Source organism: Gouania willdenowi, chromosome 16 (assembly GCF_900634775.1).
Source record: "Gouania willdenowi chromosome 16, fGouWil2.1, whole genome shotgun sequence".
Classification (NCBI taxonomy): Eukaryota; Metazoa; Chordata; class Actinopteri; order Blenniiformes; family Gobiesocidae; genus Gouania; species Gouania willdenowi.
In genome coordinates, this window is record NC_041059.1 from 33289306 (window position 1) to 33433484 (window position 144179).

The 144179-nt window shown below is 40.3% G+C and overlaps 3 protein-coding genes and 2 long non-coding RNA genes across 10 annotated transcripts; 2 read left to right on the top strand and 3 right to left on the bottom strand.

Moving 5' to 3' along the window:
- Window positions 1-2239: 2239 nt before the first annotated feature.
- Window positions 2240-4805, bottom strand: LOC114477718 (calcium homeostasis modulator protein 5-like). The gene is made up of 2 exons (XM_028470219.1): window positions 4154-4805; window positions 2240-3484 (listed from the first exon to the last, which is right to left on the bottom strand). The coding sequence occupies exons 1-2, from the start codon at window positions 4694-4696 to the stop codon at window positions 3095-3097; spliced, it is 933 nt and encodes a 310-aa protein (XP_028326020.1). The 5' UTR covers window positions 4697-4805; the 3' UTR covers window positions 2240-3094.
- On the top strand, window positions 4606-50377 carry cnot10 (CCR4-NOT transcription complex, subunit 10). 5 transcript variants are annotated; one of them, XM_028470217.1, is made up of 20 exons: window positions 10260-10514; window positions 21214-21271; window positions 22267-22358; window positions 23138-23299; window positions 23375-23525; window positions 27701-27840; window positions 30685-30768; window positions 30847-30930; window positions 31068-31185; window positions 34776-34925; window positions 35063-35265; window positions 35916-36037; window positions 36110-36286; window positions 39371-39451; window positions 39546-39659; window positions 44848-44978; window positions 45048-45080; window positions 47880-48007; window positions 48170-48245; window positions 50154-50305. In XM_028470217.1, exons 2-20 carry the CDS (start codon window positions 21259-21261, stop codon window positions 50303-50305), a joined length of 2211 nt encoding a protein of 736 aa, XP_028326018.1. In that variant the 5' UTR covers window positions 10260-10514; window positions 21214-21258. The 5 variants fall into 5 exon arrangements, with proteins under 5 accessions (XP_028326019.1, XP_028326018.1, XP_028326015.1 ...); XM_028470218.1 differs by lacking the exons at window positions 10260-10514; window positions 21214-21271 and adding an exon at window positions 4606-4753; XM_028470214.1 differs by lacking the exon at window positions 21214-21271 and having other exon boundaries at window positions 10260-10520; window positions 50154-50377.
- A 4357-nt stretch (window positions 50378-54734) lies between these two features.
- On the bottom strand, window positions 54735-77869 carry tcaim (T cell activation inhibitor, mitochondrial). 2 transcript variants are annotated; one of them, XM_028470997.1, is made up of 11 exons: window positions 77698-77869; window positions 77497-77602; window positions 70677-70809; window positions 68567-68717; window positions 68250-68496; window positions 68050-68172; window positions 64429-64526; window positions 63806-63897; window positions 63489-63721; window positions 63277-63408; window positions 54735-55640 (listed from the first exon to the last, which is right to left on the bottom strand). In XM_028470997.1, the coding sequence occupies exons 2-11, from the start codon at window positions 77529-77531 to the stop codon at window positions 55415-55417; spliced, it is 1470 nt and encodes a 489-aa protein (XP_028326798.1). In that variant the 5' UTR covers window positions 77532-77602; window positions 77698-77869; the 3' UTR covers window positions 54735-55414. The 2 variants fall into 2 exon arrangements, with proteins under 2 accessions (XP_028326798.1, XP_028326799.1); XM_028470998.1 differs by lacking the exon at window positions 77497-77602.
- A 12798-nt stretch (window positions 77870-90667) lies between these two features.
- Window positions 90668-116479, top strand: LOC114478510 (uncharacterized). The gene is made up of 4 exons (XR_003675863.1): window positions 90668-90731; window positions 103536-103537; window positions 114427-114433; window positions 116469-116479. It is a non-coding gene; the product is annotated as an uncharacterized LOC114478510 (long non-coding RNA).
- Window positions 116480-121698: 5219 nt separating this feature from the next.
- Window positions 121699-123186, bottom strand: LOC114477410 (uncharacterized). Its single transcript, XR_003675699.1, has 3 exons — window positions 122977-123186; window positions 122756-122883; window positions 121699-121826 (listed from the first exon to the last, which is right to left on the bottom strand). It is a non-coding gene; the product is annotated as an uncharacterized LOC114477410 (long non-coding RNA).
- Window positions 123187-144179: the final 20993 nt, after the last annotated feature.

Here is a 144179-nt window from a genome sequence, read left to right on the forward strand (position 1 = left end):
AGTAAAGGTAGAAAACATAGCAAAAGGGAGTGACAGAGAAAACTACAGAGACATTTTCATTACAAACAAACAACCGATTTCACTACATCAATTGTTGTTGACATTCCCACAAATGAGCTCTCCTGAAAAGTCTTATGACTTTAGTCATTTTCCTATGTTACGCAGTTATATCAGTGAGTATAACAATCATGTATGCACAGTTAGGCCATATTATTAATTAGTTTAGTAGTAATAAGTGATCATGTCATGCATCAGACCCTGTTCAGAAAGTAACCTGCTTTTAACAATGAGTCATGACAATGCACCATGGACAGGCCTTGGATCATCCCAACTATGGCTGCAAGGGGTCAAAGAGTAAATTTCCACGAGAAGTTAAGTTCGGGAAATTTGAGAACATTTAATTTTTTTGGGATTAACCGGAAATCGTGAGTAATTTTGAACAACTGTATCATATCCAAACATAAATGTTAGCATCCATGCAAAAAAATACAGTATAATTAAAAAAAAACACAACATTTACACTGGGATTTACAAAATTCCTGGAATTTTCAAAGTTGGAAACAGGGATGTTAAATATAATTGGGACAATACATTTTAGTATCATCTAAAATATCCATGAAAATATTCCCATGAAAAGTTTATAATTTTTAATATTCCATAATCCCTGAGTTTATAGAGTCTAAACCCCAAAACCACTTTTTTTTCTGCTGAATACAAATTTATTTGGGTATGAAGTAGTGCTGTTGATTGATCCTGGTTCAACTCTCAAAATTTTAGTCAAAGTATTTCAATTTGGTATATTTTGTTGTGAAATATCAGAGTGACGGCCCTCTATGGGTTGAAACCCAGCTATTACAATAGATTTTTGCTATTGACTGAGAACAAAATCATGTGATGTTTTGGGACCATCTTGCGTCACAAACAAGCACTGTTACCCCCGCCCCTTTCACAAAAACTAGCACCTGTGGGCTCTACAATCTGTAGTGAGTAGGTTGAATTGAGAGGAGAGTGAATAGAGAGGAATATTGTGTAATGAGTAACTAGTTAATGTTGCATAGATTGTTTATTCGAGATTTTATAGTATGAACTGGGCGTGTCTTAACTGCTATAGATGCCCCGCCCATAATCAAGGCATTTTTTAAAATAAAATTCCTCCTAGTGGCAGGTCAAGCGAAAGCAGGGGTTTAGCTACACTTTATAGTGCCAGTACACCCCCAAGTTTTTGCTGACCTGCCACTGAAAAAAAATCCTTGATTATGGGCGTTGCTCCTAGAGTAGTTAAGACATGCCCAGTCACAGCCAGTGGGCGTGTACTGTAGTTGTTCCCATTCAACGTTCTTGAAGCCAAAATACAGCACTTTGGGGCGCTTCCATCTTGCAAATTTGATGTAATTTGGAGCCAGAGTCTGCGCTGTAGGGTCCGGCGGGAGGAGCCCTGGTATCACATCCCACCCATTTAGCGTACTGCCCTGATGATTTACTCAGTCCAGCTACGCCAAGAACTTAAGTATCTTTCCCACCGGAAATTCTACCAACTTCTTGTTCAGATGATCAGATCATAGAGGTTAGTACTTGTACTAGTAGCTCAAAAAAGACGTAAAAGCTATTCACATAGCGAGCTACGCAAAATCCGCGGCTGTCATCGTATTCTATGACGTCAAATCCCGTATTTCAATCTCAAATAACTCATGTAAAACAAACTTCACAGAAAAATGAGCACTTGAACACAATGTTTAGCAGCAGAGATTAGGTTTGGAAAAAAATTATGTGATGAGTATTTTAACTTTACAGTTTGACCAAGTTTGACCAACATCCCATCCGTTATCATTGAGGAGGCGGGGTTTATGACCTATACTGCAGCCAGTCAGCAGGGGGTGCTCTAAAAAAAAAAACTTCGTGAGCATGCATCGTCCATTCTTTTTACAGTCGATGGTCACGGCATAGACTGTTGGACGAATATTTCAGCAGATTAGAGTCAAAGGCCAAACACCGATATGAAGGGAAGTTACATCTGGTTGGTTTGGAATAATGTCTATACCAAGCACCTCAAGGTTCATTGAAAAACGTCTACACAATGGAGAAGATGAGGACTTACAAAAGCTTGGATGCATATATTTTCTTTAAGGTAGGCTTATGTATGTGTTTTTGTGTCAATATAGGCCTGTGTCATCATGATAATTGGCACAGCGTAGCTAATAATATAATCATACTACAGCTTAAATTAAAACATACATGGGTATATGAAGCACATTTGTTTATTTAATATACTTACAGTTCATATACAAGTCAACACATTGCATCTTTAATGTTAATTTTACGTTGCTTGTCTTCAAATTAGACATATTTTGGCATTATACAATAAAAATCAGCCAGACTACAAGATCAGCGGTTGTCAGACAAATGATTACCACTCTTAAAATGGCGGTGTGCGTTGCTAAGTCAAGTGCTGACGTCACACGAAAAGGTATATAGCAAAATTAAATTGCAATAGTGAAGAGTGGGACTATCAGGATCAAGAAACTACATTACTTCATACCTAAACATATATGTATTCAGCAGAAAAAAGTGGTTTTGGGCTGTACTCACACTTTAAGTTCCTGTGGAAATTTCCTAGCAATTTCACGCCCCTTTGCCACCCTAATCCCAATGATGACACAGGCACAATCTGAATCTCCCTTCAGAATTTAAATAAACTCACTGAAGTTGTTTATATCATCCAATCAACAAGATCAATATTCAAAGGTATTAGGTATTAAATAATGAAACAAAGAAAAGATAATAAAATAGGACAAAGTTGTTGATAGTTATGTTTTCTATACACATTAACAGGTCATTTCCTAAAGGAAAGGCGCGGTAACAGTATGGGAATGAGTAGGGTTTAAAGGCATGATCTGTTGAAAGGAGAGAATGTGATGTGTGGAAACATGATGGTGCTCTTCACCATGTGACACGCACAGCTGACAGAAGTCACTGTATCTGGTTATAATGACTACAGAAAGAGGGTTGTGTCAATATTCTGATGAACTGAATGTGTCCTCTGTGCTCTGTCTTGGCTTATTGAATGTTCATGTTGGAATCAGTGATAAAGTGAGTGCTAGCTCATCTCAAGCCCATGCTCCATGTCCATCACAGGTCTCTTTTCTGGAGTATAGTCCCTGTCTGTCTTCTCCACGTAGCGCTGCAGGGTGCTGTAAAACTGCTCACTCCTGGAAAATGTGTAGTATGCCGAGATCTCCTCCCACGCCTTGTGGTTGGGGAATGGGAACGGATCAGGGTCTTTGTTCTCAAAGAAGCTGTGCAGGTTTCTTTCAGCCAACTTGGTGGCGTAGTCAACGGCGTAGGCATCAAAGCGCTCTTTCTCCTTCTCCACGTAACGCTTCCAGAATGTAAGTTGCAGGTAGCTGACTTTTGAGCGACAGTTTTTGTAGCAGGTACCCACCAGGCCCACAAAGACCGCAGTGATGATGATACACCATCCCAGGATCTGGGAACAAAATAGTAAAATAATAAACGTCATCTGGTGTCAGACTACACAAAAATGAAAAAGATGTGTCGGTTGCACTTTTGATTTAACAGCTTAATGTTCAGCACTGCTCGGATCTTCCCAATCATCTCACATGTTGGGATATGTTTAAATGACAGGTTTCCACATAGGCTGGGGGAGGATTATGCAACTCATAGCATGTTCACATTTTTCTTGTGCCTCTGTTAGTTTTATGATCCCACATATGATGACTACATAGTTAAAGTACAACAAATAGGAAACTACAATCCTCTTGAATGTATTTTTTTTTTTTTTACTGTGGATTCTATCGAAGTGTGTAGCACATAGATTTGTCTGCCCAAAGTGTAATAGTCTGTATTATTGAACAATACGAAACACTGCCACAACGTCATGCAGGCATGGACAACTTATGGAGGCCACGTGCTGCCCTCGGTCCAGTTTTAATTTGCAATAAATCAAGTCAATTTACCATTTACCAAAGCAAAAAAAAAAAAAAAAAAAACAACTAACATGGAAAGTGAGGGGAAACATCAGGTCTTTATCCTCCTCCTCCTCCTCCTCCCCCTCTGTCATCAGGTTAGCAGATAAAGATGTTGTTATTTCCTTGTTATTCCAATATTCAGACAGAGTCTGCATTTTTCCTCCTACCTGGGACTGAGCTCTGAACATGAGCAGCAGCTCCATACGTTCATCACTGGGCAGTTTGGACCTGTCACAGGGCACTCGGGCCAGCTCCTCCCGACATTTCAGGGTTTTGTTCTTACAGAAGAAGTCCACCACAAGGTTGTCATCAAGACCGCTGACGGAGCACTCGTAGAAGGTTCCGTTGAGGAGGGCCACAGAAAGCCACATTATTGGAGCCACACAAGCACCAGTGAAAATGCTGATGAAAACCCTGAAACTGCCCAGACAATTCCCACGAGGGCAGAGCTTCATGGGATTGAGGCAGCATCCAGTGTAGAGCCTCCACAGCCTGGTGCTGAAGAACAGACCCAGCACAAGTAGAACAGCAGCTGGGCCCAGCAGGAAGGTCAGACCATAGGTGAAGTTCTGATCGTGGTTGCAGGGACACTGGAAGGAGACCATGGAGAAAACTCGCTCCCCTCCTATTGTCAGAAGAGCCATGAAACTGTAGCCAATGGTGGCTTTTTGGTTCATGAAGAAGCGTAAAACAGTCTGGAAGTTTTCCATGGTGTCCTCTGAGACGTGACTGACAATAATCCTCAGTGAAACCCAACCGGGGATGAAGTAAGTGTCTTTGTTTTCCTATTGACTGCTCGACTGTTTTGTGAGGTCCAACTGTGCCCCTCCCTTTAAATGCTGGTTCTTCTACTCTGGCTCCTCCTTCAAACATGCCCTTAGAGCCACTTCCTTCTTTCTCACCACATCTGCTCGGGGCTGTGCTGTGTTCAAGGAAACTATTCTTCACCATGGTGAAAAGCTCATTTCATAGTTTCCCTTCCCTAAGATTGACATTTTTCTAGGTATGCCATTATAGACTGTGTACAGCCATATCATGCAAGTATGAAAGCCATTTGCATTGTCTTTTTTTCAACAACTTAACCACTTAACAATGAAAAATACACTGATCTCACATTCTAAACATGACAGGAAATGTAACTTTAAGAACACAAAGCTTTCAACCACTCCCAAACCAATAGAGCAGGCAGAATAAATTACAGTCAGCAAATGGGATTTACTGGGAAGTGCTTTCAACCACTCAGAGGTTTGTCTGATCCAGTCCCAGAGGCATTACCACGGAGACAACAAAACAAGTTCTCTGCTTTCACTAAACCAGTGGTTCCCAACCTTTTTGGGGCCATGAGCCCATTTTAATATCACAAATTTCTGGGGACCCCAGAGACATTTTTTTTCTAAAATTAGTTTTTGATCATGTTTATTAAAGTGTGTTAAAAAGAAAGAGTAGCGCCACGTCAGATATTTTTATACTGCATACAGTTATTTGATATGTATTGTGTGTGATGTGTATTTGAAAAATAATAACAATTCATTTTTAATAAGTTTTTGTTTTAGTTGTTTACGCAGGCGACCCTATTTTAATTAAAGGTGAACCCACATAGGGGGCCCGACTCCAAGGTTGAAAGAAAACTAACCCTTCTTCTTTACTACCTGCCTTGGATGACAGTGAGCACTAGAGGGGCTGCTGCAGACCTGATAGCATGCCAGTCTTCTTATAAAGTTATTGTATTTCTTAATGTCTGTCTGGTAGGCCCTGAAACTCTGTTACTTTGTTTGAACACACACACAACTATGAACTGTTTTCATGAATTCAAGGTCACTGACAGAGCTAAGCAGAGCAAGGCTTTCCTATGATCATGCTTGTACCAGACACCTTTGGCTACAAAGTAGTCATGAAGATACACAGATAGATGCAGATACAGATAGAGTTGCATAGACAGAGAAAACAGGTAAGGAGAAACACAGACATCTTCCTCTGGCCACCGGCACATGGGCTTGGTCTACTAAACTTTGCTTGTGAATAAACCATTGAAATTATACTACTCTTGTCATCTGTCCTCAGAGCTGTTCAGTTAAAAGATCCTGGAAGGAGGTAGAGAAAAACTTTACAAGGGTCACACATGCATCTACATACGTCTAGCAAGCTATACTACATAATCTGTAAACTCCACACTGAGAAGGTCAATCCAGGGAGTTAAAGACAGGACCCTATTTACTATGCCAGCATCCAAACTATTGTTCTTTTTCTGATTTGGTACAAATGCTTCTCTTATTCTCAAAAACTAAAATACCTGGTAGAATTTATGTTTTGTGTTATTGTACACTTTAATGGGTAGTGAGTGAGGGTAGTTGTAATTTTAGATGCACCTTTGGATATAATCCAGAGTAAATTCCGGTCTCCTCCAACCATCCAAAAACATACGGTTAAATAGAGTCTCCAGATTGCCTGGAGGTCAGAAGCAGAATCAGAATCATAATCAACTTTATTGGCCATGTAATGTATGTTATACACACGAGGAATTTGACTTGGTGAACTGTGCTCTCATAAATATAAACAGTAGTTAGACTAATAAGTGCAAAACTAAATAAAATAATATAACAAGATAATAATAATAATAATAATAATAATAATAATAATAATAATAATAATAGTGCAGTGATGAGTAGTGCAGGTGAACATTTAAATTAAATAGTATGTACATGAACATTCTCAGTGACAGATTGATCCAGGGTTATTACACAGCAACAGGTCTGACACTCTTTGACTGTTTAGTATTGATCAGAGTGACAGCCTGGGGGAAGAAACTGTTTGGGCGTACAATGATCTGTATCGTCTGCCGGAGGGGAGGAGTTTAAACAGATTGTGTGCATGGTGTGAGGGGTCTGCAGTGATGCTACCTGCCCGTTTCCTGACCCTGGACAGGTATAAGTCTTGGATGGAGGGCAGATTGACACCAATGATCTTTTCTGCAGTCCTGACTATCCTTTGTAGTCTGTGTCTGTCTAGTTTGGTTGTAAATCCAAACCAGACAGTGATGGAGGTGCACAGAACAGACTGAATGATGGAGGTTGTATAACATGATCAGCAACTCCTGGGGCAGGTTGAACTTCCTCAGCTGACACAGGAAGTACATCCTCAGCTGTGCCTTTTTCCTGGTTGTGTTAATGTATGAGGTCCACTTCAGGTCCTGTGAGATTGTGGATCCCAAAACCTGAAAGAGCCCACGGTAGCCACTTTGCTATTCAGAATGGTAAGGGGGGGAGTGGGGGGGGATTCCTCCTGAAGTCCACTGTCATCTCCACAGTCTTGAGCGGGTTCAGTTCCAGATGGTTCTGACTGCACCAGAGAGCCAGCTGTTCCACCTCCCGTCTGAAGGCAGACTCGTCCCCGTCCCGGATGAGACCGATGACGGTGGTGTCGTCTGCAAACTTCAGGAGTTTCACAGAGGGGTCCCCTGAGGTGCAGTCATTGGTGTAGAGGGAGAATAGCAGTGGGGAGAGAACACACCCCTGGGGGGCGCCAGTTCTGAGTGACTGGGTGCTAGATGTGATGCTTCCCAGCCTTACTTGCTGCTTCCTGTCAGTCAGGAAGTTGGTGATCCACTGACAGGTGGAGGCCGGCACTGTGAGCTGGGTGAGTTTCTGGTGAAAGATGTCCGGGATGATGGTGTTGAACGCAGAGCTGAAATCCACAAACAGGATCCTAGCGTAGGTCCCTGGGGAGTCGAGGTGATGCAGGATGTAGTTCAGTCCCATGTTGACTGCATCATTGACCGACCTGTTTGCCCGATAGGCAAACTGCAGGGGGTCCAGCAGGGGTCCTGTGATGTCCCTCAGGTGGCTCAGCACCAGCCTCTCAAAGGACTTTATGACTACGGACGTCAGGGCAATGGGGTGATAGTCATTGAGTCCTGTGGTGGGAGTGGGTGTGGTTGTCTGTCTGTATGTCTGGAGATAGACACCAGCAGACCCCTGTGACCCTGAACAGAAACAAGTGGGTCAAAGATGATTAACACATCCGCCTCACAGCAAGAAGGTCCTGGGTTCAAGCCCTGAGCTGGATGCTTTGGTCCTTTCTGTAAGGAGTTTGCATGTTCTCCTTGTGCTTGCAGGGGTTTTCTCTGGATATGGCTTCCTCACACAATCCAAAAACATGACTGCTAGTTTAATAGGAGTCTAAATTGCTCGTAGGAAGGAGTGTGAGTGGTTGTCTTTGTGTGTGTTGCCCTGCGATGGACTGGCGCCCTGTCGAGGGTGTACAGCTGCCTGACGCCCAACGATAGCTGTAGATAGGCACCAACAGACATGCTGCCCTGAAAAAAGGAGAAAGAGGGTCAGAAAATGGATATGCTTAACTGTCACCAGTCCTCCCTAAGAAAGGAAAAGTTAGTCTCTATTTGGGGGAAATATATAAAAAGAGAGGGTACAGCCTAGATTTTTAAATTGGCTACAAATATTTTCTTTAAAATTCTTTAAAAAAAAATAAAACAAAGTTTGGCTCTTTAGAAGAAAACTGAACCCTGGCAAGTCCTTCGGACTAATAATGTGTTTTGAAATTGACCTATGTATTTTGTTTTTGTTGCAGTTCAGAGGGGAAAAAATAAAAGGTTAAAGGAGTTAGAGAGGACAGGATGAAGAACATGTTGCTACTATTGTGCAAAGGAGTGAAATCTGCTGTCAGTGTAGTGACATATGGAGAGAGAATATTAGTGGGAAAACATCAAGTGTGAAGAGTGTGTGACAGAGCTATTTGTTAAGTTATGGTATCCTGAAGTCACAGACATGCCTGTACATGTACAAGATAGCACCACCCCCCTAGACGCCCCAAAGACCCCAGGCCACACAGAGACACCCACTCAAGCTAGTCTGAAGGCCCAGCATGTGAGACCCATGATCCCAGTGGATGTATTGACTATATCTGTCGATTGATATATGTTAATAAAGCTGCCAATTCTTCTGTTTAAGGAAATACCTACAAAATAAAAACAATATCAAAATTGTGGATTAACTTATACTTGGAACAACATTAATCATTGGGCTAAGACAAGGGGTCGATATCCATATATTTCCTACATTCAGTTTTTGGATGGCTCACCTCACTGTCTTTGCCGTCTAAGCGTCTATGCTTTTATTGTCACACATTTATGCCAGAATTTTTTTTTCTGTAAAATTAAATTCAAAATTTCAATTTTCAAACTGATCCCGAATCAATTTATTCATCTGAAACTTCCCCAAAAATATAATCACTGATCATTATCCCATTTAGGGCTTTTCCTTGAAGTTTTATCAGAATCTATCCATTAGTGTTTGAGTGTTTGAGTTAGACTGTTCACAGACAAAGAAACAAAGAAACAAAAAAAAAAAAAAATATAACAACGGCTGGAAAAACATAAGCTTCATCGCAAAGGTAATAAGCATCAGTCCAGATAGCCTACCATGGATATCAATGAATCTATATCAACACAGTTAACAGCATTCAAGGCACAAAATATTTCCACACATGCATTATCTGTGCTATTTTATTTGTCGTACATTCAACATACCAAAATTATGTTTTTTTTTTTTGTTTTCTTTCCAGAATTGAGGTTTAGAAGACTAGAAGGCATGGTAGACTATCTGGGCTGCCGGCCTATCACATTAATATTTGGTCCTGGATTTAATTATGTTGAAGGCTCTTCTTGAGACGGAAATTGAATATGTGGTCCGATTGGGGAAGGCTGAGTGTGTCAGTGTTTTCAAAGCTACTGTGTATCAGCAATGGCAAAGGGAGTGGGAGAATGAGTCTAGAGGGAGGCATTATTTTAAGTGTCAACCTTGTGTGCAGGGCACTAGACTCCTGTGGGCAACTTGCCGATCAAATCAAGTTAAGCTAACCAGATTAAGACTGGGGCATTGTGGACTAGCTGCATATTTAAATCGAATAGGCAAACATCCGGATGGATTATGTCAGTGTGGTCAACTTGAGACTATTTCCCACGTTCTATTGGCCTGTGGATGCTATTCTGCTGAAAGGGGAACGTTATTTAAAGAACTTTCAACTCTTGGGCTGACAGTGTTTTCAATAAAGTCAATATTTGCATCAAGAGCAGAGTCGATTTTAATAGATAAGGCAGTCGTGAGATATCTCCAATCTTCCAACCTCTATTTGAGAATCTAAAATGGAGTGACTCTAAGTGAACAGAAGAGGGCAGCATTACGCTTCTTTTAGTGTACAGCCTGCCGGAAACCATTAGAAGAAGAAGATTATGTTGAAATTGTATCCGTAAATCGGCTCCATAGCAACAGGAGGCGCTGCTCAGCCTGAGTTGTTGGTTTGCAACTTGACGAAAATACGCGAAGAAGAGTTCCTTCAAAGTAATTGGGACACATTCGTACGGGTCTCATTGATGGTGATGGTCTACAACAAATATATTTGGAATTAACCAGCAATTTTACATCTCCTTACCCAATTACAAACCATATTTGCAGAGTCAAAGTTAATACACATCTATTCAAGCTTCAACCCCTAGAGAAATGGCAGAAAACGCAGGTGAGTGTAAGTGATTGCTAGCTGATGAGCGTTGTTGGAGCTAGCTCTAGCTGTTGGATTATTAAATGGTGCTGTCCTCATCTGACAGCTGTTCGTTACAGTTCAGTGTTTGTGAACGCTCACACTGAAGGTTCTCATTGACGTTACCCGGAGAACACGTTAGCTGCTTCTTTCACGTTGTTTGGTTTTTATTGACTCAAACACTGTATTGATGGTGAACGGATGTTTTCTGCTAAGCGAAAGTAGCCAACGTACTAAGATGTTATTCGGCTGGGTTTTTGGGATGTTCATTCACAAAGGTGATGTTATAAGTTAACGAGACACCGATTTAAAATGCCTTGTGTAAAGCTGTCAATATGTCTATACATTTGATAAAATTGGGTTGGTCTGTGTTACAATAACATATGTATCACAGTGTCTTTCTGCTCCTACGTACGGATAGCCACTCCGTACTTAAAAAGTACGCGACATTTTCTTGAATCTACCTTGTAACAGTAAAATACAATATTGTAGATACATAAGTTGTTAACAAAGTGTATACAAAGACTTAAAAATAATATGAAATCATATGCAATTCAAGGCATTCACCTTTATAATGCTTGAAAATAATTTATTTCATATATATATACGAAAATCGAAAACGTGAATATTGTTTCAATCATTTAGAGATTCTGATATTATTTCAGTAAAATCGCCTACTAGAAATTACAACTATAACAAAAAAAACAAAAAACCTAAAGGCTTACACAACAGTAAATAATCATCAATGTACACTTCAATAAATACAGTCATGAAAGAAAGTATTGTCACAACAATATTTCCAGAAATTACGCTATTTCTCCCAGAAATGGTTGCAATTACAAATGTTTTTGGTATACACATTTATTTCCTTTATGAATAAATGGAAAAAGCCAAAATTTATTTTACATACTTTTAAGAAAATAAAAAAAATGGACTGGACAAAATTCTTGCATCATTTTAAAACAGTGGAAAAATCATTTTATTTTAAGCATTTAAACTTAACTCTGTCAAGTATCAGGTGCTGGCAATATAGAAGTCACACCTGAATCCAGTTAGAATGTATTGTCTTGTAACCTTGAGATTATTCATATTTTTCCACAATTTTGCTTCTAAAGTCTTAGGACAGTTCTCGAATCTTCTTTCTCTTCTCCATGCTTGGTGTGACACACACAACACAAAGGTTGAGTCGACTTCTATACTTTTTAGCAGGCTTCAGGCTGACATCGTTTTTGCCAGCACCTACTTGCCACAGGTGAATTAAAAGTTGCAGTTTGTAGAATCCTCCCTCTGCACCTTTTTGAAACCGAAACCTATCCTCCCTTAGTGGTGTCTTTGTGAACGCTCTTAACAATTTTTTTCTCAATAGAGACTAGTGACAAATACAGTTGCACGATACCCATGGTACCCCGCGTTGCCAAATTGGAACATTCCTACTATACTAGAAATTCTACACGACGGTACTACCGTGGATTACTATACTACCGGTTAGGGCTGGGCAATATATTTAGTTTTGAATAAATATCAATATATTTATTGAAGAGATATTGGAAAGGACTATATTGTAATATCAATATAATTCACGTGACATTAAAAGTTTCTTCCGTAGAGCCGCCAGTATGCCTTTTTGTCTCCTCTTACTGTTTATCTTAACCCCTCTCTCCCGCTCTGTCCCTGAGTGAAACTCAACACACACACACACACACACACACACACACACACACACACACACACACACACACACACACACACACACACACACACACGCTGACGAAACACCCCCCCCCCCTCCACTCTCTCACCTCAACAGCGACCGACAATTTTATGAGACAGTCGAACGAAGAGTTAGTTAATAAAAAAAAAAAAATGGTTAAATAATTTGACTTCAGAATGTCACTGTGTGCAGGAGTGAGTGAGGGTCTGTGTGCGCTGTAGACATCCAGAGGTCTCTGTGGGTCGATAACGTTATAAACAGGACTCAAAACAACTTATTATGGTCACACCCCACGTTTATTGTATGCAGAGGAAACTCAAACACTGCTTATATGTCGTTTCACACCGGACGGTAACAAAAAACTAACAAAGCTCCGTCTATGCGCTCTGTACGAATCAGGAAGAAGGCAGGTCTGACTCAACTCTGACCTTACGTTAACCATGGCTCCCTTAAAGGGACAGTTATCAGAAGGCAATGTGTACAAATGCACATAATTTGTTTTATAAATTTTTACATTGTTTTCTACTCCTCTGTTATTAAAGGTCCCTGTGTGACATTTGGCATGTGGCTTTAACTGACTTACCTTATTTTAAGGGTTTGCCTTCTGGAAAAAAGAAACTTAACAGGTACAGGGCTCTACACTAAGTTTTCCTGTGGTGGCACTGGTGCGACTAACTTTCTCAGTTGGTCACACCAGCACAGAATTTTGGTCGCACCCTTTTTTCCTTTTTTTTTTGAGTAGGGGTGGGGATACAGCATATCCATGCATGCTGATGAATAGTTCACTTAACTGGCATTCCGTAGTTTTGTATGAAGTAAAGACTGACAATGACTCAAGATATATTTGCTAAATGTTTTAGTGTCAATATTAAGTTTTTCTGCAACAAGCAGTGGCTGAAATAACAAGTCATTTATTTCATATAATTTTAAAAGAAGACGTAACAATTTTTTTAAATTCATTTAAAAAAAAAAAAAAAAACACAGCAAAGTATAACAACAGGTTACATGTATTCTATTTTTTTTTATTTTGCAGAAATGCTGTACTTGAATTAAGTTAACAGTAGCATAACCAACTTAGCATCTGCATTGATTCATCCCATGGAATTAAATTCTGAGGGTCCAGCTCTTATAGTGGGGTCTCTTAGCCCTCTTCCCCTGGTCAGGGGTCTGCAACCTTTATTCTACAAGGAACCATTTAATCTCATCTCAGTATTTTTTTAAATTATTGTATTTGAAAGGCTACAAAAAGTAACTTGAATTTGATAACACATGATCATGTGGTCAACACATGCTAATTGCTAATTTCTTGCCACACATAAAGCATACATATTTAACTGGCACATTGGCGGTTAAATTATTCTGTTCCCACAAAATTAAAATCTTTATTTTCTTCCAGAATAGTGTTTTTGTTGGTTTAGTTATCTTACCTGGGATTTAAAACTGATGATTAACCACAGGTCTAGGAAAGTTGGTCTGTAGATGTTGCATGAGGTGAAGTAGGAAGGTGCTGAGTCATTGCACAATGTGATTTATTTTAGATTAACAAATTGTTATATCCTGATTTTATTTCTCATTCATCATTAATTGCTTCTGTAAAAAAAATAAGTCTATTTCAATAGTTTTTTTTAAAGCTATAGGGAGCCATTGCATAAGAGTCAAAGAGCCACTGGGAGAACCACAGCTGAACATCTGACCTGAAAACATAGTCCATCAGTTCTCGTCCCTCCATACTGATTATGATGAGCGTGTGCGCTCTATCGCTGCTCTCGACACGTTCTTTCTTTTACTGCTACCCTCAATGTGAGCGCGCACTCATAGGTATCATGGTTCATATCGATACTCTGAAAATTGAATTGCAGTACTTTTTTTAAACAGCAGAGGGCACTATCTATTGATCCTTCTCTTGTCCAGAAGCGTAGACAGCGGGCGGAATCGCCTACTACTCCTAAACATGTTCATAAATTATTTCTTACCCCTTTAGCACCTAAAGAGTATCTGTAATAATACATGAATATCTGTTAAAGTCACATTTTTCTATTAGCTCTGTCTGCTAGAGCATAGCATCTCTTCTTCACTGCAAGAATAGCTGCATGCCAACCGACCACTGGGCTTCCAGCGCCCTCTGCTGGTTCAAACAAATTTCTGATGTAAATACAGTGTAATGACTGGTTTTTTAAAGTCCAATTGTTAAGGCACAAAATACATTTTCAGTTGCACTTGAAAAATAAAAGGAAAATAGTCCAGTATTTTCTAGTTTTTTCCCCAAAAAAATAAAACATTTGTCTACAGCAACGGGTTCGACTTTCGGCTGGGCTAAGCCGTGGAGAACCCTGCATGGAACATACACACAACTCATCTGATTCTGCAGCGGCACACTTTTCTGACTCAAAACTGTAATGTGCAGTTTTTTGGCTGAAAACCATGATAAATGTGTGGATAGCATCTACAGACATGCCTACTTGCTTCGCATGTGGGTTCTTAAGGAGGACTAACAGGCAGCACGGAAATGCTTGTCTGAGGCTTGAGGATTAACGCCACCTTAAAGGAGACATATGCTTTTAAATCCTTCCTTTTTACATATAAATCATACAGTTGTGGTCTATATAAAGCTGAACTGCAATGCTTGGGTCTGAATTCCTCATTATTATAGCTCCACAGGCCCCTTTTCTACCCCTTTTCTGATGCGCTTCTGAGAGAAACTCGTTTTGATGCGGTCTCTTTAAATGCAAATGAGACACTTCATACCCCGCCCCCTCTCCAGGTTGCAGAGGTTACACTCGGTTCAACTCCACCCTGTTCGGCCATTTTTGTAGTTTGATAGAAGAGATACAATTATGTAGCGGCGCAGAAACTTTTTATTCACACGTTATTTACAAAATGTCAACAACGGAAGACTTGTCCATCCAGCCTTACATGTTTGAGCCAGAGTCGGACCCAGCGGAGCGAGATGAAAATGATGATGAACCTGCAAAATGTCTTCATATGGATGTTAACAAGTGAGCTAACACAAGCGCTGAGCTAACGCTAGCACCAAGCTAACGTCACGAAATGCATTTTAATACAGTCTTTTCGGAGACAAAAACGGCAAAATGAAATGACTAATGAAAACTTTTAAATTAAATCACGTATGCCATATCATCAAGGATCTAAAATGAGCACACAGCGCTAACATATGAAGACGGTGCAACTGCTAATGCTAACAAAACAATGACAGGGACGTCATATCACACTTTTTAGCGTTATTTACAGCTTACCGAAGTGCTCTGTTCGTCGTCTCCAAAGACAGAAGGAATTGACCCCTCAATCAGACAAAGTCTTTTGGCAAGTCCTTCTTTATACTGGCGGAGGTTGCTGAAGCAGTCATCCTTGAAGTGCTTCGCGCAAACAAAAATGACCTTACCCACAGATGTGGGTACATTTCCGTGGAAAATAAAACTCAACCAGGCACTTCGAAAAGGTTCTGATGTTGGGAGATGGTGTAATGAAGCGTGTGGGTTACTACATCCAACAACCGAACATTTTGACTTATCCTCTCGTAACTTCGGCATCCTTGAGCTTGGACTACAAATTAAAAGCGAGAAATAAGTGTTGGGCCTGGAGTCGATGTCCTAATTTGGCAGTTCCGCTGCAAATACTGTGACGTTATTGCTCAAAAAACGTAGTAGAGAATCGAAAAATCGAAACAGATTGAAAAATATGACCAAAACAGAATATAAAGATATCAACGGAGCACCTGAAGAGACTAATTTGAACTTTTCTGTACTTCTAAACACTAAATATACAACAAAATGCATTTAAGGGCTAAAAAAGTGGATTTAGCATATGTCCCCTTTAAACAAGTATGAACTCCATGAAGACAGCTCCGCTTCGATAGAAACTTGCTTCAAAACGAACAAGCTAAAGTTCTGTCTCGCCTGGACGCTTGCACGGCTTACAGGTGCAAACAGGAGACAACACACTCAGCATGGCAGAAGCACCGGGCAGGAGCGGCGAGTCTGTCGTCAGTAGCGTCACTAATTTTGCTCAAAAAACCAAATTCCAAAAGTCCCATTTGGAACTATTTTGGCTTTAAACGAGGCAGAGACGGTAAAGCAATTGGCTTGTTGCACCGGGCAACGAAAATGTACTTCTGCATTTGACACTGCTGTGCTCCGTGAGAACAGCTGCAGCTTTAATCAGCTTCACCTGCTCAGAGCATTTAAACAACTCATCAGAGCTACAGAAGATCAGTGGTAAAAGTTGTTCTGTTGTTGTGGACTAGACCACCGATGTCAAAGATTGGAGAGTCTTAAACATCGTTGATTAATGATAACTTCTGATACTTTAAAATATTCCAGCCCCTTGTGGTGAAAAAACACTTCATATACTTGATGTGTCTTGCACATTTATTTTTGTTTAATAATTATGGTTAGAATGATGTCATCAGGATCATTTAAATTGGGTTAATTTAAATTAAGTTGATCAAAACTTAATCAATAAATATGATCAGATTCAGTAAACCATTGATCCCTGAGGGTAAATTGAGTGACAATGCTGCTGTCTTACATCTTTATATGACATAAATAATTAAAAACGAGCAGTCAAATCCATGTCAGTACAACTTATATCTACCGTTTAATTGTATCTTACTCATTATTTTAAAGTACATTGTTATTTCTAGTTTTATTTTTTTTATTGGTATTTATTTTGTTTCCTCAAAGTACGACTTATATCTTCCTTTTAATTGTATCTTACTTTATTTTTTTATATACGTTTTTGTTTAATTATGATTTTTATTTTATTAATTAGTGTTTTGTTTCCTCACAGGAGTTGAAAACTAATATTTTCTGAAAAAATTGATATTTCTAAAAAAGGAATTTTAAAAAATGTATGTGGAAAACAGAATTAAGAAAAAAAAATTAAATGCATATGCATTTAAATGTATACAATCTTTTTTACAAAAGAAAAATTGCAATTAGGTTATTTGTCAAAATCGTGCAGCCCTAACCTCATAAAACACCAGTGATGTCACCCAGAAAATGCATACAAATATAGTTTTCACAGGGAATCAGTTTCTGTTTATTCTATATTATCCTCTACAGGGCTCGAGACTGCGTGATAATTGAATCTGGTCGCATCCGTGCGTATGGATGACCTTATTTCGTGACGGAGCGGCTGAGGGCTCCGTCACATCCCACAGAGTGCGCTTCCTGTTCCTCTGGAGCCTCATGTGGCTCTTTGACTCTTTTGCAATGGCTCCCTATAGCTTTAAAAAAAAAACCAATTGAAACAGGTTTTTTTTTTTTTTTTTACAGAAGCTATGAATGATTAATGACAAATAAAATCAAGATATAACATTTTTTTTTTTTTTTACAATAAATCACCTCCTGCAACATCTACAGACCATCAACTTTCCTGCACCTGTGGCTAACCTTAAGTTTTAAATCCCTGGTAAGATAATTAAACCAACAAAAACACTATTTTGGAAGAAAATAGAGATTTTAGTTGTGTTGGAACAGATTCATTTAACTGCCAATGTGCATGTTAAATATGCATGCTTTATGTGTGGCAAGAAGTGAGCAATTAGCACGTGTTGACCACATGATCATGTGTAATCAAATTCAAGTAACTTTTTGTAGCCTTTCAAATTCATTAACTAGAAAAAAAATCTGCTTTATATAACATTGTGTTCATGTAAACTGAGATGCATAATTTGAAGTGGCAAGATACTGTTTTATTAATTGATGTCAATATATTTTAACTGTTTTTAAGTTTCCATTTACATGATCAATATAAATCAAATCAAATTAAATCAAACATTATTATATATAATTTTAACTGTATAGTATTTAATACACTATTGTATTCATTGAGATGGTGTTTTTTTGGCTCCAGGACGACTTTAATCCAGGTGAGATGAGGTTAAATGGTTCCTTGTAGAGTAAAGGTTGCAGACCCCTGTCCAGGGGAAGAGGGTTAGGAGACCCCACTATAAGAGCTTATTATGCTGGTTATGCTACTGTTAAGTTAATTTAAGTACAGCCTTTCTGCAAAATAAAAAAAACAGAATACATGTAAACTGTTGTTATGCTTTGCTGTTATTTTTTTTTAAAACAAATTATGTGTTCTTTTAAAATTGTATAAAAGAAATTACCTGTTATTTTATCCACTGCTTGTTGCAGAAAAACTTAATATTGACACTAAAACCTGAAAACATTTAGCAAATATCTCAAACAAAACTACTGTATGTCAGTTTTGTTTTGTACAATCGCCCCACCCCTGCTCAAAAAAAAAAAAAAATGGTAAAAAGTGTGACACCAAATTCTGTGCTGGTGCGACCAACTGAGAAAGTTAGTCGCACCAGTGCCACCACTGGAAAAGTTAGTGTAGAGCCCTGCTCTATGGTTTATTATGTCGAAGAAGAAGCATTATTGTCAAATAGATTTTTTTTTTTTAAAGTTGATGAAGTGAGCAGCTCTGTTGGTGCTTTGCATTTTCAAAATATTTTTATTCATTGTATTTTTTTAAATTAAATTTAATTAAACTCAGTTTTCAAGTGTTACTGTTTCAATATTATTTGTGTATTTTAATACAAAGAAGTGGAACAAACTGCCAGCAGAGCTGAAGTCAGCATCCATTGTAAACATTTTTAAATTCAAGTTAAAGATACTGTTTTTCTGTACTGCATATGACTGAGGGAGATTTTTATTTGTGATCAAAACTTTTATTGAATAATTGGGGAGGGGGGAGGGGGGTACAGGCATATCTAGAAAAGTAAATACTGACAGGATTCCATTGGCACAAAACATAAAGCAGGCAAGTAAATACATCAGATAAAGTTCAGTGATTGCCCATTGTCTCTGGTCGAAGAGATGAACTTTGGATGAAAAAGAGTTCCATGCTTGAACAGTCGCTGGTTGAGCCTTGTTAAGACATTGGCGTAAACCAATGTTTTAAAATAGTTTTTTTTAGCAGAGGTAAAACCTGCAAACACCAACTTGAGCTTAATTTGTTAAAGTTACATCAGAATTATCATTAAGGAGACAAAATGCAGGACTAGGAATGTAAAAAATGTCCAGTACGTCTGCTAACACTGAGTTTACATGAGACCAGAATTCAGAAATGATTTGACAATCCCAAAACATGTGTAAGAATGACCCAAGTGAAGCAGTTCCACATATGACAGTTTTTTTGTAGATTGTAATTTTATTTGGAATCTCTCATAGGGTGTAATGTATGGTCTTGAAGTTAATTAGTTGGTGCGCTACATTTTTGGAAGTCGAAGTGAGGTTGCCGAGAGGGAGATTTTTAAAGTTTTTTCCGCTGATTTAATGTTTAATTTAATTGATTTTTAAACTGTTAAATGTTTTCTGTTGTACTTTTGAACTCACTCAGTGCCATTGATGAGATAACTCGTCATTTCAAATCCAAACGCTCAGTGCCATTGACGAGATAACTCGTAATTTGCATTTTTTCACGGGGATTACTAGAAAACACCCTGGCGGAGGTCCCTCATCAATATCTAAGCTCCGGGGTGTTGTTGTGACCAACTGTGCCCTGAAGATGGCAGCAGTACACCTTTAGATGAGAGATTAGCCACTGATGCTACCATTAGCTGAGGAGGAGAAGCAGGAACGAGTGAGATTATGGCGCTACAGAGTGATATTGTGACATATCCAGCAGCTCACAGCTCCACATACTAACACAGAACATGTGTGGACCTGAGTGGATTATTGATAATGTTGAGATGGTGAGATAAAACCATCTACTAACCGGGCTAAATGGGTCATCCCTGCGTGTCGGGAGGAGGGAGGTGGGGGGGTGTAGGGGGGGTACAAAATACCCCCAGCCTGTGAGCCAGATAGCAAAATAATAGGTGACATGTAGGAGGTAGCAGTGCACCGTTGGATGAGAGATTATCCATGCTCAGCAGAGCTCAGAGGGAGAGAGGAAAGGCGTTTACGAGACAGAAAATGGGGCTACGTACAGAGTTGACTTTCCTAGCAGCGCACACTCGACCAGAGCATGTGTGGAACTCATGGGTAGTGTAACGATGGTGAGATAAAACCACAAAAAAATGGGGAACGCAGTGACACACTGCATGTCCGGGAGGAAGAGGAAGTTGCGTGTGTGTAGACTGACCAGTGTTTGGAATAACGGCGTTTAAAATAACGGCGTTTGTTTTTCAGTAACGGGGTAATCTAACTAATTACTTTTTACGCCGTTACAACGCCGTTATCGTTACTGAACGTTAAATGCGGTGCGTTACATGCATTGATTAAATAAACTGTTATCCGAAAGTATCCCTGGCTTCTGACTCAGCTGTTGTGAGGAGGCGGGTGAAAAACAAGGTGAGCGATTATGATTGGCATAGGCGGCGTCATGTTTCATGGTAGCCAATCAGAGTCAGTGTTTTTACACATGTGCCAGCAAGAGGAGGCGGGTTAAAAACAAGGTGAGTGATTATGATTGGCTAAGGCAACGTGCCAGCACATGTGGCGCACACACACACACACACACACACACACACACACACACACACACACACACACACACACACACACACACACACACACACACACACACACACACACACACACACACACACACACACACACACACACAGAGCAGATTGGATGAAGCAGCAGAGATGGTGAGTGTGGAGCAGTCAGATTAAAAGTTGACATTTTTAAGGCGATACAAACACTACTTTAAATTAATTGTGGTCAAAGGCAAGAACGTGTATGTGAAGTGTACATTATATCCAGGAAAGAAGACTTTGTCGACATCCGTTGTAAGCAACTCAAATTTAATGAAGCGCCTCACAACGACACATGCATCTAAAAAATGTGAATTCTTTCTTTTTTTAATAGTAATGCAAATAGTTACTTTCCTTGTTAATGAGTTGGTTTTATTATAATTTAGTTACTAACGCAATTACTTTTTTGAACAAGTTGTGAGTAACTATAACTAATTATTTTTTTAAAGTAACGTTCCCAACACAGGAGACTGACAGGAGAGAAAGTTGGAGGAATGCCAAAATACAGTAAGAAATCAATTCAACTCTGACCCATAGCAAAATAATAATAATGTTGCCATCAAAAGCCCGGTCTGTGTTTTTTTTGTTTTGTTTTTTTATAAGGAAACAATGTTCAGATGTTTGAGTTGTCACTTAAGCAAAAAAATAGCTTTAAAGTCACTGACAGGGTTTTTTTTAGAAAAAGGCTTTTTTCTCAGCTTTTTGCTCTGAAACTGAAGATTTGTGTTAAACTTGCTCTATTCAAAAGCTGATTACAAAAGAACGAAACGAGCCAGAAACAAATTTTTTTTTTGATGAAAGAGAGGCTTCAATCTTTCAGAATCCGGTGTCAAATTTCAGATAGTCATAGTAGAAAATATTCTGTGGGTCTTTAAAAATCAATCAAAATGCTCAAAAACGGCTGGCACTGAGGGGGTAGAAAATCTGAAAATGGCTGGCACTGAATGAGTTAATCATGTAAAGCACATTGATATGCCTTGTGTATGAAATGCGCTATACAAATGTCTTAATATTATACAAACATTAAATAACTATTTAAAAATTGTAATAGTAATAATAATATAATAGTAATAGTGTACATATTTACTTATTAAAATCTAATTATTTCTAATTAGACACCGTACCCCACCCGAACAAAGTAGATTGTGAAAAGCTGTTCATGGTAGAATGAGCTTTTTTGTATTTTTTCAATGAAAAAGGAAATAACATGTTTATACCAAAAACATTTGTAATTGCAACAGTTTCTGGAAAAAAAATTACAGCTTTTTTTTTTTTGGAGAAAATGCTGAAATTTGGTATGAAAGCAAATTTTAATAATTTTTTGTTTTTCAACATTAGTAGCTGCCGTAACAATGTTCCCTCACAGGCAGGATAATGTGCAGCTAATGAACTGAAAAAACTCTACAGTTTACAGCTTTATATTATAATCTGTTTTTAATTTCAGGCGTCAGGTTGCTAACTTGTTTGAATATTGTTTTTCTCTGATTCTTGTTTTGTATCAGACCAAAATGAGACAAAGCTTGAGGGCTCACGTTCCGCAGAGATGACAGACCAGGAGAGAGAAATGGCAGCGAGTGCCTACGAAGCTTTTATGGTAAAGTCTGTCACACACAGAATCAGTACTTCACTCAGTGTGTTTAAGGCCCATCACACACTTCTCACCCTGAGACACACCGTCGCTCTGTAACTGTGCCTTCTCTTGCTTACAAGTAGTTTAGGTTTCCAAAAATATACAAATAAAGTGGTAAACTTTCATAGCAACCTCTCAAGCCTGATACAAAAGCCTTCATTAAAACTAGTAGTAGTGGACTAGTGCAGAATACGCATTGGAAACTTACCCACTTGTCTTTTACAGGTTCCTTTGCTGTGGTAGATGTTTAATCTTGGCCTTGTTTCTTTTTGGGGTCTTCCATTGGCCAAGTAGTTATTGCGGCTTCACTGTTTTCTAAAATCTTAAAGTGAAAAAGGTGAAAGATCATTCAGATATTTTATAAACCACTAAAAGAATCTTATAATCAATCTGAAACTTAACCACTCCAATTGTACATTAAATATGGAATGTTTATTGGAGATGAAATGGAACTGAATTTTCTGCTGTCACGTGCACTTGTTAAAGGATTACCAGTGACCGTGGTTTAATTAAATAAAGGCCAATTAATTGTTTTTGATCATTTTAAGGCAAATAGTTTTTTTTCAATTAGAAATGCATTCCAACAAATGTATTGATACTTTGAAGCCCAAATATGTGACATCCAACCATTCCGATTGGACAGTTGGATGACAAATTTTCTACTGATATTGAACTTGTGCTTTGTGTTTGTTTGAGTCACATGACTAGGAGAACACTACCACTGCCTCCTGTGTACGTTTTAGGCTCAAAAGTACGACGAGTGTTTCAAACACCTCACATCCCTGCAAGAGCTGAACAAGGACGACTACAAGATCTCTCTGAATAAAGCCGTTGTGGAGTTTTACAAAAGCAATCAGACCACAACAGGAACTCTGAAGCAGACCATGATGTCCATGAAGAACCAGGTAGCTTTGCTTTGGTGCTGAACAAGCATCCAGAAAAGCCCAAGCCCTGATTAAAGTGTCAATAAATCTTTTCAGGTTCACATTTCAGCAGAGGATGTTGATGGTCTGGATGATGTTGAAAACAGTTTGCTGTATTATAATCAAGCCATCATCCATTATCACATGCGTCAGTACTCTGAGGCCATATCCATAGCAGAGAAGCTCTACCAGTTCCTGGAGCCATTTGGTAAGATAATGATTTAAGGGCTTCTTTAGTCAAATTAACATAGCTGAAGACACAATTCTTTAACAGATAAGGACGTAGTATTGGATCATAGATCAATGAATCAAAGATCCTTTACTCACCGACAAATGTAAAAGGTTTAAATGGTGTGAAAATCTGTTTTGATCTCCAACAAAATACTCGCTTTGTTGACATGTCGGAAAGATTTTGAAGTGAAAACACTTCTATGGATCCATCTACAGGACTACACATCCCACAATGCAATGCACCAAACCTTTCCAATAAGGATTTCCCATATTTTGATATGAAACTGATCTTTTCTACCTCTGCAAAAGTCTTAAAGTCGGTCATAAAGTCAGCCACTGTCCCCTTCTGCTGTGAGAGGCCCCGCCCATCAGGTCATGTGTGCATGTGCGTGCATGCTTGCTACACGGGATAACAACAACACTCGGAGCATGGTCAACCTACTAGCATGTCCGCAGTTCGGGGGTATTACACAAAAAAGAGAGCAAAGGATTGCAGTTTGTAATTCCTGTAACTCGGAAATAATTCTTGGGGAAGCTGCAAACACCACACCGCTGAGTGTGCAGCATTTGATGCTAGAAATCAAGCTCATGCTAAAGCTAGCGGAGCAAAGAGCCAATGGGCCGCTGTTAACTCCTATTAACAGTGAAAAGAGCATAGCAACTATGAGGAAAATGATGGAGTTCACAGCTTTGGATATCAAGAAAAAGCTACCAGTAATGTACAAGTGACTGCAAAAAGTCTGAGAACAACATATCTGTGCCATGTTCATTCTGTCACTACCCATTGACTTTTGAAAATGTTTCACTGCTGCACTTTATTATTTTTGTAGAATGTTTGAATTTCAGGAGCTTTTATCCTGTAAGCTATTGCAAGTTATTTTTATATTGATATTTTACATTTAAATATCCACAAACTCTTTGGACATTTTTTTTATTTTTGCAATACAAGGAAACTTAAAACTCAGGACACTTTATTTGTGCTTTAAGATGTTTTGTTAGTTTGTCCTGTAGATAACTATTTTATCATCAAGAGAATAAAATAGACTTTTGAGCCGCAGTTTTAACTTTGAACTTTTTTTTCCCAAGCTAATGATCTTTGATGATGATGATTGATAATTAAATCAGCACAGTTGTTTCTCTAAAGTATTTTGTTGCTCAATTAAAAAAAAAAAAAACCCCACTTTTTGAGACCCGTACTACGAAGCTGGATTTCCTTTTATCTCGCTAACTTCCTGGATTTATTTGGTGTGTGATGTACTACAACGCTGGCTGACTTCTTATTGTGCTAAATCACCGTGGTAACTTACGCTGAATACCTAACCTGGTCGGGACCAGGTTTTGCTTTGGATAAGATCAGAATGAGTTCAAAAGTCCTGCCTCCTGACCAATCAGTTCTCTTGGAAAATTAACTGTCCATTGTTAGAAGATTAAATCTTTTAGGAAAGGTATAGATTTACTTGTCATAGACTGATCTACACTCAGTCAAAAGTATCGCGGACAGATGAACTATGTCATTCTTTCATTAATTCATACATACGATATAGTAACGCAGATAGCAGGAAACTACTACAGTGAAACAATGCTCTTTCATCCCAGTGTGTGTGTTATGAATTGAGAACTACCTAAATAGAAACATGTCTGTGCTGTAATATAGTGAAACTGATCAGAGCGTTGTCCGTTTATCATCCCATAGATTAATATTGTATCATCTCACGCATTTATGTATTAACAGCGTCAGCTGCTTCCTGACTGCATTTCTTTCTTTCTGTTTTTTCTGCAGCAGCAATATTGTTTTTGGTCTAAATTATGGATTTTAATTCTTCATATTTTTTTCATTTATTTTTTTCAACTTTTTATTTATTCAGAACAATTTCCATTCAAAACAGCACAGTGAAATGTACTGCACATAAAACAAGGACAGATACAGAGTAATTAAAATATAATAATTGAGAAAAACAACAAAAAAAAATCATGCATACAACAAGCAAAAATAATAAAGCTAAACAACATACATATCTAAATAGAGGAGGAGTCTCGGGCCCTAGTTTTGATCAAAATTGGTTCTCTTCAACTTCAATATTAGTCTTGCTGTAATCTTTTTGATGGTGCATAAGTTTACGATTCTGTGTCTCCATTGTATTATACTGGGGGGTTGTGGGTTCATCCATGAAGCTGTAATTTTCTTTTTTGCTACGAAGAGCATCACTCTCAGCAAGTAGTTGCAATCTTTATTAAACAAATTTTCCAGTAGAATGCCTAACACATAAAGAGCTGGAACAAAAGGAGGTATGACACCTACTAGGTTCTCTAACTCTTTTTCTATACCTCTCCAGAACTCTACTATCTTGGGGCAATCCCAAAATATGAGTAAAAATGTGTTGTATTATTTTGCTGCGATAGCTGGAGTAGGAAAAAATAGCACATCTTGACCTTCCAATCAAACTCCTTCCATGATGGACTGTTAGTTTATGCCCTGAAGCCAAAGTGTCCTCCCAATCCTTGTCCGTTATTATAATGTTCTCTTCAAGTTCCCATTTTTCTTTGATGTCACTATTGTTTCCGGTGAATTATTTTTGTAGTGCTTTATAAATCTTTGAAATCAACCCCTTTTTGCATGTATCCTCTGTATACAACATGAATAATTCCTCTACATTGGTTGGTTCTTTACATATTTTTTCCCACTCCTTATGTTTCTGGAGATAATGTCTCAATTGCAAATACTTGTAAAAGTCTCTGTTTGGTAAATTGAATTTGTGTTTGAGTTGTTCAAATTATTTTAAGATTCGTCCCTCGAAGACTTGTGCAATTAATATTAACTTCTTACTTGTCCATTTTTCATATCCTTTGTCTATCCTACCTGGTATAAAATCCAATTTTAGTTGCTTTGCCCACTGAATTTGTTACATGCAATTCTTTTTGGACAACTGACCATATTTTTATTGTTTCTTTAATCATTCATTCTGAATTTTTTGCTTTTTTGTTCTGATCCAGTCATCAAGGGTAGTGATCCTAACTCCATCCTTGGGCATGCCCATTCCATTTCCACCTATAGTGTATCTTTGTCCTTAGTTATCCATAATATGAGTGCTCTAAGTTGTGCACCCAAGAAATAATTCCTTAGATTTGGTAGATTTAATCCTTCCTTTTTCAACAGTGTCTTATATTTAATCATCACTTTTTTGTTTTGCCATAAACACCTTGATATATTTTTGTCCCGTATTCTAACGGTGGATTTGGGGATGTTTATTGGAAGTGATTGAAGAAGGAACAGTAGTCTTGGCAGGATGTTCATCCTAAGCATCTCCACCCTCCCACTAAGTGATAAAGGCACTCCCCACCTATCCATATCCCTTTTAATTTCGTTCATTAATTTACCGTAATTTGCATCATATAACTTTGAGGTTTGAGGTGTAATAACGACCCCCAAGTATTTAAAACCTCAGTCCATTTAAAATGTACCTTTTTCTCAGCTCCGTTTGACTTCCCCCTGATATCATCATAGCAATTGATTCATCCTCAGTCACATATCCTGATACTTTACCATATTCCTTAAAGGTCCTATATCATGTAAATCAACTTTTTTGAGCTTTTAACCTTGTTACATTGTTATTTCCTTATCAAAAACACCCCCAAAATATTTTTGGGATTCCTTCCTGCATCTCTTGAGAAATTGTTGTTATTGTTATTGTGTGAGCAAAAATAAAATCATTTTGGTGATCACTGGTCATACTGTAAAAGGCGCTCACTCACTTCATGAGTGAGCGCCTATAGATGCGACCACTCATAAATATTGATAAGTAGGCCCCAAAATGGCCCAATTTCAGAACTACTCAGAAAGTGACTTTTCAGAGGCTAAAAATCTGGAAAACAGGCAAGTTTGAGAAAATAAATCACATATACTATGTTTTTGGGGTTCTTAGAACAAATGGAGATGGGTGAAAAATTAAGTTAGTTTTTTTTTTTAATTGAAACATAATGTAACTTTCTATGTGTTTCTTCGCCTTTTATTAACCAACAATAATCACTTCTGGCTTACTGTCTAGCTCACATTTCACTGCCCTCTGTAGATTAGATCTCAGGCTCTCGTCATACTTTGTACACGCTTATAGTAGATGAAACTTTGGCGTTGATTCATTTTGTCATTTGTCCTAGAAGAGAAGTTTGCTCAGGCTGTCTGTTTTCTGCTGGTGGATCTTTACCTGCTAACGTTCCAGCCAGAGAGGGCGCTCCACCTGCTCGCTGTGCTGGACAAACTCGCCGTTCAAGGAAGCACCAAGAACAACAAAGGAGAGGTATGCACTACGCACCCTACATGTGCATGTCAGGGTTACTATCTACCTTTTGCTGCTCATTACAGAAGAAATAACTTTTCTAAGTTTGTCCAAAGTCTATAAGTCATATGAGTGCTTGGTTTTCACATTACACTGGTTTGCTCACCAAAACATTGAAACAGGAAATTGAAAATAAAATAAACACTCCAACTGACAATTAACTGTATACATTTAATCTATAAGATACAGCTATGTGAAAAGGAAAACAGGTAATTATATGGAAATTACCATTCAGGGATTCCAACTATAAGACTTTGCATTAAGGTTTTCCATCAATCCTTTTCCAGCAGATCTAACAGAATGACAAATGCAGTATTGGACCAACATCACTTTTGACAGTAACTAGTACTGTAACGCAATATTTTTCTAAAGAAATAACGCCGTTACCGTTACAATATGGTTGTTAGGTGCAGTGTACTTCCTGTTTACAGTGGCGCTACATATTTTTGCGGGATGCCGTGCCAAACACAGTAAAACAGTAGAAGAAGAAGCATTGTCAGCATGTTTCTGTTTACATCACGTGCACCAATCATGGCGAGTCAATGCGAGAGCAGGACGTGCTTCTCAGAGTGGAAATACGCGCATTATTTTTGTCTCCCAAAGATGCATCAGTGAAGCTAAGCTAACGCTGCGGCTGGATTTTAACGGACTGTGACTGTTATCCAGGAACAGGTCAGCCAAACTATTGCACGGTATGTTGTTGTAAATATGCAGCCTGTCACTACTGCTGAATCACTGCTAACAGCAGCTCATAAGCCTGATATGTTTAGCATTGTGTAGCTGAGAAAAATGCTGTGAATTAGTTTTTCCACATTTATTCTTATAAGCATTTTCAACAGCAGAATGTGCACCTGGAATATGCACAGCTTACTTTACATTACTGTGCTAAGGCTGAAAAATTGAAACTGAACTGAAATTACTGTTTTAATTACGGAGCAGCTGTTTTGTGCTTTATATGCACATCATTTATGGTTGCTTTATAGCAGTTGATCAACATTGTATTATTATATTATTACAGCACTAATATGAAGCTGTATGGACACAAATGACCCAAAATAAATAATACATCATTTAATTCTAAGTAACTCAAAAGGTACTTTTTCCAGTAACGCATTACTTTTTGGTGTAAGTAATCAAAATAGTAACTGAGTTACTTTGTGAATGAAGTAACTAGTAATGGTAACTAGTTACTTTTTTTCAGTACTAGCACAACACTGGACAAATGGACTTGTGTTTGTGTTCCAATACACTTAGATATACTGTATGAAGGCCTTTGTTTTGTGAGCAGAAATTCACATGTTGACAGTAACCTTTCATTTATTTTACAGTCTTACTAGTGAGTTCTTACATGAATATGCAAAAAAATGTGGATTCAGGAGCAAACCTTCATTGTGTGTGATATGAACTTGAGGACTCTCACTCAGAGCTACTGCTGCACTCACAAAATAACAGAGTGAAACTGAAATAGCTTCATGCAGAAGTTTCAGAGGAAACCTTAGCCTACTTAGTACCATACGTACTAACCAGGTAAACCCATTCTAACACCCTGATTAGGCTCCATTTGTATTTAAAATGGGCTTTTCAAAGCACTCCAAACTGACAGGAAAAACAGCTGCTCTTTTTTCACCCTCTAACTAATATCAGGGAGTAACTAACCTGCATTGCCTTTGCTTATCACTAATATCAAACGGTGTCACACAGTGTTTGATATTAGTATAAGGCAAAGCAGTTTTCAAAAACGTTTCTTTGTTTTCACAGTTTAGTATGTTTGCGAGTCAACAGCTACTAAAATGATCATTATTACAATAATTCCTTACAATTATCTACTAACATCTACAATTTTCCACATCCGCATAAGTTTTCTGCACATCTTATTGTTTTTCTTTGTTTATTAGTGCTATGTATGTATCGATCAATATTATGCATATTGACCGATATCCAATATACATAAGTTTTTACTCCCCATATTTACCCAATATCGATACTGTTATTCCCCTACATCTGATTGCAGAAATCATCTAGTTTGTGTAATGGAACAACAAACAGAATTATTTTTCAGACTCTTTATCATGTTGGCCTGATGGTCAATGCAGACATAAGACAGACCTGAAAATTATGGAACATCTGTAATCATTCTTTGTGCAAAATAAGAAAAATACTTCATTTTACATTCTGTAAAACATGTCATATTTATTCATGATGATTGTTTTCAAACAATGAAGATACTTGCAGCCATTCCTACTTTAAACACTTACTACCTACTTACATTTGGTATTTGAGGGTCAAAGCATAATTTTTACAATATCCAAACATTCTGTTTCAGAGCTTTAGATGAGGAAGAAATCAAACTCCCTTGATTTACAAAAACTCTTGCAATCTGCTCCACACACACAAGATGGCCCACACTTCGTGTGTTCCACCTCTCCATGGATGATGCGGCATCTACAAATAGTAATATATCAATGGGTTGATCAAGGAAGCAAAGCCTTTTATTGCATCTGTAAATTTTACCAGAGAAATGGCTGATATCAGATACTTAATTTTAAAATCTGATATCGGCCGATACAGGTAACATGCAAATAATATCATTCATCACTAATGTCACTGAGTAGGAAAGTGATCTGTAAGGATGCTTCTTTGATCTGCTTCATAATCCGATGAACTGAGCAAACCTTCTAGTGAAAGCAACCTGCGGACGCTCTTAAAATCTATTGGTAATTGTTCGTTAGTAACTAACCTGGTGTTTTTCACTCTGTCATGAGAACTCTAAATTTGGCTAATTCTGTTAACTTTTTGTGATTTCAGAACAACAGTTCAAACAAAGATGTGGCAAACCAAAAGGCTGAGTTTGCAGCCATGATAGAGGCAGCCAAGTCCAAAATGCACCAGGCAAGATCTTCCCTTTCATCCACAGTCCACTCTGTTTGGGCCTTGTTGGCCGCCACTAACCCGTGTTTTCCTCTACAGTACAAAGTCCGAGCTTTTATCCAGATGAAGTCTTCCAAAGCCTGTAAGAGAGAAATCAAATCAGTCATGAACACAGCAGGGAATGTAAGTTTGAACTGTTTTTTTTTTAAGCAGTACTACTAGTACTTCACTATGCCAAAAATCTTACTTTTAGCTCAGCAGTCACTCTACTGTAAAATAAAGTATTTCTGACTGAGTCTCTGATCTTTCCTTCCCAACAGTCGGCGCCTTCACTTTTCCTCAAGAGTAACTTTGAGTATTTGAGAGGAAACTACAGGAAGGCAGTGAAGCTGTTAAATAGCACCAACATTGCAGACCATCCTGGACCAATGAAGACAGGTGACTCACGCTGCATCGAGTACAACTTTAACTTTAAGTGATTGACCTCAACCCAAGCAGATTTTAATAAGGGATCCAATCTTACTTGACTATTATTACAGTTAGAAGGTAAATCCTGCCCATGAAACCTGATTTAGAGTGAGAAAAACAACATGCATTAGTTCCTGTGACCTTCTGCCACTTTTGGATATCAATGAGCTCACCCTTTACTGAGATTCGGCTTGGTCCTGTCTGTGCCATCGTACTAATTATTGCATACTTGGACACAAAAGGAACTTTTAGGCACGCATGGGTACTTTGAACTCTGTTTTTATTTTGCATAACAGAGAAACACATACATCAGCCGCACCATCTGTTTAATACAGGCTATTTGCTCGGATGCTCTCGTCTTTACCTGAGGACCCAGAGGAGCCCTGCAGCCACTTAGCTGCCCCCAATGTTAACTGTGTGCATCCTCTACTTGATAACTGTAATTACCGTCCAATATAAACAGTGCACATGAAGTTGCTAATCATGTTTATAACTCACTATTCACATCTGTGCACGCGCATGTAGAATGAGTAACGGTTTGAAATGGGTTCGGGCTTAAAGAGACATTGACTTAATTCGGGTCGGACAGGTTCGTGCCAGGTAAGGTCTTCTTTTTTAGGCCTGATCAAAGCTCTACTGTGTGCCTCCTCCGCTTTGTAACCCATAATCACTGCCCAAAATTAATGGTGTGCTTCATAATCTAAACAAAAACAATCAACTAAACAAAACAATCAAAAAATATAAAATTAATGAGTGTTGGGGGCTGTTTTCATACCAGTTACAATATTACTGCGGGTCCCACATAATACCTAATCTTATTTAAAAAAAAATATACAGTATATTGTCTTTGTTCTTGGCTACTAAAGGAACACCTCAGAGAATAAAGAACATCATAATTAACCCCGTTTGTGCATCTCAGTGTATATCAAGACGCATGCCCTTCAGGAAATAGTGTTTCAAAGGGATGTAAATAAATTTCCCGGGGGGGATGCCCCCAACCTCCCTACCACACTTGTGCCACGCGATCCCACTACGCTGTGAAAAATTCCTGGTGAGAATTTTGCATAAACCTAAATATTGTATTTTGTTTAACAGCAAACGACTCCATAGTTACAACCTCTCTTTTCTTTTCACTCTCTGAAAGATATTTTAGTTTTTGTGCAGTTTCTTACTCAGAAATTGAGTCTGTATTCAGTAGGGCTGGGACAATACCCTTTTGTCCTGATTTGATTTTAGTCCCGAATCTCGGGTGCAAATTCAATTTAAATTGAGATTTTGATTTGAAGTATTGCAATTCTACAGTGACGGTTATAACGATTTTTTCCTTATCCAAACATAGAAGTTGAATCCTAAACTTCTAGAAATGTCACAGTTCCACAAAACAATGCACATCACAATCATTCAAGGATTTATCATATTTATTCAGTGATTTATTATTATTTATACTGAAATAAATGAAATAAAACCATCAGAAAGGAGGTAAACAACATGTACAAAAGAACAAATTTGTACATGACTTTTTGAAGTTGGTAAACTGAAACGCTTGTTCATCAAGCTAGTGCTTTGGAGTGTCTAGGTTTTTGTGTAGGAACATGAGCTGGTCAACATGTTGGGTATAGTTTAGAAAGTGTCTATTTGTACGGTTGCTGTACGGACAATCCCCTGTACTATTGGTACGGTTACCAAAGTACAAGTACTTAGGGTTAGGTTTTGGGTTAAGGTTAGGTTATAACCCAGTATCGCAACAATTTTTAGAGTTAGAGTTAGGTTTAGGGTAAGGTTTAGTCTTAGTCATGCGACTTAAACTGGGTTAGGGTTAGGTCACTTATCACGTGTTTAGGCTTCTCCAAAAGAGAAGTCCCAATGACGTATTGCAGTGTGAAGATGGGCTTCATCTTTCTGTCCGAGCCACAGTTAAAATATCTCTTTTTCCTCTCATACTAACGAAATTGGAAAGTTTGTTTGTGTGGAAAGCCTGATTTTTATGAGCACTTCTTACATTCAGAAATGACCAGTTGATCATTGACCAGCGTGGACAGAACTCTGCGGTCTGTCAAGAGTTTAATTTCACAAGCTGCAGCTGACGTATGCACCGCGGCACACGGAGCAGTGTTTAATACTGCTTTAGTCATGTCTAAATCCGGTCACCATGGAATCAAAAGTGTCCATACTTTTGATTTAAATCGTACATTGTAAAACCCAGCTGCTCGAATTCTTCCTCGTGCTGCAAGTCTTCCTCGTGTTTGCACTCACTTGTTGGTGCATTACCGCCACTCGGTGGTCGCCCACGAAAATCTGAAAAATACAATTAAAAAAAAAATTGATACCAGAATTGATTATAAAAAATCGGCACCCAAATAATCGCGATAAATCATGAAATTGATTTTTTTTTTCACTCTTAGTATTCAGTCAAACTGTATATTTTGTAAAAAAGAGAATATTGTTTTTGTCAAAGCTTGAACATGCTGGGATGTTTTTTATTTGAGGGGAAAAAGAGCAACTTTTCCAACCAACCTAACATGTCTTTTTTAAAGATTTTTTTTAGCCCTAAAATGTGGGCATTTTATGTGTTTATTTTACCTTTTACTGAAAGCTGCAGGAGACAATAGTTTGTTGTGATCTCTATTGTGAACACTCTTTTATTGACGTTTTCGGAAAAGTTTGGTGCATTGCATTGTGGGATGTGGAGTCCTTTAGACGGATACATAGATGTGTTTTTACTTCATTCTTACTTTAATTTCTTGTTTCTTCTTCAGACAAAGAGGACAGTGATTTGAGTGATCACCTCACTCAACCACACATTCAATTTCTTCCGGATTTGGATCGTTCCTTGTAAACCCTATAAAACTTGATGATACCACATTTTTGAATTTGGCAAAATGAGAACTTTTTTTTTGGCACGAAAATCGTGCGTTTCGGACGATTTGGACTCGTTTAGCCCGATCTGAACATTTTTAAAATCGTATTTCACATTTTACAAATATTGCATTTATCCGTGTGTGTCTCTGTCTCTGTCTCTGTGTCTGTCTCTGTCTCTGTCTGTCTGTCTGTCTGTCTGTCTCGCAATTACACATGAATTAGCGAGATCTTCTGAGTCTTTGCTGCAACAGATTCGCAGCAAAACCGGAGGCTGTTGTGCTTCAGGGTAGCAGTTTCATGGCAGATACGCATCCATTGGAAATTCAGGGTAAGAATGAAGTAAAAACATTTTAAGGCATCCGTCGACAGGACTCCATATCCCACAATGCATTGCACTAAACTTCTCCAACAATGTCTACAGTGTAGCTTAAAACCAACATTTTTTATCAGCAATCTTCTCCTTTTACATCTTTTCTTTCAAAGAAATTGCCTTGGATTTTTTTTTATCTATGGGGCTTACACTTTGTCTTTATCTAAATATTATAAACTTTTGTTCTGGATTTTTCTTTTGCCATTTTGAAACCTGAAACTCAGGTTTTATTTCACTCTCTTTTGGAGCATTGTGTCGGCAACTTTGACCCCCAAGCAAAGTCCCATAATTAAATATATGTCTGATTTTTCTTTTGGCTCCTTTGTTTTAGGTGAATGTGTTCGATGCATGTTCTGGAACAATTTGGGCTGCATTCACTTTGCAATGGGAAAACATAACTTAGGCATTTTCTACTTCAAGAAAGCTCTGCAGGAAAATGACAACACGTGTGCAGAGCTGGGAGACGGCAGCGGCATCCAATGTAAGACAGCGTTTGCTTCTTTATGGCGCACTCATACCAAAGTACGCTTTTCTTTAATATTTTTTGTGAACCATAGATACAAGTAGTAATGTTTCAGACAATGAACTTCACTGATTTCCTTTTGCTTTTGTCTTCAGCTAAAAGGTTCACTGGTGTCCCGTTGTGCGCGTTACTGGCCAACAAGCGCCACGAGCTGCTGTATAACTGTGGGATTCAGCTGCTGCACGTGGGCAGACCACTGGCTGCATTTGAGTGTCTAATGGAAGCTGTGCAGGTTTACCACTCCAACCCTCGCCTGTGGCTGCGGCTGGCAGAGTGCTCCATTTCTGCTAACAAAAGGGCAGGCTATCAAATTCATATGTTTTGCACTGCTTTGAATCTGCTTTAATGCGTGACATCACCTCTTGTTAACATACAAAAGGTAACTTAAATTAGGATTAGCAACAACAGAGGCTACAAAGATAAGCTCATAGTGGTTACAGCTAATATATTCAGTAAAGATGTCTTCTTAAACTAAATACACTACATAAATTGGATCAGATTTTTTTTTACAAATTTTATTGTGGAGTTGAAGTTCTTCACAGAATTTTGCTAATGTGATTGACTAAAGTTAAAAATCCTAAAAAAAAAAGTTTCTCACAGAAGTCATTTAATTAACTAATTTAAAAAAAGAGTCAGAGATAAAAACAAAGCAGAGAAGGGAACAATTTTAAAAATCCCTCAGCAGGCTGTTCCACTGTCTTGGAGCATAAAAACGGAAGGAGTCTCCCAACTTTTTAGTTTTGCTCTTTCGAACAGTTTGAGATGTACCAGAGGATCTGAGGGTCCGTCTGGGTTTATAAACTAAAAGCATCTCTGATAGGTAGTTTGGAACGAGGCCGTGTAGTGCTTTATAAACTAATTTTGAACTGTTGTTGAATAAAAGCATGTTGTATTTTTTGGTTTTCCCTGCAGTGTCTTTTCAACAGTCTCTTGTGTTTGATGTTTCAGGGGGGTGAGCAGGAAACCAAAGGCCTGCCTTGTAAAAAAGGAATAGTTCAGTCGGTCGTGGGGCAGGGCTTCCATCGGAAGATCGTCTTGGTGTCACAGTCCACGCAGAATTCAATCTACAGGTCAGTGTCTACCACACCACTAGTATGTTCTCCTGAAACAGGACTGCAATCATGTCCTTTGTGTTTGGACAGTGAGGGCCAATCAGCAGCTATCCCTGTAGCCAGTTTGGAGTTTGCTGCCATCTGCCTCAGAAACGCTTTGCTGCTGCTTCCTGAAAACCAGCAGCAGGACAAGACAGAGAATGGCTCCAAAAGCTCCAGTCAGCCAGGGAGCACCGAGAGTGGGAGCGAAAACAGCGACACCTGCAGGTGACAGACATCAGTTACATGTTCTCACACGTTTGGAAAGCTGTTGGCAGATATTTGATATCAACCGTAGTTCATATCTGTCAAGTTTTGGATTTGAAAATAAGGGAAATTTTCTGGCACCCACTACGAGCCGTCCCACGCGCCCAACCAAGCTCCAGTATTCCTTATATTTTAACTCATTCAGTGCCAGCCATTTTCAAATTTTCAACCACCCTCAGTGCCAGCTGTTTTTGAGCATTTTGACTGATTTTAAAGACCCACAGAAGATTTTCTACGATGACTATCTGAAATCTGACACCTGATTCTGGAAGATTGAAGCCTCTGCTGTCATGAAAAAACCATTTGTTTCTGGCTCGTTTCGTTCTTTTGTAATCAGCCATTGAATAGAGCAAGTTTTACACAAATCTTCAGTTTCAGAGCAAAAAGCTGAGTAAACAGCCTTTTTGTAAAAAAAAAACCCGTCAGTGACTTTAAAGCTATTTTTTTTTGCTTTAGTGACAACTCTAACATCTGAACATTGTTTCGTTATATATAAAAAAAAAAAAAAACACTGAGACCGGACTTTTGATGGCAAAATTATTATTATTTTGCTGTCTGTGTCAGAGTTGAATGGATTTCTTACTGTATTTTGGCATTCCTCCAACGTTCCCTCCCGTCAGTCTGCACACAGACATAACTTCCTCTTCCTCCCGACACGCAGCAATGACCCGTTTAGCCCGGTTAGTTGATGGTTTTATCTCACGATCACAACATTATCAATAATCTATTCAGGTCCACACATGTTCTGTTAGTATGTGGTGCTGTGAGCTGCTGGATACGTCACAATATCACTCTGTAGCGCCATAATCTCACTCGTTCCTGTTTCTCCTCCCCAGCTAATGGTAGCGTCAGTGGCTAATCTCTCATCTAAAGGTGCACCGCTGCCATCGTCAGGGCACAGTTGGTTACTACAACACCCCACAGCTTAGATATTGATGAGGGACCTCCGCCAGGGTGTTTTCTAGTAATCCCGTGAAAAAACGCAAATGACGAGTTTCTCGTCAATGGCGCTGAGCGTTTGGATTTGAAATGACGAGATATCTCGTCGGGGGCACTGAGTGAGTTAAGATAGATGTACAATAAATCTAAAATACCCACTTGTCAACCACTTACTAAATACAATTATGTGATTAGAGTCTGGTAGGTCGACCTTTATTAACATTGAAATGCTGTGAACATTCCTACTAGGGCTGGGTGATATGGACCAAAACTCATATCTCAATATTTTTTCTCAAAATGGTGATATAATATAAATCTAGATAATTTTATTTCAAATGAAATCTGAGAAGAAAGAGAATTCTGGGTTAAATTTGCTGATCCAAAATGCTACACAGGCTCATTTATTAACAAACAGCTGCACAATATGTGCCACTTTTGGTTTTTTCTCTTGTAAGGGACTGCATGTGTGAGTGATATGTAATCTGTAATATGGCTTGTTATGGGGAAGCTCTGAGTTAGGACTCTGTTCTGAGAAGTAAAAGCAGTGACTCTTAAAACTAGTATTTTGATACAAAATAAGCTATTATATGTAATAGAAAACTCGATACATCTAATTCTTAAATTATAAAACAGCCTAAATTAAAACATAAATGGATATATTAAGCACATGTTTATTTAATATACTTACAGTTTATATATAAGTCAACACATTGCATATTTAGTGTTAATTTCACATTGCTTGTCTTTAAGTTAGACATTAACATTTTATTTTCGTTATATATTTTTCTTTTAATTTCTCATGCTCACTCATGTGGTTCTCTGGTATTCACTAATGACTTATTAGACACATTTATTATAGACTTTACATTCTTTAACACTTTTTGAAAGCAGTGTATATTTGTGGTGCTTGTGATTGAATGATTTTTCATGGTGACTTACGTCGTTCTTTCCATTGTGGTAGACGTTAAAATCTCAGTTATTAATCTAACAGAACGTGTAACTGTGTCCCATCCTGCTGCTCTTTAGGAAGGTAAACTGTGTTCCAGTTTCCAAGGTATTTAAACGAGTTCTTTGTTTTTTTTTTTGCCGGAATGTCTTCATTCATCATCTCTCTTCTGAGTTGTTTCCGGGTTTGTTGTAATATCGCGAGAACTGTCACGCAGGCCATTTCAGGTGGAAGTTCTCGTGAGGCTAGTGACGGCGTTCAGTTTAGTAAGGCATTTTTTAATTATTATTACATTAAAATACGGGATATTTACAGGAAAATACTAATACGGGACGATGGCGGGAAAGAGGGGTAAAATACGGGAGTTTCCCGACCCAAACGGGATACTTGACAGGTATGCTGTAGTTAAGCTCTTCCAGTGCTCACATTACATGTACTCAACTTTGGTTCACGAGTGCAGTACACTAGTCAAGTAAAAGGGGGCACTAGTACTACGAGTAAGCCTTATATGCTAATTAGAGGGTGGGGAAAGCAAATTCAGTACTGCTATTGGCTTTTGAAAATATTCCAACCAGTCAGGGAGCTGGATTTTGTTATAATTAGTGATGTTGTGAATTGTGCTGAGACTGCCAAGCTTGTGAAAGGTTGCACAAGGAGAATACATTGAAAAATATTTGTATTACATACATGTGATCATTTATGTAGAGAAATATATTATTCATACATTCATAGTCATTCCCAAGAGCCACAAAACTTCCCAACAGACACAAAAATTCAATGCATGACAATTTGTCTGGTGAAGATACAGATGCCTGTGATTATAAACCTGGCCTATAGGTAGTTAGGTGTGCGTATGAAGCTTCGAGCAATGAACCCTTTCTCTAACAAATTGGCTCCAGTGGTACGATGCCTCTTGAGGCTTCATCTCACCATCACCAGTTATAATCCCTCTTACTTAATTTTTCATGAGGTCTACTAGAACTACTAGTGAATCTTTTGGATTTACTAGTAGTAAACTTAAAAAGTCTACTTGGCACCCCACAGTTTGAGAAGCACTGCTTTGAATAATCTTCAAACCTCTTACTGTGATGCTGTCAGTGTGTGTGTGTTGGTGAAGCACAGAGCTGAACATGTGAACATGTGCTCTGTATCCTTCACAGTGGGAAAGGTCTGGAGGCAGAGAAGTTTGTTTCTGCTGCACCGTCGTCCCCGATGAGGAAACAGGAAGTAGAAAACCTCAGGTTGGTGAACGTGTCCTCTATTGGTCTTGACTGGTTTAAATCCAGCTTGAGAATGGGACAGTGGTACAGTGAGGCGATGCTGTTTGTTTTGCAGGTGCTCCATCCTGGCCTGTAGTGCCTATGTGGCTTTGGCACTGGGAGACAACTTAATGGCTCTGAACCATGCGGAGAAACTGCTGCATCGGTTCAAGGTGTCGGGATCCTTCAAGTAAGTGCTGCGGCTGTGCTTCCATAGATCACTTTCCCATTTAAACCAATACCTGGTACCTGTGAACCAGTATCAGTACTCAACAGTGACAATTTTTAATACATTTGTCGGGTAATGTTAAATAATTAAATCTCAAAGTTTATTTCTCGATCTTTAAACTTGAACAAATATATCAAAACAACATCCAACTGTTTGAAATGAGGAAATGAGCTGATAATGATGACTAATGCAAGTTAAAATGCCAAGGTGACGTCATCTTGAAGGGCACACAACACCAAAAGTCATGTTAATGCTAAATGCAAGATCACATCCTAAATAGTGCGTCCACAAAATATTTTACAATATTATGTCCATCTTATTGTTCAATTCAGCATTTTATTGTTGCTTTTTGTGCATTTCTCAGCATTTTCAGAGCCTGGGATGGGGCTAATAACTAGGAATGTAACGGTATTGATGGTATCACAAGTCCCTCGATATTGTTGTGGTTATGTCACGGTATAAAATAATGAGCCGTTGCCGCTTACAATTAAAGTTTTGTGTTGGTTGTAGCGGACCTTTTCAGGGTAAACTACAAGTCCCATAATGCTTTGGGGTATCATCATAGGTTACAGGAGGTTGAGCCAAGGTGTGCGACTGTGAGGTCAGAGAGGAAAGGCAACATGGTGGATGGACGCAGCTAGCAGAGCGAGGTAGAAACAGAGGAGTTGGTAGAACCTGTACATGATGCAGCGGCTACAAGTCAGAGGTGTGGAAACATTTTGGTTATACCACATCAAGATACCAGGAGAAAAGGTGGACAATATCAGGGTGACCTTACAAAGTCTTAAATTGTCTTAAATCCAGATTAGTCACGTCCCCACGAGAATTTCTGGTGAGCACGGACTGAATGCTCTATTCATGCAGACAAACTGGCCGCGTCGTGTGATTATTTGTCACTGACTGTGATGCGCAGCCCTTTGCTTCACCTTCAGAGCTTAGTCAATGAAGTCTTTGTTTAAAAAAAAAAAAAAAAAACTCCCCCCTGCCGAGAAGCGAGTCATCAGAGCGAGTTGAATGCAGAGCGTAGGTGGAGAACAAAGTGAATAAAGGAGCTCAACAACAGGTAAATCACTACAACATCCTCTAATTGTTCTGTTTGGAAGAAACGTATCGTTAGCCTCTCTGGTAGCTAGCCTGACGCTAGTGTGTGTGCAGAAGTGTTTGTGTAATTTGCGTGTGTTTGTGTGTGAGATACCTTTTTTTATTTTAGTTTTATCACCTTAAGCAGGGTTTAAATGTGCTTATAGAGACTTAACTTGTACACAATGGTGGAAATAGTTTTAAGATAAAGTCTGGTCTGTAATGGAGTGAGGCTGGATTAATTACATTTAGACTGAGGTTAAAGTAACTTATCACATCTACTTAAATTTGTTTGATTTTTTTTTTGGTTACTTGTACTTTATGTTTTTTTTTTTTAATCCTCTGGCACTTTGAGATTTGGTATCAAATGTATCAAGTGCATTACAAATAAAATGTATTATTATTTATTATTAAGGCATGTTAGTAGCCCAAACACACACATACACTAATACTGCAAATAAAACAAGTTAATACTTGTTGTCGTAAATTGTACTAAAATACATACTAATGCTATACTATCTTTCTCATTTGATCAAAAAACATCAAACAATGACAGACTTCATGATGATAAACACATGATGTAAACACAGAGAGAAGCTGTGACTGAGATCATCCTCGACATGATGATCACTGACATGAGGCCTGTGTCCATGGATGAAGATGAAGCTTCACTACAATCATTCTCACCTTTAACCCAGGTCACATTCTGCCCTCAACGACACATTTTACACTTTACAAAGCTCATGGAGAGAAAATATGAAGAAACTTTAAAGAAAGTGAAGAATGCATTTAACACAAACCCTTTCACTGCAGATATATGGACACGTGTAACTAATGAAGTCTATCTTAGGGTGACCTGTCACTACATTCACAATGAGAAGAATAAAGAGGCTGAAATTAAAAATGTGGTGTTTGTAATCCGATTTATTGAATAATTTATTAATCAGTTAATCGATTATGGAAATAATAATTTGTTGGCTCTAGTTGAGAGGGAGTGCTTTCTCTGCCTCCGACAGCTTAGTGGGGTCGAGCCAACGTGCTTGTTCCTGAATAATCATGTTGCCCATCACTTTTCCCATGGCCTGCACTGATCAGCGCTGGGTACGGAGAGACACGTCAGCAACGTTCAATTTCCCCACCATCGTCGCTGGATCCTGAGACTGAGCGAAATCCTCACATAGCTTCGCTTGGTAAGCTGTGAGAACCTACGATGCGCGCCGCCGCATCGTAGGTTCTGCCAGACAGGTCCGACTGGCAACGGTCCGCTCTGGTCGGCAACATGAGACACCGCAGGCTGCCGTGGCAGCAGGTGGCTGGCGGCATTCGGAGCAGTCCCAGGCTCTCCATCGCCTCACAGTCGAGGGATGAGGCACCTGCCACAGGGGATTTTCCGCTGAAAGGGCGGTCCTGCCAGGGACGCGCTACTTCCACCAACAGCTCAGGGAAGACGAAGAGAATTTGTCTCGGCGCGACCTTGGAAGGGTGGAGCTTCTTTCCCTCATTGTGGGACCTGGTGGTATCCGTCACAACGACGGGCCACAGGATGGCCAGCCATGCCGCAGCTTGTCTGCACACATCCACCGTATCTAGGCTAAGAAGAGTAAAGACAGGTGTGGAACTCATCTTCCTCCCGAGAGGTCGCAAAGGCGGCGGGTAACCCGCCTCGAGCTGGGGTGATGGAAGTTTCATCCTCCTCATCCACACCCGATCCGTGGGGGGTCAGAGGAGTCTTTTTCATACTCCCCGCAGTCTATCACAAAGACATCCTCCTTGTGTGGGGAGACGACAGCCTGGTAGAGCTGGGAGCCCCAGCTGGAACCATGAGCACCCACGGTGTCCATGAGGACTGTTTCCTCTTCACTCGCTGCTGCGGGAAAGCCATGAGGAAGAAGGAAGGGGTCCTGCTGGGACAGGCTCGCTTGACTCGCCAGCTTCCTGTTAAAGTTTAGATTTTTGGCCCGTGTCTGAGCCCGACCCGAGTTCAAGCTGGGCTCGGGCCTCATTTTCCCGCTCATGTTCCACTTGTGTGTATTCAGTGGTTAACTGATGTTGAGATTTCCCATGGCCAAGAACGCATCATGGGTACGTGCAGCTTTCTCTGCCAATATGTGTCTTTGTTTACATGTGCTCTGAGGGTTGATTGGCTGGGAGGCTGGGGAAAAGGCGAGCATAAGCGGGGAAAAGAGTGAACAATTCTGTTCCCCACAGTAGTGAGTGTATGACGGTTCTATGTGTGTTTGATTGTTTATTTTTGGTGTGTTACTACAACCTCCATTAAAGCCTGTAAAACTCTCTCCCCCCTCGCTGTGTGAGGCACCGCACTGCTAATCAGCAGCTGCAATACGTTCAATAAAATAATAATTTATGTCTGGTTTGCTTCGTGCTCGGGCCTACAATTTAAGTTAATGGTTCAGGCTCGGGTCGGGTCGGGCTGAATTTTTTGGGCCCGATCTAACCTCTACCTGTTGTGGAGGCTCCTTGTGTTAAACACTGTGCAGTGCCGACATGAACCGGGGGATTTGACCACCAGCCAGATATGTTCCAGACCCAGACAGTCTGAGCACACTTTGTGCTTGACTTTGCTGGAGATTTTGCTTCCGCATTGACAGAGGTGAGACTCAGAGCATCCCGACCCCTCGGAGAGGAGCCTTGGCTTCCGTGGCTTTGCTGACGCAGGCTGGGAGAACAGGTGGATTAGCCTGAGCTACCACGTGGTGACTAGCAGGTGCTAGTAGGTGCTAAGCACAGCATTTGGCTTGAAACAACAGCTGGCGTGCTGGCTTCTGAAAGCTCAGATACCGCGGTATGGAGCTTGGAGCTGGGCTGTTAACTGGCGTGAGCACCTGAGAGGAGGACCAACATGCCCAGGAGCCTGGAGGCGTCAAGGGCAGAGCTGGGCCTGAGACTACAGCTGGTGTGCTGATGTCTGGGAACTCCGGACCTTGGCGCGGTGCAGAGCGGGGTAGCCATTGGAGGGAGAGTCATGAGGAAGACCAACGTTCACCGGGGGGTCAGCGTTGGGAGAGAGCCGTCAGTATACTTTTCGGTGATGAACAGGACAACACTTAACCGAGCAGACCTGGTGTGGTCTAAGCACATGCTTCTAAACTTACCAGCGTCCGCCGACTGGAAACCAAAGATCTGTCTGCGGACAGTTAAGCTATGAAAAATGCAAGATATGCTGAGAGAAACAAGGTGTTTGAATGAAGCGTGTCTGTCCACCTCCTCCTTTTATAGGAGGTGAGAGTGTCCCTGGCAGATGGACATGTTTCACCAGCCAATCAGGATTGGCAGATTGAGAGAATTCTTCTGAGTGCTGCAGATAAGGAGTGCATCCCATAGTGAGACATCTTACGAAACATTATAAAATAGAACCATGAGCTTTCCCACAATATTGCAATAATTATCGTACCGTGAGGTTAATGAGATTAATACTGTGAATATACCGAACCGTGGGATAGATATTGTTACATCCCTACATCTATTAGATGTCAAAACTGGTGTCATGTTCTCTTTAGACACAAGGCTTATTTACCTTCATAATGATGATGAGGCCTCACTTCTATTGTCTTTGTTGCTTTTGCTGCATCACAAAATGTCAAGGCTATTTCTTCTCCCATGTTGTTGTTACAGATGACGAGTTGCTAATTTGTTATGTATTCCCGCCGGTGGCGTTGCAGTTTGCGAATACTTTGACGAGCATATCCTCTCAATTTAAAAAAGCTGTACTTTCGAGATATTTCTATCAGCCATGTATGCTGAACCTGCAGCTACTATGCTGGATTATGCTCTTGTGCGCGCAATGCTGTGTTCATGTCCAGCATGGAAAATCACCTACTCTTCACTCCCTCAGTCACAAGGATGAGTTTAGGTACCCAAACATGGTACCGTTTGATTTTACCTGAATTAGTTCCTGGTAGTATCGACGGAATTCTGTGGGTATCTATAAAAGTAGTTCCCATCCCTATTTCTAATAAACAGATGAAAGCTTAAGGCGTATAAATGCATCACTAGTCATCATGTTTTGGACCCCAGATTCTGTTTTTTTGACGTGTGTCTTTTGCTCCAGGTTCTTAGGTCACCTTTATGCTGCTGAAGCCCTCATCTCATTGGATAAGATATCTGATGCTATCGCTCACCTTAACCCAGAGAACATCAGTGACGTGTCGATGGGAGTGTTGAACAGCGAGCAGGACCAAGGTGTGTGAGGATCACTCACTCAATCAGAAGAGTCACTTCACTCTTTTCTCACTCTGTTTGTTTCTCCAGGTTGTGACAAAGGAGACGAACCTGCTGAAACCTGTAAGTATGTTTTAATACAAATGCTCGATTTGATTGTCTTTTTCGTTTGTAAGTGATCACGGAAATGGACAAAAAAAAGAACGGAATTCATGTTCTGAAATGAAAAAAGCAACACGACCCGTTTCTTTTCTTTCTCTTTATTGACATAAATAAAGATGTGCACGTTTTGGGACGATATCACGCATTTCCACGCTATTTTGTGCTGCAAACGGCTGATTGAATGTCTAAAAATGTCAGACAAATGTTTCTTGTTCCTCACATTAATCCTGTTCAAAATCTCTCACTCCCCTCAACTGTACAAGGCTTATTACGAAAAGAAAATGGAAACATTTAGAAATTAACTGACAAGATGAGATGTGCTACCATTATCCCTTCTGGGTAGAGTGGAGGCCATTCAAATTAATCTACTTCCCAGACTTTTGTTCCTATTCCAGTCTTTCCCTGTCATGGTCCCGATATCAACCTTCACAATGCTGGACAGACTTATATTTTGGTTCATATGGCAAGATACGAGACCAAGAGTGAGACTTAAAACACTCACTCTTGAGAAGAAGTGGAGTATTCGGATAAAACGCACTTTAAGGGCAGTAGCTCAGTCCGTAGAGACATGGGTTGGGAACCGGAGGGTGGCCGGTTCAAGTCCCAATGCGGACCAAAATACAGAAGTTGTTCTGGTAGCTGGAGCGGTGCCAGGGCACTTCTTGAGCACTGTCGAGGTGCCCTTGAGCAAGGCATCAAACCCCAACTCCCTTCATTGTGGAAGCAGCCCCACTCTGACATCTCTCCATTGATGCATGTTCACAGGTCCTGTTTGTGCATGTGTGTGATTCGGGCCTGTGTGTGTGAGAAGCATGTCCCTAAAAAAAATAACAGAGTGTAGCATAATTTCCCTTCAGGGATTAATAAAGTAATTAAAATTTAAAAAATAAAAAAATAAAAAATATATATGGTCAACAATCCAGAAGAGAATTAAAGGGACAGTCGGCCTTTCACGGGAAATGCGGATTGCTGGAAATCTGGATTTCCCCCCTTCACAGTGGACACCACCTTTAAGAGATGGGAAGGCAGAGGCCTAAGGGTTATTGATCAGCTGCTCTCTGATAATGTTCTACAGCCTCAGCCACAGTCTAAGATCTCTAAGACAAGTTCTCTCTACCCTGAAGGGACATGTTGCATTACTTTCAGATTAGTCATTAGATCACAAACCTTAAAAATTGGAATACAGTTAAAACTGCTCCATTAAACATCGACTTACTTCATCAAGAAATTTGCTACTGGATACATCAGACAATACTCTTTATATTAAAACTAAATGGGACCGTGATAATAGAGGATGGAGAGTGGGAAACAATTTGTAGTGGTTGTCATAAAGGTATTCATCGTAATGTAGAAATTTGTAGACAATCCAGATGCAATAAAATGTCGAAAAGAATGTGCAATGGTTGACGACCATTCACATATATTTTGGGATTGCCCTGTTTTGTTTTCTTTCTACAGGGGTGTGAAGAGGGAGCTTGATAAACTCTGGGAGTTGATTTACTGTACACCCCGAGCCAGTTTCTTTTTGATTTGACTCCTGAAAACATGTACACAAAATATCAAAAGCACCTGGCTGCAACATATACTCTTGATGACTGCTAGGAAAATGGTGACAAAGTGGAGGAATTCACAGCCACGGACAGTGGAAACAGAAACAGAGAGAGGAGTATGAAATGGAGGCTTTAACTGCAAAGTTACAGTTGAGGTCTCAGGTCTTCATGAGGAGATGGCTACCTATAGAAAAATACCTGTGTAACTGAAGGGACACCAACACTCTGCTGTAACGTCTTAATTGCCCATCTATTCATTTGTTTTTTTGTTTTCTTGTCAGCTTTGTTTGGTTTTTTTTCTGGGACTGAACATGTTTTTCCATGTTTTCTTTGTATTATATACAGTATGTGCTGTAAAGGAAGGTTCTGTAGCAGGTTTTCTCATGTTTGTTACTAAAAAGAGAAAAATAATCTCACTCTACGTGTTACAGTTGGAGTCGTGATCAAGTTATCCTGTGACTGAAAATGAATGCAGAGCTTCATCTCAAGTGTATTTTTAATGTGATGTTCAGATAATTATGACTGTATTCAAATGTGAAAAGACTCTGGTACAAAGATCAGTTTACCTGGTGGTGACACTTCACAGCAGAAGCACCCCCAATCACACAGCTGCACGGGGGCTTTGTACAAAACGTGAGGGTGATTCTCACATTAGAGCTTAAAGACTCCTGGCACTAATAGCACGTCCTAAAACTGTAGTGAATAGGGATGATCCATCGTTTTCTGAACATTTTCAAAATGTCTGAACCACAACTAAAACGTGTGCGCGAGGTCAGCTTCAATCAGTTCACAAACAGGCAGGAATTTGTCATGAAGAGAGGAGAAATGGCTTCTAATATTATTTGATAAGCACGCTCCACACTCTCTACTGTCTTTGAAATAGAGTAAGAGTCAGAAGGAGAGTGATGAAGCTGAACATTCTGCAGGATAACAGAACGCTTAGGACCCAAGATGATGTAGAGCTGTTTGGCTGCCACTAGAACAGTCCTTATCACATTCTTTTTATTTATTATTTTACATCAAACTTCACTTTAGATATGTTGGATTTTATCCAAATATATATTTGTATTTTTTTTTTTAAAGCCAAAAATATTTTTCTTATCTTCTTTTTATAAATCTAATGATTTTAGGGAAACTGTTTTAAAAAACATAAGGATAAAGATTATCCCCCTTCTGACTTGTGTGTGCGTGTGCGTGTGTGTGTCTGTAGCGGGGAAGCAGATGCCTCTGTGTTACCCCAGCAGTGTAACATCGGCTCGGGCTATGATGCTCTTCAACCTGGGCAGTGCCTACTGTCTAAGGAGCGAGTACGACAAGGCTCGCAAGTGCCTGCATCAGGTAACCATGGCAACGGAAATGTGACAAGAGCCCTACCAGTTCATTCAGCTTTTCATTGATTAAATTGGCCCAGCCTTGTCTCAGCCCACCTCACAGTTTAACACAGGAACAGAAAGAGGTCCATGGAAGGTCAAAGATTGTACTCCTCTGTGTTGTTCTCAGGCTGCATCAATGGTGAACTCTAGGGATGTTCCACCAGAAGCCATCCTGCTCGGAGTCTACCTGGAGCTGCAGAATGGTCAGTGTGTGTGTGTGTGCGTGTGTATCTCTGTGTCTGTGTGTTCATGTTTGTGGGTGTGTGAGTGAGACTTTATGAAAAGCAGAACCGTAGAACTGCACACACAGCTCTCAGAATATGGTCACATCGGAGAATCCTGAAGCGTTTTAATGCTCCAAACCTCTGTGTGTGCGCTAACCTGTTCCAGATCCTGGTTGTGGTCTTGTGGGAGGGAAATGGGTTTTTGGTCCATTCGGTTCTGACAGAAATCGCTCTGTGGGAAGCGTGCTGAACAGGCACAGGGAATCGTCAGCCTTCTTGGCCTGTTTGTTAGAGACCTTGTTTGTCGCACATGTATTTTGTGGGCAGGGACAAGGCTGGTCTGAGAGCAATGTCAGTGATATGTGTAAGCCAGAGTTTTTTTTTTTAATAGAATTTCCTTGGCAATTACAATTACACAGTCAATAATCTAAACTCAATTAAGATTACAACAGCAACACATTTTTTCAAGAATAATTCCAATTATAATTACGCCATAATTGTACACATCAAATACACAATTACAGTTATAATTGACCCCAACCCTGCTCAAAGGTTTGAATGGATTTTTGACCAAATGGAGCAAAAACTTACATACTGCAGCGTTAACCTTGTTCTCTCGTTTTATTACTAAATAAAACTTTCCACATTACACAATCTGAGTTATAGCTTCAGAAACAAGCAGCTTTTGAACTGATGTGTTTTTTCTGTCACTTTGGATCAGATTCTAAAGTGAACACAAACTGATCAGCTGATCTCCACCCATTCAGCCCTAGTCCACTACTCTGTGTGTCGAAGATTTTCTTTTTTTCTGCCATTACACTGTGACCCACCAAGGCAACAACTTCTCACATCTGAAGGTGTGCTGTGGTGGCTGCAATTTTAGTTGACGGTTCTCGTGCTTTGGATGTTTTTTTTCCCATACTCACTTAAAGTAATGCTTGGTAGCACAGCACGTTTGCCTCAGTGCTAAGTGTCATTAGTTGAAGCTTCCTGCCATAGTTGTAAAATATTTCATCAGTTATTAGAGATAAATTCTCCTTGAAAGTGACTGCAGGAGTCCATGTGTGTCCGAGCTCTGTGATGACTGGACTTTATTTTCTGCCCTCATTAGTAACAACTACTCACCTTATTGAGTAAGAGCAGTTAATATGTGCTGCTAAACTCAATCTGAACTCAGGGTTCCTACACAACTATGGACAAGTATGGAATTTTATTTAATAAATGTCCAGGTCTGCAAAAGTATGGAAATAAAAAAAAAAAATGTATGGAAAAATATTCCTGTTTCCAAGACTGTTACCACTGTTACATTGTCAGAACTTAAAATGATGCATTTCTTAATAAATAAAGGAATCAATGTTTTGTTTTTTAAAAGCACTTGCTAAGCACTGCTAAAATGTTTGTGTGAGAGCACACAGCAGGTACTGTGTAGGTACACGTGGCAGTAGCTCTCTGCTCTTATCTTTCCCAATGCATTTTAAGGCCTGTCCAGAAAGCGGTTTGATCAAGTGATATTAACTGGAGAACCTTAAATTAAAGATTACTCTACAATTTTAAATTATATATATATATACTGTATGTATATATATACACACACAGTATATGTATAATTATTCCTAAATTAACTGCTTGTATCAGAGATTTTAGATAGACCACGACATCTTTAATGACACATGTCAATTTACTCAAATGTCACACATTATTTGAGCAAGATGTCTGGAAAAAGTATGGAATTTTGAAATTTTACATGAGTATGAACCCTGTTAATTTTATTCATATTGTGTGACTAAAGCAACAATAATGACAAATTCGTGTTCTCCTAAAATGGCGATTTATCATTCTAAAGATTTCTAAGAGAGGGCCTCTGATTTGCTGAATGTGTGCCTACAGGAAACACTCAGCTGGCTCTGCAGATCATCAAACGGAACCAGCTGCTGCCCATCACAGCAGAGAGAGGCAGCTCTGAGTCGAGGAGGAAACCAGTGACAATGGTGCAACCCATCCAGCCTCCATCGCCCTTCACACAGGTCCAGCGCAAGTAGAGGCACTGCTGGCTTTTAACAAGGAAGCTGTTCTTTTAAAATATTAAAGTGAACTTTTATTTGCCCTTTGAACTGTCTGGTCTCTGCATGGTCACTGCTGCAGATGGAGGAACAGAGAAAAAAAAAATTATTTTCAAAAGCTGCTGTGAACTTTTTAATATTTGGACCTTATCAGTTGGAACTTCAGCAGTGTGGTTTCAGCGTGGTGCGTGAGAACCATGCCTTGCTAATTATTGCTGGAAAACTGTTGACTGGATAAGAGTACCTTTACAAGTACTCTGAGATTCTAGTTTTCTCGTCATTAGCACAGAAAGATATATTTCAAATTTGGCTGTGAAGCTTGGGCAGGTTTTCCGTTGCACCTCTCTTGAAGAAGGAACATTTTTTCTTTAAAACTCATAAGAATAATGTTATCATTACTGATAAAGTTGTTTGAGTGTAAAGAAAAAAAAAATATTTTTTGGCAGCAAAGATGAATCAGTCAATTTCTTGTGCCCCACAGTTTGAGAACCACTGACCTAACACTCCTTCACGTCCCATTACTGCTTCTCTGAGTGTGCTGCAGTGTTTCTGCAGCTCAACCATAGCTCACAGGTCATAAAATGAGCACCCATCTGATAAATGCATGAAAATAATCAGATACATTTTATTGGACAGACAGTGCACATAAAGAATTCAGGTTTACTTTTTCTTGAAGACAAAACGATAAAGAGAAAACAAAACAGAATAAAAACAGAGCGACTTTCCCCAAAGGAACAAAACAGAAAAATAAAAAGTCCCGCCCCCCCGCAATTCTTACATGAGGCAACAGAGGACACTATACAATGCATACCTCAAAGTTTACAACAGACCTTTTGGAAGTTCTGATAATTTTTTTTTTTTTTAAGAGTTATGTATTTATCATTTGATGCAGCAAGTGCCTGATTTCTTCCAAAATGTCAGAATAAATGTCCCTGCAGTAGTTAGGCTGAGTGCCATTTATTACTAATGTATAGTTACACAACCACATATTATAATTAATCAAACACAGAATTTCAGAAGGTCTGAAAAAACTGCAGCTGGTTTACAACATGTCATAAAAGAAGGAAGTCCTTCTGTCAAACGTCATTGATCCAGAAATAAAGGGGAAGACTGTTTAAAAGAAATGAATGTGTAACCTAAAAAACAACATATTTATCTTAAAGTTGGGCAACTTAGGTAGAAGTCATCCAACAATTACTCAACTTTACTGAAAGGCTTTATCCTAATTAGATGGTTAAAAAGTCATAAGGTGAGTTTTTTTTTTTCCCGTCGTCTTTGGTTTGTGGTGTGTTCGGTGACACGTTTGTCGTAAATTAGGACTTGCTTATAATCCCTCCTACTTCATTTGCATTAGGTCTATTTTGCGTTACTAGCAGAACGAAATGTTTGTTTACCCGTAAATTCAAAATCTCACTTGTACTCGTAAAGCAAAACGATTCACTAGTAGAGCTAATGCTAATTAAATAGGAGGGATTGTAACTAAATCCAGTTACCTGATTGGTTGTAATATTTCAGAAAGCAAATGGAAGGTGCGGGTTCAAGCCCTGGGGTGGACACTTGGGTCCTTTCTGTGTGAAGTTTGCATGTTCTCCCCGTGGTGCGTGGGTTCCTCCGGGTGGGCTGGAGATAGGCAGTCCCCCGCGACCTGAAATAGGACAAAGCGCGTTTGAAAATGGATGAATGTTGCTTCACTAGTAAAGTGTACTTATGCACTAGTAAAGCAGATGTGAGTACGAGTAGAGCTTACCTATGGTTGAAATCACTGATTTATAAATCAGTTCCAGTTGCAGCCAGCAGGTGGAGTGAGTTTGACATATTGTTCGTTAGTGGTGTAACTTTTAAAAACACTACTATAATGGTTTATGAATGAAAGCTCAATGAAAAACAAAAGGTGGATCCAGAAGCTCAAGTTCACACTTTGAAGACAAACAATAGATTTGGAAATATTTTAGGTCAGCATTGGAAAAACAACACAATGAATGACATTTGTTATTAGCATCAAGTGTTAAACTGTAGTCATCTGCTTTAACTGTGGACTGAAGAACAAACTTAGATGTGATTTATTACTGTTATTATTATTACTCTATCTGTCAGGGTCTGACTAATGAGTATGTGCATTCTAGACCAAGTGGTCGCCGTCGTCACTAAAGTGCCTACAGATAAAATACATTTCTTCTCATTTCGACAAAAACGACGGGGAAAAAAAGTTGCATTTTTACACAATGAGTATTTTAATACTTTGAGTACCAATACATAATACAATCAATGTAAGCTTAGTGAAATACTGATCTGATGACTTGTTATGGTTACATGATAATCAAATTTGAGGCAAAACATACTGAGTTCTGACATCAAATTGAGCATTTTCCACAAATGACTTTGATAAAAAAAAAAAAAATAAAACAAAAAACAAAAATGTGCTGATTATTTAGGCCAGAAAATAAAATGTGTCTAAATCACTGCAGAGACTGAAGCAAAAGTGACTACTGTGGGTCACATGCTTCAGGAAGTTAGTAACTATTAAAGAAATAATACACAAGTGAGGCATAACATCACTTTTTTATGAGGTTGTTGATGTGTTCAGCATGAGCCACCCTGTTCTGTTCTGTCAACAGCCGATGCTTAATGGTGCTTTCACACATGCTTCTTTGCTCCGCACCTCGAATAATCGATATGTGAAAGGTCACTGAAACTCTGGTCCTCTGAGAAATGTAGGTCTCGGTTCGGCTCAAGTGAAGCATGGAGCAGTTTTTAACCATGTGAGAAAGAAACCAGGACCAAATATAAGACTTTACATTGAAGCGCAATTGTAACAGAGCAACTCCATCAGTGACAGCTGCGTGCCGCACACACACACACACACGCGCACGCACGCACACACACACACACACGCACACACACACAAATCGGTTAGTTATTAGTCACATGACGGCGCTGACCGATGAAGACGGAGCGGCGTCATCTCTGTGTTTATGTATCGCATTAGTGCAGGTTGTGGCATCGTGTGATTATAGGTTATTTTGACTTATTAATTACTTTTCTGTGGGCATTGTTTTAGGATGTATTTTGGAAAACATAGGAAGAGAGTCCAAATACAGGACGTGACGGCGCGACTGTCAGTAGTGACAGAGCAGCGCCACATCTTTTTTTCCAATCGGAGACCGTTCAGAAAGTTTGGTGCGCTTGGCAAATAGAATGTGTGAACGCAGACTGGACCAAATTAAAATGCAAAAATGTTGCAGATTCACCACTCCCAATCTACCGAACTATTTTCACTTTTTAACCTGCAAACAACAAACCAAACACCCGAAGAAATTAAAAAGTTGGGTCCGGATAAAAGCCGGAATTTTAATTCCGGCGGAACTCCATGCCACACACCCCCTCCCATCCTAGCTTGAACTTAATCAATAAACCTGTTCAGATTCAGTAAACCATTGATCCTTGAGGGGAATTTGCAATTAGTGTTCTCAAATATAAATATTTATATGACATTTACATATTTAAAAAGGAGCAGTCAGAATAATGTCACTTTAATTGTATCTTACTTTATTTTTGACATACATTTTTGTGAAATTATGGGTGTTATTTATTAGTATCTATTTTTGTTTCCTCACAGGAGTTAAAAACGAAGATTTTATGAAATAGATTAATATTTTTTAAAAACGGAATGTACACAATATATATATATATATATACTAATTTGTAATGCACTCATTTCATAACACAGAGGCAAACTCTACCTAAAATTTTGTTTGAAATATTTTGTTAATATTTCATGAGTAATAATGGACTTGGTAAATGGACTTGATTTATATAGCGCTTTATCACTACACTGAAACAGTCTCAAAGCGCTTTACATATCAGCTCATTCACCCATTCACTCTCACATTCACACACCAGTGGGACAGGACTGCCATGCAAGGCGCTAGTCGACCACTGGGAGCAACTTAGGGTTCAGTGTCTTGCTCAAGGACACTTCGACACATAGTCAGGTACTGGGATCGAACCCTCAACCTCTCGATCAGAAGACGACCCACTACCACCTGAGCCACCTATTGTACATGATATGAGTGATAACACGTGTTGTAAAGGCAATTTTGCACAATAGACCCATTGAAGTGACTCATGCATACTGAATTAGGTGCATCCATGGACAGAGTCGGTGCATTCAGTCAATAATTAGATATTTTATTCCTGCAAATGTATAACATATTATTGGTAATTTGTGAACAGGACATGTGTTTGAATATTAATTAATTGAATATAACTCATAAAAACAAGGAAATGGGACATTGTACTACTAATGTATAAATAATGTGTGTATATATATATATATATGTATATGTATGGTGTTTGAGTGTTCTGGGACACATACTCTCAAACTCTGTAGGAATAAAAACAATGTGTCTGTGAGAAAGTGTATTGATTTATTAAAACACATTTAAATAAAAACAGAACAAAACAAATACAAATAAATGAAATGCTTGAAAGAAAGGAAAAGGAAAAGCAACTTCACCAAACAAAAATCCAAAAGCCAGAAATAAAATGCAAAACACCATTTAAACATTGGGAGTGCAAGGATGGGAATATTATGACAGCAAACTATTTCTTATCTCATTTTATTTTTCTTCATGTGAGTGCACATGTGGCAATACCAATGTTTAGTATATAATAAAATGTGACAACTACAATATTCATTAAATATTTATTAACAAAATATTTCAAACAACATTTTAGGTATAGAGTTTGCCTTTGTATTATGAAATGAGTGCATACAAAGTAGAAAATTAAAAATATATATATTTTTGTGTCGCTGTATACTGTTTTTATTTTATTTTCAAAGTATAATTTTAAGACAGCACGAAGAATTTAATTTGTTTGTTGGTGTGCGTGGAACAAAAAAGCAAGCTGTCAACAACAATGACATGTCTACATACTGACATCTAAGCAATCAGGTGGGAAAACAAGTTTATAAAAGCAAAGAATCTCCGTCTGTGTGTGTGTGTGGCACGGAGTTCCACTGGAATTAAAATTACGACTTTTACCTGGACCCGAAAAAGTCTGCTGCTCTGAAACCGCCCTCACAGTTCAGCCCTTCCAGTCCCAGGGGACACACATGTCCCCGTCCTGCATGACAGAGTAGAAATGGGAGACATGGACGTGGAGGCCCTGCAGGAGGGGGGAGTGCTGCTCCATCAGCCTCTTACAACACGTCACCATCTGAGCTGAACTGATGCTTGGCTCCTTGGACAAACTCCTCAGAGACAGACGCTGCACACATTGCTTCACTGCAGCGTCCTCGTCCACCTGGAGCCTACGCACACACAAGAACCAAATGATAATTTTGATATATGACATGTGCACTACCAATCAAACGTTTTAGAACACCACACTCTTTCCAGTTTTTTACTCAATTATTTTGTTTATTGTGTCATTGCACTCTGAAATGAAAGCATAGAACAAATATGCAATTTCAGTTGAAAAAGAGATCATGGAATCAATTTATAAACCAAAATGTATTCTAAACTTTTGACTCATCAAAATACAGTGTTCCAACACTGCTTTTATGCAGACAAAGGGGGTTGTAAGTAACCAAGAAAAGTTGGAACACTTATAGGAATTAGTAGCACCAGTTTTCATGGCTGATTCAACCTTCATTGCTGCAGAATAGCTTTAAATTGTTAACCCACTTTGTGTTCTCTGAAAAAGGCCTATTTGGATAATTCTGAAATGTACATTATTTTTCAGTTTTGGGTAACCAAATTTTTTTTTTAATTTAATCTCTGGCTGTTCAGAACTAACCTTTGTACCATTTAAAGCTATTTATTGGACTTTCATGACTTGAATTGCAGTAATTAATTGGAAAGATTAGGGTGTTCCAAAACTTTTGACCGGTATTGTATGTTTAAATCTTCATTCAGAGCTCAGATTGGGCTGCGCCTGATATCGGTGGACAGGTCTGGTCCTCGAAAATGTGCCTGTTATGGTGGTAAAGTGTGAACTGAACTGAGCCGCTGGAGGCGAAATGCACACTTTTTCGAAACAGTAAAAAAATACAAAAATTGAACTGGGGGTTCAAAAAGCTGCAGTATGTAAGCTTTTTTTTTGGCATACTTTGGTCAAAAATCCATAATCACCTTTGAGCACATTGTGATCCAGAGTTGACAGTGAGTCTCTTCTCCTTCTCTTTGCTCTGTAAATGAATTTTAGAAATCCAGGAGCATGACGCCGGATTTCAGCCAATCAGAGATCTGTTTACAAACACTATTGCTCCATGAGCTGTTTTGGACGTTATTAGTGGCTTCTCGAGAAAAGTCAAGGGCATTCACATACCATCAATGTAAAAGTGTAAAAGTGGACATTCCAGCAGAAGTCTCTATTGTGGCGTTAGACAGCAAAGCAAGAGGAAAAAGGAAGACTGACGTGGAGAAGCAACAGTTTAAAGGCACAAACATACACAGGAGGAATTGACCGCTTTGCATCCTCGCAGATCCCCGAAACTGTGTATGGTCTGCCCCACAAACAGGTGTGAGAGGGAGAGTGAGAACAGATGGGATACATGGTGTGTAAACCTAAGAGAAGCTTATCCAAGGTGGAGAGAACAGACGCAGTCTGGATGTGCAAGTGGAGGTTGTCTGTCTGCTCTAAGCGGCAGCTGAGCTCACAGCCCCCAGTGTGAGCTGTGTGGCGGGGGCCAGCTGATGGCCGCAGCTACTGATCAGGGCCATAATGTGATATGTGCATTCATGTGTCCAAGAACACAAGATGAAGTCCCTACATTTGTCACTAATCTCTATTGAGAAAAAAGTCGCTTAAAGCAGGTAAGGGAGATTAAGTCTATTCAATTCCAATTTTTTTGTTTGTCCGTTCGCATTACCATTTCAAATGTGACCTGTATTTTTTTTTGTTGTTTTTTTGTGGTGCCGTTTTGCTTTTAAACAGAGACCATTTATGATGTGAACCTTAAAGCTCAACACAGTCTCATACCCAACTAGTCACATATAAGCCATTTCACACTCTAGAACTGGGCCTGCGCGACCTGGGGGGGTCATAGGTCAAGAGGGATATAAACGTAAACAAGCTTGTCTCCAGCAGGCAGAATTTGAACTCTACTCGGGAATGATGCACATATCTGAGCACTTTTGTAAAACCGATGAGAGAAGCAGTATCAAAGCGACAGACCTCCTGTGCTTCCACACTCCTTCTCCCAAGCTTTTAACTTGTGATTATGTTTTTTTTTTCTGTATTTACCTTTATCATTGTTAGTTTCTTTTTTTGATTTGTGTAGTTGTTTTAACAACTGTAAAGTGTCTGAGTTTTTGAAACTAAATAAAATGTTGCATTATTATTGATGGGACAAATGAGATTTCCAAGGGTGAAAAGGACAGTATGAGTTTTCACTTTGAAAAGATACATTTACGAGGTACACCATTCACTGACCAGGTCCATGATTATTTTTTATAATTACTACAACTGCCAAACCTCCCGAGAACACGTCTGTCGCTCCCGGCCACCACTGGACTGTGCCATGGCGGTGGGGAGACTGGGGCATGGAGGGCTCCCGAGTGCACGTATGAAAGCCAAACAGGTGTAGCTGGGAGACGGGGAACATCCAACTGCTTGACCAGAGGATAGGAGGGTGGTAAGGCCGTTCCCTTCTCCTCTTTGCTTAAGCGGGCTGTGCCGGCAAAGCTGCAGCTTAGGCTGAAGGCTTCCCTAGCCAGGCGGTCAAGCCGCGTTGAGACGGCGAGGGCGGGCCGTAGAGGCAACGGAGGCCGCAGGCTGTGTAGCCCGGACCGGAGTGATCAACGTGTCATCTTCTTCATCCTCTCCTGACACGAGGTCGTCAGGGGAGATAGCAGCCAGTTCGAGCTGGGAGCTCCAGCTGGAACCATGTGCCGCCGTGACCTGGTGCTTGTCTTTGCTGGAGATTTTATTCCCGCATTGGGTAGTCACCGGAATGAGAGCGCCGTGCACTGGAGCGCCAAAAGACGTCAAGGACAGCGTACTTTGGAGCTGGGCTATTCACTGGCGTGAGCGCTAGAGGGGAGGACCAACGTGCCCAGGAGCCCGGAGGCATTGAGGGCAGGGCTGGGCCTGAGACTACAGCTGGTGTGCTGATGTCTGGGAGCTCCGAACCTTGCGGTGCAGAGCGGGGCAGTCACCGGAGTGAGAAAGGCCAATGTGTACTGGAGCGTCAGCGTTGGGAAAGAGCCGTCAGCCGGAGCTCGGAGATTCAATACCTACCGGTGATGAACAGGACAGCACTTAACCGAGCAGAGCAAGGTAAGTGCTGGCTTCTTCTTGACCTGGTGTGGTCCTAGCAATGCGTCTACACTTACCAGCGTCCGTCCATTGGAAACCGAAGATCCGCCTGTGGACAGTTAAGCTAATAAAAATGCAAGATCTGCTGAGAGAAAGAAGTTGTAAACACATGGAGGGTGTCTGTCCGCCTCCTCTTTTTATAGGAGGTGGGGGTATACAACATGTGCACATGTTGTGCACATGTTTCACCAGCCAATCAGGATTGGCAGATTTAGAAAAATGCTTCATCGGACTGCAGATAGGAGTGTGCATCCCATAGTGAGACATCTAACGAAATATTATGAAACAGAACCCCAAGTTACAACCTTTCTTTGGAAAGTCCATCCATCCATCTTCATACCCGCTTATTCCCGTTTAACAGGGTCGCGGGGGTCTGCCGGTGCCAATCTCCGGCTCTCATAGGGTGCTGGGCGGGGGTACACCCTGGACAGGGCGCCAGTCCATCACAGGGCAACACAGACACACACAACCATTCACTCTCTCATTCACTCCTATGGGCAATTTTAGAGACTCCAGTCAACCTTACAGTCATGTTTTTGGATTGTGGGAGGAAGCCGGAGTACCCGGAGGAAACCCACGCAGCACGGGGAGAACATGCAAACTCCACACAGAAAGGACCCAAGTCCACCCCAGGGCTTGAACCCAGGACCTTCTTGCTGTGAGGCGGACGTTCTAACCACTAATCCACCGTGCGCCCTTTCTTTGGAAAGTCTAATACTGAAATGAGAGTAGACTGGGGAATTTAAATGAATGGTAAACACATTGATGTTATCAGATTTTTGAAAAATAATACTTAAATTGTTATAAATATAAATTAAACCAGATTTTACACATTCTTGAGTGCCCCCCTGTTGTTTAGTTCCCTCGCTTGATATTTATTGTTTTTATTTTCTATTAAATTTAACTTGTTTAATCATGTCACTAGGACTTTAAATACCTTTCTTCATTGACAATGAAGATAATTTACACTAAACAAAACACTTACACGCACAAACCTAAAAATGCAGCAGAAATTAAAAGAGCATTCAATTATTAAACCGCATTAGATACAATATATGACCTAGTGCAAAATCAATGATTTACGTTGGCATGTGAAGTGGAAACAAACTTGCAATAGCTGACCTAAAAAAAAATCATTTCTTTTCTGTTTTCTTCATTTTTTGGTCACATATTGCAAACAATGTTTCATTATCGTTACTGTTTATCTGTTAATTCAATACATTTGAAAATGTGTTTATTTGTCAGGATAATTGGGGAGCAGGTGGGGCTTTAAAGTTCACCTTTGTTCAAAGTCGGGAATAGACAAAATAGTTTGAGAAACATTGCAATAATACGACACCACGTATCACAGAACAGTTCCATTTTCTGGATTAGATAATCCAGGATCAATAAGCAAGAGTTTATTGTACAAAAAATGTAAAAGAAGGTTTCCCACCACTGATCCAGGCAGTGAACAGCTGAGCTCAACAGGCTTTAGAAGAAGCAGGAAACATCTCCAGTCATGCATGATGTCACTAATATGGGATAGAAAAAGGAGCTCCGACTGTGGATGAATCCAAAGAAAACGTGCTTTAAGAATTCCTTATTTTCACATGGTACCCGTTTTTTTTAAGACAAAGTTTATAGAAATGACAAAAATAATGACTAAGTATTAAACCAAGAAAACAGAAGGAATATATGAATATATGACTGAAAATGTAACGTGTCTGTTTACCAGTGTTCATTTGGACTGGTTTTTGTCAGTATTTTGACTAAAATACAGGACTATTTCAATTATAGTCTAGTTTTAGTCAAACTATGACATTATTTAGGTTCACTAAATATGTTAGATATAGTCGACTAAAATATTCATGATAAGAGTTTAAGCATTTTCTAAATATTCAACTATCATTGATCAACCTGATATAGGGTAATATTAATGTTTGTAAACTGACAGATTTGAAGTAATGAATGCATGAGTCCACATGATCGCATACATGAGTTCTGATTGAATTTCGTCCCATGTGACAAAATTATAGTTTTTATTGGTCGTTAAAAATCTAAATATATTTTTATATTGTAACATGTAGGTTTTTGATTAGTCAGTCAAGTTTTTGTGTAAATTCAGTCGAAAAAAACTATGACAAAAAATTCTTAGTCGACAAAATGAACACTGGTGGCCAGTCGATGTAAAGGTTGTTTAATCCAACATTCACTGAGGAGACATGGATCATTCCTATTGGTTGGACATGTGCTAACTCAGGGTTGTACACTAACTTTTCCAGTGGTGGCACTGGTGCGACTAACTTTCTCAGTTGGTCACACCAGCACAGAATTTGGTCTCACCTTTTTTTTGAGTGGGGGTGGGGAGAGTGTACAGCATAGCCATGCTTGCTAATGAAAAGTTGACTGAACTGGCGTACTGTAGTTTTGTATGAAGTAAAGATTGACAATGACTCGATATATAGTTGCTAAATGTTTTCAGGTTTTAGTGACAATATTAAGTTTTTCAGCACCAAGCAGTGGCTGAAATAACAGGTCATTTCTTTTATATAATTTTAAAATAAGACGTAACAATTTTTTGTTTTTTAAATAACAGCAAAGCGTATTAACAGGTTACATTTATTCTGTTTTTTTATTTTGCAGAAATGCTGTACTTGAATTAACTTAACAGTAGCATAACCAACTTAGCATCTGCATTGCTTCACCCCATGGAATTCAATTCAGAGGGTCCATTTCTTATAGTGGGGTCAGGGGTCTGCAACCTTTATTCTACAAGGAGCCATTTAACCTTATCTCACCTGGATTAAAGTCCTCCTGGAGCCAAAAAATATAATTCTCAATGAAGACAATACAGTGTATTAAATTATATACAGTTAAAATTATATAGAATATTTTTTTATTTAATTTGTTTTGATTTATATTGATAATGTGAAGGGCAACTTAAAAATTGTTTACATGAATACAATGTTATATAAAGAATATTTTTTTTTTAGTTAATGTATTTGAAAGGCTACAAACTTGAATTTGATAACACATGATCATGTGGTCCACACATACTAATTTCTTGCCATACATAAAGCATACATATTTAACCGGCACATTGATGGTTAAATTATTCTGTTCCCACACAAGTGCCACAGGTACAGGAAAGTCTACAGATGTTGCAGGAGGTGAAGTAGGAAGGTGCTGAGTCATTGCATAATGTGTTTTATTTTTAGGTTAACAAATTGTTATATCTTGACTTTATTTGTCATTAATAGTCTCTGTAAAAAAACAAGTATTTATTTCTATATATATATATATATATATATATATATATATATATATAGAAATAAATACTTGTTTTTTTACAGAGACTATTAATTTTTAAGCTATAGGGAGCCATTGCAAAAGAGTCAAAGGGCCTGTTACGGCCCTCGCCATATTATTTAGTGTTCAGTTTGTGCTCTTGTTGTTTGTTTGCTGCTTGGGTTGTGTTTCTGTGACAGAGTGGGATGTCCTTCCCCAATGGAACAACTTTGATGACGCATCCCAGGATTGGCTGCCAGCAGGAGTGGTGGGCAGCCCAGATTGGCTGAGGAAGATGTCACCACTTTCAAAAAGCCAGCGCAAATGTCAGTCGGGGTTCACCAACCTTGACAGCAGCAGCATCACTTTTTGTCCGTATGAAATACTCTGTCTCCGAATCCATTTGTACTTTGATTATTATTTTGGTTAAGCTCGTCACCTGTATATAGAGTGCACTTTATTTCCCTTCTTATATAGGCTGATTTCCTGCGTTTTGTGCAGTTTTCTGTTTCTTAGCATATTCTTGTTTATTGTATTTTGTACATGCTGGGCAGGCCTCTTTTTGTTCAGGAATAAATTTGTGTTAATTTTTGGAACCCGTTGTCGGTGGTTTTAGCAGACGGGTTTAATTTAGATTACATTTTTATGTTGCGTCCTGGAGCTCCTAGACCGGGGCGTAACAGGGCCTCATTAGGCCCCAGAGCCGCAGGTTGCAGACCCCTGCCCTGAGAGACCCACAGCTGAACATCTGGCCTGGCATCATAGTCCATCGGTTCTGGTCCCTCCATGCCGATTCTGATGTGTACATTCTATCACTGAGCTCGGTGGGTTTTTCCTTTTAACGGCTGCTCTCAATGTGAGCATGCACACAGTGAAGGACTCTGTTCATAGTGGACCACGCGCACTCCAAAGGAGCACATTGGTGTTTATACTCTGCATATTCACCGTTGCATTACCCGCAGCCAAGTTGCGTGAACGTGCACCGTCTCCTCACCGCAGCACTGTGGTCAAGCCAGCCTACACTCCGAAATCCTCGGTCAACCTAGCCGCCAGCCAATTTGCAGTGCCTGTTTATAGATGGTTTTACGGTAATCCCGCAGCGCGGAGCGAGAGAGAGAGAAGTGCACTCTGTGGGATGTGATGAAGCGCTCAGCCGCTCCGTATAAAATAATGTCACCCATACATACTCGCACGGATGCGACCAGATAAAATTTTAACTCGCACACACTGAAAAAATACTTGCATATGCAACCATTTTGGTTGCAGTCTCGAGCCCTCTAACTGCTACTTCTGCTAACAGGAAGCAGCGCCCATCAACACCCCAAAGGATGAAGGTTCACTTTTCTTACACTTACTGTTTGTTATGATGCGTTCGCCGTCGGGCCTCCTCAGCATGGTTTTGAAGAATGGTTTGTAACTTGGAAAGCTCACAGTTGGTGGGAATGATGAAGTGTCCCATTTCATGAAGGCTCGGGCTGCTCCGATCCCTGGACAAACACCCAACGGGAAGTGAAAGAGAATCCTTTCACAGTGCTTCAGGTGCACAGAGCACGACGACTCCACCTACTTTTCCACCTGCACGGTTAGGCCCAGCAGGCTCCTCGGGTGCAACCGGAGAGGCTGTGCTATCAGCCGTTTGTGGAAGTTGCTGAGTGTGCTATAGTGCTCAGCCAGAGTTTGGCTCGGCCCCAGCCTGTCCAGGTGAACCACCTGAGCTCCACCAAGGAGAAAGCTGATCCTCTCCTTCAGCCACTCTGTCTGCTGATGCAGGCTGCGGTAACTGGGCAGCTGCTGGAACAGCTGGAAAAACCCAGAGAGAGGACGAGTCAAAGGACAGGCAGCAGCAAATAGCATGTGACAGCAGGAGGAGAGTGGCAGCATTACTCTGATCCACTGGTGATGAACGTCCATGGTTCCCAGCATCACATGTCCACAGGCATTCATCTCAGACTGATCCGCAAACACAACAGTGTGTCCTGAAAGGGCCAACAAAGAGGGCTTCCTTTGGATGTGTCTGATAACGTCTCTTATATTGATCAAAGGTTCAAACTGTGCAGGTCTGTTATAATAGTGACAAACATCCCTATGTGTTATTTACATCAGTGGTTTCCAACATTTTTTCGGGCGTGACCCCAGAGACATTTTCTTATTATCAATTTTTGATCATTTTTGTGATAAAGTGTCACGAGTAGCACTATAGTGACGAGATGTGCCAGATCAGATATTTTTATATTGTAATTTTTTCAACTAGATTTATATTTGAGGAAGTGTAAGTATAGAATACAGTTGTTTGAGATTGTGTGTGGTGTTTTAATTTGAAAAGGAATAATAACTAAAAAGAATTACAAAAATATGTTAAAATGAATTACTCGACATTTCAGGCGACCCCATTTGAATGCCGGGCGACCCCATTGTTGAAAAACACTGGCTTACATGATTTAACACTGAAACACAAACATTATTAGCAGACGAGCTTCGCGTGCAGTGTGATCTTTGAGCTTCTGGACCTTGCAGGTTGATCAGAGCCTCGGGGCTTTGCTGAGACAGTCGGCTCAGACTCTGCAGCTGACAGCATTTGTGATCCACTCCCCATCTACGCTGCCACCTGCAGCACACAGCTGACATCAGCAAAAAGTCAGACATCTCCAGCATCAGCACAGAACCTGCATATTCTCTCTACTGTTAAACCAAGCCTGTCAAGAGTAACGTAATCCTGAGATTTTGCCTTGATTATGGGTGATTGCAAAGTCCACAGGTGATAGTTTTCATTGGGGGCGGAGCCAACAGTGACATAAGGAGCCACTACAGGGCTCTACACAAACTTTTCCAGTGTTGGCAATGAATTTGGTCACACACTTTTGTTTTTTATAGCCATGCATGCTGATGAACAGTTGACTTAACTGGCATACCGTAGTTTTGTATGATATAAAGATTGACAATGACTATGATATTTGCAAAATGTTTTAATGTTTTAGTGTCAACATTATGTTTTTCGGCAACAAGCAGAGGCTGAAATAACAGGTAATTTATTTTATATAATTTTAAAAGAAGACATAACAAAAATGTTTTAAATAACAGCAAAGCATAATAACATGTTACATTCATTCTGTTTTTTTATTTTGCAGAAATGCTGTACTTGAATTAAGTTAACAGTAGCATAACCAACTTAGCATCTGCATTGCTTCACCCCATGATATTAAATTCAGAGGGTCCAGTTCTTATAGTGGGGTCTCCTAACCCTCTTCCCCTGGTCAGGGGTCTGCAACCTTTACTCTACAAGGACCCATTTAACCTCATCTCACCTGGATTAAAGTCCTCCTAGAGCCAAAAAATACCTTCTCTATGAAGACAATACAGTGTATTAAATTATATACAGTTAAAATTATATAGAATAATGTTTGATTTAATTTTATTTTATTTTTATTGATCATGTAAATGGCAACTTAAAAACTATTTAAAATAAAATAAATTGATATCAAGAAATAAAACAGTATCATGCATCTTCAATTTTTTACGCATTCTTTTTTTAGTTAATGTATTTGAAAGGCTACAAAAAGTAAATTGAAGTTTGATAACACATGATCATGTAGTCAACACATGCTAATTGCTAATTTCTTGCCACACATAAAGCATGCATATTAAACCTGCACATTGGTGGTTAAATTAATCTGTCTCCACACAATTAAAATCTCTATTTTCTTCCAAAATAGTGTTTTTGTTGGTTTAATTATCTTACCAGGGATTTAAAACTTAAGATTAACCACAGGTGCAGGAAAGTTGATGGTCTGTAGATGTTGCAGGAGGTGAAGTAGGAAGGTGCTGAGTCACTGCACAACATGATTTGTTTTTAGGTGAACAAATTGTTATATCTTGATTTTATTTGTCATTAATCACTAATAGCCTCTGTAAAAATACAACTATTTTTTTTAAAGCTATAGGGAGTTATTGCATAAGAGTCAAAGAGCCACATTAGACTCCAGAGCCCCAGGTTGCAGACCCCTGCCCTGGGAGAACCACAGCTGAACATCTGGCCCCTCAATGCTGATTCTGATGAGGTCCTCCTTTTTGGTGTGGAATTGTGTATGCGCTGCGCGTGTATGCTCTCTACTCCAATTGGCGCATTCTTCCTCTCCCCACAGGTCTGATAAACCCGCCCCACGTCCGCTCTGTTGCTCCACGTGCCCGAACACCTGTCCCCAGTGTTGGTGACGCAGCAGCTGTGTATGTTTGTCCCAGTGTCAGTGAACGCAGCACGGGCCTTGTCCGTCCCTAGTGTTGTTGCAGCAGCTGTGTGTTTGGGGACATGGCGACGTGTGTAGTGTCCACGTTGGACCTGATTCACAGGAGGACGAGGAAGTTTCCTCCTTTTCAATTTTCAAAAACAAGTCATCCTACGCACTCGCACAGAGGCGACCAATTTGGTCGCAGTTTCGTGTCCTGCACTAAAACGTCACAAACCTCCATTCCCAGCCAATAGCAAAAGTTGATTGTAATAGCCTGGTTTCAACCCATAGAGGACAGTCACTCTTACATTTTTACAAGATATAACAAATTAAAATACTTTGACAAAAATGTCAAGAGTTGGACTAGGATTAATCAATAAAACTATTTTATAATAAATACATTTGTTTTCAGCAGAAAAACATGGTTTGTGGATTTAGTTACATTTTAAATACTGTTCAATGAAAAATATTTACTTATCTACACACCTAACCAGTGCAGCGATACAGTGTGCAATGGTTCAGTGAGCAATAATGTAGTGCTAAAGTGATTCAGTGATACGGAGAAGCAATGTGCAGAGAAGTAGTGTGTAGTGCTACAGTAATAAAGTGATTCAGTGTTGCAGTGATGCAGGTGTGATAAGTTGTGTGTAGTGTGTAGTGACTTAGTGATGTAGTGTGTAGTGACTTAGTGATGTAGTGTGTAGTGACTTAGTGATGTAGTGTGTAGTGACTTAGTGATGTAGTTAATTAAGTTAATTAATTGCTGCAGCGATTTAGTGATCTAGTGCAGTGGTTCCCAAATGGTGTGCCACAGCACAGTCAAGTTTGGGTGTGCCTTGGGATTTTGTGACAACCAAACATTATTATTTAGGGCCCTAAAAAATCGACGTTCACGGAATCGCCGACAGGATCACGGAATCAACCAATGAAAACAGAATCTACTGTTGAACGTGGAAATGGACAGAATCGGCATGAAATGCTGTCACTGTGAGGCAAGGAACGTTTTTTATGAGGATCATCATAGGTTAATGATAGCTTTTGATACTGTCAAATATTCTGGCCCCCTAGTGGTGAAATAACTGATGCATCCTTGCGTCCATTTGTTTTTGTTTAATCATTACGGTCTGGAATGATATCATCAAGATCATTTAAATTAGGTTAATCTAACATAAGTTGATCAAAATGTAATCAATAAACCTGATCAGATTCAGCAAACCATTGATCTCAGAGGGGAAATTGCAATTGCGTGACAATAATGCAGCTCTCATACATCTTATGACATATCAATAATTAAAAAGGAGCAGTCAGAATAATCCATGTTACTACTACTTTATTTTTTACATGAATTTGTCAAATGATTTTGTTTAATTATGTTTTTTTTTTTTTTAATTAGTATTTATTTTTTTTCCTCACAAGAGTTAAAAACTAATATTTTCTGAAAAATTTAAATATTTCTGAAAACACGGAATTTAAAAAAATTTATGTGGAAAACACAGAATTTGGGAAAAAATAAAACTGATTTTATAGGGCCCTAAGTATTACAATATACAACTACACAAAAATAATTATTTTTTTAATTTACTACTTTTCATGCACTCATTTCATAATACAAAGGCAATTAAAAAAAAAAAAAAGTTAATAAATATTTCATGAGTAATATAGATGTCTGTCACATTTTATTTGACATTAGTAAATAATTATGCACATTTACAGATATTGTACATGATATGAGTGATAACACGTGTTATAAAGGCTATTTTGCACAATAGGTGTGCCTTCAGATTTTTACTTGTCCTTTGGTGTACCTTGGGCACAAAAAGTTTGGGAACCACTGATCTAGTGCTGCAGTGAGGGAGTGTGCAGTGATAAATTGTGACAGTGGTGCAGTGATGTGCAGTGTGTTACCTGATGTCCTCTAAGTGAAACTTGTGGAAGAGCTCCGTCTTCAGTCTGTTAAGCTCATCTCTCCGAGGCAGACTCACCTTGTGTTTGTGTGTCGCCTTCGGCTCGTTGTTGCTCAGCCACAGGCTGAGGAGGAAATGGTAGAAGAATCATATGAGCTGGTTTTCCTGATGCCCATATGTGCAAGTAGAAGAGCAGCCTACCTGAGTGTAGGCCCTACACTCCTGGCCTGCTGCATCTCTTCCTCTGGGTCACTGAAGCCAGTGAAGCTGTAGTAGCTTTTGTCCCATTTGATGGGTCTGTAGAAAGTACGCTGGGCCTCAAGAGGCCTTGTGGGCGTCTCAGAAAGGGCCTTCATGTGCTCCACTGGTAGGCTACAGGATGTTAACACATTCATCACTGTGCTCAAAACATCCTTTGTGCTCAGGGTGAAACTCACAAAGCGGAACCCTGAAACCCCGAAAAGGGCATTACTCCTCTCCCTCAGAGTGTGACATGTAGTATCAGTAACAGAGAGTACCTGAGGTCAGGAGTTGCTGCTGCTCCATGCTGCTCTGCTTAATCTCCCTCACATAAAAGGTCAGCTTCATGGGCTTTGGAAAATGAGAGCCAGGGCGCTCCAGGTTTTCCAGATAGCCATTAAATCTCTTCAGTGAATTTTCATTGATCTCCTGAAAAAGAGAGTACACGAGAAGTTTCCAGGAACATGTAAAATAGCTTTTTATAAAAAAAACTAAAAAATAAATAATGTGCAGCTTGTAAATACAGATTTCTGACATTAGAAAAACAATGCTCGGATTTAACCCAACACCAACTCAAAACAGCCTTCGCTTTACTTATATACATTCATAACAAAACAGTTATTATAACTAGACAAATTTGCATTGATGCGAGTGGGAATGCGAAAAAGGATTCTCCAACTCCTTTGGCTGTATGTGTTTATTGTCAATGACCACAAGTTTGTACACATTACCAAAAGCTTAGATATATGTAGGCAGTACTCAGAGAGCATGAACAGCATTACGTTAAGTCATTGAGGATTTAACAAAGTTATTTAGAGTCAGAGTTACAGACAGGGCAAGATTCAAATCAGGTTCCCTTTGATGATTGAGTGTTCAAAGGATGGCAGAAGCAGGCGCTGATCACACTGAGCTAAAGCTGCCCATAGAAGTCTGAGGGTTAAATGCTAAGCATTCTCACTAAAAGTATAATTATAAGAAAGACAGGTTATAGCAACATTTTAAACTATAAATTATGGCTGTAGCTGCAGCATTAAAGCTTTAACAGGAGTTTCCCTCAAAGTTTATATAATACATTTATTATGTCAGAGTTTAACCTGTACAATGTACAGTAAATAGTGAACAGCACTTTGAAAGTGGACAGCATTTCAGTGCTAAAATTGTGTCTTAAAAATTGACAGATATAGCAGTTTACAGTAAAAGCATAAAACCTAATATTACATTAAAGTAAAAATGTTAGCATTTTTTATTTTAGCAACAAATTACATAACAGCATTGTCACTAAGCAGCAACATTTTCACATTTGAGTAGTGTAGATTGGTTAAAGAATTGGTGGAGTAGTAGCAAGTTAAAATATGTACGGAAGTACAGTACAATAGTAATATGATAAAATTGTTTTAATTTTCAAGAAAATTATCTGTGAATACACTCGAGATTTCTTTAACATTGTCACTCAATTTTGGTTTTTAAATCCACTTTAAACACTCACTTATTGACATTGTTGGAAAAGTTTGGTGCATTGCATTGTTGAATGTAAAGTCCTGTAGATTAATACATATAAGTGTTTTTGATTCATCCCTCCTTTGATTTCTTGTGTTTCATCTCCAGACAAGGAGGACAGTGATTAGTTGACTCCATTTTTGTTCTAGTTTGTTCCCAGTATTCCTTGTGATATCCTCACTCCACCACACATTTAATTTGGAGCAGCTTCAGATATTTCGTATAAACCCTAAAATAAACATCCACCATTGTTTTGTCACAACTTTCAGTAAAAACACCAGAAATGTGTTCGGGAGTCACTTTGTCAGAGTTTTTGTGGCAAACACAAGAAATCATAGTAAGAATAAAGTAAAAACACTTCTATCCATCTGTCTATGGGACTCCACATCCCACAATGCAATGGACCAAACTTTCCAAAAATGACAGAAGGACAGCATTTACAGTGAAGATCAAAATAAACTTTGGAGCAACATTTCAACCTATTACATGATTTTTTTTTTTTTGTGAGCAAATGATCTTTGATTTATTTATGAGGCCTAAACTTTGTCTCTAACTAATTAAAAAATTATCATCTCCAGGAATTTAAAATACTATTTCAAATCCTTTTCATCACGTTGCTTGTTTTGGTGGTGGCTGCCTCATGTGAGGTCCCCACTTAATGTGTCCAACATTACCAGCTGTGTTGTTTGGATTAATTAGTTACTGGTCCAACATTATTACATTTCTCATTTCATTCAGCTGTTAAACTTAATATTTCTAACTGAGACAGTGTTGCAGATTAATGAATCTCTATTCAGAAAATAAAAATAAAAACATTTATGAATGATCTTATAATGTGAATGAAGCCTCTGTGCTTAAATATAGAACTGGATTCAGATTTTTGGGACTTACTCGTTCTCGAGGATATTGACCAAAGAAATCTGGATGAACAGCAAAGTAAAACGGTCTGAGAGCATTGACAGCCTCTGCGCCCGTCAGAGCTCTGTGCTGGACTATACATGCAGCCACATGCTTCTTCTGAAGTCTGCAGAAATAACACAAAAGTAACCAGTGTCAGTGTCTTATTTTTGCTTTGCTGAATACGCTCTTTCTTTAATCATATATAAAACTGTAAGAGATATCTGCTTGTCCTCAAAATGTGCTTTCTCTCCTCATTGTACTGCAACACTGCTTGTAAATAAGATCTGTTCAAAGCACAGAAAACTCCAAAGTATCGTCAACACTCATCAAGGATCATTAGTTTCTTTGTGACATCATTCATGGCAAGCCGTTTTAAGTTTTAACATTTAAAAACAATGTTACATTGTCCAGAATTAACATTGTTGTTGAGCTGAATCTCAGAAACTGATCATAACTCCACTTCCCAGAGTGCACCTGTAGGAGGAAACAGGCTGCTTGTCACCTGATCACTGAGTTAGGGAACCTGAGAGGACTGTGGCTGCATCCGAATAGTCCCCCCTATCTTCTTCCTATCCACTGTTCCTTCACCCCCGGAAGTGTTTAAGTGGCAGCCGTGATAAAGAGTGTCCAAGTTCTCTTTAAGCCCAGGAAAAGAGGCTCCATGCTTCCTTTTTTTTACCTCCTTTAGCCTAAGAAACACTAATGCATCCTTTACCAAAGGAGACAAAATAATGCTGACCCACAATTCCTTGCGGCGACAACATTTAAAAGGAAACACACACACTCACAATGACCGTACCAATGAAATCAATCAATCAATCAATCAATCTTTATTTGTATAGCGCCAAATCATAACCAATGGTATCTCAAGGCACTTTACAGTAGAGCAGTCTTAAGGACGGACTCTTCATTTTATGGATACACACATATGCATATATACGTATATACACATACATATGTATCCCACACCCAACATGAATTCATCATGGCGGCAAGGAAAACCTTCTGTTAAGCAGCAGGAACCTTGTGTGGATCCCATTCCTATGATGAACAGCCATCCACGTTATGCTGTGTTGGGTGTGTGTAGAGAAAAGGGTGGAGACAGAGCCGCTGAGTCTCTGTAACTCCACACTGAGGATCCCACGGACCTGCAAGACAAAAGCCAGAAGGAGTACAGGAGCAAACACACAAGGGAAGAAGCAGACATAGAGGGAGTGTTTGAAAGAGGAATGGGACCCTCTCCGGTCCCTCTCTAACCTAAATGACCTCTCTCTTAACGCCCTCTCCAACCTCTCTCCAACCGAGCATGCCAGACCCCCCCCCCCGGCAGTCTATGCCTATTGCATCTTAATTATGAGCTATGAGCTGGTTCCTAACTAAAAGCTTTATCAAAGAGGAATGTTTTGAGCCTAACCTTAAAGGTAGAGAGGGTGTCTGCCCCCCGAACCGTGGTTGGTAGATGGTTCCAGAGAAGTGGGGCCTGATAACTGAAAGCTCTTCCTCCTATACTACTTTTAGAGATGAATGGAACAACGAGTAGTCCAGCATTTTGAGAGCGTAGTGTTCTGGGGGGATTGTATGGCACTACAAGCTCCTTGAGATAGACTGGTGCCTGTCCATTTAGGGCTTTATAAGTGAGAAGAAGAATCTTGAATTCTATTCTATATTTTATGGGAAGCCAATGCAGAGAGGCTAATACAGGAGTAATGTGATCTCTTCTCCTAGTTTTAGTCAGTACACGTGCTGCAGCATTTTGAACCAGCTGAAGTGTCTTAAGCGACTTGCTCGGGCAGCCTGCTAAAAGAGAATTACAATAATCCAGTCTAGAGGTAACAAAAGCATGGACTAGTTTTTCGGCGTCGCCCTGAGACAGGATAGGTCTGATTTTAGCAATGTTACGGAGATGAAAGAAGGCAGTTCTTGAATTTTGTTTTATGTGAGAGTTGAAGGATAAATCCTGAAAAAATAGAACCGTAAGGTTTCTAACAGTTGTGCTTCGTGCCAAAGTAATGCCATCTAGGGCAGTTAGGCTAGCATCGGTTTCTCTAAGGTGTCGTGGGCCCAGTACAATGACCTCAGTCTTATCTGAGTTAAGAAGAAGAAAATTTTGGTCCATCCAGGCCCTAATGTCCTTTAGACAGGCCTCAAGTTTAGATAGCTGATTTGTCTCAAATGGCTTCATTGATACATTGTTGGGTATCATCAGCATAGCAGTGAAAGTTAACAGAGTATTTTCTCATAACATTACCATATAGATGCAGAAGAGGATTGGACCTAGCACAGAGCCCTGAGGAACCCCGTAGCTTACTTTAGTGTACACAGAAGACTTATTATTCACGTGTACAAACTAATACCTATCAGATAGGTAGGACTTAAACCAGTTTAGGGCAGTCCCTGTGATTCCAAGTAATTCCTCTAATCTCTCTAGTAGAATATAGTGATCTATAGTGTCAAAAGCTGCCCTAAGATCTAATAAAACCAGCACTGAGAGTCGTCCTTCATCTGAAGCCCAGAGTAGATCATTAGTTACTTTAACTAAAGCAGTCTCTGTGCTGTGTTGAGCTCTAAAACCTGACTGGAAGTCCTCGAACAGGCTGTTGTTTTGAAGGAAGTCACAGAGCTGAGCCGGCACAACTTTCTCAAGAATCTTTGAAATAAAAGGAAGATTAGATATAGGCCTGTAGTTTGCTAAAGTGCTGGAATCAACAGTAGGTTTTTTGAGAAGGGGTTTGATTACAGCTACTTTAAAGGACTGTGGCACGTAGCCTATTGATAGGGATATATTTATTGTATCCAACAAAGATGGGCAGACAAGGGGAACAACTTCTTTAAACAGTTTAGTTGGGATCGGCTCTGAAAGGCAGGTCGAGGGTTTGGTGGATGAAATAATAGAGTTAAGTTCCTGAAGTCCTATATGTGTGAAACAGTTTAGGTTAGGCCTATTTACATTTAATGGTACAGCAGGCCCAGGTGAAGGCCGGGAGTGACTAATTTTATCTCTAATCTTATGAATTTTATCGTTAAAAAAAATGTCATAAAGTCCTCACAGCTGAGGGCTAGAGGAATCATGGGCTCAATAGAGCTCTGACTTTGTGTTAGCCTGGCTACAGTGGTGAAAAGGTACCTCGGATTATTTTTATTTTCTTCAATTAGTGAGGAGTAGTATGTAGATCGAGTATGTCGTAAGGCTGTCATGTATTTACTATGGCTTTCTTGCCAGAGTATTCGTGACTCCTCTGTTTTATTGGAGCGCCACATTCTCTCTAATTTACGGGTTGTTTGTTTGAGTGTGCGAGTTTCAGAGCTAAACCACGGAGCTTTCCTCTGACGTTTAATAATTTTTTTCCCTCAATGGGGCAATTGAGTCCAAGGTGGATTTTAGTAGACTAGCAGAGCTATCGACAAGCAGATCCAGTTGAGAGGGGTTATAATTAATATCATAGTTATTTATTGGATGGTGCACTGAGTTTAAGGCAGCAGGAATGGCCTCTTTAAATTTAGCCACAGCACTATTGGACAGATTTCTACTCGTAACTATTTTATTGCACAGTGCGAGATCCTCTAGGATAATGTTAAAAGATATTAAAAAGTGATCTGATAGCAGAGGATTTTCAGGGTAGACTTTTAGTTCATTAATATCAAGGCCATATGTTAGAACAAGATCAAGAGTATGATTTAAACGATGAGTAGCTTCATTAATAGTTTGAAAAAAGCCAACGGAGTCTATTAGGGACATAAAGGCTGAGCTCAGGCTATCACTATCTTTGTCAACATGGATATTAAAATCTCCTACTATCAGTATTTTATCAGAACTGAGGAATAAGTTTGATATAAACTCAGAGAATGCTGATAAAAATTCAGAATAAGAGCCTGGAGGACGGTAAATTATCGCAAATAAGACTGGGTGGCAGGTTTTTGATTTGGTATGAGATAAATTTAGAACCAGGCTTTCAAAGGAAGTGTAATTGGCCTTTGGTTTAGGATAGATTAGGAGAGAGGAATGATAAATAGCTGCTACACCACCTCCACAGCCTGTCTCGTGGCAGATGAGTATTTAGATGGAGCGACCCTTGTGGCGACCAACAGTTCTCCCGCTCTTGTCTCCCCATGTTATAAGTGCTTTTCTTGGACGGGATGAAACTGAAATGAAATTTTGTTGCTCTATTATGTGTGTAATGACAAATAAAGCTATTCATTCATTCATTGTATGAATGGGTATGAATTGTGCATTAATGTTAGTATGTAGCTGTGGCTACACTGTAGCTTACCACTGATGTGACTGATGTGAGTGACTGGTGAGAATGAATAATAGTTTCTGTACACGCTTTGAGTCTCCTTGAAAAAAGCACTATATAAATCCAAGCCATTATTATTATTGTATTCTTTCCAATTATAGTTACATTTTATTTTTTTCCTGGTAAAAGTGGTGCTGCAGGCTAAACCATGCAAGGGAGGGCGGTGCCCTTTGGAGGGTAGGTCCACACCCCCCAGCTTACCTCGGACGCAAAAATTCACATATGTCCGCCAGCAGGTGGCGCTATAACCATGGTCAACGCGTTTTGGCCTATAACTCCCACACTGTCGCACAATGGAAAGAAAAGCCCACAAACAAACAGCAACTGAAAGCTGCTGCAGTGGCAGAGCATTAAACATAATGTGCTCGCACTTGAAAACCCTCAGCCTGACATTTGAAAAATCCTTAAAATATAAACTGTCAAGGAAAATAATTTACCTTGATTTATCATGACCAAGCTAAGCACGGTGAATTTCTAGTTGGAAACGGTTCATTCATTACATTTATAATACCGGTAGGGGAATAAAACTTTATTAAATATGATTAATCACCTGTTTATGCAAATCATTTTATTCCATAGTAGTTTCTGTGACAAACAGATAATTTTTTTTGCCACTAATCTAAAGCCCTGAGTGAATATTACCTTACAGCAAGGTATCAATGGTCCACCTCTCCTTCTTTAAAATCAGTCCACGACAAAGTTTTTTCAAAATTCTCAAAAATGCTGTTTTTTCACCAAAAATTGTCTGACTGGAAAAATGTCTTCATTACTTAGAATCCCCATATTAGTACCAATATTTTGATGCATTAATTGTTGCTGGGTTATGAATTCAGATTTACACCTACATAAAATATCAGAGTCCAAAAATAGACTTTTTTAAAAAAATGCTATTTTTTTGCCAAAAATTATAAGATCGGAAAAATTTTAGCACTAATCTAAAGCCCTGAGTGTGTGTTACCTTACAGCAAGGTATCAATGGTGCACCTCCTTTCCTTTTTTAAAATCAGTCCACGACAATCGTACAATCAACGATAGATTGATGTGATGTTTTAATATCACAATATATCGTCACAGGAGATATCTTTAGACCTTTTATATACAGTATATAAACCAATATTAACAGTAGATATCAGTCTGATATCTACACAAAAATTAAATATTGGATTATATTGACCAAAATGGAAAAAAAAGATATGATAGGGCCCTATAAAATCCACGTTAACGGAATCACGGACAGAATCAATGAAAACGAAATCTACTGTTGAACGCGGAAATGGACAGAATTGCATGAAACAATTCATGTATCGGTTCACGGAGCGAATCCTTTCAACGAATGCGCACAACGCGTCTACATTCGGTCGGCCTAATTTACGGCAGTTCGTGTACTATTCAAAAGTTTGAAACCCTGCTATTTAAAAAAAAATGTACGTGGAAAACACAGAATTTGGAAAGAAAAAAAAAACAGAATTTGGAAAAAAATAAAACAGATTTTATAGGGCCCTAATATACAATATATTTTTTATTTATTTTATTCCCTTGTATTATATTCTTCTGTTTTAGTTTAAAATGTCTGTAACCAACTGATTAATAATAAGTGGCTCAGATTTTCCTCATACCTACAGATCGTATCTTGTCCACCAAGTCATAGAGGGTTTTCACGGCAGGTCATCACTGCATCGTTTTTGGCTGTAACATTCGGTCAGACCGTTTGGTACAGCCAAGCACAACATTTGGAGTTTTACAGACTGCCAAAAGTTATAACAAATCAAGAAGAACAATGTCAAAAGTCATCAGAGGAAAAGAGGCACTTGTGGTTGGCGAAGCTAAACCAGGATCTACAAGGCAAAAATCTGGACAACATCCACATTTGTTTGGCCCATTTCTTGTCTGGTAAGTGCTCTTAGCTAATTTTCTAGTGTGATGATGATAATATAATTCTTATCAAGCTTCTGCATGTGGCATTATTGACTTAATATAATCACATTTAGTAGCCTGCTAAAAGCTACAATGTGCTGTATTTCTCATTGTATTTCAGGTAAAAGGTCTGATCTTTATCAAAAGCATGACCCAGATTGGGTTAGGGTTAAAACCAGGTAGTTGACGATATCAGGATACGCAATAGAAGGAAGACTCTCTGGGTAGTCATTGATCCAAGACGAGGGGGAGCCAACTCGTATGGATCTGCACCACCAATAAACCGTTACTTTTCCAAGTCCTTCTCTGTATGCCTTTGTTTCAGTGTAAATGACTGTGATGTGCATTGTTTTTTAAACTGACATATATTGTTTCTAGAAGTTTATAATGAAAATGTTATTTTTGGATATGGAAAATAAGAAAATAAAAATCACAATAATTTATACCTTACAATTACAATAATTGTAAATTAGCAATATGAATCAAGTCGAGACAAAGCACATCGTCCCAGCCCTAGTATACACACTAACTGTGATGTACTGACAGCTTTCCATCCGCCATTATAAACTACTGACATGTAAGTGACAGGTCGGTGGTCCTACCTGATGGAGCGGTGCAGGAGGACCATAGCAAACATCGTTGAAGCAGCTTTTCAACCTTTACTCCATCCCAGCAGTAACATTAGCCAAGCAGCTAGCTAGCTTCAACCTGAAGTACGCACATAAACAGTAAAACACAGAAAGCTTTGTTTCTAACCTGAACTCCGTCCTGAGAGTCTGTGAATGACACGCAGATAAACTTACATGACTTTGACAGCGAAAAGAAAAACCCTCCAGTTCCTTCCTCTGACCCGCTCTCACGTTCGTCCTGTGAAGGAGGACGTTTGGACCTTTTTATTTTCACATACACAAATAACCTGGGAGGGTCACAGAATCAAAGCGACAACAAACAAACAAAGCTGCTGCTTCTTCTTTGGAGCCCGTTAACAGCTATGATACACACGCTTTACCGCCCCCTGATGGACAGGAGAAGGAAACAGCTAATGGTCATTTGACTATCTGACAAATACACATATAGGCAGTGGTCACTTTGACCAATGTCTTTAATCAGTTGTAAAATTCACAAATAAATATTATCCATCCTCTTGGTTACCTTGTTAGGCTTCTTTATCCATGAAAACAGTGGTATTATTATTTTTGGTGTGGGCGTCTGAGCCTTTTTTTTGTGTCTGTATACCCCTCAAATTATTATTATTATTTTTTTTAAACGGTAAAATTATCTTCAAGGCAGATAGTTGGAAAGCTTGATATGAACCAAATCCTAATAATTGTTAAGTACACATGTGTAAGCAATAGAACTGTAACAGTTCCCCAGGTTTGCATTTAAATTATAAAGGAAAGTTTTTATAGAATTTCCATGCCAAGTACAATTTCAAAGTCAATTATCTGATCTCAATTACAATAACATTACAGATTTTCCCAATTACAATTACTGTTTGAATTTAATCATAATTGTAATTCATTATCAATTACGCGATTACAATTATAATTGACCCCAACCTTGATCCCAACCAATCAAATAATGTAATAACTGATCTTAGTTATAAACGCTTGGGTGAGTGATCATAACTTTTATATCCAAATATTTAAGAGGATATAATCACTGATAACAGTATGGATTGCACACTACAAAAGAGATGAATGGCACAAAACATGTAAGAGAATTTGGTTACCTTTGCCATGTTGTTGCTTGATTCTTGATATTCATTATTCATCAGACTACCATTTCTCAATAATATTCCTCAAAAAGGCAATGTACGATATCAATCTCAATATTTTTAACTTGATAAAGCTTTACAATAAAGACAATTCTGGGTTAAATTTGCTGATGCAAAATGCCACACAGGCACATTCATTAACAGCTGCCACTTTTGGATTTTTCTCCTTTAAGGGACAGCATGTGTTAATGAGTTCTTTTGTGTGGCTTGTTTAGGGGACGGTCTGGGTTAGGACACACTCATTAATCCATCTAACTGGGCTTTTCAATGAAAATGAAAAGTTTTCATGCTGATCTGAGAAGTAGCGACTCATAAAACAAGTATTTTGAATACAAAATGAGCTATACAATAGTGTATAATGTAATTTTCTATATCTCCAAAATAGAAATCTCAATATATCTTGGCTCTTGATTTAACGCCTAACATAAAGTTAAGGTGGTCAGCCTCATGCTATCATCTCTGTCCATCCATAGACTTCAACAAAACTACAAAGTGCTCAGAATGCTTTTAACCTATAGGATAGACTGACCAACATTAGTCTACTGATGGAATCACTCAGTGTAAATGTCGGTACGCGCGTACCAGACTGTGCTATACAATGAGCTTTAGCTTCATCAACCAAAAACATAATCACAGACTGTTTTAGACTTTTACTGTAAAATGCAAATAATGAAAAAAATAAAGAACAAATTATCACCTTATAATGTGGGCGTACTGAGCTCTTGGCCCCCCACCTTTAAATAGGTCTGTTCAGTAATAAAGGTAAACTGAACTGATCAGTGTGTCTAATTATTGTCTGGTGAGTTATTTAAGCAATATCTCAAGAAAGGGAGTGTTGAAATATCAGCACTGGTGTGATTCGGTCGTAGGTATGATTCTCAAACTTTATTAGAATGGCTTTGAGTACATCATTTCTCAAATTTCTGGATCCAAGTACCCCCTTTGTCCAACTACAACACTTTGCTCAGAATACTATAAAAAAACAATGATAGAGCATAATTGAATGAAGGAGCATTAATGCATTTTAAATAATCTAACTTAGTAAATAAGTTGAATAACAGTGCCTCATGAATAGATTTATTTCTATAGTTTTGATCATTTCCGGTCATCACCCGCCTGGTGTGGGACCAAGACTGACAATTTTTAATTTATGTTCTTATCAAGATAATTTCCATCATCAATATTATCATAATCTTTTTAAACTTCAAATTAAACATTGTAAAACCCCATACTTTAAATGCTTTCATTTGTTAATTTTCCACTTTCTCAAGCACCCTCTGTAGTGTCATAGCGTACTCCCATCAAGAAACACTGTCGTAGATAATCACATCAGTGCTGATATTTCAGTCAGCACAATAGCAAAACCTCAAGTGTGATACTGCTTATATACAATAGAGAAAAGTTACAATCAAGTACTTTGTGGGGAGCAACAGCTACGTTCACTTTAGAGTTGTGCAAGAAAACTACGACGTATTGAATCTTTTTTGTCTCACATTTGACAACGCACCGTTAGCCCCTCCTCCTACCTGTGATAACAGATATCTGCAATATCAATTTGCCTAGTCGGAACTCAAGATTACAATGTAATTACATTGTGACTAGTTACAATTAAAGTTAAAGATATTTTGAATTTGAGATATCTCTAACCACAATTAATTTATTTTTATCTCTAACTTGATAATTGATATCTGCAACTAAATTTTGACTATCCATAACTCCATTTAGAGATATCTATGAGTGCATTCTGACTAGGTGTAATTCTAGTTCAAGATATCTATGACTTCATTTTGACTAGTTAAAACGTAATTTAAGATATCTATAAATGTCACTAAAGATATCTTTAATGGATGGGAGTTGAAAATATCTTGATTTCGAATCATGACCAGTCAGAATGCACTTGTAGATATCTCTAAATGGAGTTATGGATAGTCATAATTTAGTTGCAGATATCCAGATCTCACATTGCGCCTATCCATAACTGAATTAAAGATATCTGTAATGACAAACCCCATACACATCAACGGGGAAAGTGACGTCATTTATCTTAGGATGAATTACGTTGTGGATATCTGACATTACAATTGTGGATAGGAAGAATGAGATTGTAGATATACAAAATGTTGATTTTGACTAGGAAGAATTATATTGCAGATATCTGTATTACATACCAGACTAGCTATTAAATGTTAAAAGCGCTTGCCATACTTTGTATGTAATTTGAACGTACGAACATTTTGTGACGCACCCGGTGTGAACGCAGCATAGTCTGCGAATGCGGATCACTGCAGTGTCGCATTCCATTCATAATCCAAACTCATTGAAGACGCATTTAATATGTAATATGAACAATCATTTAAAAAAAAAAAAAAATCTGAATTGTACATTAAGACCTGCAGTGTGAACGTAGTGTGTGTTATGGGTGTAGTTAGCCCAAGATGTAATGGTAATTAACAATATTTAGATCAGCTGTACAGTGGAGTGATATGATCCGTAAATCTCCTGTTGTTACTCTAGATCAGCTTTCTTGGAATGTCTGTTATCCAATCTAATTACTTGATCGGCACTAACTATTGTACAGTGGTATGAAAAAGTTTGGGCACCCTTGTAAATGTTCATGATTTTCCTTAATAAATAATTGGTTGTTTGGATAACAAATTTCAGTTAAATTTATCATATAGGAGACAAACACAGTGATATTTGAGAAGTGAAATAAAGTTTATTCGATTTACAGAAAGTGTGCTAGAATTATTTAAACAGAATTAGGCATGTGCATAAGTTTAGGCACCCTTGCATCTTATTGATTTTAATACTCTTAGCACTAATTATTGGAACTCAAAATTGTTTTGGTAACCTCAGTGATCCTTGATCTCCATACACAGGTGAATCCAATCATGAGTCAGGGTATTTAAGTAGGAAAATTCTAGGTGTTTCCTCTTTGCATCTTCTCTGATTAGTGGCAACATGGGAGCCTCAAAACACCTCTCAAATGACCTGAAAACAAAGATAATTCAACATCATGGTTTAGGGGAGGGATACAAAAAGCTATCCCAGCGATTTAAGCTTTCAGTTTCAACTGTGAGGAACATTGTGAGGAATTGGAAGACCACAGGCACAGTTCTAGTTAAGGCCCGAAGTGGAAGACCAAGAAAGATCTCCGAAAGGCAGCGGCGCAGGATGGTGAGAACAGTCACAGTCAACCCGCAGACCAGCTCCAAAGACCTACAACATCAGCTTGCTGCAGATGGTGTCACTGTGCATCGTTCCACTATTCAGCGCACTTTACACAAGGAGATGCTGTATGGAAGAGTAATGCGGAAAAAGCCTTTTCTCTGCACACGCCACAAACGGGGTCGCTTGAGGTATGCTAAAGCACATTTGGACAAGCCAGCTTCATTTTGGAACAAGGTGCTGTGGACTGATGAAACTAAAATAGAGTTATTTGGGCATAACCAGGGGCGTTATGCATGGCGGAAAAAGAACACAGCATTCCAAGAAAAGCACTTGCTACCTACAGTAAAGTTTGGTGGTGGTTCCATCATGCTGTGGGGCTGTGTGTCCAGTGCAGGCACTGGGAATCTTGTTAAAGTTGAGGGGCGCATGGATTCCTCTCAATATCAGCAGATTCTGGAGAACAATGTCCAGGAATCAGTGACAAAGTTGAAGTTGCGCCGGGGCTGGATCTTTCAACAAGACAATGATCCTAAACACTGCTCAAAATCTACTAAGGCATTCATGCAGAGGAACAAGTACAACATCCTGGAATGGCCGTCTCAGTCCCCAGACCTGAATATTATTGAAAATGTATGGTGTGCTTTAAAACGGGCGGTCCATGCTCGGAAACCATCAAACCTGACTGAACTAGAGATGATCTGCAGAGAAGAATGGTCCAAAATACCTCCCACCAGAATCCAGACCCTAAGATCAAGGATCACTGAGGTTACCAAAACAATTTTGAGTTCCAATAATTAGTGCTAAGAGTATTAAAATCAATAAGATGCAAGGGTGCCTAAACTTATGCACATGCCTAATTCTGTTTAAATAATTCTAGCACACTTTCTGTAAATCGAATAAACTTTATTTCACTTCTCAAATATCACTGTGTTTGTCTCCTATATGATAAATTTAACTGGAATTTGTTATCCAAACAACCAATTATTTATTAAGGAAAATCATGAACATTTACAAGGGTGCCCAAACTTTTGCATACCACTGTATAATCTCTTCAGTTTACACGTTAACAGTCTGCCAGCATTCTTTCCTTCCTGCTTGTGCTAAGCCTGGATTATGGATTTTAATTCTTTATATTTATCAAAAATAATGGTTTGTTCCTCCTTGGTGAGTAAATTGCTCTGCAGGGTTTCTCCATGTTTGTGATTGGTCAGATGCAGCAAACTCCACCTCTTTTTTGTGAGCGTGCACTGATCCAGGTATGAATCACCTGACTTAAGTTAAGGTGTTAATAACCATGCAGCTTCATAGTACAAATGATCTGGAATATTGAATTTTGGTTAAGTCAAGTCTGGATATGTTTATCCAGCTCTGTAGAACAGCTTGGTATCTTTTTCCTGTTGTTTTGTCTATTTTTCTGCCATGTTTGTTGGATTTTGGAGTCTTTTTGTTACCCATGTATGCCTTAGCTAGTTGTGTTCACACTATTGTCTCAGTGTGTGTCTGTGTTTATTTCTATGTTTTTTCACACTCAGTCTTGTGTGTCTTGTGTTTATTGGGTAAGAGAGTGAAGTAAGGTGTTAAAAACTGTTACACAGTGTTTAATATCTTAATATCAAAAGTTGAAGTTGCAGCTTCAGATGAACAGTTGCATTTTCTTTCAATTGTGCCCTCGTAAAGTAATTTACCATCCAAAGTGACTATTTTAAAAGACAGGGTAGAAATACCAATTTTACCTAATATTAAAGTGTTTAAAAAGTATGAATGCTTGTTTAGATACACAGTTTTATAATTCAACTGGTCACATGAGGGCAAAATTTCTGTGGTACAAAGTAATTTTGGGGTTTGCAATGTGCAAAAATGCAGGTAATTGTATCAATGTATTGTGACATCCTCAGAATCTGTGTGCCCTTACAGTACAGCATGAACATTTGCTTCCATGCTGACCCAAAACATTTAAACATGCTCAATTTTGCATTTGGCGAATGTGGTTCCTTATGATTGTGTGAAAGAAAAACTAGAGAAAAGCAAACATTTTTTAAACCTATTTTAGATTAGTGGGTCTAAGAGGGTTAATAACTGTCTGATGTGCAATTCAAGGGTCACTGTGGTTTACTTTTGTTGAGAGAATTAGTTGAATGTTACCGTTTATTAACAGACTTTGTCCCTAAAGAAAAAAAAAAAAACTTCCAGAACAACATAATTGTATCAGCATATAAGATGAGATAAGATAACCGTCTTAAGAAATATTAACTTTGAACTTTTTTTAGGAGGAGGTGATAAATAATCAACTAAAGCGGTAAATGATAAAATGTCTATGGCACATTAGGTAATGGGATCAACAACAGACACAGAGCTGTGTCTGCAGCACAGACAATAGCACAAACTCAACTGCTTTTAATGGATGCTAATATGACAGCACTGCTTTATAGTATATTGCCTCAATTATCATATGACGCTTAACAGAAATAGATCTCACCATTGCAGGATCTTATTCTACTAAATAATTAAGACCATGCAAATATTTAAAACTTCTGCTTCAATATTTAAGGGCAATGGAATGAAAGCCTGGCATTAACACCATGAACAAGCTATACCTTATCAACGTGTAGATCTAATTCACTTCGATGCAGTTTCTTAACCCTTGATTGGTTCTAGGTTCTTGATTCATGTTTCTGTTGATCAATTTGCATTCTTTTTAGTCCTTGAACAAAAGATGAAGACTCAAGTCACAAATTTGATGACTGTAGATTCGACTTGCCAAAATAATGAAAGACTTGCAACTCCACTCAGACATGAAACCAACTGATTTGTGGCTTAACTCGAACTTGAGCCTATTGGCTCAGGATGAATTGACAGGGGCAATTCTAGGTTTCTGCACATGCAAAATTTTTCATTATGCCTTACCTAAATAAACAAAATACGCTCTTTATTATAGCTTTAAATAGCTACTTATCTTCTGTACTGCTTATCCCCAGACATATAAAGTAAAATGAATAAATGTGAGACAAGTGACTGTCTTCGTTCGTTTATCTTGTACTTTAAGTCTCCGTACTATTAACTGTTACTCTACATTTATTGTCTTTCTTTGTTCATTTCTTGTTTGTATTTCTTTTTATCTTCACTCTGCACTTGTCTTTCTTCATCCCCTGTTGCTATCTGACTGTTTCTTTCTTCTTTATTTGGGCCTTTGTCCTTTGAGCATAAGTGGGCAACTCCTTAACTTTCAGAAACTGGTGGAATTTCAAAGATAAAGCAAATATTAGTGGAGTTAGTGTTTTAAACTAATGTGTTCTCGAGATGCGTTCATAGTCCCTGGGAAACCAAAACAATTGATTAATTTATAAAATATCCCCGGTAATTTGGGACGTATGGTCACCCTAATGTTGTTGGCATCACAAAAGGAGGAGAATACAGAGATCTGTTGTCGTGCGGTAAACAAGGGGCATTCAAGGACCGTGAAATTTTTTTTTTCCTTTCAAAAAACATATACACTACCGGTCAAAAGTTTTAGAACACCCTAATTTTTCCAGTTATTTATTGCAATTCAAGTGGTACAAGTCCAATGAATAACTTGAAATGGTACAAAGGTAAGTACTTAGCAGCCAGAGGTTAAAAAATAAAAGTTTGGTTACCCAAATCTGAAAAATTTTGTACATTTCAGAATTATACAAATAAGCCTTTTTCGGGGAAGATGAAGTGGGTTAACAATTTAAAGTTGTTCTGCAGCAATGAAGGTTGAATCAGCCTTGAAAGCTGGTGCTATAATTCCTTTTTATTTTTTTTGATTACTTTCAAGCCCGTCTCCTTAAAAGCAGTGTTGGAACACACTGTGGTACCAGACCCTCATGAGCATCAGGTGAACAGTATTGTTCACAGTGTGCAATGACACAATAAACTGAATAATTTTCAGTAAAAAAAATGGAATTTGAATAAAAAAGCCTAGCGACAACACTGCTTCCTACCCTTCCATGAAAATAAAGATTTGATATAATGCAATTATTATTAATGAGCAATAAGTCTGCCCAAACCCCTGTGGGACAGCACTTTGCTGTCCAAAGTCAAACTGGACTTTGATTGACAGGTCCACCTTTAAACAGATTCTTGAGAAAGTTGTGGCGGCTCAGCTCTGTGAATTTCTTCAAAACAACAGCCTGTTCGAGGACTTCCAGTCAGGTTTTAGAGCTCAACACAGCACAGAGACTGCTTTAGTTAAAGTAACTAATGATCTACTCTGGGCTTCAGATGAAGGACGACTCTCAGTGCTGGTTTTATTAGATCTTAGTGCAGCTTTTGACACTATAGATCACTATATTCTACTAGAGAAATTAGAGAAATTACTTGGAATCACAGGGACTGCCCTAAACTGGTTTAAGTCCTACCTATCTGATAGGTACCAGTTTGTACACCTGAATAATAGGTCTTCTGTGTACACTAAAGTAAGCTACGGGGTTCCTCAGGGCTCTGTGCTAGGTCCAATCCTCTTTTGTATTTATATGATCCCCCTTGGTAATGGTATGAGAAAATACTCTGTTAACTTTCACTGCTATGCTGATGATACCCAACTGTATGTATCAATGAAGCCAGGTGAGACAAATCAGCTATCTAAACTTGAGGCCTATCTAAAGGACATTAGGGCCTGGATGGACCAAAATTTTCTTCTTCTCAACTCAGACAAGACTGAGGTCATTGTACTGGGCCCGTGACACCTTAGAGAAACCTATGCTAGCCTAACTGCCCTAGATGGCATTACTCTGGCACAAAGCACAACTGTTAGAGACCTTGGGGTTCTATTTGATCAGGATTTATCCTTCAACTCTCACATAAAACAAACTTCAAGAACTGCCTTCTTTCATCTCCGTAACATTGCTAAAATCAGATCTATCCTGTCTCAGGTCGACGCCGAAAAACTAGTCCATGCTTTTGTTACCTCTAGACTGGATTATTGTAATTCTCTTTTAGCAGGCTGCCCGAGCAAGTCGCTTAAGACACTTCAGCTGGTTCAAAATGCTGCAGCACGTGTACTGACTAAAACTAGGAGAAGAGATCACATTACTCCTGTATTAGCCTCTCTGCATTGGCTTCCCATAAAATACAGAATAGAATTCAAGATTCTTCTTCTCACTTATAAAGCCCTAAATGGACAGGCACCAGTCTATCTCAAGGAGCTTGTAGTGCCATACAATCCCCCCAGAACACTACGCTCTCAAAATGCTGGACTACTCGTTGTTCCATTTGTCTCTAGAAGTAGTATAGGAGGAAGAGCTTTCGGTTATCAGGCCCCACTTCTCTGGAACCATCTACCAACCACGGTTCGGGGGGCAGACACCCTCTCTACCTTTAAGGTTAGGCTCAAAACATTCCTCTTTGGTAAAGCTTTTAGTTAGGAACCAGCTCATAGCTCATAATTAAGATGCAATAGGCATAGACTACCGGGGGGGTCTGGCATGCTCGGTTGGAGAGAGGTTGGAGAGGGCGTTAAGAGAGAGGTCATTTAGGTTAGAGAGGGACCGGAGAGGGTCCCATTCCTCTCTCAAACACTCCCTCTATGTCTGCTTCTTTCCTTGTGTGTTTGCTCCTGTACTCCTTCTGGCTTTTGTCTTGCAGGTCCGTGGGATCCTTAGTGTGGAGTTACAGAGTCTCAACAACTCTGTCTCCACCCTTTCCTCTGCACACACCCAACACAGCATAACGTGGATGGCTGTTCATCATAGGAATGGGATCCACACAAGGTTCCTGCTGCTTAACAGAAGGTTTTCCTTGCCGCCATGATGAATTCATGTTGGGTGTGGGATACATATGTATGTGTATATACGTATATATGCATATGTGTGTATCCATAAAATGAAGAGTCCGTCCTTAAGACTGCTCTACTATAAAGTGTCTTGAGATACCATTGGTTATGATTTGGCGCTATACAAATAAAGATTGATTGATTGATTGAAGATTAAACAAACTGACAGCCAATCAGGTAGCAGCTGAAAAGATCAAAAGATCAAGCCGGGCTGAGACGTGTGCATACTAGCTTTGGATTTAAAGATTAGACTGTGATAAATAATTGGTTTGGAAAAATTGTTCTACTTCCCAGTATGTTTATTGTTTGTTTGGTTAACAGAGGAGCTGGAAATCTTAAAATCTAAAACAATGTGGTACATTATGTACTCATGACTTGTTCAGACTTGGAAATGAAAATTGAGAACTTTTAAGTTGACTTGGGACTTAAGTTTCTAGGTGTAGTTTTAAATGAAAATCGAAATTGGAAAGCTCATATTGATTATGTAAAAAGAAAGGTCAGCAAAAGTATTGGCATTTTATATCAAGTTTGAGATTTGTTTGAGTGCAACTTGTTGAGTATGCTTTATTCCTCGATGATTCTCCCGTATTTCAGTTATTGTACTGAAGTCTGGGGTAACATCAGTACCACAAAGCCATGGTTCCTGCTGCAAAAAGAGCAATAAGAATTATCAGTAAGACAGGTTATAGACAGCACACCAAACATTTACATATTTAATGAAAATAAACTACTTAAATTTAAAAATTCTGTTTATTATGTGGTAAGCTAAACAAAAAAAAATGCTAGACGATATTCAAAGTAATTTTGTTGACATTTGTCATAGAAGAAAATATAATTTTCTAAATAAACAGCTTTACATAGGCTACACCAGTTACAAACACATGACTGTTCATCAGGACTGTAGGCATAATCAGCTGTAGCATCACACCTGGAGTCATGCATTAAGAGGCACTGAATAATCTGAAGGGCTACTGGTTTGATGAGCACTTCTTGAATACTACATTTTTACCATTTCACTTTAATTAAAAGGTAAGACTATAAGGAAGGTTAGCAGTAACTAAAGAAGGGATGAAATGTTTGAGTTTCAAAATGCAACACAATTTGTCTTAATCTTTATCTTTCTGTTCTCGATGGTGGGATGATGAGAGCAACAAAACTGTGACAAAATTCTCATCAGGAGCTTAGTTCGATTAGTTTGTGAGGAACCTTGGTGAACTCTGAATGCCTGCTGAGGGTGTGCCTCAATATATATTTCATTGACAAAATAAAACCATGGCAACATGTGACAGATTGTTCTTCCTCCCTTGTCGAAGTCATTGGATTCGAGGGAAAAACACAAATTTGTTAAAGCTCTGAATGTTGCAGAATAGTAACAGTTGATAAACTCTAACAAAGGTCTTGTGCAGCCTGTTGCATCGACTGTTGGATTCTAAAGAGTGTGAATATTCCATATTCAGCCTTGTTAGTGCCCGATTTGTAACAATGGCCCGAAATGTTATTTAATTGCTTTTAATAAAACCGGAAATATAATAACTGGTCAATAATTGAACAAGATGCTGAGCCCAAAACAAACATTTCAGGTTCATTATTACACTATGGAGCAGGCAAAATATTTTCATTTAACAGTGTAATATTTTATTACATTAGAGAGTGATTCAAATATTCATGAATTAAATGGCTTATTGCTTCAATGTTCAATGTAGGATTATTAACAAATGCCTATGCATAAAAAATGTGTGTGTGTGTGTATATATATATATATACAGTATATGTATACAATGTAAAGGACGCTGGGCTTGTAATCGGAGGGTTGCCAGTTCAAGTCTCACCCGGGCTATTACTGTGGGATCTTGAGTAAGTCCCTTAACCCCCAACTGCTCCCTGAGCTCCACACCATGGCTGCCAACTGCTTCTTAGGGATGGGTCAAATGCAGAGAACAAATTTTGTATATGTACCTGTATGTATATGACAAAGGCTAGTTATTGTTATTATGGATTGTGTATATATATATATAGATGATTGCATCTGACTCGCAGATTTCGGCTTTTCAGATAAAACATAAAATATTATCGCTTGTTTTAATCCATCCATCGATTTTCCACTGCTCATGTCTTGTTCAGGGCTGCAGGATTATGGGTAATCAGGTAAACGCCCCCTTTTGAATCAGTCTGCTCGGTCATTAGCTCAAAGCTAACCCTTCGACGAAGAAGATGGCGAAAAGAAAAAAAGATGATGAGTATCGTATATTTCAGGACGAATGGACTGAAGAATACGCCTTTGTGGAGAGAGCAGGTTCTGCGGTGTGCCTAATTTGCAATGACAAAATCGCATCGATGAAACGGTCGAATGTAAAGCGGCATTTCGACACACGCCATGCTACCTTTGCCTCAAAATACCCTGCGGGAGACAGCAGGAAGAAAGCGTGCCAAGAGCCACTGAGCAGGGTGCAAGCTAGCCAGCAGCAACTTCGCCTATGGACCTGGCAAGGTGACTATAATTCCGCTAGTTTTGCTGGATCTTTAGCAATAGTGAGGAACGGAAAACCATTCACAGATGGCGAGTATGCTAAAACGTTCATGCTAGATGTAGCCAATGAACTTTTTGATGATATTCCGAACAAAGACAAGATAATTAAACGAATACAAGACATGCCTCTGTCAGCAAGAACTGTTCATGATCGTACTATTATGATGGCAAACCAAGTGGAGGAAACGCAAGTGAAGGACATAAATGCAGCGCCGTTCTTTTCCCTGGCTTTGGATGAGTCAACAGACGTAACTCATTTGTCGCAGTTCAGTGTGATTGCAAGATATGCTGCTGGTGACACACTGCGCGAAGAAAGTCTTGCTGTTCTGCCAATAAAAGGGTCCACAAGAGGTGAAGATTTATTCAAGCCATCAGCAAATCCATGCAGCACCAGAAGTCGTATTAATGGTGAGTATTATAACAACATTATTTAAAAGAATAAATTCAGAGGCTTATTATACTCACATTTAGGTAAATTCAGGCTTAAAATATATTATATGGCTCTCACTGAAATAGATTTCCAAATATTTTGCTTTCATGGCTCTCTGAGTCAAAAAGGTTCCCGACCCCTGTTATAGCCATTCGCAGAACTTTGATATTTACATAATCTTGACAGTTTTAGTAACTTTTTTTCTTACTGTTATTAGCACTGCTGGAGCACATGCAGCTGAGAGTGGACGAGGCGGGTAGCACACCACTGTGTCCCAGGGCCAACAGACAGACAAGTTAGGTTATTATTCAATGTTACTCAACATGCAATGTTAACACAATGTGGACCCGATTTTAATTTTCGAAACAAAAGCAACTTTGAGTTTAATCCAAGCAAAACTCATTTGAGTATTAATTTTGCCAGCTAGGTTTGACTCATTAAACTTTTTGATGACAACAGTGTTTGTTATTAGAAAAGGCTTTTCAGCAAAGATGAGCCTGTTTAACTATAATGAGATTCAACTTCTTGGGCATCAGAGCATTGGTTGCTTTTCCATGGCGTGATCGAGGTCGGCCATCATTGGAAAGGAACCTTCATACATGTTTGTCTTGATCGCTTGAAGTTTTTCCTGATAGTCCTTTGGCAAGCCATTCTGTTCTGCTGCCATCACAATCACCTGCAGTCAATCAGAAAAACATTGTCACTGATAAAAGCTTTTCTTACTGCAGTGATTTATGAGAGGACTCATAACTCAGCTTGACACATTCTGCAGCTTGCAACTCATTTTGCTCTTGCAACCTCAGTTTGGGACTTAGTGTTGCTTATCCCACAAGGATGTAAAAATACTGTTCTATCATCAGTTTAAAACTGTGCCAGTGGGACATTAGTTACATCGACACAGAGAGAGTTTTAACAGTCTCATCAGAAAAGCACTGCACTAATATAATATAACTTTATTTCAGACACACGATTGGTCCATAGATAAAAATAAAAAGTATGAAAGAAGTACAATACAATAAATAACATAGCTTACAATAAAATTCATGTAAGACTAAAATGCCAGTGTTTCCAGAGGCCAGACATACATCTTTAACAGCTTCTCTAAGGACTGGTTAACGCCAGTATGATCCCATTTTGAGATTTTTCCAAACGGGACATGAATTTAAACATCAATTGCCTTAACAAGGCTCCACGGGTGGGAACACCAGACGTCACAAAAAGCTGACTTGCCCTGTGCCATCTTGGGACATGAAGGAGGAGCCTCATGGCATCATTTTAGGCTACAGTGAGTCTCCACTGGCTACTGTTCTCATAATGCCACCACAGATGTGCTGTGTACATAGGAGTACAGCAGAATCTAAATCAATTAATACTAGGTGAGCACATGCTAAACTTTCACAGTAACATGTTGGCTTGCGCACTGTCTGTACAGATCTCTGTCATCACTCAAGTCATCAGTTATGACATGGCCCAGAAGTCTTTTCCATACTGTGAGCACACCTTTAGTAATTACTGCAACCTAGCACTGCACGAGCTTAGCACTACCAAGTCATCAATGTACATTAGGTGGTTGATGACAAAATTTCCCACAAGACAGTCCATCTTACAAATATTCAACAATTTAGGCAAATCATCCATATAGACATTAAAAAGACAAGGAGACAGAATTCCGCTCTGTCGCACTCCATTGTTTGATTTGCATACCAGAAAATTAATATTCGAAAAATGTGTTTAGGAACACCTCTACAGAGCAATTTCATAAATTGTTTTTTGTGATTAATTCTATAAAATGCTTTTGATGCATCAATAAAGCAAAGAAATACAGAGGAATTCCTGCTCAAGTAATTTGCAATAATTTCTTTCAATGCATAAATACACATATCTGTGGCATGGTCTCTTTTAAAGCCAAATTGATTATCGATCGTTGATATGAATACTTATTAAGTAGAGGGTTTTGTTCAGCAAAACCCTCTCAAATACTTTAGAGAGAATGCTTGTAAGAGCAATCGGTCGATAGTTATCCATGGTGTTCAACTTAGTAGCCTTGTCCTTTATTACTATTACTAAAATAATGTGTTAGAGAGTCAGGTAAGACACCATGCATAAGAAAATCAGATAGACACATAGACAGCAGCACATACAACCTACTACTGGCATATTTAAGGTGCTCAGCAGTGATATTATCTAATCCATAAGCCTTGTTACTAAACAGTTTTGTGATGGCCTCACATATTTCAGATGCACTTATTAGTGTAATTTCAGTTGGTTCAATAATACCTATATTAAATCTATCACTCTTGACACAGTTGAATAAAGTAAAATAATGCTCATGCCTAGTGTTGTGGTGGTCAAGACCGGTCTTGGTCTCGTGACCGGTCTCGAGACCAAATTTTAAAGGTCTCAGTCTCGTCTCGGACTCTGAAGCATTTTGACTCGGGCTGCCCGGACTCGGGTTTTTCCGTCAAGACCGATCGAGACCAGCACTAATTCCTGCTATTTTTAAACTTTTTTATAATGTGATAATAACACGGAGAAGAACGGGATAAAACAATCCTTTGTTCATTATTTAATCCATCCTGTATAATGACCACAACCTTCCTTAATGTGACTGAGTGACGTGTGTGACTCACTCATACGTGTCTGGCTACGGTGTCAGTTTGGACCGCGGAGCGCAAGGGAGATATGAACTAATCACCGGTAAAAATCCCAGTAAAACTCCAGAAAACAATCACCAGTAATAAATATTATCTCCCTGGTAAAGACAGTAGCTCTAACAACTGGTAAAATGATAAACTGATAATATTACAGCCTGTGAAGCCTGGATAGGGGACGCACTTACTCTGCTTCTGGGTCCTAGTGCCAGCCGAGCGGTGAAGCCTGTTCCGTTTACCGTGTTTACTGAGGTCCGTGTGTGTTTAATAAGTCTGTGTGTGTTTAATAAGTCCGTGTGTGTTTAATAAGTCTGTGTGTGTTTAATAAGTCCGTGTGTGTCCGTGTGAAAGTCTGCATGTTTATGCCTCTGTCCATCCACTCTTTTCATTATATCCATGTCTTTTAAGGCTTTTATTACATAGTGTCGGCTGTAGTCCGGGCCGCCGCCATCTTGGTTTATGTCGTCACCAGCTAGTTGCACTAGCCCAGAATGACTTAAATAACTGTAAAGAGGTCTTATATTAGTCTATTTTCTTTTCAAAGTGGTGTTTTTTTTTTGTGTCTTTAGACTCCAATTACATGTATGTATATAATATGTTCCCCACAATATGAACAGGTTCACAATATAATTATTTTTTATAGTTTCTGTTTCCACTGTATCCAGAATAATAATAATTCTCAACAAGAACTGTTGATTGATTTGTCACATGACTGTTCCAGGGTTTGAGTTTGTTTTATTTAGTTTCACATCTACCTGTAGCTCTATGTTTTTTACACTGATGACAACTTGTTTGTAGTTTTATTTCAGAAAGTTTCACTTTTACAGTTACAGCTGGAAACCTTTGTTAATTGAATATCCTAGTTACATTACAGCAACCAAATTAAACTATATCAACTAAGTGAATTAATAAAAATAACCTGTGTAAAGGCTTTTTCAAACTAAAAAATTATCTTGTGAACTCTGTGACCTGTTGACCTGCACAACTCAAAGAATCAGAATCAAGAATCATTATTTCTTGGTAGAAATACTTTTAAACACTTGCTGTACATTCAGCTGACATAAAAATCTTGTTTTCAAATATGTAAAATAATTGTGAATTTATCAGTAGCAGTAGTAGTTTTAATATTTTAGTTAATTTTTTGCAGGCACCTTTTTTGTCTGTCAAATGTATTTAAAATAAACTAAAATTAAAGAGAGATGTTATTTTACTGTTGAACCTTGCCATAATTTTATTTATTCATATATTTTTTTAAATTGAAAAAAAAATGTTTATGGTCTTGGTCTTGGTCTTGGTCTCGGCTTGTCTCGGTCTTGGTCTTGACTCGGTCTCGGCTCCCGAAAGTCTTGGTCTTGTCTTGGTCTCGGTGCATTCTGGTCTCGGGCAAGTCTTGGTCTCGGATAGTGTGGTCTTGAACACAACACTACTCATGCCACAACTCAGCTATTTTGTCTGGACCACATACACCCTCTATGTTGAATGATAGAGAAAATTTGAAGCTATTCATTCACTCTCCAGAATTCATTATTATTGCAGCTTTGCAGATTCTTAGCCAGATAGTCAGCCCACAATGTATTTTCATTATGCTTAACATAATGTGAAGTGTATTTAAACCTAGCATTGGCAGGCCTTTTGTTTTCAAACACTTCGTCCTGTCCAGGCTTTCCAGCCAGTTTAAGATTGCCTGTCTGGCTTCAGCATGTTGTTCAGCCACAGATTCCTTCCACCCAGGTATAGTATTATGTTCTCTATATGTCTCTTTCTGGAGTGGGATGCTAGATTTCTTCAAGGCCTTTACAATGCTCTCATATAAGTCACACACCTCTGTGCAATGCTCAGTATTGTTACAGTTTATATCTTTACACAACAAAGAGCTCATTGGGAGATTAATCTCTTTTAGGAAGGAATCATTAACACAGTAGTACTTATCTATTTCCTCAGGGGATAATTTGGACCAATCCAACTTGCCTGTATTTGGTAAAGTATTATGAACAGTGATTGAGGGAATGTCTTTAACATTTACAGAAAATGCAATCGGAATGTGATCAGAAGTAGCTAATCCATAACATATCTTTATATCATTTAATGAGCCATGAGCACCTGCTGTGCAGATGCAATGATCCAACCAGGAGGTTGTATGCCACGCCTCACTAATATATGTAAAACTCATATCAGGTAAGGAAGCTTTACTGAAGAGAGTAAGGTTATTTTCTCCACAAAATCTATCGGACTTAAAGTCTGCCACATGATAAACACAAGATGATCCGTTTTTCTCCAGAAAAGAACTGATAAAAGCCAGTCTATTTAAAAACTCATCATCAGACTGATAAGATTCAAAGGGTGTAGAGATGTTCAGGATAGTGAACCTCCTCTCATGTATATTTATCTCTAGCCCAATGATAAATCAACCCTCATTAAAATTTGGTATGATTAAAACCTATAACATGAAAAAAATTCTAAAAATTATTCTCTGTTCCTTTTTATCCTACAGCAAATGTGGGCATCTGGGGGCCTGGGGTTCACATGAGACCCTCGGTCTAATTTTGTGTGGCCCTCAAAACTAATCCTTCAAAAACTGCGAAAAGTTGGAAGTCCAATAAACCACTCAAAATGCGCGAAATGTTCACAAAAGACATAAACACACAAGATTAAAAAAAAATACACAAAATGACACTAAAACAGACAAAATGAGAAAAAAGACACACAAAACAACAACTTGAACACACAAAATGACTATACAAAGACACACAAAAACAACGGAAAAACATAGTAGCTCCAAAGACGCACAAAAAAAAAAAAAACTAAATTACACAAATTAACAACTACAAGGAGATAGGAAGGACTATTCGGACTAACCCAGTGTTTAAAGTGGAAATGAAAACAAACCTTTGTGTCGCAAATTTGACCTTTTACATAACTTTATTTTTTCTAGCAGTCGATCTTTTGATTGATAGATGGACTGTCTTTATCTGATAAAAAAAATTATAATAATGATCTTATTCAGCAGCTATAAAGCTAAACAAATTGTCATCCCTAAAATAAGCCCGCCTTTTTTGGGTCATATGTGTTTCTGTTAATAATTTGTGTGTTCTGTTGTCCTTTTGTGCATTTTTTGTATAATTATAGTTTTTTTAGTGTAGTTTTGTGCATTTCTGTTATTTTGTGTATTTTTGTATAAATATTTAGTTTTGTGTATTTTGAGTCATTTTCATATGTTTGTTGTTGTTTGATGTATTTTTCTGTAATGTATGTTTTCTGGAGTAATTTTGTGTGTTTTTGGAGCCTTTTTGTATATTTTAATGCATTTCTGTTGTCATTTTGTGTACTTTTTGTATAAATATTTTTTCATATTTTTGTTGTTTGGTGTATTTTTCTGTAATGTATGTATTTTGGAGTAATTTTGTGTGTTTTTAGTATATTTTTATTATAAATACTGTGTGTGTGTGTGTGTGTGTGTGTGTGTGTGTGTGTGTGTGTGTGTCAGCCATCTCGTCCGTGCATGATCTATCACACATGCACGCGCGCGCTTCTTGCACATAAACCATCGCAGGTTGTTAAGAAAGACACGGTAACTACGGTACGCCAGTTAAGTCAACTATTCATCAGCATGTATGTTGTACAACCCCTCGACTAACAGAGAAAGTTTGTCACACCAGTGCCTCCACTGGATAAGTTTGTGTAGAGCCCTGATGATAATATACAAAAAATAGTATTAGCATTAATAGTAATAATAGTAATGGTTATAATAATAATAATAATAGTAATAATAGCAATAACAAAGTAATAATAAGAATCTAGTAACAATAATACGATAAAAAACAATAGTAGTAGTGCACGCACGCACGCGCATCAACCGTGTGTGTGTGTTTGTTTACATTGTAGCTGCTAGCATCTTTCTTAGCACATAGAAGAATATAAGAAGAAACACTCACCGTTGCGCAGAACAAACAATAATAATAGTGTATTTTGAGTCATTTTCATATTTTTGTTGTCGTTTGGTGTATTTTTTTGTAATGTGTCATTTTAGGGTATTTTTTGTATAAGTATTTAGTTTAGTGTATTTTGAGTCATTTTCATATTTTTGTCGTCGTTTGGTGTGTTTTTCTGTAATATATGTTTTTTCTCTCTCACACACGCGCTGCAGAGAAATTTGTAGCTTTCAACACAGCAGCCATTGCCGTCAATCACTTCCAGGTGAGGTCTGTCCGGTCTAAATAGCGTACGGTCAAACTAATGTTTTGAAACGACATCATCACCAAATAAGGAACAGTAAAAAAACTATTTTTCCTCAAAAGAGAAGTCCACAGGAACGAGATCAGGGCCAAACTCAGCTGGCACGCACTGGAAGTGAGCTGTGCAGTGAAATAGATACAGTGCCCATCGGAAGTATGCATTCATGTGGGAGCTTAAGTAGAGTTAATTATGTCCAAATGAGTATGTGTTTGAAGGTTGGATGTACAAAGAGGTGTACATACTCTGTGTTCTGTAGTGTTATAAAGGTGTTCATTTGTGGGTGCAAAATGAAATAGTGTGTGTGATTTCCCCGGTTTAATTCTACTAGTACAGTGCCCGTCGGAAGTATGCATCCATGTGGGAGCATAAGGGGTATATTTGCGGGTGCAAAATGTGGGTGCAATTTTCCTGGTTTAATGTCATCATTGTGTTTTTTTAATCTTTCAGTTGTCTTTTTGTGCATTTTTTGTATAATTATTGTTTTTTGTTGCCATTGTAGTGTGATTCTGGAGTCATTTGGTGTATTTTTTATATAAATATTGTTTATTTTTTGTTTTATTTTACTCATTTAGTATATTTTTTATTATAAATACTGTGTGTGTGTGTGTCTCTCCATCCATCTCCTCCTTGTGTTATCTCTCGCGCGCACGTCTTGCACATAATCCGTCGCAGGTTGTTAAGAGAGACACAGAAGTACCACGAAAAATAAACGTTTTGCAACACCAACTCTCTAAACGGCTCTGTGTGAGTTCAGTATTTTCCTCCCGGTGTAGTGCACGAACGTGCATCAGCCATGTGTTTGTGTGTTTACATTGTAGCTGCTAGCATCTTTCTTAGCACACAGAATAATATAAGAAAGACTCACCCTTGCGCAGAACAAACAATCATAGTGGAGCCGTGTTGTGGACCCATTATTATTATTATTATTATTATTATAATTATTATAATTACTTCAGCCACTGCTTGTTACAGAAAAACTTAAAATTGACGCCAAAACATTTTGCAAATACATCTTGAGTCACTGCCAATCTTTACTTCATACAAAACTACAGTACGCCAGTTAAATCAACTATTCATCAGCATGCATGGCTATACTGTACAACCCCTCGACCAACAGAGAAAGTCCAGTGCCACCACTGGATAAGTTTGTGTAGAGCCCTGATAATAATAAAGATGATGATATGAATATAATAGTATTAGCGAAAATAGTAATAGTAATAATAATAATAACAATCATAATAATAACAATCATAATAATAATAGTAATAACAAAGTAATATAATAAGAATCTAATAATAATACGATAAAAAACATTAAAAAAATATTAAATAATGATATGATAATATGATAATATAGCAATGCTAATAATACAATGAGAATAAATATGATGATAATATAGCAATGCTAATAATACAATGATTATAAAAATGATGATAATATAGCAATGCTAATAATACAAAGAGAATACCAGCAACTATAAGATAAAAGAATAATAAAAAAAAATATAAAAATAACAACAATACAGTCGTAGTACAATTAGATAGAGATATAATATTAATAGTGAAAGTAGTAATAGTAATGGTTATAAAAATAATAAATAAGAATATAAGAATAGCAATAACAATAATAAAGTAGTAGTACAATTAGATAGGGATATAATATTAATAGAAGTAGTAATAGTTATAATAATAATAGCAATAAAATATAATGAGAATCCAGTAACTATAATACAATAATAAATATTAAATAAGGTAATAACAATGATAATATTACATGAGAATACCAGTAACTATAAGATAAAACAAAAATAAGAAAGACTAATATGTAGTCACATCATTCATCTCTCCTTCTTTGGATGCAACGTCTAGGTTTATTACCTCGAGCAACATGTGATAAGCTTTAGCTTAGCTTAATTTTCTTAACTGCCGACATTAGAACTATGTGCATGTTAACACGGACTGCGGGTTTTTCTGCTATCAATGACTTGACTTCTCCAGCGTGCGATGCTCTGCTCCGGAGTAAAAGCGTGCCGCAGTTGATCACAGTTCATCTGTTTCGCCTTCAAAATGGATACCGGAAGTCGTCTCTCAACATATGGTGCGCTAGCGCCCCCTCACACCCTGAGGTCAAAAGCTGAATAGGTTTCATTTCGGGGCCATTTTGAAATGACCAAATTACTCCAAAATAACAGATTCACACACTCGGGGTATTTGGAACCCGTCGACCGAGTTTCAGGTCGAACTCGCAACGCATCGGGGAGATGTTTGCAAACACACACACACACACACACACACACACACACACACACACACACACACACACACCCACACACACAGACCTCCCTTGAATTATAGTATAGTATAGATAGATAGATAGATAGATAGATAGATAGATAGATAGATAGACAGACAGACTTAAAAGTTATTTTATGTGAGAAAAAGACACATTTAAATGTATGCTTGTGATGATTTTAGATTTTATTCTTGGAGCTGTAGTTACTCATTTACGTCACCAGAGAGAGGATCCCCTGAAGTGAGCGCTAGTTGTGGTAACTTGCATGTATTGGTTAAAGCCCCGGAGGGAAGAACTAAGATTTTATGCTCGATGTGAAACTTGACTGGAAGCCAGTGCAGAGTAGATGGTGGTGATATGGGATGTTCTGGGAGCACCAGTTAAAACTCTGGCAGCATCATTCTGTATGATCGGGAGTCTGTTTAGGGTTGACTTATTAAAACAAGTGAAGGAGCAGTACAACATGATATCGTCAGCATAAAAATGATAAGAATTTTTTAAACCATGGATCAACCGACCAAGAAGCATCAGGTACAATAAGAACAAAACAGAGCCCTGGGCTACTCCACATGACAGGCACTTTACCCACATTGCCTAGTGTGAATGTAGTGCATGAGTGAGTGTTGGTGGTAGTCAGAGAGACCGATGGCGCACAATGGCAGACTCACTTCTGTCAGTCTGCCCCAGGGCAGCTATGGCTACAATAGTAGCTTACCACCACTGTGTGTGGAGTGAAAGAATAATGCACATCAGTGTAAAACGCTTTGAGTGTCTATGATTAAGCACTATATAAAATTCAATGTATTATTATTATTATTATTATTGCTATTATTATTATCTATATATAGGTTCAACATGCTTTGTTTACTGTATACATTGTATACTCCTGCATCGTGCACCTACAAGACAACATGAATCTGAATTCACAGAGTTCTAGTTGCAGCCACACAGGGCTCATTACTAACAGGACTAACTGACTTTCACCAGTGCCCTGCCATTGACCTGGCATGTTGGAGAGGAGCCTCTCCATCTGATTTCATTGCTGCTATCAGGTGAAGAATAAAGGTAAACAAAGTGTTACTGTGTCTCAATCTCAATCTAAGAAGACCTGTATTTTAACTTATTGTATTTATTTATTCATTTTTATATATTCTACCAATGTTTTATGATGTGCATTTTATGGAACATTTTTTACTCTGTCCATGTTTTAAATCTTGTTTTCTCTTTGCACTCTGTAAGGCACTTTGTAACCTTATAAGTGCTATATATACATAAACCATCTATCTATCTATTTATTTATCTATTTAATTATCTAATTATTTATGTCTGTTTCTATCTATCTAATTATCTTAATTATGTATCTATCATCTAATAATTTATCTATATAATTATTTATATATCTATCTAATTATTTATGTCTATAGCTATCTATCTTTCTTCCTTGGGCTTTTGTTTTGATGCTTTTACTTTTACTTCCTGGTCACGTGACAGTCCTTATTCCTGGCTTCAACAATTATGGTAAAACAAGAAAAGATTTTGACCTTTATTTTGAAATTCGTTTTTCGTTTTTGGTTTCCTCTTTTTTTCTTTTATGGTTTGAAACGAGATGACAAAAAAGCCGTGGGATTATTACGTCACCTCGTGGAAGTGTGTCTGATTGTCAAAACAACGTGATCGCTTTTCCCTAACTCCTTTAGGAAGTTGCCGAACAATTTTACTTAATGCCATAACGTCATCCACGGTGTAGCTGCCGTCAGAGATTCTCTCATAAAAGGCAATTCATAGTTTTCATATTCAGTTATAAGATAATAATACATTTCATATTTACACGTTAATATTTCAGACAGATATTCAATAAATAAATAAACAATAATTCAGCTAATACATGTAGATGTAATTCATTTATTTGGTTAAAGTTAGAGAGAGATACAAGGGGAGAACTTTTTTTTTGTTCCGCTAAGTAGCTGTAGCACTCCAGAGCAGCACAAGGTGATGGAGAGCCTACCTGGTGTCTAAGAGAAGCTGATAAAAGGACATTTAAAGTTGTGATTTAAGAAAAATAAGAGACTTCAGCTTCATTCCCTTGGAGTTAATGCGGCCAATGAGGTATTTTATTTGTGAAACGTGTAATGTGTGTGTCTTTTTCAAGTCAAAGTGTTTATTGTCATCTGTACAGTTAGAAACACGTTTCCCTGTACAATGAAATTCTTGCTTTGCCGACCGCCAGTGAATGCCTACGTAATAAAGGAATAAATCGAGATAAAAGAACTATAATAACTAACAGAGGCATGCAACACTGTTACTCAACAAAACCTGAACATTAAATACAAAAACACCTGTACAATTAAAAATACAAATATATTAACTATACAGAGGAGAGGTGATATATACAATGGTATGTGCAAAAAGCTGTTTCATAATAGAAAGACATGGTGTTAGCTGTGCATGGGCGCATCTAAAGTGCGAATGCAGGTGGTGTGCAAAGTTCAGTGGAGAAGGGGGGGGGGGGGTGACTGAATAGTTCATTAGACTCCGATCACTTATTTAGGAGTCTAATGGCCGAGGGGAAGAAGGAGTTTTTATGAGTTAGTTTAAGTTTTGTATTCTATTTTTATCGTTCTGAAGGCATGGAATTTGACATGTAAAAGACATGCTAATAAATGACTGTTTAAGACCCAAGAACATTGTTGAGCCTTGACTGAACTCGAAGGGAGTAACACACGGGGTTAAGTAAAAGTGGATAGGACAGGAGATAGGAGGGACTATTTGGACGCACCCACTTTCTTATTGCCATTGTTGGAAAAGTTTGGTGCATTGCATCCGGACAAAATTGAATATGTGGTGGAATCAGGCTACATCATGTAGAAAACTGGGAACAAACTAGAACAAAAATGAAGTCAACCAATCACTGTCTTTGTCTGGAGAAGAAACATAAAAAAATCACAGGCCTACACTATGGATTTATCTTATAAAGTCATGATTGACTCCAGCAGCTTTGATCGTAGCTTAGCTACCTTTGCACTCATATATGTCAAAGTGTAACTAAACCTCTGGTTTTGGATGACCTGCCACTAGGGGGAAATTCAAAAAAAGGTCTTGATTATGGGCGGAGCTCCTGGAGCAGTTAAAACACGCCCAGTCTATACTATAAAATCTCCAAAGAACAATCTATGCTATATTTAGCTCCTCAATACTCACTATACCTCTCTATTCACAATTCTCTCAATCCAACCTACTCTCACAGATTGCAGAGTCCACAGTTGCTACTTTTTATAGAAGGGGCGGAGTCACCAGTGAAACACAATGGTATACTTCAGCACGTATCTTTGGAAACCCCAGGGGACATTAATCCTAATAAAAGTCTTATTGTCACTCATTACTGGCAGGGTTTCACTGATGTCCTTCCCACGGCAAGTGATTGGTGATTGACACTGGGAAAGAAGTCTGACATTTATTATCACTATGACCTGTAGGCTTTTCCTCTTTTATGTGTCTTACAACTTCAAAGTACAGTAGCTTATCTCTTATCATATTCGCCCACATTGTGACCAAGCCTACTCATCACATGTGTTACAATATCAGTAAGCATTTCTTAAATGTTTGCACCAAGAGCAGCCTTGATGAAGACATACAGTATTATTCACTCACCTTGTAAAATAACATTAATGACTGATAGGTGTTTATCGACTTATTCCTGAGTTAAAACTAACACCGATACATGGGAGAAAATCCAAGAACTCAGGGAAATCTTGTACAAGCACAGGAAAAGGCGTGTGGCGCTCTAAGTTTATATCTGTTTAGTGTATTGATTTACAGATATACTGTAAATGTTTCATAGATAACTGTGACCGCACTAAATAGGTACTTGGATGTCCATTTATTTTTAAGACCTTTACATCCAACATCAAACCTTTTTTATACTACTATAATGAGTAATGAAACAACGGTTATCTGCGTTATACTAGACAACCAAATTTTTTGACAATCGCATATCAAAGATGTTCAAAAAAAGGTTTCAAAAAGTATAGCAGTAGTCAACAGAGCCAGACATGTTTTAAATTACAGCGCACGCCACACACTTTATTGTTCAATAGTATTGCCATTTCTCACATACTGTACAGAAGTTTGGTGAAATAACTACAAAACTAACGGTTGAATTTCTATGACTATTTTACTAAACGTAAGTCCTCTGTGATCACCTCCTGTATTATTAAGCACGGCTGATCTCCTCATTGGTTTGTTCACTTGATAGGTTTTAAAATGTTGTTAATTAGGTATTTGACAAAGTTTGGGCAGCGCGCGCGCGCACGCACACACACACACACACACACACACACACACACACACACACACACACACACACACACACACACACACACACACACACACACACACACACAAACACACACACAAACACACACACACACACACACACACACACACACACACACACACACACACACACACACACACACACACACACACACACACACACACACACACACGGATCAACCGTAGCAGTGTACCACTAATTAGCCTGTACCAAGCATGGGGTGACATATAATGTACATATAAAAAGTACAACATAAATATTTACACAAACACTTCCTAACAGACATTATCACAAACACTAACCCTGTATTAATATCATTAATCTTATTTACATCTCCTAAATTATTAAACTACATATTTACATTGAGCTACACACATCCAACTCTCCTGTTCCTAGTCTCTGCTTGGTCTCTCCCACCTGGAACTATAAAAAGGTGTCCAAAAGCCCCGGGGAATTCTTTTACCTGAACACCTCAGGAAAGAGGAAGAGAGCATGCACAGGTAAGCTTTGTTGAAGATCACATTTCAATCACATGCAAAATACCAGAACATATTTAATTGTTTTATCTTTCATGTCACTGCTAAGTTATTTATCAATGAACTGAAATGTATTTTCTGTGTTTATCACTAGATGAATCCTGTGGCCTGAACCATGTGTCTCTTAATTTCATTAAGCACTGCAGTTTGTCACAGTATTACAATTGACTCTTTTTTAAATTACAACAGTTCATAAGTGTAACAGTCCATAAGTAACGTCACCTCGTCGTTACATTTCCTCCCCCTTCTCCAGCAGTACAGTTCCTCAATTCTCATGTACTCTGGAAAGACAGTCTGCCACCAAATTGTCTTTTCCAGCAATGCACTGTACTGTAAAGTTGTAAGGCTGCAAGGAAATATACCAACCAGTAAGACGCATATTAGAATCCTTCATCCTGTTTAGCCATTGCAGTGCTTGATGATCCGTCTCTAGAAGGAAGTGACGTCCCAGCAGATAATAACGTAGAGCACTGATTGCCCACTTCATTGCGAGACACTCTTTCTCCATTGTTGAGTACCTTGTCTCTCTGTCCTGTAATTTACGACTTAGAAAAAGAACAGGGCGCCGCTCTTCCTCATTGTCCTGCAGAAGCACTGCACCCAGGCCAACACCAGAAGGATCCATCTGTAGTGTAAACGGGCGAAAAAAATCTGGACTGTGGAGAACAGACTCACTTGTGATTGCTGTCTTGAGGTCGCTGAACGCTCTGTCACATTCGTCCGTCCACTTTACTTTGTTTGGGGCTGAGGGTCTGGTGAGTTCAGTTAATACTGCTGCTCGAGAAGCAAAATGAGGAACACATTTACTATACCAACCCACCAATCCAAGAAAGGAACGCACCTTTTTCTTTGTGGTCGGCACAGGATACGAATGGATGGCATCCACCTTCCCGACATGAGGCTTGACAACCCCCTGTCCAACAACATGGCTCAGGTATTCTACCTGGTGGCGCGCTAGTGCACACTTGCCTGGATTAATGGTCAGCCCAGCATCCTTAATCCGGTGTAGCACCTGCCGAAGGTGAGCAACATGGTCCATCCAGGAGTGACTGAAGATAATCACATCGTCCAGGTAAGCTGCTGCAAACTGTGGGACATCTCTCAGCACTTGGTCCATCAGTTGCTGAAAAGTTGACGGTGCCCCCTGGAGACCAAATGGCATCACCTGAAACTGGAATTTGCCATAGGGTGTTATAAAAGCTGTGAGCTCCTTAGACTCTAGTGCAAGGGCCAGCTGCCAATAACCTTTACTTAGGTCAAGCGTTGTAATGAACTCTGCCCTTCCCACTCTTTCCAGAAGTTCATCAATACGGGGCATTGGGTAGGATTCAAGCTTTGATACAGAATTCAGGTACCTGAAGTCAATGCAGAACCTTATTGAACTATCCTTTTTCGGGACCAATACCACCGGGCTGCACCATTCGCTGGTTGAAGTCTCAATGATGCCCATCTGCAACATAGAGTCGATCTCCTTCTTAAGCCGTGGGACCAACCTTTCTGGGATCCTGGAGCTCCTGCGCTTGGGAAGAGCATCCTGCTTAAGGTGGACTTTGTGCTGGATCAGGTTTGTAAAACCCGGCTTTTGTTGGAACAGCTCCGGATCCAAAAGTACTCTCACCTCCTTCTGCTGGACCAGGGTCAGATGCGACACATCCACCGCAGCATTCTCAGCAATGTCGGGAAGAAGTAAAGGCTCCTTTTTATCCTCTTCCGTTGCAGGACAGATGAGAAGGTTCTGGATCGACTGCTCAAATGAAGGCTCCTTAAATGCTTTCAACAGGTTAACATGAAATACCTGATGTTTCTTTTGTTTATCATGCATATACAGTTCATAGATGACTTTACCAAGACATTTTGTGATCTCATAAGGACCCTGCCATCTCGCCAGCAGCTTACTGTCATTGGATGGGAGCAGCAGCAACCCCTTTTGCCCCGGATGGAAAATTCTTTCTCTGGCACTCTTGTCATACCAGGTCTTCTGGCTCTCTTTTGCCAATCTCATGTGTTCATGTGCCAGTGCTGTCATGTGCTCCAATCTGTCCCTCATCTTCAGGACATAAGCCACCACATTTTCACGCTCAGCCTTTGGATTCTCCCAATGCTCTTTGAGAAGGTCAAGTGGGCCCCTCACCTGCCGACCATACAACAGTTCAAAGGGGGAAAATCCTGTCGACACTTGTGGCACCTCTCTGTAGGCAAACAGTGGGTAGGGAAGCCACTGGTCCCAGTCTGACCCAGTTTTGGATACAAACTTACGGAACATATTTTTCAAAGTTTGATTAAATCTTTCAACCAAACCGTCCGTCTGGGCTTACGTCTGGCGAAGCTGTTGTCTCGGCCCAAAGTGGTTCGTCTTGATCCCGTTCTGGCTGACAGAAAAACCTCTGCAAGACGGGCAGCCTCCTCCGCAGACCTTGGGTCCCGTTCTCGGATCCAGACTTCAAGCTCAGGTCCCACCATTCTCAGAAACTGCTCCAGTATGAACATCTCTGAAATGTCTTTAACTGTGGAAGTCTCTGGCCTTGTCCATTTATTGAATAGATCCTTCAGCCGCACATAGAGTTCACGGGGTGATTCACCTTGGTTGATGTCCAGGGAACGAAACCTTCGCCTATAGGTGTCAGCTGTGATCTCATATTTAGCCAAAATGACATCTTTGAATTTATCATAGTCCTCCTTGTCAGCAATATCCATGTGAACATAAGCACTCCGTGCCTTACCAGTGAGTAGAGGGATCAGCTGAATAGCCCACTCTTCTCTTGGCCAACGACAGACAGTAGCAATTCTTTCAAACGTTGTCAAGTAATGTTCAATATCCTCACTAGGAGAGAGAGGTAACAGCTTTGGCTCTCGCGGGATGTTAGGTGTCCTCAGTGGTGTAGGTTGCTGTAGCTCCTCCTGCTGCTGGAGTTGGCTTGGAGCTCCACTATGATAATCAATGTCATCATTGTGCTCATCTGGAACAAGAACTCTGTTCTCATAGTCCTCTTTTAACTCTCTCATCTGTGCTTGAATCTGAGTAAACTGGTGTTGCATACTTATCCATCTCTGGTCTTGGCACCCAGACTCTTTTTCCATCTGCTGGTCCCTTGATGCCTGGGAGTGGACCAGAGATTTTACCAGTTTTGTCAACTCCTCCAACCCGTCTGGGCTGCTGGCTGCTGATGCACCCTGCCGCTCTGCTGAGGTAGCTGGTTCACCATCAGCTCCCCTTTCTTTCCTCTGGTCATGGTTCCTCCTTAAAGTGCAGGCAGAATCCCACTTCTGACACCATTTGTCAAGGATCAACCGTAGCAGTGGAGGCAGTCAATAAGGAAACCAGGCTCCAGGTTTTGATGCATCAGTTTTATCTGTTTATTTTTTAGTTTGCACCACAAGCACAGTGTACTTCAATTTCCATTCCACTCCCTACTGAGCAGAATGAATGTCCTTATATACAGGTGTACCACTAATTAGCCTGTACCAAGCATGGGGGGACATATAATGTACATATAAAAAGTACAACATAAATATTTACACAAACACTTCCTAACAGACATTATCACAAACACTAACCCTGTATTAATATCATTAATCTTATTTACATCTCCTAAATTATTAAACTACATATTTACATTGAGCTACACACATCCAACTCTCCTGTTCCTAGTCTCTGCTTGGTCTCTCCCACCTGGAACTATAAAAAGGTGTCCAAAAGCCCCGGGGAATTCTTTTACCCGAACACCTCAGGAAAGAGGAAGAGAGCATGCACAGGTAAGCTTTGTTGAAGATCACATTTCAATCACATGCAAAATACCAGAACATATTTAATTGTTTTATCTTTCATGTCACTGCTAAGTTATTTATCAATTAACTGAAATGTATTTTCTGTGTTTATCACTAGATGAATCCTGTGGCCTGAACCATGTGCTTCACCATTTGACCAATAAATTAATTAAACCAATACAACAAAAATGTGTCTCTTAATTTCATTAAGCACTGCAGTTTGTCACAGTATTACAATTGACTCTTTTTTAAATTACAACAGTTCATAAGTGTAACAGTCCATAAGTAACGTCACCTCGTCGTTACGCACGCGCGCGCGCACACACGCACGCACGCACGCACGCACGCACGCGCGCGCGCGCGCACACACACACACACACACACACACACACACACACAGAGAGAGAGAGAGAACAGGGACACAGAAACAAACATGGAGACACACAGAGGGATGAAGATAGAAGATAAAAGTTACTAACGAATGTTGCCATTTTAATACATTATTTATTATTTCACACCACGCGCCTCCCCTGAAGAACTCTGGCTGCGCCCAGCGAAGGCACTACCCACAATTTAAAAACCACTGTTCTAGAGCATAAGTGCATTTTACTGTATGAAACATAATAATTTTCAATGGCACCACACAGACGTCCACGTTAGACAGAAGTCCCACCCCAGAACCAGACCTTGTGCCAAATGATGTTTGACTTTACATTACTTACTTACTACTTTGAACGAAGCCGGTAGAAAGGAGTCGCCTAGTGCCTCGACGGGCGCGGCAGGTGCGAGGGCCTGTTATCACTGCTTGCAGTTTTAATTTTTTTTTTTTTTTTTACCTTGTTTGCACATGCTGTTGAAGGTTAACACTACAAGAAGTGCAATCTTTTAACAGCAATGCATATTTTATTATTGCAATTAAATAAATGAATTTATTTCATTGCATAATTGTGACCATCACCAGCCCTCCCTAGGGAAGGGTAAATACTTTATTAAAGGGAGGATGTAAAAGAGAGAGGGCAGTGTTACACCAGGGTGAGGGGGGTGGGGGGGGGGGAGTTAACAGGGAGGAGGGATACAAGATAGGAAAACGAATGGGTGGGGAATAATCAATAAGTTTCAAGTGATGTGATGTGAAATTGTGGTTGTGTATATTGTGCTTATTGTTGTGTTATCAAGCCAGTCTGGTGACCAGTGTGCGGCTTAGGAATAATGATGGTGGCTGTGAGCAGAGGAGGAAGTGAGTGGAAGTTACATAAAACAGGTATTTGGGAACAACGTGTCTATGGTTGAGCCCAGTATGAGTGTTATCCCACAGCCCGAGGCCAGTGCGTCCATGACAAATGTGATTCCAAGAGCCGCTACTGCAAAACCCATAAGCCGCCCCCGGGCCCGAAGAAGCAGTCGGGCCAGCAGAAAGAGCGAGAGATCTAGGGGCCCCCGGCGACCACCCCACGGCCAAGCAGCCCCCCGAACGCCCCCAAGGTCCCAAGCCGAGAGGCTGCCATTGCCCCCCCCATACACACCCGAAAAGCCCCCAAGGAGCCAAGGACCCAGCGCACCACGCCACCGACTCCAACCCCCAACCCCCAGGCCCCCCAGCCCCCCACCCCCCCACCACCACCCACACCCCCGCGCCCAGCCCCCCGAGGGGAGGGCCCAGAGAGCCCCCCGCCCGAGACCCCAGCGGAGGAGCCAAAGCCCACGCCCAGCAGACGACCAGAGCCACGCCGAACGGGCAGCCGGCGGGCCCCCGCCGGTGAGCCCAGAGCCAGCAAGGACCCGACCCCAGGCCAGGAGGACCCGGAATGGATGCAGCACCAGGAGCAGCCCGCCCAGGGCGAACGACCACACCCCAAGCCGCATAAGGTACCAGGGGGCCGCTGGGAGTCCCCCCGCCGGTCCCCAGGCACCCCAACCTAGCCCCCCCGGGCGCCCCAGATGCTGATGCCGCCCGCGCCACGAGCTTCAGTTCTTTAAAGCCAGGGCCCCCTCCAGAGGCCAAGCCAGACCGCCCCGCCGGGATGTGGCCCCCTAATTTAACCCCGACACTCTGCCTCACGGGGGACTGCCCAAGCAGGGGCCGCACCAGAAGGTATGCAAGGGCGCGGCACGCGCCACCCGCCCCAGAAGACCCCCGCCAGGACCGGCCCGGCCAGCCGGCCAAGCACCCCGGGCCCCAGGAGCACCCCCAGGGACCAGGACCCCCCAAGGGCAAGCCCCCGGGCCAAGCCCCCCGGGACGCGCCCCCCACCCCAGCCCAGGTCCCGGCCACAGCCCAGCAGGACCGCACAGCCCCAGACGGCACAAGGCCAGCAGCCCAGGGCCCGCCGCCCCCCGGACAGCGCAAGCCACAGGGCAGCGCCCCCCGCCGGCCCGCGAGCAACCGGCGACCCCCACCGTGGGGACGGAGGCACCCCAACGGCACACATCCAGCGCGGGACAGCAGCCCCCAGCCAAAGATGCCCCGGACCCACCCACCAGTCCGCAGATGGCAGGACATACCCACCAGGCGGCCGAAAGCAACCTCAACCATCGGAACAGCTAACGCCGCCCCCCCAGTAAACAGCATCATCCCGAGGCGCCAAACAACCCTGCCCCAACCCCGGTGAGGACACCAGCACCCCCCCAGCACACCCACCCCCCAAACCGGCGAGGCAGGCCGCCCCGGGCCCGCACACCGCGGGGCCCGCCCCCAAGGCCACCAGGAGACAAAGCAAGCACCAAGCCACACCCAAGGGGGAGAGGCACCCCCGCGCCCCACCCGGCCGACACAGCCCGGAAAGACCCCGCAAGGAGAGACCCCGGCAAAGCCCCCCCGAGACCCACCGCCACGCCCGACCGCACCATCTTGATGTGCTTTTACTCTATGCAGTGGCCCAGCCACCAACAGAGGGGTCAGGCCCCCACCGGAGAGGCCCAAATATGTGTACCAACCCACCACCCTGTTATGGTGCCTCTCCATTCCCCAATGGAGAGGCACTTCCCGATCCCCTGTGTGAATGTGTGTGTTTGGTGAATGTATGGGGTGTAATTAAAAGAAGGGGGATGGAGGGGAGCGGTGCTCCCCCTCCAGCCTCTGTGGATTTATGTGTATGTGGTGTAATAGGCCGGAGGGTGTAAATGATGATACACCCTCCGGGGGGTGACATGTTGAGATGCGATTAAAATTGGAGGGATTAGTAGGGCAACTAGAGGTGGGAGGGCCGCCCCCATGCCACTACATAGTAACACAGGTGGCGGCCCCCTCCACCCCCAGCCCCACCATCCAGCCCCCCAAGGGTTGGGTATTGGTGTGTGGTGCATTTTCTGAGTGAGCCAGACCAGCTGGGAGTGGGGTGAAGTGAACATGTAGGAGGCCTGTCCAGTGTGAGCCGGGCCCATCCGCGTGGCGGGCCACGCGAGAGGGTAGATGGCGCAGACGGGCAAGTGGCACTGCGGGCCCCGGAACAGCACAGCCGGAGACCCCCCCCCACGGCACCCCCCCAGACCGCGCCGGCCCCGCGGAGCACGGCGACACCCCCCACCCCCGAGCACAGCCAGGCACCAACAACATCCCCCGGCGCCCCAGGGGGCGACCCCCGCCGCCCGCCGGTCCGGAGCAACGCCACCCCGCCACCAAGGGGAGCGGCCGAGCAGGGGGGAGGCCCATGCCCGCACCAGGGCCAGCACAGGCCCACCCGGCGCCACGATACAACACTCTCCACCGGGAGGCGGCCCCGGCCCCCCCGACGAGAGAGGACGCCATCCACCGCCAAGCAGGGCCATCCCGCCAGCCACGGACCTGCAAGCCAGAGTACCGAAGCACCCCCAGCCCGGAACCGCCCCCCCACACCAACGGCGCCAATAGAGCCCCCCCACGGAGGCAATCCCCGATGACCCACGCACCGGCACGAGACACCCCCCCGACGCCAGCACACCCCGAACAACAGCGGGCCCAAGGCCACCAGCCCCGCCCCGCCCAAGGCTGCGCAGCGCCGCCACGAGCCGCGGCCGGTCCCCGGGCAGATGGCCGGAGAGCACCTCCCCGGACACGTAGCCCAAGGATCCGCCCCCGGGGCACCCCCGCCCCAGAATCGCGCCCACGGCGCCCGGTGCACCCAGCCAGCAGACCAGCCAATCCCAACGCGGATCCACCGGGCGAGGAACCACGCGCCGCGCCCCCGCACACCCGCCCAATACGACCCCCGGGGAGGCCCCATAGTACCCCTCACCCCACCCCCTAGCCATAACGTCCACACCCCGGCCATTGCGGTCGTACAAAAAGCCCCCGAGGGGGCCCCGCCTGGCTCGTCGCGCAAGCGACATCCCTAGCAAAGGTGCGCCCCAGGGAGCCAAGCCAAGGACCCGCAAGGGCCGACGGAGCAACCCACAGCCACACCCCGCCACCCAGCAACCCAGGAGGCAATCGCCGACCCCGGGCAGCAGCCACCCCCAAAGCTACCCCCACCCCGGATCCCCCCGGACCGGAGCCAAGGACCCCACCACCCCAGGCCCCCCAACGAGACCACCCCCCAGCCAACCCACCCGGCACGGCACCGCCCGCCCCCCAGGCGGGAGCCACAGCCCCCCCACCAGTGCCCCAGGCCAACGGGAGCCCCCCAAACCCAACCCCACAGGATGGCGGGCGCAAGAGCAAAGGAGGAGGAGGGGGGGAGGACGAGACAGGGGGACAGGGAGCAAGGGGAAGGAGCGGCAGGGGAGCACGCAGGGCCCCAGCCCCAGAGACCAACCAGATGCGCATGCAAGGGGCAACGGCGCCAAATCAAACAGCCCCGGGACCCCGTGAACACCCAGAATGAATGCACACCCGTGCTGAGGCAACAAGGCACCCCGGCAACCCGCCCCAGCCATCCTGACCAAGACCACCCCAGAGGCCCAAGGCGGCCCCGGCCTACAGTTGGGCTAGTGCGTTAGTAAAGAGTGGTGCTGGCAGTCGCTTGCAGGCTAGATCATCAGGCTTTTAAAAATTTAGATTTAATGCAATTAAAAAAGGAGTCCAACGCTCCTCAAAGCACGTTATTTTTTTTTGTTTTCTGAGAGCAGACATCTTTTCCATGGAAATAAATTCTGTGAGGAGATTTTGCCATTGGTTTATGTTTAAGGATTTTTTGTCTTTCCAATTTAGTAATATTGTTTTTTTTGCTATGGCTAGTGCCGCAAGGATTGATTGTGATTGGTTTGCTGGAGGTTGAAGCATTGTCAGGTCTCCAATCAAACAAAGATTTGGAGATAAAGGAATTCTGTAGTCCAAAATGGAGGACAGTTTTTCAGTGATTAGAATCCAAAAGTGTTGAACTGGGGAGCAAAGCCATAAGGCATGTAAATAGGAATCCGCTGTATTCTGGGTGCACTGAGAGCAGATGTCTGTTGCTGAGAAGCCCATTTTATGCATTTTCTGTTGGGTAATGTGGGATCTGTGGAGGACCTTGTATTGAATTAGCTGAAGGTTTGTGTTTTTTGTCATCTTAAAAGTATTACAACAAATTTCTGCCCAGAAATCAGTGCTCGGGGTGATTGAGAGTTCGGCCTCCCACTTCGCGATTGGTAAGTAATTACAGTTAGTGTTCGAAAGCGCTCTGTATATTTTTGAGAGTTTTTTTGATTTTGTTGAGATTTTTTTCATATATATAGCCAGTTCTGGAGGTTGTAACGTAGTTAAGTCTAGTGGAGTGGTTTTCTTTATTGTCTCTGTTACTTGTAAGTACTGTAGAAAGTTACTTTTATTTATATCGAATGCTTGGGTTAGATTGTTATATGACCTGATCTTGTCATTTTCAAAAAGGTCTTGGAGATGAGTGATTCCACTCTCTTCCCATGTCTTCAGATAGAGTGGTGTTTTTTTATTTTTAAAGTCGGGGTTGTGCCAGATTGGAGAGAGTATACTAGTTTTTAATTGGCCATTTGTGATGTCCAGGGCTTTCCACCATGCAGTCAGTGTGGAGGCAATTAGTGGGTTTTTAAAGCAGTTGTGATGTTTGAGGGTCGCAGTGATAAAAGGGAGATCAGAGAGTTTAATGTGTTTGCAGTCTAACTGTTCTATTTCTAGCCAGGTGTTGTAGTATTCTTTTGGATTTAGCCATTCTGTTAAATATAGTATTTGGTTTGCTAAGTAATAATGCATGAAATTAGGGGCTTCTAAACCACCCTCGTCTTTGTTTTTTTGAAGGGTAGAAAGGCTTATTTTAGGTTTTTTATTTCTAGTATAGAATTTTGTAGTTGTAGAATCTAATCTTTGAAACCATTGTTTTGGTGGTTTCAGTGGTATCATTGAGAACAAGTAGTTTATTTTTGGTAAGATTTTCATTTTAACTGAGGCTATCCTGCCAAGTAGTGAGATGGGGAGATTGTTCCATCTCCGCAGATCTGCTGTGACTTTGTCCAACATCGGATCATGATTTAGTTTAATTAATTCATTTAAGTTTGGTGATATATTTAAGCCTAGATATTTAATTGTATTTGTGGTGGAGGGGTGTTGTGGATTTTGGTGTGCAGGATTCCAAGAGTTTTTTGTCAAAGGGAGGATTGATGATTTTGTCCAGTTAATGGAATAGTCTGATAATTTAGAGAAGCTGTTTATTAGATTAAATACTTCCTCTAAAGAGGATTGCGGTTCTTCCAAATAGAGTAAAATGTCATCCGCGTAGAGATTAATTTTGTGTTCTGAGATGGATGAGTGGATTCCTTTAATAACAGAGTTCTGACGTACAGCTGCTGCGAGAGGTTCAACGAATATTGCAAAAAGCAAAGGTGAGAGTGGACAGCCTTGTCTGGTTCCCCTCTGCAGTGTGAAGCTTTGGGATGTTATTTTGTTTGTGGTTACTGAGGCCTTAGGTTTATTGTACAGGGTGGAGATCCATTGTATGAATGATTCTCCGAAGCCAAATTTGCCAAGGACAGTTAGGAGGAATGACCAGTTTACTCTATCAAATGCTTTTTCTGCATCGAGTGACAAGATTATTGTTTTCTTTTTAGAGTTCTGTGCCATGTTGATCACATTAAACAGTCTTCTCACATTGTCTGTGGAGTGTCTATTTTTAATAAAACCTGTCTGGTCTTGGTGTATAATTGACTGTACTACTTTCTCTAACCTGGATGTGAGTGCTTTGGAAATAATTTTTAAGTCTGTGTTAATAAGTGAGATGGGACGATAGCTTGAGGGTAATATGGGGTTTTTGTCTGGTTTAAGTAACAATTTAATGTTCGCTGTATTCATGTGACCTCCTACATGCCCTTTATTTTTGATCTCTGTTACTACTCTGAAAAATAGTGGAGCCAGCATTGACCAGAAATGTTTAAGGAATTCAGCAGGGAACCCATCTGGACCTGGTGCTTTGCCTGTTGACATGCTATCTAAAGCATTTTGTAATTCTTGTAAGGTTAATGGTGAGTCTAAGGTGGTTTTCTGATCTATAGTGAGCTGTGGTAGGTTTAGTTTATTAAGAAAGGTTTTAATATCTTCAGGGTCAGGGTTTAAATTTGATGAGTATAAGTTTTGATAATAATCATGAAAGATGTTATTAATGTCCTGAGGTAAGTTTAAAGTTTGACCTGCGTTATCAGAAATTGCTGCTATAAAGGAGTTTTCTTTATTATGTTTGAGCTGATTTGCTAAATATTTGCCTGATTTATTATTGTAGTCAAAGTTTTTGTATCGTAATTGTTGCAAAATGAAGTCGGTTTTTTTTAGATAAGATGATATTCAGATTAAGTTTTGTATTTTGGAGTTTTTCCCATAAAAGTTCAGAAGGGTTAGCTGCGTATTCTTCCGTAAGTTTTTTGATATTTTCTTCAAGTGTTTTTTCTGCTATCTGTTCCTGTTTTTTCTTAAAAGAAGAGTATGATATAATCTTCCCTCTAATGACAGCCTTGCCAGTTTCCCAGAGTAAGGACGGTGATATTTCCGGGGAGTCGTTTGCCAATAGAAAGTCCTCCCATTCTTTTCTTATAATTTTTTCAAATTTACTGTCATTAAGTAATGAAGTGTTAAAGCGCCATAGAGAGGATACTTTCTGATTAGAGTCACACTGCAGGGTGAGGGATATTGGGGCATGATCGCTAATAATTATAGGATGTATTTTAGAGGACATCTTATGTATGATAGAATTATTTGAAAGAAAAAAGTCAATTCGGGAGAAGGATTTATGCACAGGGGAGAAGAAGGTATATTCTTTTTTAGTTGGGTTATTCAGTCTCCATACATCTCCTATTCCAAGATCTTCCATGTAATCCATTAATACTTTAGCAGATCGAGATGGTTTTGTATTTGAGCACTTACTAGATCTGTCCAATGATGTGTTGAGCGCCAGATTGAAGTCACCTCCGATGATTAGAGACGAGTCTGCAGAAAGGTCTGAAAGCTCTGAGAAAATTCTATGGAAAAAATCAGGGTCATCATTATTGGGGGCATATAGATTAAGAATTGTGAAACATTTATTATAGATTACTACTTTGATAATAATATATCTACCCTCTGGGTCTATGACGGAGTTGATTATGTTAACGGGTAACCTTTTGTTGAGAAGAACCGAGACTCCTCTTTGTCTGGAATTAAAACATGAATTGTATATCTTGTTAAAATTTGAATCTGTCAGGGATTTTTCTTCTGATTTAAGTAAGTGAGTTTCTTGAAAGAAGACAATGTCTGCATTTAATCTTGATACATAGTCAAATATCTTAATCTTTTTAGCCTGTGAGCGAATGCCACGCACATTCCAAGAAGTTACTGTAAACTGATACATAGAATGAGGTGAGTGTTAGTCCATACAGGTGTGAGCATAAGTGAGAATCTGTGAGCATTTGTGCACTGTGTTGTAAAAAGCTTGGATGCAAGGAAAGAAAGAAGAGGAGACATATTTATCATGCGATAGCACCATGGGGTAAAGGACTGGATTGAATAGGTTAGTGAAAAGCACAAACATACAATGACAACAACCAATATCAAAAGAGTAAAAGGAGCAAGGGGTAATTATAGGAGGTATAGGAGGTGGGGGGGTGTTGAGTGAGTGTGAAAGAAAAAAAAGAGTGAGGGGTTCGAGACGAGTGAGTTGACATGAGGGTAGAGAGTGTCCTGTGAGAAAGTACGTGCCAAAAAGTGTTTACCAAAATCTAAGCCAATATGTAGCATACATACAAACATACATACACATACGTGTCTATATATACCTATCCATGTTTTTATTTTAGTGTTATTATTATCTTTATGTATTTATTTATTTTAATTATTATTATTGTTATATATATATACATATATTTTTTTAATTTTTTTTTTTTTTTTTATGGAGTTATCATTATTTTATATATATTTTCTCTATTTATATATATATATATATATATATATATATACATACACATATACATACATACATATATATATACATACATACATACATATACACATCCACATAAACATATATATACATATATACATAGACACATATATACATAAATACATACACACATACATACACATACATATACATGCACATATATACACACATACACATACACACATACATATATATATATATATATATACACACACATACATATACATACACACACATACATATATAAACATATGCATATACACACACATACATATGTATACATATATACATACACATACACACACACATACATACACACTTTTTTTTTTTTTTTTTTTTTTTAAATGTATTTATTGTTTTTATTTGCCCTTTTTTTTTTTAATGTACAGATATATACATACACACACATACAACATATATATTTATTTTAATTTTTAAAAAAAATAATGCTACCTTAGCTTCACCATAAGTGGAGAATTATCCTTTCAATGTTAACTCACATAACACCTTTTTTTTTTTTTTTTTTTTTTTTTAACTTCATTATTATTATTATTTTTAGATTTGTCTTTCTCAGTAGAGCCAGGGCGTGATGTTTAAGTCCCTAAACAGTTGGCCATCTATGTAAAGCTTGTCTACGACCAGTTTGGAATTTTTGCCTTTCTGTCGGTTTTCTTTAAAGATAGGATACAGGGTTTTTCGACGTTCGTTTATTTCCCGAGGGAATTGATCATTCATGCCGAATTGCGTACCTTTAAGTTCCCGACCTTTACTTTTAACCTGGATCTTCTGTTGAAAGTGCTCAAATTTGGCAATGATGGGACGTGGACGGTTTCCTCTCCGTGGTCCGAGGCGATGGACACGGTGAAATGTGATGTTTTTCACGGTTTCTGCCGGGATTTTAAGCGCCGACGACATGAAGTCTTTCAGCAGAGCATGTGGGTCATCGTTGGGGGTTTCTGGAATACCTGAGAATATTACATTGTCTCTCATACTACGAGATTGCATATCCAGGACTGATTCTTTAAGAAACTTGTTTTCTTTTTTCAGCTCTTTTACCTCGGAGCTCACCGCAGATAAAGCCGAATGGATATCATGATTATCTTTTTGTAAGTCCTGGATTTGTTGATAGGCAAATTCCAGGCTGACTTTCATTTCCTGAACGTCTCGGTGCAGTAAGTCGAGCACATCCAGCCTCTTAATTATGGTCTGTAGGAGTTCCGTGTGGGATTCTACCTCGAGGTCTGATGTATCGGTGGCCGAATCGTTTTTCCGGCGCTTCGCCGACTTACCTGATGTACTGGCTTTTGGTCCGGACTCCATCACGTACTCAGCGTAATATCTATCTATGAAGTCCTCGAGGTCCTCCACTCTGGCTGGTGAGAGGGCGCGTGGTCGGCTCTCGTTGGTGGCGTTGATTTAACGGTAAAAATCGTTAGTATGTGCACGTAAACAGGATCGGTAAACTAGTCACGGCAGCGAGCCGCCATGTTGAATTTTCTCAGCTTGTCATGTGACTCTCAGAACATCTCGCGTGACTTGCAGTTTTAATAATAATAATAATAATAATAATATAATGGTGGTTGAGAGTGTGATCATTAATTATCATACAACTATCATAATTTAGGCTTTTTATCAGCTGTAAGCCATAGACAACTCAAAATGAATGGTAGTAAACACTTCAGTTTTATTTCACTGTGTCATATGATTCCATAATTTAAAGTACTTTTACTGTTTGAATAGATAATCGAGACAGATGAATCTGTCATCCAGTAAACAATAAAAAACGTACCATAAGCTCAAGAAGCAGCTTTTTCCGCAAAACAAAAGCATGACAGAATGTGATTATGAATATTGATTCCTTTTTCTGACTGTTTCTACAAGTTTGGCCAAAAAGCTTCTAAATTTACTTAATAAAAAATCTGTGCGTGAGAAAACCATGTTATTATGCACTATAGCCATTTTATTGCACAATAACACTGTTTTGTTATCTCTGAGGAAATGATTCAGATTGGTTTGTGTGGGTAATCTTTATCCTTTTATCCTCGGATAAGAGCTTCAGTCTGTCAACTTCCTTCTACCTCCTTTCTTTGGCTTGTTTTCCCAAAGGAATACTCCGTTTAGAGCTGGGTAGTGACTGTGACATTTCCCCTGTCAGATCCAAGTTTGTTGGCTGCAGGCATTGAAAGCAGTCAGTCCTGACCTCCTTCATCACTGTGTGGTGTAAAAGCTGCTTGGAGGCAGAGAATTAGTCTCAGCCTTCCCACCACCATAGACATCTACTTCTCCTGATACCAGAAGAGGACCTCCATCATCATGAAGGACTTCTAAACCCCCTCCCCTCAGGAACCTGCAGAGTATCAAAAGCAGGGCCAGCAGAACAAGGAACAGCTTCTTTCCTGAAACTATTGGACTCTGTTCTTGTCTGGATCCATGAGCAAGATGCAATGAAATATCTTTCAAAATACAAGCTATTTGTTTTGAATGACTACGCTATACTATTCTCTACTAATCTGTTCTACATCTAATCTTAATATCCACACACAGGAGCCACAGGCAGGCTCCGTCACCCATCCTTGAAAAAGAACCCAATGGGGATTGAAACCATTTCAGGCTGTCTAAAAGCAGCAGGTTGTTGGTTTCATTTTTAGCATCTGCTCTTGCTTTGAAAGGATTAATTGGATGCTTTTGTTCTCAGGCCGCATAAGAAAGTACTACACATTCATCCTTTCCCTCAGTAACTGAGTAATAATAATACAATTATTTTAACTGCTGCACTTGGCTGACATCCCATCACTCTGACAAGCAGAACTTCAGTTTGAACTTTTAAATTTATTTGTGGAAAGCCCCTTGAGAACTGACATCTCGTTTTTGAGAGGGACCAAGAACATATAACATTTCACAAATAGCAAATTACGAAACATACAACTAATACTGACAAAAATACAGTTTTTCTCACAACCCACAATCTCCCACCACCCCACATCTCAGGGTAAATGTATACACATAGATCTACACGTAAATGTTAACAATATATAGATCAACATACAGCATACAAGCAAATACAGCGGACATTTACATACACGGCAATACACATACATAAGCATAGCTTTACACACATAGGCACACATATATAACTTATATACATATTATATATTCAAGTTTGTCTTTATCTTATCAGGGAGGAAACACACACACAGTACTCGATAAATTGAAAAGTCAACATTGTTTTGGGAAAACATAAAACTACGCCTGATACAACTCATAGACATGAGGAGCAGCAACAAGGCAGACCGCGCTGAGGTCAACCAAACCAAGGAAGATACATGAAAGTTCTCACCTCCTAAAGAACCAGTGATGCCATTCACTGCTAAACCAAACACTGCATGAAAACCAAGATTATCAACCTTGTGAATGCCTGATAATTCCGGGAGGGCGCACACCCCCTCATTCGCATTTCAATGTCTTGCCTGCCTGACTGAAACTAACCAACCATTGGATGAAACCACAGACAGTTCAGAAGTAAAATCACCTGTGATTGGACAGAAAGTCCCTCACTCATTGGTCACCGTTGGGACATATGATCATATTTGCCCCTCCCATTTTTATTATAATAATACAAATAATTATAATAGTAATGATACTAATTATTATTATTGCTAATATTACTTAGTGAGAACTACACATCACAATAGCAGTTCATTGAGAATAAGAGAGACAGGATGAACATATTGAAAGTAGAGCTTTATTTAAAAAATAATAAAAATAAAATAAAAAACTTCACACTGTGTTCCCTTTGTCTGGGTCACACACTAAAACTTTAACTCTTGTGCCTCTTGGCTGCTTCAGGGTCATAAAAAGATGGAGCAGGTCTTTTGGAGGGTGGCCCATAATGCAGCCTTTTGTGGAGGGTTGCTTGATATTTGGGGTCATTTTCCTCTTCTGTAATGTTGAACACAGAGCAAAAAGCTCCAGGCTTCTTAAGGATGGAGGCCAAACTATCCACCCAGCTTCCCCATCAGTTGTGCCATCCTCCTCATCAGACATTTTATCCAGAAGTCCATCTCTTCCTTGGCTAAAACAGCTGTCCTCGCTCCCAGCAGCTGGAAACACAAGCAGTAGAATTAGTGATGTTTTATGGCAGTGGTTCCCAAACTTTTCACAGTCCTGTACCCCTTCAGACATTTAACTTGAAGCCATGCACCCCCTACTCCTGCACACTTCAAAAACAGAATAATGTAATGCAGAGTTTTTCAACCTTGTGGTTGTGACCCAATGTGGGGTCACCTGGAATTCAAAATGGGTCCCCTGAAATGTCTAATTTAGATTAATAAAAACACTGATTAAAATGTGCTTTTTAAAATGTTTTAATTATTATTTTTCAAATTATTACATCACGCACACAAAACAATCTTAAACAACTGTATTCTATACTTTCTCAAATATAAATCAAGTTAAAATAAAATGCAGCATGAAAATATCTGAGCTGCTGCATCTTGTCTCTTTGTCACTAAATTAATCCTGGCAACAGCAAACATTATCAAAAGCTCATTTTAGTCCCTGGAGACACCAAAAATGTGTGATATTAAAATGGGGTCACGACCCAAAAAAGTTGTGAACCACTGATGTAATGTCACATACAATGTAGCCCTACAGTAAAATGTGTCGATGAATTGTATATAATATATAATTAAAAAAAAAAAATCATAATCTGTAACCATGGGTTGTCTTAAATCAATGTGTAATTTGTGGCAATGCATGGAGACTCCTGACTAAGTTATATTCTAGTTTCCAAATTAAATTGTATTTTTCATTTACCCCCTTTAACATTTTGCATACCCCTCGGGGTACCCGTTCCCCACTTTGAGAACCTATGTTCTATATTGTTAACACAACAAGATATTGTGTGTGTGTAGCAGCCATTTTGTTTTGTTTTTCACTCCGAAATGTCACTAGCGTTACTCACAATGTACAAAAATAATAGGAATAGATTAAGCTGTACTTTGCTCTCTGCACATGCTCTGTGTAACACCTGTTCTGTTATCCTTAAAAACTCTTCCTCCTCTGTCTGCTGTGGGCTGAACCTTTCATGGCTTCTGCTTGGGCCCAAAGGTCTGGATGACTAAATCTGAAGTTCTTCCAGACTGTCTCATAGTATGTCTTACATGGAAAAAACAGAAGCAACAGCATAAATATGTAAAATAACACCACCACAAACAACAAAACAGATTTTTTCAGATTAAAGTTACTTACATATAAAGACTCCAGTGTCCACTCCACACATGTCTGGACTTGCAATGAGAGTTTCCATCAAATACGAAGTCACAGTCGAATTGTGGGGCGAGCTCAGTGTGTCACAACAAATGAATAGCGTCAGGTCAAATACTTTATTTGTACTTTCTTTTTTCTGAAAATCTCACCCTTGTATGTGGCCATAACGCTTTTCATTTCCCTTCGAGTTGTGTAAAAGCTGCGCCGTTACCTATAAAAAATAAATAAAAGTTAACATTGATGTAGCAGCAGGAATAGACATTCACTTTAAATCTATTATTATTTAACAGGGTCACAATTCATCTGTGTATTTGGTTCTGTACTTGTAAGAGAAAAGTTCTCACACACACAAAAGCAAAATGGTTTTTACAGGTGTACATTTTTTTTCACACATACACAAAAAGTATTTTGCAGACACAAAATGTGTTTTACAAATATGTTTTTCACACAGATTTTTGTGCAGACAAAGAAAAATATTTATAAATACAATTTTTTTCCACACACAAATTTGTTTTACAGACACAAAATGTATTTTACAAATACAAATAATTTTTTCACACAAATTTGTTTTGAGCACACAAAATCTTTATGACCCTAATTTGATTCAATAGCTGTGACAAATATGTGTAATGAGTCTTACACTGGGCTCAACACCTGCAGTATCCATTGACCCATAACAGGATCACCAGCCAGGGATGGACCTGAGGGGTATTCCATAAAGCGGGTTATGTTTTATGTTCAAACTCTGAGTATGTTTGGGCTCAAATGAGGGAAACTCTGAGTATCCCATTCCTAAATGTGAGGTATGTTCTTCTCTGAGTATGTAACCATGGCAACATTGTCCGTGAACTAAACCCTGGGTTTCTAACTGGCTCCGCCCACCTGAAGACCGTTTCTTAAACCTTAACACTCTTCTCTGAAAAACACATTAGTAACATCACACACCACAGACATGCTCACATCATTACTAATGTTGTGTTGCTTTACTTTTTTTTTTTGTGAATACGGTAGTTTTCTTTATAACATTGTGGATACAGATCATTAAGTGAAAGTCACTGAGAGGTTGATCTGCATTAAAACTTCTACTGACGTCTGTAGTAAAGTTCCCTGAATACAAACCTGTGGATAATGGAGGAGATGATAATTTAAATGAATCCACTTTTAAGGCTTGATTGTTGTTTTATATTGTTATACAGTTAAATCTGTAGATCACACATCTTTGAAGGTATGATGGCGCAGTGAATTGTGATGCTGCTCTTCAAAGCGATGGGTCACGGGTTCCCCTCAGGTCTGTCATCAATAAGATTAGATCTGTCGCCAAAACCCTGGTCAGGGAAGTCTGTCAGGGGTCTCATGAAGAATAAGTATGCGTAAATAAAATATTTGATCCTAAAACATGTCTATCACCACCAATCTGGCCAGTGAGAGGAGTGGATGTAGCCCTTGGCAAGTGGTTGCACAGAACGCAACATTAAAAGTCCAGTTTGAACAAAAACATGGGTTAGCTTACCTGCTCAGTTGTCGAACATCTTTGTGCGGCGCTCCTCAAATCCCATCTCAATGCCATTGCACTCGGCATTAGACAACGGCCTTCTACCGAGGACCCCGTCTATTATATATTTATGTATATGTTACACCCCTGAAAAAAAGGAGAAATAATCATGATCATGAGCGTATAGTAGAATCAAATACATGTTTACAAAAATATAACAATATACAAATGTACACATTTACAGCACTTTCTTAGATCAAAACGAATAGTGGTGGAGGTAGGATACACACATTTCCTTTAAACTAACAATGAAAAACAGTATGTAACTACAATAAATAATTTGCTCACTTTTTTATTTCAAGCATAAAATATGTAAGTCTTAAACTTGTATTGAGATAATCAAAGTGCATGAATCAAACTACATAGAACAGTAAAATATATTTTAAACACATCTTTGCTCATATGAAACAGAAGCTAACAACAGAACACGCTACAAGTCTGCTTCCTCTATCAGGAACGTTTAGAAGAATGGGGAAATCAGCACATGTGGGGGTGGAGACAAAACCAATCGATCCCAGATAGTCTAACTCAGAACACTCAGAGGATAATTATAATGCATCAATTTTATATAGCACTTTTTTGGACACTCAAAGATGCTTTACAGAATTAAGGGATTATTTTTTCACTCCACACTTAGTGGTGGTAAACTACTATTGTAGCCACAGCTGCCCTGGGGCAGACTGACGGCGCCGAAGCTGTCTCCGATCACCACCAACACTCACGCACGCATGACATGACATTCATACTAGGCAATGTGGGTGAAGTGTCTTGCCCAATAACACAATGACAGATACCACTGGGGCGACTGCCACCCCACTGTGGCACCTGGAGATCTAACGAGATCGGGCAATGACAGGCTGGTATGGCCACAGGTAAACATTACTCAATCTAATTTTTTAATAAAGAGTCAAGTAAATCATGTCTATTTAACACTAACACTTTTAACTGTCTTTTAACATTTAACTGGTATTTAAGTATTTAAACTCATGAACTCAGTGTTTTAATCTAAACTATTAGTGCATTGCTTTTTAACTTGTCACATATAAGTTCACAATATATTACATTCACAACAACATAAATAAGCAAAAAATACAACAAAAGAACTTCAAAAAACAACACAAATACACAATAACTCCAGAAATCATACATTTTATAGAAATTCACAAAATGTCACATAACATTAGACAACAAAAAAAATACACAGAATGACAGAAAAACATACACATTTACTATAAAAAACTCTTTGATCTTTCCACATGCAGCCCTTGGTCTAATTTTATGCGGCCTCCAAAGTAAACTTATAAAATGGCAGAAAAACACACAAAACAAAAGCAAGAATACAGTAAAAAAAAATTTTTTTTTTTTTTTTACAGTTACAACATTGCAGGAAAATACAATAAAAGACAAGAAAATACTACAAAAGCTGAACAAAACTACTACAACAATGAACCAAACGACAACAGTAATACACAAAATGACTCACAAAAGAATAACAACAAAAATACAGAAAAAGACAAGAAAAACACAAAAAATGACTCTGCAAACACTCAGTACTAACAAACAAGCAAAATGACAACAGAAATACACAAAATGCGCGATATGACTTCAAAAGACATACATTTTACAGGAAATATACACAAAAGGACAAAATAAATGCACTAAATGCCTCATAAGGAACAGGACAACAATAACTATACACAGAATGACAAAAAAAAACACACAAAACTGACAAAAATGAACAAAACAATAATGCACCAAACTCACAATAAATTGTGAAAGACAAAAAACAGTGCAACAGCTCCAGGCTCTCACAGCTGAAAAGAAGATGAAGCTGGAACGGCATTGATCGATCAGTTTGTTCTTCAGAAGTAAGATTTCCACATTTATGTTCAAAGTCCAACACTAGAAGAGCACCTGCATATTGTATATGGTTTCCCTTTTTTCATGGTTTACCTTGGAATGAATGAGAATGAATGCTCTATGTTTGAATATGTGCAAGTAATGCAAAAAAGCAAAATGAAAAATGGACAAAGGAGTAGGATGAAGCTCCTCCAAACAGTGAGGCCTTGGACAGAGGGAAGAAAACCCATATGGAGGCCATTAGAGCAGCTTCATTCATGAGGAAGTGGTGAAAACCCTAAAACTCCCAATGGTAAGAGAAGAGACTTTGTACATTCATGTTTTTGGTCCAACAGCATTGTAACGGTCTAGAAAGTGTGCGGAATACACAACAGAAAATCTGATCAAATCCCTGGTAAACCAATACAAGCAGAGTTTAGGAAAATGGTTCTGAAACAGGCTGATTTCCAACAATAGTGTGCTGATGATCCAGAACTGTCATTGCTGATAGGAGCAGATTAATATTGGCGAGTGGAATCTCCAGAGGATGACAGACACTTATGGTCATTGGAAGCAGTTTCAACTGGGCACTGCAAGGCCAGAAATTTCAGCATCCCGTGTAACAGACGCCACATGCATCAACCTGGAGGACACTCAGGTCCCCAAACAGCTGCATGCCTTTGGGGGGTGGAGTCAGTGGGTGTTATCAATGACAAAGCTCCAAGTTCAGAGGAAACTGATGCTCATCAAAGCTTTGAACAGACTGTAACACAGAAAGATGGATGCTACCACAGTGAGTTACCATGGTGACCAGTGGCGTGCACAGACATTTTGGGGGGCAGGTGCTCAGTGAAAAATAAGGGCACTTTATGCGGCATGCAGAACTGACAGCTACCTTATTATAACAGCGCGAGATTTAAAAGATAAATAAACATTACAGGCACATGTTGAATGTAATCCTCCTTATCCTCTCCTTTCTAGGCATTATACTGCAACTGGCAAATAAAATGAGACCAACAATATGAATAAGACAGGGCTACTTTCTCGGCAGCCAATTGGGAATTGCCTGCTTGTCATATAGTAAATAAATTAATTAAGTATTAATTATGTAGCCTAATGTAAACCTACACAAATAGCCTATAAATAGGGATGTAACGATTCACTCAACTCCCGATACAATTCGATTCATGGGTTCATGATACAATTCTCTCACAATTTATTTTACAAATGGGGACTGTAGACAAATGACTGAAAAATATTACTAGAAAATACTGTATTATTTTCCTTTTATTTTTCATTGGCAAAATAATCCCTTGATAAACTATTCAAAACAATGCAATTTAACTAAAAATAAATGTTGAATGAAATAAATAAAGGAATAATACAAATGAAGAAGAAGTCTATTAATTTAAATTCTGGTTATAGTAAACAATGCAAAACTGCATAATAGTTTTTTTTTTCCTTTTAAAAGTGCAACTGAAAATGTATTTTGTGCCTTAACAATTGGACTTTAAAAAAAAAACAGTCATTGCATTGTATTTATGTCAGATATTTGTTTGGACCAGCAGAGGGCGCTGGTAACCCAGTGGTCGGTTGGCATGCAGATATTCTTGCAGTGAAGAAGAGATGATCTGCGCTAGCAAACAAAGCTAATAGAAAAACGTGACTTTTACAGATATTCACGTAATATTGCAGATATTCTTTCACAGCGAAAGGGGTAAGGAATCATTTGTGAACATGTTTAAGAGTAGAAGTCGGCCAGAAAGAAAGCAGTAGCAGATTCCGCCCGCCGCCTCCACTTCAGGACAAGAGGATAAATACATAGCGGCCTCTGCTGTTTAAAAAAAGTACTGCGATTCAATTTTCAGTGTATTGATGTGAACCGTGATACCAATGAATCGATTTTTAACTGCCTTACGATTAATCGTGACACCCCTACCTAGCGCCCCCTCACACCCTGAGGTCAAAAGCTGAATAGGTTTCATTTCGGGGCCATCCAGAAGTGAAATAAAATTAAAATAAACATTTTGAAATTACCAAATTACTCCAAAATAACAGATACACACACTCGGGGTATTTGGAACCCGTCGACCGAGTTTCAAGTCGAACTGGCACCGCGTCCAGGAGATATTTGCTCCACACACACACATCCACACAACCACACAGACCTCCCTTGAATTATAGTATAGATAGTGATATAGGGAAAGCCTTAGTTTTGAGGAACTGACAACAATGCTTGCCTAGATTTGAGTCTGTGTTACGTTCGAGGCTTTTCTCTTATGTGTATGAAGATCCCAGCCATTCTCTCATTTTCTGGTTGGCAAAAGACTTCCATTATTACTGACAGATATGCTTCAATTGTGTGTTGTTTGTGTTGCTGACTAAATCAAGAGGGACTGGAAGCAGTCCCCCATTGGCTGTGAAGATTGCTACTCCGGATCAAGATCCACCTTGTCACCAAATAATGATACCATTCTAAGAGCGACATAGGACCGCCCTCTCGCAATTTAAGTATTTGTTGTGTGAAACAGAACTCTTATTCTGTTGCATGCGAGGAAGGTTTTCAAAATACTAGGATGGTTAGTGGTTGATAAACGTGGTTTAGACTGGGTGTTTATCGCAGATAAGCACAAATAGAAGTGATGTAATAAAAAACTACCTCCTCAGCAGTAATGGCTATAATGTAAACAAACATGCTAAACATCTTAACGATGACGTTTGCCTGAAAGTCAAGGATACAACCAGTTTGTTTGACACATACATATATACTACTACTACTTTAGGACATGTAGTGAATTAGCATTTGTTCAGCTTTTACAGTGTGCACAGTGTGCAAGGGGTGAAAGAAAGAAGGTAAATAATAGTAAATGAGCATTTAAAGACAACCGTTCTTTGGTTATTTCATTTCAGAACCAAATTGAAAATTAAAAAAAACGGGTTGGTTTTTTGATTTTATTAATTCATTAACAGAAAAATGGAAAACCCAAACAAGCAGCATTTTTCTGTTTTAAAATTAAATTCTGGTTCTGTTTGTGTGATATTTGGATATTTCCGAGGAAACAAGGATGAGAGCTTCATGTTCTAATCTCATCACACAGAACGACCAACAGACGGACTTTTATTCTGTCTTTTATTTCATTCTGTTGATGACATTTCATGAAAGAGTTATTGATGCTGGAACCTGGAAGTTTGAATCTGTGAGTTAACCGATCAGTGTTATGGTCCAAATAGTATCCAGATAAATTGGTGACTGGGCGGACTTTTACTCCCAGTCCATAAGTCATATTATTGGTGAATTGAAACAATATTAATACATTAATAAATCAAAACCAAAAAACTGATGTTATGTAAAACATGCACATGTGTGGAACCAGAGGTGGTGTAATAAATCTACTGGTGCCCCTCATTTCTTTTGACCAACTTCCGTGTGTGTTGACGGCTGCCGTCAACACACTTATACTCACTTATACTCACTTATAACGTGCAAAATATTTTTTTTCACTACCCTGAAAAAACTAATTTTTTTTACAAAAGTGTCAAATGGTAGAAGTTCTAACACCTATTGTTCCTCACACCAGCCTCACAGTTAATAGCCAGTGTTATGGCAAAATTATTAGTTATATATATATATATTTTTGATCCTTAAGCCTTGGGTTGTAACTTTCCATTGTGTTATTCTCATGTCTTCATCTTTGCTTCCAGCACTGGGTCAGGCCACCCTTTCCAAAGCACATGATATCTCCCCAAAACAATAATCGCACAAGGACGCATAGGCACTCTGTGTGCGCACTCACATGCTTACACACACTCACATAGTCACACATACATACCCCATACACATCCATTCACACACTCAAACACATAAACACACACACCTCCACTCCCATGACAACCAGCAGATACCAGAACTGGTTGTTTTGACCCAAAGAAGGAACTGTCTCTTATTTTCACTCTCCTCTTTCCCCCTCCTCTGTCCTCTTTATCTCCTGGGGGGAGGAGGGAGGGGGACGGAGGGGCAATATACGTGATGTGTCAGAATTGTCTCTCACTCGATCATCGGACGTCCGCCCGGGCGGTCACTAATTTTGTCCATCTTTGTACTTTTTTTTACTTAGTTTTATAATAAACCTTTTTTATAAAATCATCAATGCTTCGCCTGGACTCCATCACTCAACCAGAGCAATAAATCATGTCTCCAAATGACACCAGTCACCAGTTTATTTGGATACTCTTTGGACCGTAACACCGCAAAACAAAACTACAGTGTGAGCAGCTTTTTTATGAGCTAAAACATTTACACACTGAATGAAACCATGAGCAGGATCAGAAAACTGCTGAAATAAATCCTAAACAGTTTTATTGTGTGAAGAAACCTGAGGGGTATTTCATCAAACCCAGATCAAGGTTAAGTTTGGGTTTAACCTGAGAGTCCGGCTCCGGTAAGCCGGGTTGTAACTGGAACGGCAGTTTCATCAACAAGAAAACATCTTGGTTACCATAGTAACACAGTCCATGGGACAAACCTCCTCCCGACCAGGTTTAAGCAGCAGGCACACTCTCATGAAACACGTCATCATTTTTGAAAGAAGTAATTTAGTGATGGAAAAAGGATTCAAAAAGATTTCTGTTATACTTTTTTTTTTTTTTTTTTAAAAATACCGCTTTAATACGGTATTTTAAAAGGATAATAAACAGAATATCATGGTAAATGTTTTAATATGATTTTAAATCCATACAAATGGTCATATAATCAATGTCTTATTACATGTTTAATGTGTACCGTATTTTTAATGAGATATCACAGTCTCCATGTGCTTTTTTTTTTTTTTTTTATCTTGTCTGCACATGCTGTCAAAGGTCAACACTACAAGAAGTGCAATCATTATGAGACAGCAATGCATGTTTTGTTATTGCAATAAAATAAATTGATTTATTTTATTGCTTAATTGTGACCATCACCAGCCCTCCCTAAGGAAGGGTAAGAAATCTTTTATTAGAGGGAGGATATAAAAAGGGAGAGCAGTGTTACACCTAAGTGGAGAGGGAGAGGGAGGGGAAAGGGAGCAGGGAGGAGAGACTCAAGGTAGGAAATAGAAAGGGTGGGGAGAATAGATTGTTTTACAGTGAGGGTGAGATGTGAAGTTGTAGAATATATTGTGCTTATTATGTTGTGTAATCAAGCCATTATAGTGACAAGTGTGAAGCTTAGCTATAATGGTGGTGGCTGTGGACAGGGGGAATGAGTGAGTGGTAATACCTAAAGCAGGTATTTGGGATTAACGTGTCTAAAGTTAAGCCCAGTTTGAGTTTTATCGCACATCCCAAGGTGTGCCAGTGCATCGTATACCAGTATATATGCAAAAAACCGCTACCGCAAACCCAGGAACTGCCCCGGGCCCGCAGATGCAGCCAGGCCAGCAGAAAGAGTGGGGGCCAGGGAGCCCCAGGCCACCCCCCCATGGCCGAGCAACCCCCGAGACGCCGCCAAGATCCCAGGCTGAGAGGCAACCACCGCCCCCACACATACATCCGAGGAAGCCCCAAGCAGCCGAGCACCCAGCGCATCCCGCCACCGACCCCAACCCCCAACCCCAAGGCCCCCCGCCCCCCCCACCCACCCACACCCAAGCACCCATCCCCCGACGGGAGGGCCCAGAGAGCCCCCCGCCCGAGACCCCAGCAGCGGAGCCAAGGCCCACGCCCAGCAGACGGCCAGAGCCACGCCAAGCGGGCAGCCAGCGGGCACTCGCCGGCGGGCCCAGAGCCAGCAGGGATCAGACCCCAGGCCAGAAGGACCCAGAACGGAAGCAGCACCAAGAGCAGTGCCCCCAGGGACAGCGACCACGCCCATAGTCACCGAGGGCACCAAGGGGATGCTGCAAGTTGCCCCGCCGGCCCCCAGGCACACCGACCAGGCACCCCAGAGCGCGCCAGCTCGCCTTTCCTTGATGCCGCCCGCGCGATGAGCCCTAGGAAGCTCCCCCCCCCCCCCCCACCAAAGGGCCCAGCCACACCAAAAAGCCCAGCTCGCAGGGCGCCGCACAAGCCGGGGCCACCCGGCACTGCACCCACAGGCATGGTAGGGCACGGCCCGCACCACCCGCCCCAGAAGACCCCTGCCAAGACTGGCCCGGCCAGCCGGCCAGGCCCGCCGGACTCCAAGGGCACCACTGCAGGACAGGGAACCCCCAAGGGCGAGCCCCCGGGCCAAACCGCCATGGGGCACGCCCCAGCCCAGCCCACGAACAGGCCACAACCCAGCAAGACCGCACAGCCCCAGGCGGTGCAAGAACAGCAGCCCAGGCCCCGCCCCCCACCGGACAGCGCAAGCCACGGGGCAATGCCCCCTCCCGGGCGCAAGGGCGACTGGCGGTCGCCACCGCGGGAGCGAGGCGCCCCAATGGCCCACAACCGATGCGGAGCAGCAGCCCCCCGCCAAAGGTGCAGAACCCACCCACCTGCCAGCCCGCAGATAGCAGGACAGACCTACCAAGCGGCCGATACCGACCTCAACCACCGGAACAGCTAGAGCCGCCCCCCCAGCAAAGAGCACCATCCCGGAGTGCCAAGCAACCCCGCCCCAACCCTGGCGCAGAGGCCAGCACCCCACAGCGTGCCCACCCCCCACCTCGGCGTGGCAGGCCACCCCAGACCCACACCCCGCGAGACGCGCCCCCAAGGCAACCAGGAGACGAGGCAAGCAACAGACTCTGCTCCTTCCGACCGCAGACGTAGGTTTAAAATCCACTTTTTACGGTGTTGTTCTGTGAGCTTTTTACATTTATCACCTTTGTGAATGAAACAATATTAATACATTAATAAATCAAAACCAAAAAACTGATGTTATGTAAAACATGCACATGTGTGGAACCAGAGGTGGTGTAATAAATCTACTGGTGCCCCTCATTTCTTTTGACCAACTTCCGTGTGTGTTGACGGCAGCCGTCGTTCAATAGCACAAATGTAAAGCAATTACACCACAGTATATTTTATTTATGGAGCAGACTCCCGTCCGCTGTCAGTGAATAAACTGTGTTTATGCTGTTTAAATCATCATGGTCTAGTTATTTTGAGTTGTGGGGCCTCGCCCACGCTGGGGCCTCCCCTGGGCCGTGCTAGGTGGGTGTGTGTGGGGGCACGGCCGGTGGTTCCTGTCCTGGCGGATCCGCGTTGGGGTGGTTGGTCTGCTGGCTGGGGGCGCCGGGCCTCGTGGGTGCTGTGTCTGGGAGGGGATGCCCCGAGGGTGGGTCTCTGGGTTCGGCGTCTCGGGGTGCGCCCCCCCACCGTTTGTCCGGGGACGGGCTGTGGTTCGGCTGGTGGCTGGGGCCCGCTGTCCTCCGGGCTGTGCTGGCGTCGGGGGTGTCTCATGTCTGCGCGGGGGTGATTGGGGGTGGTCTCCGTGGGTGGGGGGGGGCTCTGCTGGCGACATTGATGTGGGGTTGCGGTGCCTGGCTGGGGGAGCATGGGTTCGCCTACCTATCGGTCCGTGGCTGGCAGGGTGGCCCTGCTTGGGTGGTTGGTAACGTCCTCTCTCGTCGGAGGGGGCCGGAGCCGCCCACCTGTGGAGGGTGCTATGTTGTGGTGTCGTGCGGGCCTGTGCTGGCCCTGGTGTGGGAGCTGGCCTCTCTCCTGCGCGGTCGCCGCCTGCTTTGGCGGGGCGGGCCGCTCCTGGACTGCTGGGGGATGTGGCTGGTGCCTGGCTCCGCCTGGGGGGGGTCTCGCCGTGCTCCGTATGGCCGCTGCGGTTCGGGGGGGTGCCGCGGGGGGTCTCCAGTTGTGCTGCTCGGCGCGTCTCTGGGGCCCGAGGTGCCGTGTGCCCGTCTGCGCCGTCTGCCCTTTCCGGTGGCCCGCCGTGCGGACGGGCCGGGCTCCTACCAGACAGGCCTCCTACATGGACACTTCACATCACTCACTCCCAGCTGGTCTGGCTCACCCACTTGTTACACCACACTCACATACCCAACCCTTGGGGGGCTGGATGGTGGGGCTGGGGGTGGAGGGGGCCGCCGCCTGCGCTACTAAGTAGTGGCGCGGGGGCGGCACTCCCACCTCTGGCTGCCCTAATAATCCCTCCAATTTCAATTACATCTCAACACACCACCCCCCGGAGGGTGGGACCACCACTTCCACCCTCCGGAGCTATTGCACCACATACACATATATACACATAGGCTGGATGGGGAGCACCGCTCCCCTCCATCCACCCCTTTTTAATAGCACTTCATACATTCACTAAACACATACATTCACTCAGGGGATAGGGAAGTGCCTCTCCATTGGGGAATGGAGAGGCACCATAACAGGGTGGTGGGTAAATTCACACATCTGGGCCTGTCGGGTGGGGGCCCGGCCCCTCTGTTGATGGCGGGGATACCGTGTGGGGATCGGGGGGTGCGGTCGGGCGTGGCGGGGCGGTGGGTTTCTGGGGGGTGTGGAGGGGTGTTGCTGGGCGCTCCCTTTGCGGGGTCTCTCTGGTCGGTGCCCGCCTGGTGGGGCGTGGGGGTGCCCCTTCCCTGCGGGTGGGGCTTGGCACTTGTCTCGTCTCCTGGTTGCCTTGGGGGCGTGCCTCACGGCGTGTGGGTCCGGGGCGGCTTGCCTCGCCAATGTGGGGGGTGGGCGCGCTGGGGGGTGCCGGCGTCTGCACCGGAGTTGAGGCGGGGTTGCTTGGTGCTCCGGGGTGGTGCTCTTTGCTGGGGGGCTGCTCTAGCTGTTCCGGGGGTTGAGGTCGGTATCGGCCACTTGGTAGGTCTGTTCTGCTATCTGCGGGCTGGCGGGTGGGTGGGTTCTGCGCCTTTGGCTGGGGGCTGCTGCTCCGCATCGGTTATGTGCCATTGGGGTCCCTCTCTCCTGTGGTGGCGGCCGCCGGTCGCTCTTGCGCCGGGGGGGGGCATTGCCCCGTGGCTTGCGCTGTCCGGTGGGGGGCGGGACCTGGGCAGCTGTCTTTGTGCCGTCTGGGGCTGCGCGGTCTTGCTGGGTTGCGGCCTGTTCGTGGGCTGGGGGGCTCGCCCTTCGGGGTTCCCTGTCCTGCGGTGGTGCCCTTTGGGTCTGGCGGGTCTGGCCGGCTGGCTGGGCCGGTCCTGGCGGGGGTCTTCCGAGGCGGGTGGTACGGGCCGCGACCTGCCATTCCTGCGGGTGCGGCCCCGGCGTGGGCTCTGCGGTGTGGCTGGGCCCTTTGGTGGGGGGGGGGTCTGTCTGGGGCGCATCCCGCAGGCTGCATCAACGAAAGGCGATCTGGCGCGCTCTGGGGTGCCTGGTCGGTGCGCCTGGGGGCCGGCAACTATGGGCGTGGTTGTCGTCCCTGGGGGCGCTGCTCTCGGTGCTGCTTCCGTTCCGGGTCCTTCTGGCCTGGGGTCCGGACCCTGCTGGCTCTGGGCCTACCGGCGGGCGCCCGCCGGCTGCCCGTTCGGCTCTGGCCGTCTGCTGGGCGGGGGCCTTAGCTCCTCTGCTGGGGTCTCGGGCGGGGGGCTCTCTGGGCCCTTCCCTCGGGGGGTTGGGTGCCTCTCCACTTAGGTGTAACACTGCTCTCCCTTTTTATATCCTCCCTATAATAAAATATTTCTTACCCTTCCTTAGGGAGGGCTGGTGATGGTCACAATTAAGCAATAAATTAAATCAATGTATTTTATTGCGATAACAAAATATGCATTGCTGTCTCATAATGATTGCACTTCCTGTGGTGTTGACCTTTGACAGCATGTGCAGACAAAAAAAAAAAAAAAAAAAAAAATGGTCTAGTTATTTTAAGTTTTCTGTACATTTACTAATTTGTATTAGGTTAACTATTTAACATAAAAAAGATGAATAAAGAAATGATAAAAATAAAATAACAATGATAGATGCCATGAATATGTTGGCAAATCATGGATTGCTTTGATACCTAGTGAGAAGAATGATGGCCTGATGGTTTGGGATGAGCTTGTGTTCTGGGTGAATATGTTGGATTAAAGTGGTGCTGTCTTCTGAGGGATGTGCTGTGTCAGTGGGGCTGGTACAGGGGGTAGCGGTAAGATGAAGGCATGCTCACTGGTGATGAAAGCACAACAATACAACGACAACTTGTTGGCATCCGTCACTCTACCTTCCAGGCAGAAGATTAAATTACTCTAAAAATGTATCAATTCATAAGTAGGATTTTATAATAAATAAATAAATATATCAAAAGAGGCTAAAGATAACAGTAAAATGGCACCATGTTGTTAATAAGCCCACATATCAGTGCTTCAGCGGGATAAAAAAAGAGAAAAATACTGTTCTTCGGCCTGAAATAAAATAAATGTTAGAAATACAAATAAAGCCCATTTTGTTTCAGCAAATTTTGAGTTACAGTAATTTCACTCACATGAATTGAACTTTATCAATTGATTTGTATAATCCGGGTACATTAAATGTTTCAATTCCAATTCTTGTATGGTTTACGATGGTTTCACGGCACATTTGCGATGAAGGTGGTCATATTTTTCTGATTTTAAAAGTTGAGTCGACTTGTTGTAATTTATGGTGTGTAACTACTGCAGACCACTGTAATGAAGTGTATATACAGTTTACCTTTGTATGTTGCTTTTCTAGTGCTCTTTTCCTTGTCCTCACAGGTCATGGAGTTCCGCATGGATGTCGATACCGATGTTTGGATCCTCATTGGCTGTGAAGATAGCCGCTACGGATCAAGATCCGCCTCGTCACCAAATGAGCAATCTCTCGCTATTTATCAATCAATCAATCAATCAATGTTTTATTTGTATAGCGCCAAATCATAACCAATGGTATCTCAAGACACTTTACAGTAGAGCAGTCTTAAGGACGGACTCTTCATTTTATGGATACACACATATGCATATATACGTATATACACATACATATTTCCTGTTGATGCTTTTATTCTGTAAAGGTTCTCGGAAATGTTGATGTTTTAAGGCTCTTGACTATGTAACGATTCACTGGTCTCTTAGAAAGCGATAAAGCTACAACGCACTTTTAGGTAACGGGCGGATCTGTCTACCAGCAGGGGTGAATACCAACACATGCACAAAGAAATGAAAAAAGCTTTGGCCTTAGTTATTAGCCGTGTATTTAAGTACAGGCAGTTTAAAGCGTAACCCACCCAAACGCTCGAGCGTAAACCCATTTACAAACAAACACAAAAGTACGCACTAAGGCACGAGGATCCATAAAAAGTCTGTGAACCTGGAAGCCTTGTTCCCACCACAGGCTCGGTCAAACACCAAGCGGCTGCCCTCCCGTGCATCAGAAGTTGGACCAGACAATCCCAGCAGCTCCGTGAAGCATTATTCCACCTGTCAATGGACAATCGGGTAAACACAAAGAAGTTAGTTCCACGACATTGCAGCTCTGGGCAGTGTAAAGTCGGCATGTGATGTCACATTACCCCGCGCATCGGCAAACGCAACCTGTCCCCTCATATAGCGGTAACATTCCCCATTCACATTCATACAGTTTCAATAATACAACAGTGCTAACAAAAATTATCATAATAAAAAGATTTTATATCCTCTGTGACCAGGTTCTGCACAATAAATTACATTTTGAAGTGTTTGGTTCACCCCTGCTGGGTGACACATGTAGGGACCTATGTGGTCTTTGCAACTTCCCTAAAGTTTCCGTTGGCCAAAGCTACATGTAGTACCTCATTTTTTCATGTTCTGTGTTTCTTTGTAATGCTGACAAGTTGTCAGTAAACTTCTGTCAAATAGTGTGTCTGCTACTCATTGAAGTTTCCAACAAGTACCAATGTATTCATAATTTTAAGTTCTTAGGTATGAAAAAAGTAACATGCATTCAGGAACTTATGGCATAGTAACAACATTTAGTCCAGTTGTGGTTGTCCTGTCAGTACAGGAACACAGGTTGGAACTATGATGGAGAATAAACGTATCGGCATTCCTCGACCGACTGGGTGTGAAACTGAGAGCAAGAGTACCAGATTGTCACCAGTGATGCATTGGCCTTCCAGTAATCACTCCATTTTCATTCTAATTCCCTGCCCTGCCACTGTCCCATTCACACCCACAATAGAGTTCACCCAATGAGTTGAGGCAACGGACCACACACAGACACACTCAACTTGTTAGCATGAAGAGTGCTTTATGAATATATCTTTACAATGACAGTTTATTTTGGCAAACTTACAAACAACAGACTTACTCCTACTTACTCCTGAAAAAGAATCTGCATAACATTATGATTTATGATTATTTATTTTGCAATATACTACTCCCCCAAGCTTGGACTGTTTGTTGCATATGCCTTGTGTCCTTTCCAACTACACTCCAGCTTTAAGTTTTTGCCCGAACCTGACCGAGAGTTGGGGTCAAATTTGGTTAAATTTTTTCCCATCACATTAAACTAATAAAGTTACCTTTAAAGTGGACCAATTAACCTGTTTACATTAAACTGAGTGCGTTCTCACTGAATCATTCTTATCAGTCATTTTGTCATGCACACACCCTCATCATGGCAAAGGCACAGAGAAATGCATATGATGCAGCTTTCAAGTTGTCACACAGAGACAGCGTTGCAGCAGCCTGGATGAAGTAAAAGTCAGCCAGTTTGTAATAGAAAGAAACAATAAACAGCATCAAGTTGGCAAATCACCACTCTGGGTTTGTTCAGAAGCGATTGTGTTTATATTCTGACTCAGACACTGGTAGGCCAGTGAAAATAAAAAGTTGTAAATGGACTGCGTGGGGCAGTGAGGAGAAGACTTCATGTGGAGAAGGAAACATATCAGTTGAAACTCATCAGAGTACTCGGAAATCTCTGTTAAAGCGAACGGGAGTACAGTAGCCCACCTACTGTACCTGCCTGTTCTGATTGGCCGAGTCATCTGAATGGCACCCTCATCAGCCAATAGGGTGCCTATGTGACGATGCGGCCTTTGCGTGGATGTTTCTTGGAAAAATGCAAAATTATGGGAATGCAGCAATACAACGGTGCGTTCAATAGCCCGGACAATACGATATAGTTGTATACAAAATGAGGGAAGCCTCTATTAAAGTCTGGGTCGTGTTCTATCAGACTTGGGCCGGGTCTTCTTCTTTCGGCCCAATTAAAGCTCTAAACTACACTATATTTATTTATCGACTAGTCTCTTACATGTGGTTTCTCTAAAACAGTTAAATTTATGCGCAAAATAATCTACAAGTAGTGTGTGCGTTAAGGGCTCTATGCTCCCATGCGCATAAGTCCAAAAAGCCGCGCAGCAAAGTTGTTTTTGGCTGTGCACTATTCTCTCCTCGTATTTAAGTCAGTCGCTGCGCGCCTCCATCCCAGTTACGCACTGTGGGCGGAGCAGCCCTTAAAAGTGGGTATTCCCATTGAAATCTGGCTTTACGCGCATTCTCCGGTGTCCGTAAGTCCTTTCCTCTTATGCGCTTCTAACCCTGGAATAAGTGCAGCGCCCCGATAAGGTGAAACATTATATTTCACTAGAAATATGCAGACTTCTGTCTACATTGGTCACAGTGATTCAACTATTTTCATACTATGTCCAACGTAAAGTCACAGTTTGATCCACTACAGAGTGAAACAAGCTGTCATATGCAGATGAGGATGGACCAGAAACTGTTCCCACACATATTTTAATGAGGCTCAGCTCAGGTTGCTTTAAATAATTTATATTTTAAAACTGCGTATTATGGAAGCCAATAGTTCTGTTTCACTGCAGACATCCCTCTGTATTAAAGCAGGATGCTCTGCGGCTGCGTTATTTTCTCATATCTTCAGCATCTAACTCGGTCACACTTTACAGCGATGATGATGGTGGTGGTGATGGTGGTGGTGATGGTGGTGGTGGTCAAGGAGAGAGATTTTAACTGTGACTCGGACAGAAGAATGCTGTCGATCCCGAGTCACACTGCAATAATCTGATCAATGATTTGATCAAATCATCCTGTTACATTGTTTATTAATGAAGGCATGGAGGCCTGGAGAAAACGCGTAGGAGAGAAGTGCATAACTGCAGGCGCGCAAAAAAGCACTTATGTCCAGATGGGAGAATAGACCCTTTAATGACTGTGTATACATCCTCTGCATACCAAGTTATTAGTTATCTACTACATCATTAAACTATGGACATGGACCATACAAAATGAAACCAAATACATATTTTAATAAATCAGTAAATAGAATTACTGTTAAGCTTTAAAAAAGTTTTGTTTGAATCTACTTTAACATCGAGATAGTCCACGAATCAGACCAAATGGCCCTAGAACAGCTGATAATTTCATCACTTTGATTTGACTCGGTTTGCTTTCACAGCACACTTTTTTAATCGCTCAAAAGTGACAAGGAAAGCCCTGTGAATGTGTTCTTAGACCTGTCATTTAGGATTAACCAGGTGAGTAAACAGGGACACGGTGAAAGAAATGAGGTGGTATTAACAACAGTTCTCTGAACACAAAGTAGAGGAGCTTTGATTACTTAAGTACACAACCGCAGCAGCCATGTAGTCAGTAACAGATAGTTTGATATTAGATAAAACAAAGGATAAATGTTAGTATGTAGACGTTCTCTTTTAGAAATATAATCAATAAAATAAAAAGGTGTAGGCCTCAAATGATAGTTACTCTTAACATTGAAAAAGACAACATTACTCTTCTGTTATGGGTGTGTTTTTATTATGTTGCTTTATGTATATCACATATAGCTCATACATATATATTGCACAAAAACGGTTATCTGTATACTTGCTAACATTCTTTGTGTGTGCCTGCACTGGCCATAACGACATCCATGTGACACACATCTGTAAAAACACTGAACTTTAGATGAACTTTGGCAGCTTGGAGACATTTAAGTATGTCCCCTAATGGCAGTGCTGGACTGTAACAAGGCAAGGCAAATTTCTTTGTATGGCGTATTTCCTACACAAGGCATTTCAATGTGCTTTACAATCAATAAGAACATTAAACACATTATATCAACAGTAAAATTATTAAAACTGTCCATCTCAGTCCTATGTAGTAGAGAAAATGAGTGCCTTTAACTTCGATTTAAAAATTTTCACATATGATGCTGACTTCAGCTCTGCTGGCAGTTTGTTCCACTTCTTCGCAGGATAACAACTAAAAGCAGCATCACCATGTTTACTGTGAGCTCTGGGCTCCACTATATGACCTGTGTTCATAGATCTGAGAGACCTGCTGGGTTCATACCTGACTAACATCTCACTGATGGATTCTGGTACAAACCCATTCACAGATTTATACACTAGCAACATAACTTTAAAGTCTGTCCTGAGGCTGACTGGGAGCCAGTGGAAAGACTTTAAAACTGGAGTAATGTGCTCTGACCTCTTTGTTCTGGTTAAGACCCAAGCTGCAGCGTTCTGAACCAGCTGTAGCTGTTTGATGCTCTTTTGGGGGATTCCTGTCAGAAGACCAATTACAATAGTCCAGTCTGCTGGAGATAAAAGCATAAACAAGCTTCTCCTGATCTTTCTGAGTCATGAAACCTTTCACTCAGGAAATGTTCTTTAGGTGGGGGAAGCTCATAATTTTTATTGAAATTACTGTAATATATGTACAGGTACATACACAAAATTAGTTATCTGCTTTTAACCCACCACTAAGGAGCAGTGGGCAGCCTCGGGAGCACCCAGAGAGCAGTTAGGGTTAAGGGACTTGCTCAACATCCCACAGTGATGGCGCCGGTTGGATTTAAACCGGTGACCCTCTGATTACAATCCCAATGTTATTGAAGCTACATTTGTTTTACTTTTACATTTAGTATCATGTACTTTTTTACTTTCACTCACGTAAGGGAGTAACTTCTTACTTTTATTTGAGTACTGAAGACAAGCACTTTTGCCACCTCTGTCTAATGATAATAAAATGTATGAGAAGGCATTCATTTAACATTAATAATTAGTAACAGCAGGTTTTACGATAAGACAAAAAGCGCCATCATGATAGGCAGTGTTAGCTACGTGCTACCTTTGCCGCCGCTGCTGGGTTAAGATTAATGGGTATGCAAATGTTTCTGCATACTGGTAGTATGTCCTCCCTTTGATGAAATATCCACCATGTTAATGTTACAAGTTGCTGTGTTGTCATCCTTCTTGTGAGATGTATCCAAACTTTCGGGAGTTGGTGCCACTTGGGCGCCATGTTTCCAGATGGATGAACTGGTGAATGTCACCGCCAATTTCTACCGCATCTGTAACTGCAATGCAGCTGATTGGTTTCCATTAAAGTAAATGTGTCAATCTCCACCGCATCCGAATCTGATCCAACACAGCAGCGTAATTGCATGCTAGAGTTCTCTGCAGCATCTCTGTGGATGCTGGAACTGTGCTGCAGCACTTCAACAAAAATAAGCCCTTGCGAGACAGGAAGTAGTGCGTCGATTGACACAGAATAAAATATCCAGGTTATTTTCAAAATAAAGTACTTTGTGTTTAAGGCGGATTGTAACCCTTGGCAGAAGAAAACACCAACCTTCCGGGACCTCCAGTGGGCCCATTTCATACTCTATCCAAAAACCATGCACATATTTGGACTCAGGGGAATGAAACCTGTGAGCTACCACATTTTTGAAAAAATTAACACGAAAATTTGGTGTTTTGGCTCTAGCGGGCGTAATTCGGACTCTACTCGAAAACCAAGCACATATACTCGGAGGGACCAGACCCTTCAGTTGATACAATGGTTGGCCCGATCCAACCACTTTTAAAAATCGTATTTCACATATAGATATTGCATTTATCTAGGGTTGAATCATATATACTGTATATCACGCAATCTTCTGAGATCTTGCTGCAACAGATAGACAGTAAAACCGCAGGTGGTGGATATTGACGGACTGCAGATTGCTACAGTTTCTGTAGAGGAGTTTCTGGGCAGATATGGATCCAGTGGAAACTCAGAGTAAGCTACGGACCTTGTGCGGTGATGTAATTCACACACGCACACTGGAATCGATAGCAGGAACTGTTGGCAAATGATTCCAAGGAATTTAAACAATAGGAACCGGTTTTAAACAAGACCCGTTTTTAATTTTTCTCCCTAATAAAATCTGACAATACCAGATCTACAGTGCAGTTGTGCAAAATTACAGTGTGCAACATACAGTTGTTCAACAGATTTATTGTCAACCCTATAGTATGTACAGGACATCAGTGGACAGTAACAGAGTACATTTACTTAAGTACTGTATTTACAAGTATCTGTACTTTTGGGGGGATACTTACTTTCAATCCACTACATCTGAAAGACAAATAATGTACTTTTTATTTCGCTGCCTTTCTCAGTACTTTTTCTCTTCTGTCAGCTCATGATTTTCATTGCTTCAGTTCTGATACTCTGCAGGATGTGCAAAGGAAGAATATTTGTTACTCACAGACCCTTAGTGCAGATGATCAAACTTAAGTTACCTTTTAACATTAAAATCTCTCCCTAATTCCAGAAAATTGTTGATAAAGCTTGAGATTGAAAAGACAAAATTAAAAAGCTTTAATTTTTGTACATTTTTCATGAAGTTCTTAAACAGGTCATAAGATGGCACAGTTTAAATACAATCCACAGAAAAATATCTTTTAGACATGTGCAGAACTTTACTCTTCTATATGTGCACACTCCCAGTAGGAACACCTGAATAGATCACAGCCAATTTCTTTCAAATATCTAATGAGTCATTTCTGCTGTGAATTTGTCAAAACACATTTATTCAAAAAGTATTTAACAGCAGGGATGATCTTTTTTTTTTTGTAAGAGCCTGCCATGAAAGATTACTGGGAAAAACACTAATCATACTCACTCAAATCTTTCTGAGAGGTTTC

Bases quoted from the DNA above. Each gene is read 5' to 3' on its own strand.
- LOC114477718 (XM_028470219.1), bottom strand. From the start codon at position 4,696: ATGGAAAACTTCCAGACTGTTTTACGCTTCTTCATGAACCAAAAAGCC. The intron at 3,485-4,153 runs GTAGGAGGAAAA...TTTTGTTCCCAG, and splicing joins TGTTCAGAGCTCAGTCCCAG to ATCCTGGGATGGTGTATCAT.
- cnot10 (XM_028470214.1), top strand. From the start codon at position 10,499: ATGGCAGAAAACGCAGGTGAGT. The intron at 27,841-30,684 runs GTATGCACTACG...TTGTGATTTCAG, and splicing joins CCAAGAACAACAAAGGAGAG to AACAACAGTTCAAACAAAGA. The intron at 30,931-31,067 runs GTAAGTTTGAAC...CCTTCCCAACAG, and splicing joins TCATGAACACAGCAGGGAAT to TCGGCGCCTTCACTTTTCCT.
- tcaim (XM_028470997.1), bottom strand. From the start codon at position 77,531: ATGTTTGCTATGGTCCTCCTGCACCGCTCCATCAG. The intron at 68,718-70,676 runs GTAAGTCCCAAA...TCTCTTTTTCAG, and splicing joins GTCAATATCCTCGAGAACGA to GAGATCAATGAAAATTCACT. The intron at 55,641-63,276 runs GTAAGTGTAAGA...GTGTGTGCGTAG, and splicing joins CGAACGCATCATAACAAACA to GCTCCAGGTGGACGAGGACG.